The following is a 129,846-nucleotide window of genomic DNA, read 5'->3' as shown; positions in this document are numbered from 1 at the left end:
AATCCAAGCATATTCTGTAAACAACGCATGTAACTTAATTGGATTACAAAACTCTTAACTAATTGGGTGTGGAAACAATAATCCTTCTTACAATATAATCAAACAATTTTCCACAGACAAAAATTGTATCAAGTATATTACTCATAAAGTAGCAGTCACGGCTTCGTGTCTTCACTACGATTTAGGAAGGACTGTTGGTAATTGGATTAACAAGCCAATCAGTGTTGTTGACAGCACTTAAGCAATAATGAGGCACTAGTGCCACAAATTAGAATTTCCACGCCAACTCCTTAAGCAAATTCTGTAACGCACTGCACCTAAATTTTAAATGCACGCAGGCCAAAAGGAGTATGGTTATAGGTGGGGAAATGGGCACTTCATGGGCATTTCAAAATTTATGCACGTTGTTATAGAATATGGGCCCTCTGCCACCTAAATCTACCGCACCAGGATTTATGCAATGTTTTCACGGGTGGAAATGGAGGTATGTAGTTTTAGGCATTGCCAATACTAACTAAGCGTATTCTACATACCTTGCCTAAATCTAGGTTCTGCCTATAGAATATGCTTAGGCAGAAATGTTCTGTGCGTATTTTCTAGGCTCCATGTATAGAATCTGGTCCATTAGGGCTCGACGTCCTTTAGTAAAAATGCCCCACGTCTCATTGCATAAAATGAGATGCGTGCTAAAATAGTTCGGTAAAAATAACCTGTTTTAAATAGTAGCTCACATTGATAACTAGATCTTTAGGAGGAAAATGATCAAGGTGGGCTCCCATTAAGATGGGTCCCTCCTTAATTTCCATTCTGTGTTCATGAGATAAATCAGGCTGGTGTGACAAAAGGATAAAATCTGACCATTGCATCAAGGTAACCAATTAATTTAGCTTGTACAAAAAACTGCATTTATTCCAGTTTACTCTTATCCCAAGGAATGAAAATCTGTTAGGGAATGGATAAAGAGGGCATGAAACATGATTAAAAAAAATATTACCCACTGTACTGAAAATGTTTGTATCCTCTAGATAATCAGTGCTTTATATTTCATAAAACCATTACAAAAATGTATTCTATAAACCTTGGACTCCTACCTATTCAGAAAAAAAAACTCCAAACAAATGCATGAGAAATTTTAAATATACTAGTTCAACATTACTTTTAATATTGTCTTTCATGAGATATTTCCTTTTGTCAGTCTGATAACAGGTTCACTATATTACAGTACCAGATCTTTTATTTTATGTATCTGTGTGGATTTCCATAACTTTATATCCTACGCATGATCTCTAACTAAGGGCCTCTTTTATCAAGCCACGCTAGCAGCTCCCGGTGCGGTAATTCTAACAAAACCCATTCACTTTGAATGGGCTCCGTTGGCATTGCTGCATAGGAACCTCTAGCGCAGCTTAATAAAAGAGGCTCTAAGTTGCATCTGATACTACTCTTTCATAATACCATGTTGGTAAAGTTAAATGAGAACCCGAGCCTTTGTTGCTGCCTATGGCAAAAGGCGACAGACAGAATGGGTTTACAGTTAGGCAATAGCCTGGACTTTCACTAATTGAAACCGAATGCTAATATACTATGGAATTTCTCTATTTCTGTGTGTCCATGAAGACCAAAAACATCATATTACTGTTGCTCTAAAGATTACGGGTTTTCTGAGAGGATTAAAATCTAATTCATAGAAAGCTGCCAGTATTGTCAAATTGGTATTGAACAAGAAAAATATTTGATTGAAAACTTGCAGTTACAAAACAAATCTGTTATTGGGGAGGACAATTTTCAAACTGGTTTCTATGGGTAGAAAGTTTTACTTGGGGGAACTGCACCTCCCTGAAGGAAACTAAAAGCCCCATGCTTGTTCTACAATGTGCATAAGGAGCACTGAGCTGTGCATAGGGAGGAAAACAATGTGCATAATTTGAAGAGAAGACTACCTTGTCAGGTTTGCCTTCTGTTATATTTCTGTTTTTATGAGGTGCACTACTTTGGAAATGTTTAAAATCTTAATAGCATTTAATTTAAAATAACTTTTCCCTCACCATATCCTACAGAGGGATCTAGGCAGCAGTACAAAGCTACATTAAAAAAAAAAAAAGAACAACATATAAAATCCTTAATAAACTATCTCCCCAAAACAGGGCATTATAAATAAAGCTGGATTTCTATTTGGCTTTTACAAGCATCGTTTTCCTTGGAAAACGTACCTGCAGAAAGCACAGATACAAACATCTGTGGGTACTTTGTACCTGCAGTAAAGTTCAAGCTGAAAGTATGTTAGAAAGTACCACTGAACGCCTGCCCCAGTGCAGACTTTTTGAAAATTCATCTATAAAAGTTATGAATTTGGGGGTTGGTATTTTAAAGGGTTTAAACCAGCGATCAGCAAGCTGATCACTGATATTCAATGGCACTTAACTGGTTAATGCCATTGAAAATCACTACTATCCGGTTATCTCCTAACCACATAGGTTAGAGGCGGGCTGGGGCGGATTTAGGGCAGAGTGGTACCTACCAATTTTTAGTCTGTTGACCAGCTAAGTAACCATATAAAGGAAACTTTTTACTAAGCCGTGCTAAAAAGTGGCCGGTGCTGTTGTCAGAGCTTGGATTTCCTGCATGTTGTGACCACTTTTAGCATGTCGATAAATGGACGCATTTCCATATTTTTCTTTAATGGCCATGCTGATGGACACACAACCGCGAGATGCTTACCGTGGCTTAGCAAAAGGGCCCCAAAGTTAGAAAAGCAAAATAGCTGTCCTAACTTTGGGACTCTTTTACTAAACTGTGCTACTGATTCCCGTGCAAGTGCAACGCAGTCCACTGAAACTGAATGGGCTGCGGTGTATTTGCTGCACCGGGAATTACTAGCGTGATTTAATAAAAGAGGTCCTTTATGTGGTGTGTTAACCAGGCACCAGTCTGAATATTGACCGATGCTCAGTTAATTACTGGGTTGGTAGACCTACCTGGATTTTTCAATGCGAGGAACTGTGCATGCCCTGGATTGAATATCCGAGATTAGTTCAGCGCATGGCTTACCAGCTGATTACCCGCTGCAGGCTAAATATCAACCCCTTTGCTTTCTTGTTAATATTTCCCACAGTGAACATTTTACAAAATCTGCATGGGATTTTTGGAAGATATGTGAAAAATTTGTTGAGTTTAAAAAGTCACATGGCTTTTGAAAAGTCCTAATCACAATCATATTTGTAATGTATATTTGGTTATTTAAGCTGACCCAAATCAGTAAACACTGAATTGGACCATCCTATATCTGCATAAATAGTCAAGGTTTAGGTTTATACTGCTGAAATATAAGATCCCAACATGATTATTTTTTGGTTTTTCATAGGTTCTGAAATCTTTCCTTTTCAAAACCTTTTTGTCAATTGATCCTGGCAGCCTAATCTTCCCCTTATGCTTTATTATTGAATTTGTTTTGTTACATTTGTTCCCCATGCTTTCCCACTCATGGCAGGCTCAATGCAGCTTACACATTTTATACAGGTACTTATTTGTACCTGGGGCAATGGAGGTTTAAGTGATTTGCCCAGAGTCACAAGGAGCAGAAGTGGGAATCGAACTCAGTTCCCCAGGACCAGAGTCCACCACCCTAACCACTAGGCCACTCCTCCACTCCATATATTTTTATGATTCTTTACTTATTGACAAGTGTGGGTTTACATATTTTGTTTCATATTTTGTAATTTCTTTTTAGCTTGTTAGCCACACTGAACTCAAAATTGTACGGGAAAGGGTGGGGTATAAAAGTTATAAATAAATGTCATAAATAAATAGCAGTGTTCTTGGTGACCATTTAGAAGTAAATTGCTGAGCACAAAGGATAAATCCTATGCAAGGAAAGTCTTAATCCAGTAGCTTAATTTACTGACTCTGGACTGGAGTTGGACATGTTTAAAACCCTTTGCATGGCCCTAGGATTCTGCTTGGAAGTCCTAGAAATCTTCCCTAGAGACAGAGAATATGAATAAGGCTTTACTGAAAATAAAAACGTTTAAAATTGCATTGACCAGGAATGCCTTGTTTTCAATGGGGTCCTGTAACCTACTTGAGCTCACACAAAAGGTAATTATCAGTGGGGAAAGTGATGTAATGTCCCAGGAGTTCTGCTAAATCATAGCCAAACTAGACCATTATTCCGTTCCTAATGAAAATAAAACAGGTAGGAAGAAACTTTTTTTTACCAGCCACTATCCTTCAATACAGTTCCTCACATTTAGAAACTGTCATTCAGGTAAAGCAAACCTGTGACTCTGTACAGAACCCTGCTTACGACCTTTACATATATGGTTGGATTAGAACAGAGAAAACATTCTCAAAATTAGCAAACCCTATGCAAGCATTTCTTTGGGTATCTGAGCTGCAGCTGTACATTTGTAAGAAAGAAAAGTTCAAAATCATAAAAAGAGCACAAGCAAAATGCAGACCGCACAGAGAAAGAAATCTTTGGTATCTTTGGTATTATTAACACGATTAAAATTACAAATGGAAAAAGTCAGTGAGGTAGCCTCTTTGGTTCTCACTAGAAATAGAAAGTTTTTTTTTTGGTTTATTTTCTTTACACACAGAGTTCATTCTTGAAGCAGTGTAAGGGTTCTCTCTTTTTGGGTTTTGGCATTTTGTCTGTTTTTTGGGGGTTTGCCATTTTTATTTATTGTTGTCTCAGCTTACACAGTAGAAGCCACACAGTTCAGGCAAATCTTTGGTGAACAAATACAGCAGAGTCTTGCTGTGATTTCTGAATACACAGTTTCAGGGTGAAATGCCATTGCTTGTCCATAAAATAAGCTCTCTTAGTCTAAAAAGCAACAAATATGTAGTGCTTCCATTGTTTAAATAGAAAATCTAAACTATACAAGCGCACCTGGGGTAGATGCTGAATAAGGTTAAATAAATACGACATATTATGAAGGCAGCATGTGCCATAACAATTAGAAGGTATAGCCCACTTTTTGCAAAAAAAAAAAAAAAAAAGGTGAGGGAAGATAACTTAATAATTTAAAATTCCTGATTTTGAAAAAGATTGAAAAGACAACTATAAAGGTTTAGCGTAACCAGTATTTTCCCTGTGGTAACAGAATTTGGCTGGTTTGTAAAGCAAACTAACCGTATAGTGTAAGAATTAACAAAAATAATGCATCACAGATGCTCTAACATGCTATCGCTGATAAATAAGAATAAAACCTGCAAAACTTAAATAATTATAAAAGAACATAATATTGTGAAAACTGATTTAAAATAAATTAATCACATTATCAATAATTATAAAATTGGTTTCAAAGGAGACGATTAAAAAAATGCATGTCTTACACAATTTAAGTGATAAAAAAAATTGTCATCTTTAAATCCCATTAATAATATAGAGTAGGTAATGTAACCCATAAAGTTTTCCCATGTTCTTAAAAATACTTAGTTATTGTGACAAGCAAGAAAAATATTTTCCATAGCTAGCACAACTTTCCTAAAGCTATGTCCTTAAGTATATGCCTCCTTTTATAAAAGGAGGCTCCTCCTACTTTGAATAGGCTTGAGCTTTGCTGGTTTAGGTCCTTCTCAGGTCTTTGGATTTAGCTTTAGTTAAGAGAGATCCAGAATAAAGCTATTCAACCGAAGTAATCAAGCATATGTTTTTGTTCCTCCATGGCTGATTAAACAATATCCAAGGTTTCTTGAAAGTTGAATTCATCTTGGATGTGCCCATGATGTTAACTTCAAATATCCACAGTGAAGATGTTGGGATACTGTTTTCTGTAAGTTAAATTTCCATGCTATAAATTAGCATGAAATATTCCCAGGTTTTCTGGAAACCATATTGCTCTGAATAGTACTAACAAATGGAATCATATACCATGTCTTATTGTCATACAGTTCATTCTTGGAGACAGTTAATGTAGAGATTCTCTCAAATGTTTGGTGAAAAAAAATACATTGGTGTATCACTTTTACATAGTTTTGAAGTGCTAAGGAATTTTGGAAGTGAAAAAGAATATAAATTTAAGGTTAACAAAATCACAGTTAAAAATAATAATCACAGTAATAATACACATACTTTCTTATTTATCTATCTCTCTGTTATAAATATCAGACACATAAAATATATACACGCACTCATATATATTCTTTGTTTTATGGGTCTGTGTGTGTATAAAATTATAAAATAAATACAAACACATACATATATATTCACATATAACCCTGCAAAATCAATATAGTGCGACAAGAGTCGCGCATGCAAATCGGGTATATTCTGATTTGCGCAATCAACTCAATTGGTTAAAAGCCAATCAGCACCAATAATTGGATGCTAACAAGCAATTATTGGCACTAATTAGAATTTACATGTACTACTTGCGAAGCATATTCTATAAAGTAGTCTACGTAAATTCTACCGAGCGGATCTCAAAAGTGGCAGTGGGAGGAGCATGGGTGGGTCGTGGGCATTCCTACAATTTATGCGCAGTGTTACAGAATAACCAGGTCCATGCCTAAAGTTAGGTGTGGGCACTTACACCAGATTTTCAATGGTGTAAATGGCTGAGTCTAAATTTTAGTTACGTGGATGGCACTACGTCATTCTTGAAACCATGCCTAACTTTAGGCACAGTTTATAGAATATGTGTAGGCGTGTTTTCAAATATAGAATCAGGCCCAATACACACAGAAAGAAGTAAAGAAGGGAAGGCAATCATGCCTGCAGTCAATTGCCAGAATCTTTCGTTGGAATTCAACTACCTGTTTAATTCTCTAGGTCTAAGTTGGAAAAATAATTGTAATAGTGATAACCTGATTATGCTGGTAGTAGAAAGTGGAAATTTTGCACAAATAATTGTTGATTTTGGACTTAGGAAGTTATGTCTAATTTACTGAGAATCTCAAAGGAAGTCCAAATATGTTTGTGTGAAATGAAGTGCGTATATATGTTGGGTGGAATGGAGAGAATACAGAGAAGGGTAGTGTGAGCAAGAGATAGGAAGGGGTTTCTATGTTTGTACATGTAGATTTTTTCGCTCATATGCACAAGAGACATAATCCAGCTAGTATTTTCTTTGACAATGTTGGCCAATAGATCCACTGTGGAGATAAACTGATAGTATCCCAACATCTTGCACCATATTTGGAGTCAGTGGAATCCACTGGATGATTCCACATGGGAGCAGAAATTGTAGAAATGAAATGACCCTTTTCTTTCCTTGCTCATAGAAACTGGACTGATTACTCTTTACACAGATCAATGATGCTAAAAGCATTCTTAACCATGTGAGAAAAGCAAATGAATTGAAACAAAGATTGTGAGAAATCCTTATCTTTGGTATTGTAGCTGTTGAGGTTTAGGTTGCTCTGTTCCTGTTTTTGAACTGCATAGGCACAAATTAAAGACAATCTTCAACTTTAAGATAACTAAGTTGTCAAATGAAGCAGCAACCACATACTGTAGATTTTGTTTTTGATTTTTTTCAACCCTTTCTTTGAATCTGCTTCCTAAGATGTCCAAGATGTCTGTCCAAACACAGTGTGTTAGTGTTTCCTGACAGGCTTCCTTGTTTTTAGTCTTTGTTTTTTTTTTTTTTTTTACCCTATGAACAGTTTGTCGCAGAAAGTAGGTGCAGAAAAAGTTTCTTTGGTTTCAATTTAAGTAGTACATATAAAAAGTCTCAAGTGTCTTTAGAGAATCAAGACAGCCTTTGGCTTTGGTTTGGAACACAGAGCAATGTGTTCAGACAGGGGCCGTTCACTGGTAAGTGTGCTTACAAAAAAGCAGGAGAAGTATCTAAGCAATTTTTGCTTTCTAAAAGTGATGCTGTGTGGCACTATGACTAAGTATGGTTGTGTCAATCCATTCACAACTTTCTGGCTGCTTATGTATTCGCTTTCAATCCAGCAGCACAACCAAACCAGCCTGAAGTGCCTGTTTCTCTTGCATGGGCTACGAGGCTTTCTAAGTCCTAAAGTAATCACAATAGTAGTAGAATATAAAACCCCCCTGAAAAATATTGGTTCATCTGGTTAGCAGTACTCTTGCTTACTTGATGTGATGTGCTGTTCATGGCTGGTTAAAAAAAATGAAAGGACATCCAGTATGTGGAATATGATTATCAACTGGCTCCATGCCAGATCCAGATCTGGTTTTATTCCATTGCATCTACAGACTTTCCACTCTGATTTCTTTAAGAAGTCCATGAATCCCATGATGTAAAACCAGAATTGGATTAGCTTGTCTTGGAATTATGGCATCAGCTGATAATCCGAGTATAGAGAGTTAAACTGGAATGAATTATGAAGTATATATTTTATATACAAATACATCTAAAATAGTGAAGTTCTCAAATTAATTTTCTACCTGAAAATATCCCACAGGGGGATTTCCATAATGAAAAAGATAAGAATCCAGTCTTGAACTAAATAGAACTGTAATAGTAGCCAGAAATAAAAATGTAGGGCCCGATATTCAAATAAAAGCTAAGTGCCTACATATAGGCTCCTGTATTTTCAGTCAAGCATAGGAGCCTAATGTAAGACTTTAAAAGTTATGCTCCTAAACTGAGGTCTGCCTTTCATTTGCCTAGACCTAGGGGCCTAGTGCTGACCCTAAATCAGCCCCTACAGTATCCTTCTCACTAAATCCTCTCAAATTTAGGCATTTAGTCCAAGTACATATTCAGAGGTCAATTTAGAAGCCTAATTGTTAATGAGAGGAGCATAAACCCTTTGAATATCGGCCTTGTAGATTCTTAAAAACAAAAACAGCAACGGATTAATTGGCTAGGAAGACCCAAACCCTCGGATTCTATATATGGCGACTAAAGTCACGTGTGCAAATCAATGAGTCAATCAGCACTAATAATTGGCTGCTAACAACCAATTACTGGCGTTAATTGGCATTAATTGGGAGTTATGTGCACATTGTATCCATAAGAACATAAGATAGCAATACTGGGTTAGACCAATGGTCCTTCTAGCCCAGTATCCTGATTCCAACAGTGGCCAATTTAGGTCACTAGTACTTGGCAGAAACCCAATTAGTAGCAACATTCCATTTACCAATCCCGGAGCAAGCACTGGCTTCCCATGTCTAACTCAATAACAGACTGTGGACTTTTCCTCCAGGGACTTGTCCAAATGTTTTTTGAACCCAGATAGGCTAACCCTTGTTACCACATCCTCCAGCAACGAGTTCCAGAGCTTAACTATTCTTGGAGTGAAAAAATATTTCCTCCTATTTGTTTTAAAAGTATTTCCGTGTAATTTCATTGTGTCCCCCCCTGGTCTTTGCACTTTTTCAATGAGTGAAAAATGGATTCACATTTACCCATTCTACACCGCTCAGGATTTCACAGACCTCAATCATACCTTCCCCTCAGCTGTCTCCTTTCCAAGCTGAAGAGCCCTAACCTCTTCAGCCTTTCCTCATATGGGAGTTCCATCCCCTTTATCATTTTGGTCACTCTTACTTGAACCTCTTCTATAACGCTGTGTGCGGAACTCCTATAGTGTATAATTTCAAGGTGGTTTGGACAGGGGCTTTTTTTTTTTTGGGGGGGGGGGGTGTGCCAATGGCATTACCAGAAAGTTGCTACTAATTGGGTTTCTGCCAGGTACTTGTGATCTGGAGTGGCCACTGTTGGAAACAGGATACTGGGCTAGATGGACCACTGTTCTGACCCAGTATGGTTATTCCTTTGTTCTTATGTAACTTACACACATTGCTACAGAATAGACTTGAACATGCATAAAGTTAGGCATCGTTCATGTGCTCAGAACTATTCTATGAAGGACATGGATCTTTTGTAGAATAACTCTGTGTTTACATTTTTCAGTGACGATTTTTTGCCACCATTTATAGAATCTAGGCCTAAGTGTCTTGAAAGCTTGCATTTGCACCTGGAAGCAGTTAACTGGGCCTCCTGAGTATGTAGCTGCATTGCATACAAAGCGCTGAATTGGTGACAGTCTATAAAATGTGCTTGAATTTTGAGGTCATTTGCTTCCCACTAACAGCTTTCCAATTCCGCGAGTCTCTTGGAAATAGCCTTACGGCTAATTCATTACTTACATCTATCATATTTGTGCTTGATGCTTTGAGCTTAAGTATACTGAATCTGGCTGACTGTGAATTTTAAATCAATACATTAAAAAAATTATAAAAGGGATCACTGTAGCCTTTGTCAACTTTAGCAAAACGAAACCTAGCTTCTACAAACCAGGTTCTCGGGTCCCTAATTTGTATGATTGAGATTTGTGCTCAGTAGTTTGCATTTTCATGTTATGCACAGTGGTTTTTAGTTTGGGTTTCTTGTGCTATGAAAAGTCTTAAGTAATTCCAGAAGTAAGGTGTTAGGTTTAAAAAAAAACTCTCCTTTTTGTCCTTTTTGCATACCAACCACTTACTGGATCACATCGTTAGAATCTTTGGTTTGATGTATGGCCTGTCCTGGGTTGCATTGTGTAGGAAACAGCTAATTCTTAAATGTGTTATTAGAGGTTTCTAACGGTTTAAATAATTATAACAGCGTCTTACCTAGGAAACTAAGCTTTCAAATCACCAGTGAAGGGCCCCTGTGGAAAGTCCTTTTATGTTTTTTTTTTTTTGGTTATAGTTGAATTGTGCCCAATTCAGATTCTTCCTTCCATCATGCTTTGGTACAAGTGCTGGAGGTCGAGGAGCTTCCTCCTGAACTCAAATCGTCCTGCCATTTCTCTAGGCTGCGCCTCCTGGCGTTCATGAAGAAGTTACTGACAGTGGTGAGTTCCAGGCCTAGCTGCTGGAGATGGTGATCTGCATTTCTTTGGATGGACGTTTGTTCTCTTTAAAGATGGCAAAAAGTGTTCGACGTTGAAGATCGGTGAAAACCAGTCGGGATTTCTTTTGGGAATTGTTTCTTTTCTTTGTTCGGTTCTTGTTCTTTGCGTTTGCAAGCTTAGAAAATATAAAAAGAAAAGTAGATATAAGTGTCAATAACTTGAGTGGGTAAAAATATGCATAACCCCCTTCTTTCATCCCCTCCCTCCTCCAGAAGATGCTCAGTGGATGTAAGCTGTTAAACTTAGCAATATAACTATTTCAATCCTTATTTACTAATACTTCAGTTCAAATTTGTATGGAGTAGCTTGTCTGTGTGAATTTTATTTCTTGTGTTCCTCTGGCTTGAGTTTCTCTTTAGAATTTTCACTTAAAATGCTAGTAAATAAGGAACAGAATTGCTCAGTTCTAGCGCTTGGTAAATCAAACTATGTTTAGTGAAATAAAACAAACATTCAAAAGACTGGAGAAAAATCAGAGAAAGATTATGAGTTCTGCCTCTCCCCACACTACTGAATAATGCTGGTGTACAGTTATTACATATATGAGGCCAATTTTCAGAACTGGTTGTCACTGGCTGCAGTGCTGAATATACTTAGAAAATAGTAACTTCTAGTAGCCATGGTGGTCATTTTACAAGCATTATTTGCACGTTAAATATCTTAATCCTGTCATAAATGTATATGCTAGTATTTTACAAAAGGGCAGGCCAAAACTAAGTCACTAAAATGCAGAGGCGTGTCAGGGGTGGTACAAGGGGTCAAGGGCGGTGCTGTATCAATGATATGTATCCCTGATTCCAGATAGCACACAACGTACATCCAATGACAGATGAACGTTGGGACTGAGACCATGTTTAAATCACGAATAAGTGCCACTGCAGCCTGTCCTGTGACTGTTTGCATTGGTGCTGACTGTGAGAAGGTCTATGAGCCTGACTGCCATTTCTGCCCCACCCAGGTCTGTCATCTGAAATCCCTCAATCTTCACACCTGATACCTCCTCCCGCACCATCCAATGCCATGCAAATACTTCTTGCCCCTCATCTCTCTCCATCCCCTCCCCTCCTCCTCTAGGGTGCAGCAGGTCCCTTCCATAATCCTGTCTGGTTCTCAGCATGTTCATCATTCTGCCCCTTGACCCTGTCTGAGGTGAGGTTTCCCTTGCGGGATAAGAACTGTTGCTTTGGAGCCAGTACAAACTTTCCCATGCAGCCTCTGCCAGAGATTGTAAAATGGCAAACATGATGTTTACATATGCCTTAAAAAAAAGGTCTAGGTGGGAGGGCTATACATAAGTACGTAAGTATTGCCATACTGGGAAAGACCAAAGGTCCATCAAGCCCAGCATACTGTTTCCAACAGTGGCCAATCCAGGTCACAAATACCTGGCAAGATCCCAAAAAAGTACAAAACATTTTATACTGCTTATCCCAGAAATAGTGGGTTTTCCCCAAGTCCATTTAATAATGGTCTATGGACTTTTCTTTAGGAAGTTGTCCAAACCTTTTTTAAACTCCGCTAAGCTAACCGCCATTACCACATTCTCTGGCAATGAATTCCAGAGTTTAATTACACGTTGAGTGAAGAAACATTTTCTCCGATTCATTTAAATTTACTACATTGTAGATTCATCGCATGCCCCCTAGTCCAAGTATTTTTGGAAAGCGTAAACAGACACTTCACATCTACCCGTTCAACTCCACTCATTATTTATAGACCTCTATCATATCTCTCCTCAGCCACCTTTTCTCCAAGCTGAAGAGCCCTAGCTGCTTTAGCCTTTCCTCATAGGGAAGTCGTCCCATCCCCTTTATCATTTTCGTCACCCTTCTGTGCACCTTTTCTAATCCACTATATCTTTTTTGAGATGCGGGCGACCAGAATTGAACACAATATTCGAGGTGTGGTTGCATCATGGAGCAATACAAAGGCATTATAACATCCTCATTTTGTTTTCCATTCCTTTCCTAATAATACCTAACATTCTATTTGCTTTCTTAGCTGCAGCAGCACACTGAGCAGAAGGTTTCAACGTATCATCGACGACACCTAGATCCCTTTCTTGGTCTGTGACTCATAACGTGGAACCTTGCATGACATAGCTATAATTTGGGTTCCTCTTTCCCACATGCATCACTTTGCACTTGCTCACATTAAACATCATCTGCCATTTAGACGCCCAGTCTCCCAGACTTGTAAGGTCCTCTTGTAATTTTTCACAATCTTCCCGCCATTTAACAACTTTGAATAACTTTGTGTCATCAGCAAATTTAATTACCTCACTAGTTACTCCCATCTCTAGGTCATTTATAAATATGTTAAAAAGCAGCGGTCCCAGCACAGACCCCTGGGGAACCCCACTAACTACCCTTCTCCATTGAGAATACTGACCATTTAACCATACTCTCTGTTTTCTATCTTTTAAATGTTGCTATTTGGTACATCCAGGTTTTTGAAACTGCCAGCAAATGTTTAGGGCTGCAAAAAATCTATGCCTGAAAAACAAAAAATATATATGGGCACACACACCACCTCGATCAATATATATTACAGAAAAACAAAGTGATTACACAGAATAGCATAAGTACATAAGTATTGCCACATTGGGACAGACCAAAGGTCCATCAAGCCCAACATTCTGTTTCCAACAGTGGCCAATCCAGGTCACAAATATCTGGCAAGATCCCAAAAAGTTCAATACATTTTATGCTGTTAATTCCAGAAATAAAGCAGTGGATTTCCCCCAAGTTATTTTACTAATGGTCTATGGACTTTTCGTTTAGGAAGCTGTCCAAACCTTTTTTAAACCCCGCTAAGCCACATTCTCTGAGAACGAATTCCAGAGTTTAATTACACAGAGTAAAGAAAAAGTTTCTCCAATTTGTTTTAAATTTATTACTTTGTAGCTTCATCGCATGCCCCCTAGTCCTAGTATTTTTGGAAAGAGTAAAGAAATGATTCACGCCTATCCATTCTTATATACAAACAAGGCACAAAGTAGATACTGCATCAAAACGGGTATTTGTGGGACATAGGACCTCTTACAGTGCACAGCTACTTCAGGTCCGCACCTCACCACAGAGTATCTTATCATATGCAGAAACTCCTTGGTCCTGTACAAATTAAGGGCCCTGTTTACTAAGCAGCGTTACAGGCACATTAACATTGTTAACGCATGTTAACCACGTACGTGCCTACAATATCCCTATAGGAGCCTACATGGTTAGCGCACATGCTAAGTGTAAGTGCGCAAAAGACACTAACGCATCTTAGTAAACAGGGCCCTAAATGTCTATTTATAAATCTATATTTATTTCAACTCACATAATCTTCAAAAAAGAATAACAAACCCTCAATCACCACTTCATTGCTTTATTCAATCCTAGTGAAACAGCACAAGTAATTTATGCCATTTGGTGCTTTGGTTTATGTGGGTAAAACTTTGCGCCCGTTAATGACCAGGCTCATTAGATAGTTCTATCAGCATGAAGAGAATGCTCCCATGGAGGGGCATAATTGAAAGGGATGCCCAAGTTTTGCTGAGGACGTCTTCGCAAAACGTCCCGATGGAGGGGCAGGGAAACCCGTATTATTGAAACAAGATGGACATCCATCTTTTGTTTCGATAATACGGTCGGGGACGCCCTCCTTAGAGATGGTCGTCCCCAGGACTTGGTCGTTTCTGATTTTTGGCGATAATGGAAACCAAGGACGCCCATCTCAGAAACGACCAAATGCAAGCCCTTTGGTCATGGGAGGAGCCAGCATTCGTAGTGCACTGGTCCCCCTGACATGCCAGGACACCAACCGGGCACCCTAGGGGGCACTGCAGTGGACTTCATAAATTGCTCACAGGTTCATAGCTCCTTTACCTTGTGTGCTGAGCCCCCCAAATCCCCCCCAAAACCCACTACCCACAACTGTACACCACTACCACAGCCCTTACGGGTGAAGGGGGGGGCACCTAAATGTGGGTTTTGGAGGGATCACATTTACCACCTCAAGTGTAACAGGTGGGGGTGGGGGGTGGGGGCTCGGCCCGCCTGCCTGAAGTGCACTGCACCCACTAAAACTGCTCCAGGGACCTGCATACGGCTGTGATGGACCTGAGTATGACATTTGAGGCTGGCATAGAGGCTGGCACAAAATATTTTTAAAGGATTTTTTTGAGGGTGGGAGGGGGTTAGTGACCACTGGGGGAGTAAGGGGAGGTCATCCCTAATTCTCTCCGGTGGTCATCTGGTCAGTTCGGGTACCTTTTTGTGCCTTGGTCGTAAGAAAAACAGGACCAGGTAAAGTCGTCCAAGTGCTCGTCAGAGACGCCCATTTTTTTTTTCCATTATGGGTCGAGGACATCCATGTGTCAGGCACGCCCAAGTCCCGCCTTCGCTATGCCTCCGACACCCCCCCCCCCCCCGTGAACTTTGGTCGTCCCTGCAACGGAAAGCAGTTGGGGACGTCCAAAATTGGCTTTTGATTATACCGATTTGGACGACCCAGTGAGAAGGACACCCATCTTCCGATTTGTGTCGCAAGATGGGCGTCCTTCTCTTTCAAAAATGAGCCTGATGGTGTCCCAATGGTTTAAGTGCTTCATGTACCTTCAGTGATTTACATTTTGCTGTCCTTGAAAAGGTAGTGCCCTCTATTCATGGTGGAGATCCAGATCTTGTGCTTTTACAGAAACAGAGATGCTGGGTCTATTTTTTTTTATCTAGTGTGGAACCTCTAGGATTGAATAAAGCAACTGAGTGGTGATTGAGGTTTTGTGTTTATGCAGTGTGCTGCTTTTAAGATCTGCACACAAGTGTTCTACAGCGTTGTCACAGGTACAAAAACTTAGGGGTCCATTTTGGGTCTCAGACCTTACTGCCAGCCTAGCGGTAAAGAATTTGGGCGGTAAAGACCTACGCGCGTCAGGTGCCACTTGACGCATGTCCGCTACGCACGCCAGAAAATAAAAAATATTTTTCAGATGCACGTATCGGACATGCGCCAAAAATGAAATTACTTCAAGACGCACGTGGTAGTCAGGCGGTAAGTCCATTTTGGCGTGTGTTGGGCGCACGTACGCGCCTACGCGGCTTAGTAAAAGGGGCCCTTAGATTGCGAGCCCTCTAGGGATAGAAAAGTACCTGCATATAATGTGTACAGAGCTGCGTATATCTAGTAGTGCAATAGAAATGATTAGTAGTAGTAGTAGTAGTCACTTAGTTGTGGGTTTTCATGCAACTGTGGAACGGGATTTTAGGTTTCAGTTATGGGTAAACCTTTGTGTGTTCCTGATTCAGCGGCATCTCTTTAAAAAGAAGTTAGTGAGTTGTACGTGTAAATTCTAGTCAGTGTCAATTAGTGCTCATTATTGCTTGTTAAGTGCTGTTATCAGTGCTCATTAGCTTGTTAAGTTACATTGTTCTGTTGTTATAGAACCCACACTGATCTCTAGGCACACTATATAGAATCCGGGGGTTAATGCACAATCTATGGACCGTACTTTTTTCTGGAGGATGGACTCAAGGAAGCCAGCAGAGCTAGTTAAAAAGAAGGTTAGACACGTTTCTGAAGGAAAAGCCATAAAATTTCTTAGCCATATATAGTAGATGACGGCAGAAAAAGACCTGCACGGTCCATCCAGTCTGCCCAACAAGATAAACTCATATGTGCTACTTTTTGTGTATACCTTACCTTGATTTGTACCTGTCCTTTTCAGGGCACAGACCGTATAAGTCTGCCCAGCACTATCCTCGCCTCCCAACCACCAGCCCCGCCTCCCACCACCGGTTCTGGCACAGACCGTATAAGTCTGCCCAGCACTATCCCGCCTCCCAACCACCAGTCCCGCCTCCCACCACCGGCTCTGCCACCTAATCTCGGCTAAGCTCCTTAGGATCCATTCCTTCTGAACAGGATTCCTTTATATTTATCCCACGCATGTTTGAATTCCGTTACCGTTTTCATTTCCACCACCTCCCACGGGAGGGCATTCCAAGGCAGTTGCTGTTGAAGCTTGGAAGGGAGGAGGAAGTGTTGCCAGAGGCTCTGCAGGCTTCCAGGGGGAAGGGAGAGTGAGGCCTAGCCCCTTCCCCAGAAATGAGGAAGGTCCCTGGGGAGCGGTCCTCAGGCAAGGCCCAGGATATGGGGCCTCCTGGGGCCCAGGACCAGAAGGACTGGAAGAACGGTTCCCTCTCTGTTAAAGCCGCAGAGAGGAGGGAGAGGAGCCCGGTAGACCGGAGAGAACAGCAGCCCGAGGGCAGAAGCCAGTCCGGTACCCCCCTCACTGGCCTACAACATCCAGAAGGTGAGAGGGGGGGAGAGCTGGTGAAGGCCCAAGAAGGGAGTTTGCCGGGCAGAGAGAAGGTGGAGGAGATGGATACCTGTCAGGAGAGTCAGCCTAAATCTGAGGAGACAGGCAGTGAGGACAGCGTGTCCTCGGAAGAGGAAGATTTTTGGGAGAGAATCCAGGACCCAGAGGACCCGGCTAGTGGTTTGATTAAAGTGGTTAGGAGAATCAAGGCCGTGGAGAAAGAGGTGGTGGATCTGGGTAAACGTATCAAGATGGCTAAAACCATGATTAAAGTAGCTCCAGCAACACACAAGAACCTATATGAAAAGGAAGAAACACGTCTAAAAAAAATGCTTGGGAAGAAAGAACAGCTGCTTGGGGTTTTAAAAAAAGGCCCTGGGAACCCTTTGCGCGAGATTTATGTGAACAAGGAAAGAATGGCTTCTGGTTCTCTCGCTGGAGGCCAGGGAAGTAAACGATCAGACCCCACAGCAGAACGGAGAGGGAAGAAGACAGAGGGTTCAGTTCCTGGGTCCCTGCATTCTTCAGTGCCAGAACTGACCGGGAGCGGTACACAAGCCACATTAAAGTATATGCAGTACCTGGCAAGCCAGCCCGGTCCTCTTCCAGAGACAGCAGAGCTCAGGGACGTCAGGGCTGGTCTGGATCAGACTTCTCAGACACAGAGACCTGTGGAGGAAAATACAGAAGCGAGAGAGTTTCAGAGACAATCATTCCAGATACTAGACACAGGGTCAGGCGCTACAGGGGAGAGCCTGTTGTCTAATGCAGTTCTGGTTGAGCCGATGCAGAAGAAAGAGGGCGGTGTACCCGGAATGGAGCAGTGGGCTGCAAGCAAGGACAAGCGGTTGCAGCCACAGGTGGTTCTTTTTCCACTGGAGGCATCGGTTTCGGGAGGTCAGCAACCTACAAGCGCAGTGCCATTACTAGCGCAGCAGGTCCGCCCACGAGGATCGAAGGGGCAGGACGTCATACCTGATCGCGAGACGGCTGATTTGCAGTGTGCAGAGGGCAGTTCGCAGCTGCAAGGGACATCACAGACAGCCGGTGGAACATCGGAGGCGAGCCAGAAGGCTGTAGCGCTAAGGGGGACAGAGGCTAATTTTCAGCAAGGAGCGGAGAGACGATACGCGGAGCTTCCGGGTTCGAGGAAGCTCTGCCCACTCACAGCAGATGAGAGGGCAGGTTTGCCCAATCGGGGCGCAGGAGGAGGGAGTTTGCACGGGTTCGACAACGGGACCGGAGCAGAGCCATCAGAGAGAAAGGAGTCAAGGCACCCAGAAGGCTGTGAGAAAGAAGGGGCAGACAGGGAGATTCTTGCAGCGCCAGCCCCGCAGCAAGTAATGGCCGCAAGGACTGCCGGTAATGCGGGTACCAGACTTGGTTTCAGCCGGAGGGAGGGCAGGCTGAAGGGGGTTTGTTGCGGGATTCTGGGGCTGCTGAAGGTTTGCAGTGGGAAGGTTCTTTTGGTGTAGATTTGCCTGATGCAGGGGACTCAGGTGTCTGGGCAGCAGGGGATGGAGGTATGTCGGTGGGCCAGCATCAGGGAAGAGGGGGTATGGTTCCTGAGGGGCAGGGAGGCCCCAGAGTAAAAGGAAGGGGGGGAGGCAGGGGGGAGGGGCAGCGGGAGGGGGGAGATGACATCATTACGGGTACGGGGGGGCAGGAGGTGGGGGGGAGTAGGGAAGACAGTAAGGCTGAGGGGCAGCAAGGGAGGGGGGCGGAGTTGGAGGGTAGGGCTGGCACCAGCTCAGGGTGTAGGGGGGCGATGGGGGCAAGGGTCTGTGTCCTTTGCTGCAGTGGTCCAGGGAGGGGGGAGGAGGGAGGGGGGAGGACTTGCGGGGTATGAAGGGACAGGCAGGGGTTTTGGGGGAAATGGGGAAAGGGGGGTGGGCAGTTACCAAAAAGACGCAATGTGGTTCAGCTTAAATGGATAGGGGACGGAGCAATGCCGTCCCGGGAAAAGGTCTTGAAACAGGTGATGGGGATGGGGTTCATACCTGAGGACTTTTATGCTTGTATACACCCCGTCAACATCCCCGAATATGATGTAAGCTTTATGACCCAGAGGGGGATGGAAATTTTTTGGGAACGGTATGAGGGAGTAAGGGGGAAGGGGGAGTGGCGGGACTTCAGGGTGATTCCGATCAGCAAGCCGGACCTGGTGCAGGTTACCCTACTTGTGCGGAATGAGTCTATCTCAGGGGCAGATCTGGCTTATTGGCTCCAGCGGTATGCGGAGCTGAAGTCACCACTTACTAAGCTACCGGATCCGAGTAGGGTTTGGGCAGGAGGTTGGGGAGCCCAGGTAAAATTAAAACAGGACGGCTATGTCGTTCAGCACATCCCCTCGGCAGCTTTCATCGGCCGTGACAGGATACTGTGTTTTTACAAAGGACAGCCACGACAGTGCTTTAGGTGTGGTTCATTTCGACATTTTAGCATGTCCTGCCCTGTGGTAAAGTGTGGGAGATGTGGGGACACCCAGCACTCCACGGAGGATTGTACCTCGATTCGGTGCAATCTCTGTGGAGGGCTGGGGCATGCATTCCGGAATTGCCCTCGGGCGTCCCATAATGAGTGGGACATGTGGAGGAAGGGGTATGGCGGGGTGGTAGGGGAAGAGGAGGGGGCAGGGCACGGGGTGCTGGGCAGGGAGGAGCTGGTAGGAGAAGGGGAGGGGAGGCAGGAAGGAGCGTCAGGGGAGGAGCAGGAGGGGGATTGGGTGCGAGTTCCACAGAGGAGGAGGAAGTCTAGAAAGGGGGGGACACGGGCGGTAGGCGGGGAGGTGCCGCAGCAGGGGGCGAGGGGGGGGAATAGATATCAGGTGTTAGGAGAGGAGGATGGGGGGGGCTGAGGGTGAGGAGGGCGAACAGATGGAGGGGACGAGGGTGGAGTTGATGGAGGAGGGAGCAGAGGCAGGGGGGACAGCAGAAGGCAAAAGGAAATATGAAGAGGTTCAGGTGGGAAGTACAGGGAGTCGGAAGAAGGGGGGGGAGGTTCAGGGCAGTAGGGAAGAGGGAGGGGGGAGAGAGGAGGCAGGGGGAGGGGAGGGTGGAAGGGATGGGAGAGGGAAGGGGAGTAAGAGGAAGGCCGAGGGGGTTGTGCAGGGGGCGTCGGCCCAAGTGTATGAGTGGGGGGACAGAGTGGAATTGGAGGAGGTTTTGGAGGACAGGGAGAACCTAGAGGAGGAGTTAGGGGGTGAGGTTGGGGGAAGGGGGAAAGGGAGGGTGAGGGGTAATGAAGTGGGATTGGATAGCACAAAGAAGAAGAAAGGAAGGAAGAAAGGGGGAGGGGAGGTACAGGTGGGACTGGTGGGGGGGAAGGGGATCGGGTGGGGGAGGACGATGGCCGCACGGAAGAGGACCTGTCTCAGGGTGCGAAGGGGGAACATCAGGAGGTTCGGGTACAGAGTATAGGAGGTGTTGAGCAGCTCGGTTACTCTCCATGAGAATGGCGGGACTTGTATTAACATTTGCTACCCTTAATGTGGCCAGTATCTCCTCCCCAAAGGCGCAATGCTTGGCGTATGACAGGTTTGCGCGGGTCCGGGCGGATTGTTTCCTGATACAGGAAACCCGGCTGACGTCTCTAGAAAAGATCAGGCGGGCGAGACGGGCCTGGAGGTGGGGACCCTCGGTGTGGGGGTTGGCGGGGGACAGGTATGGGGGAGTGGGAATTTTATTTAAGACGCACCGGGTGAATATCCAGAGGGTGGTGGAGTTGGGGGTGGGGAGATGTCTAGTGGTAGATGTGATTTGGGAGGGAAGAGCGTTGAGGGTGGTCAACGTGTACGGGCCCCAGAGTAAGAGGGAAAGGGTACTCCTTTTTGGGAAAATTCGGCCCTACCTGTACACCTCACGCCAGGTAGTCTGGGGTGGGGATTTCAACACTATATTGAGGAAAATGGATAGTGGGGGACGGTTAATGCAGGTGAGCTATGATGGGGTGAGACTGGCGAGGATTATGCGGGAGGCGGGGTTGGTTGACGCACATGTGGAGTTTTGTGAGGGGCAGGAGGGGTTCACATTCTTTAGAGGACAGTGCAAGAGCAGAATAGATCGCTTCTTGGTGAGGAAAGGGGTTGGTCTGGGGGGCCCAAAGATTGTGGATGTGGACTTTTCGGACCACCATATGGTTCTCCTTCAGGTGGGGGGAGCGGGAGCACAGAGGCCAGGGAGAGGGTTGTGGAGGCTGAACTTAAAGTGGTTAGGTAACAGGCAGGTGCGGGAGGAATTTCTTGGGTTTTTGGACGACCAGGTTACAGTACAAGGAGCATTTTCATCGATTGGTGGGTGGTGGGACACGGTGAAAAGACGCACACGGGGTTTTTTTTTGAGGCAGGCGAGAAGGGAGGGTAGGGAAAGGACGAAGCTGGGTCTGGCAGTGAAACAGAAGAGGGATAGATTAATTTCTCAGGGGGGGAGTGAGGTGGAAATAAGGGAACTCCAAGAGCTCCTGGAAAAGGTGCAGTACAATCGTTACACCTCATTGGTGTATGAACGAGATTTCGGAAAGATGGTTAGCCCGGATCCCTTCGCCTGTTGTAGGGAGAGGAGGGACCATAGGGTGGTTGAGGGAGTGCGCGACACACGAGGGATCCTTCAGGATTCCAAGGAGGGGATTTTAGGTGTAGTAGGGGATTACTTTGAAGCATTCCTCTCGGCCCAGCAGATAGATAAAGAGCAGATGGAGAGCTATGTGGAAGGGACCCCAGGGATAGGGGATTGGGGACCCCAGCTCCAGGGACTTTTGCAACCATGGACTGTGCAGGAGGTGGAAGAAGCCATTGAGGCACTCCACAAGAAGACCTCGCCGGGGCCGGACGGGCTGCCGACCGAGTTTTATCAGGCCTTTAAGGCGCAACTGGGGCCGATCTTGTTGAAGGTATGGGAGGCAGCTCGTTCGGAGGGTTCCCTCCCCAGGTCCCTGACAGAAGCAGCTCTGATTTTGTTGAGCAAAGGGAAGGACTCATCGCTGCTGGCCAATTGGCGGCCGATAGCGCTGCTCAACACCGATCGGAAGATTTTCGCAAGAATGCTTTTTTCAAAGGATGAGGCAGGTGTCTGCGGGATTGTTAGCGGCCTCCCAAGCATGCGGGGTTAAGGGCAGAGGGGTCCTGGAAGCAGCAGCATGGGTACGAGAGGGAGTTGAACACAGTAGGGAAGGTGTGAATGGTCGGTTGGTGGTGACACTTGACCAGGATAAAGCATTTGACAGAGTGCAATGGGATGTCCTGTGGAGAATTCTAGAACACTATGGGTTCCCGAAGGGGTGGGTAGAGCAGCTGCAGCTGCTGTATAGGCAGGCTGGGTGTTTCCCCTTGGTAAATGGGTGGAGGGGGAAGGGGTTTACGGTGGGGGCAGGGGTGCGGCAGGGGTGTCCGCTGAGCCCGCTGTTGTATGCATATGCCATCGACCCTTTTATAAGACGGGTGGAGAAGGGAGGGGCGCAGGGACTGCAAGGTGTGGAGGTAGGGGAAGGTAGTCAGCTGAGGGTCGTGGCATATGCAGACGACGTCACAGTGTGGGTGGCGGACCAAAGGGAGGGAGGAAGACTGCAGGAGCTGATCCAGGATTACTCGCAGGTCACAGCATCGAGGGTCAATTTTCAAAAATCGAATAGCCTGTGGGTTGGGGAAGATCAAGGGCACCAATTTGAGTTGGGTGGTCAGTTTCCAGCGCCAGGGGAGCGGCTCAGGGTTCTGGGGATTTATTTTGACCAGGGGGATTATAGGTTATACAACTGGGATAAGTGTCTCCAAGAAGCCAGGGCACGGGTAGACAGATGGAAGGGGTGGAGAATGTCGATGAGGGAGCGGGTCCAGTTGATAAAGGCTCATCTAATTCCCTTGTTTTTATTTGTTAGCTACATCTGCTTGTTGCCGGAAAGCCGCTATACAGCCCTATATAGCGTGTTTTTCCAGTTGCTCTGGGGAAACAGGATGAACCCAGTGAAGCGTAATGTTACATATCTGCCCAGGAAGGAGGGGGGGGGGGGGGGGGGGTGGGAATGGTAAACCCGGTCCTGTTCTTCAGTGCGCTGTTCCTGCAGTTTAATTTGGGCAGGGCGGTTGGGCAGGAGCCCCCGGGGTGGGCACGGAGTGTTCTGCAATGGTGGAGCAGGTACTGGGACCTATGGCAGCAAGGGGGAAGGGTAGTAGCTCTGCGGAAGGGGGCCCCGGGGAGGGTAGGCTATTGCAAGACCCTGGTGAAGCTGGTGAGGGTGTGGGGGGTGTCAGTGGCAGAGGTGAAAGAAGGACAGCGGGGGGTTTGGATGGAGAGGGTTCGATCACAGATGTTTTCAGCGCCCCTAGCGCTGCGGGATGCGCCAGACCCAGTGTTAAAGCAGGGGTTGCGGTTGATTACATCTGACCGGATCCCTGTGAAATACACAGACATTGCGTGGCTGTCCTTTCACGGTAAACTGTATGTGAGAGCCAACTTGAAAGATCGGAAAGTGCAGGACAGGGGATGTCCAAGGGGGGAATGTGCTGGGGTCGAGGAAACAATGGAGCATTTCCTGCAGAAATGCCCATTTTCGGTCCATGTTTCTGACCGGGTTTCCTCTCTGTTGCAGATCCCCAGTTTCCGTCGGTACACCTATGCGGACTGGGTGTACGGTCCATCTGTAAAAGTAGGGCGCTTGGATCCGGAGACACGCTTTCTGATATCAGTGATACTCCGATACTGCCTCTGGATAGCGCGGTGTGGGGTCTCCCTGCACCAGGATGTCCGGTCGGCGGAAAACGTCAGCTGGGATGTGGTGAGGGCGGTGCAGGAAGCGGCAAAGTGGGAAAGGGTGGAGAAGGGGGTGGAGAAATCCGCAAGGTGGTGGAAGCATGTCAGGCTAAAACCACCATGAGGGGCTTTCAGTTGGCTGTTTGCAGGGGTTTTGGGGACTCTGGGGTATTTGGTAGATAAATTTAATGTATTATCATGTGGGGGGAGGGGGGTTTGTATATAGGTAGGTTGCTTGTGTATAGGTAGGATGTTGATGGGGGATGTGAGGGGAGGGTTGGTTGTTTTTTCATGTGTGTAATTTGTTTTTAGTTTTTTTCAATAAAAGAGTTCTCCAAGCATCCACTACTCTCTCTGTGAAAAAATACTTCCTGACATTTTTCTTGAGTCTGCCCCCCTTCAATCTCATTTCATGACCTCTCATTCTACTGCCTTCGCATCTCCAGAAAAGGTTCGTTTGCGGATTAATACCTTTCAAATATTTGAACATCTGTATCATATCACCCCTGTTTCTCCTTTCCTCCAGGGTATACATGTTCAGGTCCGCAAGTCTCTCCTCATACGTCTTGTAACGCAAATCCCATACCATCCTCGTAGCTTTTCTTTGCACCGCTTCAATTTTTTTTACATCCTTAGCAAGATACGGCCTCCAAAACTGAACACAATACTCCAGGTGGGGCCTCACCAACGACTTGTACAGGGGCATCAACACCTCTTTTCTTCTGCTGGTCACACCTCTCTCTATACAGCCTTGTCACACTGTTTCATCGCCTTCAGATCCTCAGATACTATCACCCCAAGATCCCTCTCCCCATCCGTACCTAGCAGACTCTCACCGCCTAACACATACGCCTCTCTTGGATTTCTACTCCCTAAGTGACTATCCAGTCTGCCCATCCATGTCATCTACTTATCCCTTCTAAGTCCGGTACTATCACTGAGTATTGCTGGTGCCCACATAAATTCTGGATTAGTTTGATTCCATCCAGGTTCTGCCTGAACACTGCAACGATGGTCAGGGGATATTCAGCAGCATTGTCTAAGTTCAGCATAACTTAACTGGGCAGTTAAATCCCTTTTGAATAGGAGGCCCTAAGTTTTCTTCCTCTTTCCTATTTTTAATGGAATTCCTTTTTGATTTTATTATGAATTATTGATTTTGTATTATAAACTGCTCTCATGGACCTCCCATAGGCAGTATATCAAGCCTGTAGATACATTTGGATAAACTAAACTTATGTAATGGAAGGTTAAATGACTTGCCCAAGATCACAAGGAGTGTGTGAACAAGGGGGCTTCCCTAGTTCATAATCCACTGCTCCAACCACTAGGCTACTCTGACCTTTCTGAAGTAGACACAATTGAAGACAGCACAGGCCACTTCTTAACACTTTGCTGAAAAAAGTATACAAATTTTCAACTGACTCATAAAAATGCTTCCATTCTGATCTGCCTTTCACGGAATAATTGAATGACATATTTCCAAAACCCGCTAAGTCCATATTAGTTGCACTGGACTTATAGGGTTTTGGAAGTATGCCCTTCAATTTTAGAGCTAAGGAGGCCTTTTAATAAGGTGCGCTAACGGATTTACTGTGTGCTAAATGCTGCATAGCCTATTGTATTTCTATGGACTGCATGGTTTTTAATGCACACTAATTCATTAATGTGCACTAAATCGACCCTAAGAGTCTTTTTACTAAGCAACAGTAAAAATTGGCCTGCAGTAGTGTAGGTGTGTGTTTTTGGCGCGTTCTGGGCCATTTTATACTGCAGCTGGGAAAAAGGACATTTTCCATGGGCTGGGAAATGGGTGCGCCTATTTATGGCCTAAGCCCTTACCACCAGCCATTGACCTGGCGGTAAAGGCTCACACGTTACTCATGCAGTCATCATGCAGCATGTGCCAATGTGGCTATGTCACTGAATACCACCGGGAATGCCCCTGCAGTAGAAAACAGAAAATTATTTTCTATCATGGGAACCAGCGTTTGCCAACTTCAGAATTACTGCGGGCGCACTCACTACCCCAGCGGTAGTGCCAGTTTGGCGCATGCTACCCTCGCATTAGTCCTACCACTGCTTTGTAAAAGGGGCCCCTAAGTTTGTTATATGAGCACACGGTACACATGCTTTTCATGTACTTCTTGCCTGCACTTCAGTGTGGCGGCCCCATCATACCCTTTCCCATGACTTTTCAGATTTAACCTTTCTTCTGTATACCTGTGATGATGGTCTTCTCAAATATACTTGCAGATTGATCTGAAATTTTCTTAAATCCTAGAATAGATTCATTGATTTTCACATCAATATTCACATTTCAAGCCTGGTTTAATTGATTTCTTTTGGAAATATCTTGAGAAATATCCATTAAGACAGCAATAGTTTAGTAACACTTGATATACCATATTTCACAATACATCAGAGCGGTTTACAATCTCAAATATTAAAAATGCAAGACAGGAACTACAAGTTATGAGAGAAAGAAACAGAGGAAGTAGAAAAAAAATTTCCTAGGAAGACGAAGTAGACTCTGGATCAGGACCCAAGTCACTGTGGGAGGCCACAAAAGAGAAAGTTACTTTAAACAAATAGACTCTCAGCAGGGACTTACATCAGGAAAAGGATTGTTCAGAACGTAGGGAGAGGGCAAAAGCATTCCAGAAAGAAGGGACCAGAGAGAAGACAGAATGCTGAATAGACATTAAATGGGAGAGGTGAACTGGAGCGGTGGAAAGAAAAGAAGCAGTGGAAGAACAGAGGGAATGAGGGGGGGGGGGGGGGGTTATAAGGAAAGATAAGGGCAGTGGGAAAGGAGGGGGTGCTAGAGTGAATGGCCTTGAAAGCCAGAGTAAGAAGTGTAATTTGGACATGTGAGAAAATAGGGAGACCTGCCAGAGTCACGTTGCAATGATCGAGATGAGATAAGTTCTTTCAACACTGGATCATAGTTTGCCAGCAAAGCAACTACAGAGAGAAAATGTCCACAATTAACTTGACTGAGGAACTCACACAGGAATACACAAAACATGTACAGTCACCTCTGGAAAGTGTCATACCAAACCACTCATCTGTGGCCACTTTTTATATTCTACCTAAGATTCACAAACCAGGAAACCTGGCAGACCAATCATGTTTGGTAGTGGTATACTCACAGAAAAAATATCTAGACTTATAGTTGGGATTCTTAAACACCTTCCCCTTGATATTCAAAACTATTTAACCGGTCAGGAATGGCTCCTGGAGGGTTAAATAGGGTTTAAGCACCTAACCACAGATACTCAGTGGGAGATAACCTGTTATCTCCTGCTGAATATCCTGGTTAGTGGCTAGCTGCTAACCAGCATGACATAGCCGGTTAGGCATGGATAGTCAGCGCCTAACTAGTTATATTGAGTGGTCAAAATAGGCCGCTTAAATAGCAGGCCTATCTTTGACCGCTAAAACGTTAACCAGCTAGTGCTGAATATTGGCATATCTGGTCAACTTTTTAACAACTCAAATAAACCCGGATACTCAATGCTGGTCGCTGGATATGACCGCCTTGAATATTCAGGTTTAATTTAATTTTATTTATGCATTCTTGCATCCCACTGTTATACAAAAACAAGTTTCAGTTCAAAGTGGCTTACAAATTACATTCTGGTTTACAGTTGCAGTATTGGTTTACATTTTACAGTTTGGTTGAGACTTATGGTGATGCTTACTGTTACAGTTTACCTTTTGGTCGGGGCTTATAAGGATAGTTTGTGATTAGTAATCGGAATGGACATCGATAGCTAGTTTATTTGTTGTAGAAATTTTTTAAAGAGGTGTGTTTTCAGTTCTTTTCTGAATAGAAGATAGTTTGTGATGCTTTTTGCGATCTTTGGTATTGATGGCGGTAGACAGCAAATGCACTACCCACTGGCGGCTGAATATCAGGCCCCTTGTATTTATTTATTTGCTGCATTTGTACCCCACATTTTCCCACCTATTTGCAGGCTCAATGTGGCTTACACTATGTTGCAAAAGGTATAATCATAAACAGAGTAAGAGGTATGGTCTAATTTAACATATTACTGTGTAAGAAATTAGGTAGATAGGTCAGTAGAATTATTTACATAACACAAAATAAAACAGGTAAGATATAATGACCAATAGTGATAATGTGATTAACATAATCAAATTAGAAGGGATCAGTATTAGTTGGTTTTGATATAGAATGGAATCAAGGAAGATTTTTATTGCAAGTCTCTTCGAACAGGTGCGTCTTCAATAACTTCCAGAAGGTTGTCAAGTCATTCGTTGTTTTTATAGCATTCGGTAGTTAATTCCATGATTTTGTGCAGAGGTATGGGAAGGTAGATGTGTGTAGTGATTTGTATTTGAGTCCTCTACAATTGGGGTAGTGGAGGTTTAAGAAGGTACGTGATGAACTTTTGATGTTTTGTGCAGGTACACAAGACAAACAGCTTCATACAAGACAACACAGACTTTCTGAACAAATTAAAAAATACCAAACCTCTACCACTTGACACTCTCCTGGCCTCAGTGGATACATGTGACAAATTTCTAAAGGCATCTACCCTAGACCACAAATACACAAACTATTACAAAATCAAGCAAATTCAATCTAATCCACATCTACCTCAGCTTCAATAATGACATCTATCTACAAGTCATGGACACTGTCATGGGCACTCAGATGGTACCACAATAAGCCAACCTTTTCATGGCAGAACTGAAAGAGATTTTTGAATACACATTAGACTTTTTTTTAAATATTATGACATTTTTATGATTTGGACTGAGGGAAAAGAGACTCTCAGACATTTTCACAAATTTTTAATACACCCTAGTCTTCAATTAAATTCAAGGTTGATTACTCCACAGAAAAGGTTGTGCTCTAGACACCATAATTTCTATCAGCAATGGTTATATAGAAACATCTCTATAGAGGAAATCAGTTGACAGATACAGCTGCTTCCACAATTTCAGCTTCCACCCTTCATATGCAAAACAGCCCTATATACAGAGCCAAGCCACACGATCCAATCATATATGCTTTGGACTCAAGATTCAAGGCTAAAACCTCTAAATCTTGATTGAATCCTTCAAATAAAAAGCCTACTATGTTACTACCCTAAATTCATATTCAAGAAGATTGCCTCTCACTTAAAAACACCCAGGGAAAACCTACTGCAACACAAAGAAAAGAAAACCTCAGAAAGGGTGCAGAGCTGGAAAAACTGAGAAAAGTCATAAAAGATTTACAGCCACTACTCCAGGATGAATTACTGAGGAGTCCTTTTACCAAGCTGTGGTAAAAAGGGCCCTGCAGTAGCAGCAGGGGCCATTTTTCCCCATTCACCAGGGCCATTTTTCCTGCAGCAGGTAAAAAGTCCTAAAAAATGGCCATGCGGTAAGATTACTGTTACTGTGTGGCCATGCGGCAGGGCACACTTACCGCCACCCACTGAGGTGGCAGTACGGGATCCTGTGGTAATCCAGCAGTAAAAATTACAAAATATTTTTCATTTCGTATTGGAAATGGCACATGCTTGAGGCAGAACTACTGCCAGAGGGCTGGCGGTAGTTCTGGGTTGCCGCACGGCAATGGGCAACCCTTTATTAAAGGGCCCCTGAAAGAGAGATTCCCAGCTCCACAATGCTGGCCTTCCAACAATCTCAAAATCTGAAGCAATAATTAGTAAAAAAACAAGCTCTGAACAGAAACTCAAAAAGAAGACAATGGTACAAGTCCCTACAATATAAAAAGCTGCAAATTTTGCCAGAACATATCACAGGAACTCGTAGCTACCCATGCTAGAAAAAACATTCATAATAAGGATTCATTATAAGGGGATCCTACTCATGCTCTTCTGATGTGGTATATATAATTCAGGGGCGTAGCCAGCCTTCCGTGGGGGAGGGGGCCAGAGCCCGGGGGGAGGGGGCACATTTTAGCCCTCCCCCCGGCGCCGCCCCCCCCACCGCCGACATTGCCGCCCCCCCCTCCCGCCGCGAACCCGCCGCCGCTGCAGCCTACCTTTACTTTTGCTGCCGGGGGATCCCACTCCCCGCCAGCCGACGTCTTCTTCTTAGTCGCTTCCTGCTCTTCAATTTGTTTGCTGACGAACTGTTCTCTGAGTCTGACATCCTGCACGTACAATTACGTGCAGGACGTCAGCAAACAAATTGAAGAGCAGGAAGGACTGAGAAGACGTCGGCTGGCGGGGAGTGGGATCCCCCGCCAGCAAAAGTAAAGGTAGGCGGCGGCGGGGGCGGGTTCGCCGGGAGGGGGGTCCTGGGGTGAATCTGCGGGGGCCCCGGCCCCCTCAGGCCCCACGTAGCTACGCCACTGATATAATTCAATGTAGAAAATGAGAAAAAGGATGCTATGTTGAACAGAAAAGCCAGATATTAAAGAAAACAATCAATTCACTTGGACATCGTATCAGATATCCCAAGGACACCTCTGAGGGGCAGCACTTTTCAAGACTAAAGCACTGCATCAATGACTTTATGGTCAGAATACTAAGAGGAAATTTTAAAACAATCCAGAAGAGTAAGATTTTTGAAGTCAAAATAATAAAATACTTTGAAATTAACAAGAAAGGACTTAACAAGGATATGGGTTTCCTGTCACACTACTGCTCTGTCACCTTCTGATCATCCATCCATTTCTCCCTCTGTTCCCACCACTTTTACCCCCTCCCCTTGAGATTATCACTGGAATGCTTTTATAGTAACATAGTATACAGTAACATAGTAAATGTCAGCAGAAAAAGACCTTTTTGATCCATCCACTTCGCCCTATAAGGTGGCCAGAGCTGTATCTGGCACTCTGCACATGTTAACTTTTTCATGGTTGAACACTGGCATCATAAACACGGCAGTAAGAAATGTGCCATTCTGCTAACCTCATATAGGCAGTTATGCAATGCTTTCTTGGAATATATCATAATACCATTGCTTTCAGCCCTAAGAATGTCTTCTCTTCCCCCATCACTAGCTAGCATCATTTATTCGCTAATATCAACTTTATGATTCTATGATACAATAGCCACATACTTAATCTCCATCTCTCCCTGCCAATTTTGGGGCACAGACTGTAGAAGTCTGCCCTGCACTGTTCCTCCTTCCCAATTACTGGATGTGCAGTCAAAGCCCACTCCAGCCTTGATCCTGATTTGTCTTTGCCAAACACGGGACACAGACCATAGAAGTCTATTCATTGTTGGTTTTACTTCCCCTCCCCTCTGCTGCTGCCACCGCTGCCATGCATCTGGGCCAACGGTAGCATTCAATGAAGCTCAAGCCGAAAGCACAAGGCAGCCTTCTAGCCCATCTACTGAGAAGGGTTCCACTGGGTCCACCCCCTCTGACCTGATCTTATGGGTCAGAGGGGTTGAGGTGAGCAGGACCACAGGAGCACATGAGGTGGCGGAAGCAGAAGGCTTGAGAGGAAATGCTGAAAGGGGCTGGATGGTTAGTGGCTGGGAAGGAGCTGGGGCTGCTAAGGAAATAAGTCAGACAAAAGTAGAAGATGGTTGGGAGGGGTGGGCAAAAAGGATGGAAGTCTAGGGAGTGAGTGAAAGGGGAGAATAAGAGGCTAAGAAAAGCAAGAGAGAAAGATGATAGAAAAGGGCTGGAGGGGATAAAGTAGGAGACTAAGGGCTGAAGGGTGAGAAACAGGGAGAATGAAAGATAAAATTTGTGAATGGTGAGGCAGAGAATAGAAAAAAAGATGAAAGGGAGGGTCAGCGTCAGCCAGATGTAGAAAAGAAAGGAAGAGAAGGCAGGAGCAGAGAGAAAAGATAGAAAGAAGACCCTGGAAATCAGCTTAGGAGATTGACCCAAGGAAAGTGGAAAAAAAAGAATAGGACATAAGTACATAAGTACATAAGTAGTGCCATACTGGGAAAGACCAAAGGTCCATCTAGCCCAGCATCCTGTCACCGACAGTGGCCAATCCAGGTCAAGGGCACCTGGCACGCTCCCCAAACGTAAAAACATTCCAGACAAGTTATACCTAAAAATGCGGAATTTTTCCAAGTCCATTTAATAGCGGTCTATGGACTTGTCCTTTAGGAATCTATCTAACCCCTTTTAAACTCCGTCAAGCTAACCGCCCGTACCACGTTCTCCGGCAACGAATTCCAGAGTCTAATTACACGTTGGGTGAAGAAAAATTTTCTCCGATTCGTTTTAAATTTACCACACTGTAGCTTCAACTCATGCCCTCTAGTCCTAGTATTTTTGGATAGCGTGAACAGTCGCTTCACATCCACCCGATCCATTCCACTCATTATTTTATACACTTCTATCATATCTCCCCTCAGCCGTCTCTTCTCCAAGCTGAAAAGCCCTAGCCTTCTCAGCCTCTCTTCATAGGAAAGTCGTCCCATCCCCACTATCATTTTCGTCGCCCTTCGCTGTACCTTTTCCAATTCTACTATATCTTTTTTGAGATACGGAGACCAGTACTGAACACAATACTCCAGGTGCGGTCGCACCATGGAGCGATACAACGGCATTATAACATCCGCACACCTGGACTCCATACCCTTCCTAATAACACCCAACATTCTATTCGCTTTCCTAGCCGCAGCAGCACACTGAGCAGAAGGTTTCAGCGTATCATCGACGACGACACCCAGATCCCTTTCTTGATCCGTAACTCCTAACGCGGAACCTTGCAAGACGTAGCTATAATTCGGGTTCCTCTTACCCACATGCATCACTTTGCACTTGTCAACATTGAACTTCATCTGCCACTTGCACGCCCATTCTCCCAGTCTCGCAAGGTCCTCCTGTAATCGTTCACATTCCTCCTGCGACTTGACGACCCTGAATAATTTTGTGTCATCGGCGAATTTAATTACCTCACTAGTTATTCCCATCTCTAGGTCATTTATAAATACATTAAAAAGCAACGGACCCAGCACAGACCCCTGCGGGACCCCACTAACTACCCTCCTCCACTGAGAATACTGGCCACGCAATCCTACTCTCTGCTTCCTATCTTTCAACCAGTTCTTAATCCATAATAATACCCTACCTCCGATTCCATGGCTCTGCAATTTCTTCAGGAGTCTTTCGTGCGGCACTTTGTCAAACGCCTTCTGAAAATCCAGATATACAATATCAACCGGCTCCCCATTGTCCACATGTTTGCTTACCCCCTCAAAAAAATGCATTAGATTGGTGAGGCAAGACTTCCCTTCACTAAATCCGTGCTGACTTTGTCTCATCAGTCCATGTTTTTGTATATGCTCTGCAATTTTATTCTTAATAATAGCCTCCACTATCTTGCCCGGCACCGACGTCAGACTCACCGGTCTATAATTTCCCGGATCTCCTCTGGAACCCTTCTTAAAAATCGGAGTAACATTGGCTACCCTCCAGTCTTCCGGTACTACACTCGATTTTAGGGACAGATTGCATATTTCTAACAGTAGCTCCGCAAGTTCATTTTTTAGTTCTATTAATACTCTGGGATGAATACCATCAGGTCCCGGTGATTTACTAGGACCAACCTGATTACAAAAATAAAATGCCAAGACAACAAAGGTGAAAAGAAAATATTTTAGTATTTAAGAATTTCTTTTGTTTTTGTATTTTACTATGGAGAAGTAGAAATGCATTTCCTTCTTTTTCCAGTATTGCAGCTTTTACTGAGGGAGGGGGTTCCATTTCAGTTTTTGTCTGCATGTTTATTTTTAATTTGTGGACCCTCATTTTACAGTAGCTGAGGGTCCTACCATGTTCTGCATGTGACCAATGTGGAGGATTGTGCTGGGATTCCTGCTTGTTCTAATTTTCCAGTAGTAGGCGTATTAGTGCTTTAAGGTCCAATGTTATATTTTCAGGGCTAAAGTAACAGGTAAAGTTATTGCAGTTTGAGTTGTGGGAGTTATGGCTTTTACTGTATGTTACATTTGCTATATAGGTTCTGAATGTCTTTTTTGCAGGAATTTATGTTATGTTTCAAAGTGTCTAGCAGTGACACCACAATTTGAACATTTTTTGAATGGTAAATAATAATGGAAAATATCCTAGTTCAGGAGATTCACTGGATAGATTTGCATGCACTGCCTCCACTGAATACACATTTTTCTCATGCATAATCACTGTAGATATCTTGAAAACATAACTGATTGGGGGAGTCCTCCAGGACATATTTGGGAATCTCCATTCTAGCTTCATTGTTTTATATTAACATTCAGTCCAATCTTGTACAGAATCAATACCTCTCGTTCCCTTTTCCTTACGTCCCTTCCCACTCCAGCATCTCCCCATTCTTTCCCTTTTCCTCAACTCATTATCCAGCAACTCATTTCTGTCTCTTTTTCCCCAGTCCCGTGTCCAGCATCTCTCCTTTATCTTCCCTCTACCCTATGGTCCAATGTTTCCCTGCTCTCTTCCTTCTTTCCTTTCCTTTCACATGGTCCATGGCCCCTCTCTGTGCCTCCTTATACTCAAGCATTCCCCCTCAAATTTCCCTCCTTCCTGCTGCAGCCCCTTTTGTTCAGTGAGCCCATGGCAGCAACAGCAATAAAACAAATGGAAGTGAGTGCTGTGAAGCCTTTGATCTTCTGTGCTCTCAAAGGCCCAGCCATGTCCCACATCCTTTGATGCATACTTTCTGTTGCTCTGGGGATGGGATACAGCAGGTCCTTTGAGAGCCAGGAGCAAAAAGGCTAATGGCAGGCTGCTGCAGCAACAAGAGAGGAGATTTAACTCTAGATGGGATAGCTAGGCCCATGTGGTTGGTTCACTCCTTTCCAATGCCCCTGGATCTTCGGTGCCCCCTCAGGTCCATGCTCAGGGGCCATGGCTCCCTGCGCTCCTCAGTACACTAATGTACAGAATTTCCCCTCTGTCACCCCATTCTCCATTCCACCATTTTTTCCTTCTCTTTCCTCTCCCTTGACTCATCCTCTTCCGTCCTCCTTTTTCTGGAGCCATATGGTAACCCTATCTAGCATCTCCCTACTCTCCCTATGTCCAACATCTCCCCTTTCTATTCCCTCCCGCTCTACACCTCCCTGTCTTTAGAATCTCCACATTCTCTTCCAGTTCCCTCTTAAGCCTTCTTTCTTGCCACAGTTCCTGCAGCTCTTTGGGCCTGTGGCAGCAACAAAAGGAAGAGCACCGTTGAGCATGTCAACCTTTCCTCTTACTCTACAATTCATCCACTCCTACTCACTGAAGTTGTGGGCCTCTTCTGCCTTGGATTCCAATTTGAGAGTGTGCCCATTATTCCCCTGATAGGCATTAAACTATCAGACTGAGGGAGTTTTCTTTTTACTAAGGTGTGCTAGCATTTTTAGCTCACATTAAATGCTGAGATGTCCATTATATTCCTATGGTTGTCTCAGCGATTAGCGTGAACTAAAAACGCTAGTGCACCTTTGTAAAAGACCCCCTTGGGGGGGCCTATTTACTACATAGTGTTAAACCCTAACATGCATTTAGCATGTGGAAAAAGGCTTACTGCAAAATACATTAAACTGTTTCGTGGTAATTTGCCATGTTGCACATGCTATTCATGCTTTATTTATTTTTTTGAAATATTTTTTTGGGAAGGGGGCATGTCATAGGCAGGGAATGGGCATTGAAGCATTATCTAGCTTGAGTGAGGGTGTGAAGGGTGACCAGCAAGGTGGAGGATCACAAATTTTCCCACAGAAAGCAAAGCAAGAAGTCCAAAAGGAGTGGGGAACAAAAGATGTCTCTTTACAAAAAGACCATAGAACCATAGATCTGTACAACACAGTCTTTATTGGTTGTTGCTGCACTGTGTTTCGGCATGAAAGCCTGCATCAGGAGTCTAAAATGATAGATGTATATAGAGGGGCATAATCGAACGAAAACGTCTATCTCCATGGGCGTTTATCTCCAAGAACATTTGGCAGTTAGTAGATTTCTGATATAAAATGGTTCTTTTGTGTCCCTAGTGTAGTTGCACAATAGTATAAAAAAAAAAGTGAACCGTCTAGACTGTTCTTGGCTGAGGTTCTTAGATTCCTGATGAAATTTTTCTAGGTCTTCATATGTCTTTTGGTCTAGATGGTGATAATATCATCATCAATATAGCTGAGGAAGGGCAGGCTCTTCTGTAGAAGTTGAGGAAACATTGTTTTAAGTCAGTTACGAAAATATTTACATATTGTGGAACAATGTAGGTATCCATGGCAGCGTCATTGACTTGCAAATAGGCATACTCTTGAAATCTGAAATAGTTGTGTGAGAGGTTAAAGTGGTAGAATTTGTTGAACGGGTTCGTGAAGGGGCGGAATGAACCGTATTTTCGAAAAAAATAGACGTCCATGTTTTATTCAACAATTTGTGAGCTGGGCGTTTTTGCTTTTCAGCGATAATTGAAAATGAAAGCGCCCAGCTCAAAAACAAATAAATCCAAGGCATTTGTTCGTGGGAGGGGCCAGGAGTCGTAAAGTGCACTGGTCCCCCTCACATGCCAGGACACCAACCGGGCACCCTAGGGTGCACTTTTACAAAAACAAAAAAAAAAGGTAAAAGAGCTCCCAGGTGCATAGCACCCTTCCCTTGTGTGTTGAGCCCCCCAAATCCCCCTCAAAACCCACTGCCCACAAATCTACACCATTACTATAGCCCTAAGGGGTGAAGGGGGGCACCTACATGTGGGTATAGTGGGTTTGGAGGGGGTTGGATGACTAAGCATTAAGCAGCACAATTGTAACAGGTAGGGGGGGATGGGCCTGGGTCCACCTGCCTGAAGTCCACTGCACCCCCTAACAACTGCTCCAGGGACCTGCATACTGCTGCCAGGGAGGTGGGTATGACATTTGAGGGTGAAAATAAAAAGTTGTGAAACATAATTTTTTGTGGTGGGAGGAGGTTAGTGACCACTGGGGGAGTCAGGGGAGGTCATCCCCGATTCCCTCTGGTGGTAATCTGGTCATTTAGGGCATTTTTTGGGGCCTTATTCGTGAAAAAACAGGGTCCAGGAAACGTGCCCTAAATTCTAGCTACAAACGCATACTTTTTTTTCCATTATTGGCGAAAGGCGCCCATCTCTGTTCGGGTGATAACCATGCCCCAGTCCCGCCTTCACCACGCCTCCGACACGCCCCCGTCAACTTTGTACGCTTCCGCGATGGAGTGCAGTTGAAAACGTCCAAGTTCGGCTTTCGATTATACCGTGTTATTCGTTTTTGTGAGATAAACGTCCATCTCCCGATTTAGGTCGGAACTTGGGCATTTTTCTCGTTCGATTATAAGCAGGATAGTGAGGCACAAAAGTAAAAAAATGAACATAATTAATAAAACAAATACATAATCATGCATAAGTTAAAATCTATAGAAAGGTCTGCAGAATATACGGTTGGCTCCGCCCCATTGCGGAGCCGGCCCCAAAGATGGCAGGCCAGCTATTTGGCCGGCACCGTTCGATTATGCCCCTCCACGTAAATTAAGGATGTTTAACATCTTGGTCTTTGAAACATCCTCATTTTCCAATTAAAAGGGAATGGCTTGAGCCATCTCTCTCAGAAAGCTTTGGGCTGGCCCTGTAGGATCTAGGAGGGTGGCAGCAGGTTCAGAAAGGGAATGGGAAGTGGAGAAAGTTTCTTACATGTGCCAGAGCTGTACTGCCACTCCTCCCCCTCTACTTCTGCTGCCCTAGGTGGGAACCTAGGGGCCCTTTTATTAAGAGATGTAAAGCACTTTACACACGCTTAACACATAGAAGCAGCTTACTGTGCAACTGCACTGAGTTTTGCAGCAGTTTGCTTGTTTTTATATGTTAAACTGTACGTTACTGAATTTTTCTGTTGGAGGGTGTGGCATGGGTGGACAGTGGACATAGAAATATTACTCAACTAGCGTGTTACACTTACTTTGTGATAATTGGCTAATGCAGAGTTAACACAGGACCACTTACCACCATGGAGTGGAGGAGCGGCCTAGTGGTTTGAACACAGGTCTTGCAATCCAGAGGTGGCTGGTTCAAATCCCACTGCTGATCTTGGGCAAGTCACTTAACCCTTCATTGCCTCAGGTACAAACTTAGATTGTGAGCCCTCCTGGGACAGAGAAATATCCAGTGTACCTGCATGTAACTCACCTTGAGCTACTACTGAAAAAGGTATGAACAAAATCTAAATAAATAAAATGCAAGTTAAGCCTATTAATCTGAATGTTAACACATGACCTGCAATAAATATAGCGGGAATGCCTCTTCTCATGCAGCCTTGGTTTATGTTTGCCTCATGTTAAATGTCAGTGTTATAGCACGCTAAGCCCAATCTTAATATACTTTACTAGTAGGGTCCACTAGTCTGCTTAGTGGCAAGGCTGACCCTGATCATACTACTAATTTACAGATACATATGGACCTCATGTACACCATCAGTCATTACCCATACAATAGCCACCCACTTGGAAACCTATTCATACATTCCCTGCTAATCTACTGTGACAGACTTTGCCATGGCAATTTCAAGCTAGTTCCCCACATGACATGTGAATGGAAACAAAAAAATGTAGGCAGATAAAGGCCATATGGTTACTTCTAAGTGTATCCTCTTTTACCTTCATCCTATGCCCCTCATTCCAAAGCTTCCTTTCAGTTGAAAGAGACTCACATCCTGTGCATTTATGCTGCATAGGTATTTAAATGTCTCTATCATATCTGACCTCTCCTGCATTTCTTCCAAAGTATACATATTGACAGTGCATTTTTTCTAGCGAAAAGGGTGCCGGTACTCAAATGCCAGGCCACCCTTCAGGAGTGGGGTGATCACTGAGGGACTCACCCCACAATAGCCAGGCCCCCTGCAACCAGTCACAGAATCTATGACAAGGTGGAATTGGTATGTAGGGCCTGAGCTCTTTCATTAAAGCTTGGGGACCCTGTGTTAATTTTAGCAGACAATGAAAAAGGTGTCAGTATTCAGTACCCCCTGAAAAAAAGCCCTGCATATTGAGATCTTTAAGTCTGTCCCCAAACGCTTTATGATGAAGACCACTGACCATTTTAATAGCCGCCCTCTGTACCAACTCCATCCTGATTTGCTTACTTTATTTATTTTTGTCTATTAGATTGTAAGCTCTTTGAGCAGGGACTGTCTTTATTCTATGTTTGTGCAGCGCTGCGTACGCCTTGTAGCGCTATAGAAATGCTAAATAGTAGTAGTAGTTATATCTTTTTGAAAGTACGGTCTCCAGAATTGTACACAATATTCTAAATGAGGTCTTACCAGAGTCTTATACAGGGGAATCACCACCTCTTTTTTCCTACTGCCCATTCCTCTTGCTATGCACCACAACATCCTGCTAGCTTTTGCCATTGCCTTTTCTACTTGTTTGGACAATCACACCCAAGCCCTGCTCCTCTTTCACGCAGAAAAGTTACTCACCCTCTAATCTGTACTATTCCAGCAGGTTTTTGCAGCATGACCCTGCATTTTCTTTTAGCGTTAAATCTAAACTGCCAAATTCCAAACCATTTCTCTAGCTTCACTAAGTCTTTCTTCATGTTATCCTCACCATCAGGAGTGTCTACACTATTGCAGATATTTTTTTAGAATCATCTGCAAAGAGGCAAACCTTACCAGACAGCCCTTCAGAAATATCGCTTACAAAAAGAACTGAACCTTGCTGCACACCACTGGTAAAATCCTTTTCCTCAGAATGAGCTCCATTCACCACTACTTTCTGTCACCTTCCACTCAACCAGTTCCTAACCCAGTCAGTCACTTTAGGGCCCATACTGAGGGCACTCAGTTTATTTGTTGTCTACGTGGAACTGTGTCAAAGGCTTTGCTAAAATCAAAATACACCATATCTCTCTGGTCACACTAACTCTGGTCTCTAACTCTGTGGTCACCCAGTCAACGAAATTAATCAGATTTGTCTGAACAGTGAGGCCATGTTGCCTCGGGTCCTGTAATACATTGGATTCCAAAAAATTTACTATTCTCTGTTTTAAAAGCATTTCCATGAATTTACTTACCACAGAAGTCAGACTTACCGGCCGATAGCACCCAACCTCTTCTTTACTTCCACTTTTGTGGAGAGGGACCACATCTGCTCTTCTCCAGTCCTCTGGGATCACTCCCGACTCTAGAGAAGCACTGAAAAGGTCAGCCAGCAGAGCTGCTGGAACTTCCCTATGCTCTTTCCGTACCCTCGGATGTATGCCATCCAGCTCCATTGCTTTGTCCACCTTTAGCTAGCTTCTCTCGAACACAGTCCTCTGAAAATCATTCAGGGACTACCTCCCCTCCATTCCTATTTGTGTTTGTTTTCTGCAGGCCTGCGCCCGGCCCTTCAGCTATGAGCATTGAACAGACATACTTGTTAAGAATTTCTGTCTTCTCTTCATCTGCTTCTACGTATCCCTCCCCTTCACCTTTGAGTCTCACAATGCCACTTTTGCACTTCCTCCTGTCACTAACATTTCTATAAAATGTCTTGTCCCCCATTTTACCATATTGGCTATTTTTTCTTCCATTTGCATCTTTGCTTTCCTGATTACTCTACCAGCTTCTCTTAGCTTTTCCAGATATTGTCACCTGTCTTCCTCTTTCTGCAATCTCTTGCAGTTTATAACGGCTAACCTCTTTTTCCTTACCTTTTCAGCTACTACTAAACGCCAAAGCGGACTCCTTTTCCTCATAGTAGCTCCTTTTAGTTTTACCCACTGCTTTCCAATCTCTTCCAGATGTTCCCATCCAGACAGCAATTCCTTGAGGTAATCCCCCATCTGGAATAAAGTTAGGTTTTTGAAGTCTAGAACCTTCACCTTTGAATTAACTTTCTCCACAGCTATTTTAATATTAAACCACAGCATCTGGTGATCACTGGATGCCAGATGATCACCTATTATAACATCAGAAACACTCTTCCCATTAGTAAGCATTAAGTCTAGTATGGCTCTGACCCATGTGGGTTGCATTACCAACTGCTGGAATAGTTCCCCCTGTAGAGAATCCAGGATCTCCTTGCTTCTAAAAGCCCCTGCAATAGGGATACCCCAATCAACATGTGGCATATTAAAATCACTTCCCCTTTCACAGCTATATTTTGAATATCTTCAATTAAATCTCTGTCCACTTCTTCTATTTGTGAAGGAGGCCTGTATATCACATTTATGTACATATATTTACCATTGTGTCACGTTGTAAGTGTTCACATGTCAACTTATGATTCTAAACTTATTTCAATATTGCTTGATACTGTATTTATTTTGTATAGGACGTTAGAGCAGGGGCTGAGAACCAGGGAAGCCTGAATGAAATACCACTAAACCTCCTTTGGACCTTGGGCAAGTCCCTTAATCCTCCATTGCCTCAGGTGCAAAGTTAGCGAGCCCGTTGTACAGTGAAATATCTACTGTACCTGAATATAACTTTCCTTGAGTTACAATTGAAAAAAAAAAGGCATAAGCCAAATGCAAAAAAATAGTCATATTAAGGAGCCTTTTTACTAAGCTGCGTTAAGCAGTTAACATGGGGTTTTTAGCCTGGTAAACAGTAGCATAGGCCTGTTCCACTGTTTCCTGTGCATCAAAGGGAGCGTTAAAAATCCTGCGTTAGATAATGCAGGAATGGGTGGGATCTGTGCATGACATGGGCAGGAGGAGGTGTGGCTGGCTATGACAGCTTGTGCATGGGTCAGTACCGCTCGCTAGCTGCAACGACCTCTGATAGTACAGTTGAACTTATCACCATCTTAAGAGGAGGTTTTAAGTGCAGCTGTGCTACTGGCAGTCTGGTAGCACAATCATGGTCCTACTGTGGTGCACCTCTACCCCTCTGATCCTGTCCTTCCATGCATGCCACCGATCTCCCCAGTCACATGCTTGACACCACCGATCATAGTCCAAAAGAGAGTCCTGAGTCTCTGACACATTCTGATGATATTCCTGAGTCCCTGGTCACAATTCCAGACAGCTCTAAGTTCCCAATAAATCCCTCCCTGGGATCTACCCTGCCCCCTGACAAATCCCTACTTCTCCAGATCTCTATTCTCCCTGGGACCTACCTACCTGGGCACTTCAGTGGTAGTTCAGGGTGTCCTCCTGCAGTGGCAGTCACCCTCTGTTGCTGCTCAGGTCAGCACCATCATCCAAAATGGTGCCTCTACCCCCTAGTGTTAGACTTGAGGTAATTTGGCATTAAAAGTGCAGTAAGTGCAAAAGCTACTGCACTTTTGTAAAAGGGTCCCTGTTTTTATTATGTGCTGAACTGAATATGTTACTGGTTGTTTTTGCCTGCTTAATGTTTAATTACCTGGTAGCAAATAATATAAATATAACCACACAAATAAAATGGAATGGAATGGAATCTGTTCTACCTAGAGAATGTATTGGATGCAGTCTTTCTTCTCTTTGAAACTCAGCATGTTTTTGGAAGCTCATTTGGTTGCTTTTGAAGCAGTAGAAGTTCTGATAGTGAACTTTTGCTGACACTTTTGGAGGTAAACAAATGAAAAAAAAATCTAGGCAAATAAAAAAAATCAATAAAGATATTCTGCCAGATATTCACAGCGATTTAACTATGCAAGAGGGGTTTTTACCTGGTTAAATCACTTCTGACTGCCTAAGCATTGATATTCACCAGCACTTAACTTGACAGTGCTGCAATATATCACCACAGACTGCCACTGCATGATCCAGTTAGAGGAGGTAAGCTCTGAGGGGTCTATAGAGGTGGCAGCTTGGAGTCAGAATTGTTTTTCTTGGGGAGTCACTGAAAGTGCTTATGTGGGTCCTGACCAATATCCAGCCGGGTTCCACAAAGGTGTCTTACGTAGATTTTGGCTGAATACTGGCCTATACCTGCTTAAGCTCCGACGGCCAGCTCGTTTTGAATTAGCCCCAATATCCGGGGCTAATTCTGCCCACAGTGGTCAGTGTTTTAAAAAAAAAAAAAACCCCCGCTGATTGGCACGGGCTGAATGTCGACTAGATTGAAACTAGAAAAAAAAAGAAAAAGAAAAATCTAGGCAGACATACCCCTTAAGCGATGAAGACTAATTCATGGGATATTTTGCTCAGGCCGTTAGATTTATTTTTCTGTATAATTTTTTTCAAGAGCCCTGAATTTTCTAGAACAGTGGCTAACATTTTAATATCGTTATAGAACCCTTTTACTTTGTGCATATTACATATTTTCAGCAAGCTGCTGCTTTAACTGGAGCAGAATGTATCATAAAAATACAATTCTTTAACATATATATTTACATAGTGTTTGTCATGTTTCCTATGCAGATTGATTTACTCGGGCATTGTTTTATACCTATACTGCATAAATCGTGGCTAGAGAAAGCTGTCGGCCTGATGGAATGCAAAAATGATGTCTCCATTTCATTTCAAACAGACCTCAATGTGAAGGAAATTTAATTATGCTGGCAAGAATAAATACAATGAAATGATTGTCAGAAGTACTCCAAGAGGTTTAAAATGTTTTTTTTCCTATTTACATAATTTAGTTAAAGCAACCTCGTGTATGTCTACAGTAGTACAATCTCTTAAAAAGCGGGTCTTAGAAATCAATTTGATTACCTCTCTGAATTAAGTATGCACAACTGAGAGCAATTGAGATCAATATAAATCAGGTTAAGTACTCCACTGTGTACAAAACCATTATGTAACAAGAAACTATTTGAATGAAGATGCAAATAAACACATTGTCAGGGTTTGCTAAAACGCAAGAATTTATGGAGGGCATTTTGCTTATTTCTCTCTGTTGCTACCCATAAAACCTGCCATATTTTTTAAACCATTATCACCCCGTAATTTATAGCACATTCACACTAATCAAACTTTTGTCAATTTTCCCAGGGTAAAATAAATAAAAAGAAAATGTTTTGTAGACAGCATTAAGTATATAAATGATTGTGTTACAGTTTTGTTGGTTTAAATATTGATGCACTATTAATAGTAAGACATGACCTCAAATTTGGGAGGCACAGCAGACACCTTTGGCTCTAACATGCCATTGTTCATCTTCAATAGGATTTTACAATTTCTTTGTCTGCTCTAGTCTATGGGCCCTGCTTACTAAGCTGCGTTATAGGCATGTTAACATTTTAAACCCGCGTTAACCATGTATGTGCGTTAACTGTGTACGTGCCTACAATATCGCTATAGGCGCCTACACAGTTAGCGCACGTGCTAATTGTAGGCGCGTTAAAAATGATAATGCGTCTTAGTCTGTTAAGATACATTTTGAGCGCAATTCATCCATTTTAGTGTTAGGAAAAGGCCATGATGAAATGCACAGATCTTAACCTCCTTTTTCAAACATATAAAGTTGTGCTCGTGACATTGGTTATCTATAAAAAAAAAAAGACAAAGGAAGCACATGGAAAATGCTAGACAAATGATTCCATTAGGAAGTAAGGGCAAGGAGCCAAAAATGCTTGCTTAGAAATCAGCTTCAAGCCTGCCTCAGTTGCATAAATTCTTCAGCCCCCGTTTCATAGGATATAATGAGGGGAAAACTGGCAATCATACACATTAACAAAAAGCATTTTAACAATGGTGAAATAAATCAGAAATGGCTTATCAAACTACAATGCATTAGCAAGTGTTGGCATGACAGGTCCACATTTGTCAAAATGTACTCAAACCTATTTCCCCATCCAGTTGATACTGTTCTGATAGCTGTCTTACAAAGCTGACTTTTCCCATTCTGACAACAATCAGTGATAAACCTCCTGCGGTGCTTGAACAGCCTTACGCCTCATGAGGATAATTTTATAACAGGCTGCCTAGGTTAATTGGGCAGGAAGGTGCCTATTTTGGCCCAATTTTATGAAGTCATATAGAGCGGCATAATCGAACGGCGCCAGCCATCTATATGGCCGGCCAGGCTCCGCAAAGGGGCAGTGCCAACCGTATTGTCGAAAAAGATGGCCGGCCATCTTTTCTTTCGATAATATGGTTGGTGTCGGCTAAATTTCAGCATTTAGGTCAAATGTTGAGATCGCCTGGTTTACAGATGGCCGGCTTCAAAAAAGTGGAAAAAAAGTCCAAGGACTTTTTGCTCAGCTTTTTCAGTAGTTCCAGCAGGATTTGAAACAGCTACCTCTGGTTTACAAGACCGGTATTCTAACCACTCGGCCACAGCTCCACTTACTTGGATGCCCCTCTCTTTTGATTATGCCCCTTCAGGTCTCTCTCAGCCAATCACAGACAGCTAAATGCGCTGTGATTGGCTGAGAGAGACCCATCTGTGATTGGCTGAGAGAGACCTGAAGGGGCATAATCAAAAGCAAGGGACCTCCAAGTAAGTGGAGCTGTGGCCAAGTGGTTAGAATACTGGTCTTGTAAACCAGAGGTGGGTTCAAATCCTACGAGTACTACTGAAAAAGCCGAGCAAAAATAGTTTTGATTTAGGACGAGCACTTGGATTTTTTTTTTTGGGTGGGAGGGGATTGGTGACCACTGGGGGAGTAAGGGGAGGTCATCCCTGATTTTCTTGGATGGTCATTTGGTCAGTTGGGGCTCCTTTTTGAAGTTTGGTCGTGAAAAAAAGGGACCAGGTAAAGCCGGCGAAATGCTAGTCAAGCCTGGCTTTTTTTTTCCATTATCGGGCGAAGCCGGCCATCTCGTGAGCACGCCCCCGTCCGGCCTTCACTACCCTACTGACACGCCCCCTTGAAACTTCGCTGGCTCCGCGACGGAAAGCAGTTGAAGCCGGCTAAAATCGGCTTTCGATTATACCGATTTGGCCGGTTTCAGGAGATCGCCAGCCATCTTTCGATTTGTGTCGGAAAATGGCCGGCGATTACTTTAGAAAATGAGCTGGATAGGCACCTATATTATGTTATCAGGGATTTATCTCCTGCCAACTCTCCAAATATAGATTCAAGGTGAGTTACAATCAAATTGCAGTGAAAAGAGAACCAATGACAGAGTATCAGGAAAAAAGGTAATTTGGCTGTCAGCATGGACTACTTATTTGTTAAAATATTTTTTGGGCGGAGACATGTCATGAGCAGGGAATGCGCATGGATGCGTTATCCAGCTAGCACATTTGCATTACTGCGCACTTAACTGGATAAAGCTGACATGAAAGGGAAACACTTAGTACCTCCTAAAAGGAGGTGATAAGTGCTCCCTCATTAACCTCCCTGTTTACTAAGCTGCGCTAGTGAAAGGGCTGTGTTGGCAATAGCACACATCTTAGTAAACAGAGGGAAAATAGTTTTTCAGGTCTCACACACTAATGGAAAAATCATCATGGAGTATTCAAAAATAAAAAGAGCCCTATTTTAGGGATGCACTAGAAATGGGCCTAATGTATGGTAAAGTTCCGCATTAAAATGCAGTAGCTGATTTCTTAGCACATTTAATTTAATACAAAGACTTATAGCCCACTACCTTTGGCCTTAAGACCGTACAGAATGGATTACAACAGAGATTAAAACAATAGAATTCATCAAGCAGCTACTGTCTCCCTCCCTCTCCCCTACCTCTCAAACCTGCATCCCCAGAAAAAGAGGAAAAGCAGTGAGTAAACAACTAAGTTTTCAAATGTTTGTGAAATACTGTGTAGTCACAAAGCACTTTAAGATCCTCAGTGAGCTTATTCCAAAGCCCTGGCACAGCTCCCCCAAAAGCAGAAATTCATTGCCAGTAGGCAATGTCAAATTACGAGAAGCAGAAGACCACAACATGGTTAGTAAGGCGATATAAGGAAATACTATACTACATATAGGCTTATATTCCACTTATTTCAAACACAATTCTACGCGGATTACAATAATTACCTCTACCCATTCAAAGGGGTAATAATAACTTTTCCCTCTATCACTTACATATTTGAGTGGGGCCAAATGGTCCATTACTTGAGATAGATTAGAATTCCAGTCATCAATCATAGCTTCTGCATCATTTCTCACTGACTTTTTAAAAATCAATTCAGTAACATGAAATAAAGAGAAGTTTCCTCATTTACACTGGCATGGCATTCAGCAAATACCTGCTTAACTTGCATAGTGTATATTTGCAATGGTATATACACAGGGGTGGAGCATAGGTGGGGCACAGGCGATCTCCCACTTACCTACATAATTTACAGAATACTAGAACATAAGAGTAGCCATACTGGGTCAGACCAGTGGCCCATCTAGCCCAGTATCCTGTTTTCCAAACAGTGGCCAAGCCAGGTCACAAGTACCTGGCAGAAATCCAAATTGTGGCAACACTCCATACTACAAATCCCAGGGAAGTAGTTGTTTCTCATGTCTGTCTCAATAGTAGACTATGGACTTTTCCTCCAGGAATTTGTCCAAACCTGTTTTAAACCCAGATACGCTAACCATTGTTACCACATCCTCTGGCAAAGAGTTCCAGAGCTTAACTATTCGTTAAGTGAAAAAATATTTCCTTCTAATTGTTTTAAAAGTATTTCCATGTAATTTCCTCGAGTGTCCCCTAGTCTTTGTACTTTTGGAATGAGTAAAAAATTGATTTACTTCTACTGGCTCACTTACACCAGCTTTTTGGCTGGCATAAATTTTGACTGCCGAAAGGTTAAGCACATTAACACTGTTATGCTAGTATGCTATAAAGGACAGCAAGTGCCTACTTTCCTTTATAGAATAGACTTCTATCGGCCTTATTTTCGAAAGTGATGGGCACCCATATTTCAACCCAAATCGGGAGATGGGCGCCCATCTTGCAAAGGCGCCCAAATCGGTATAATCGAAAGCCGATTTTAGGCGCCTGCAACTGCACTCCGTCGCGGGAATGAACAAAGTTGACGGGGGGGGGGGGGGGGGTCGGAGGCGTGGTGAAGGCGGGACTGGGGCGTGTTTATCGGCTGAGCAGAGATGGGCGCCTTCGGCCGATAATCGAAAAAAATGGCTGTTTTTAGCGAGAATTTGGGTCACTTTTTTTGGACCCTTTTTTTTCACGAACAAGTCCCAAAAAAGTGCCCTAAATGACCAGATGACCACCAGAGGGAATCGAGGATGACCACCCCTGACTCCCCCGGTGGTCACTAACCCCCTCCCACCAAAAAAAAAACAACTTTAACAACTTTTTTTTCCAGCCTGTATGCCAGCCTCAAATGCCATACTCAGCTCCATCACAGCAGTGTGCAGGTCCCTGGAGCAGTTGTTAGTGGGTGCAGTGGACTTCACCCAGGTGGACCCAGGCCCATCCCCCCTACCTGTTACACTTGTGGTGGTTAATGTTGAGTGCTCCAAAACCCCCCAAACCCACTGTACCCACATGTATGTGCCCCCTTCACCCCTTAGGGCTATGGTAATGGTGTAGACGTGTGGGCAGTGGGTTTTGGGGGTATTTGGGGGGCTCAGCACACAAGGGAAGGGTGCTATGCACCTGGGAGCTATTTTAAATGTTTTTTTTTAATTTGTAAAAGTGTCCCCTAGGGTGCCCAGTTGGTGTCCTGGCATGTGAGAGGGACCAGTACACTACGAATCCTGGCCCCTCCCATGACCCAATGCCTTGGATTTGTTCGTTTTTGAGCTGGGTGCCTTCGGTTTCCATTATCACTGAAAACTGATAGCGCCCAGCTCAAAAACGCCCAAATCCTAGGCATTTGCCCCACACAACACGTATTAACGAAAAAAAGATGGGCGCCCATCTTTTTTTGAAAATACGGTTTGTCCCGCCCCTTGCATGGCTGCCATGGAGATGGGCACCCACTTTCGATTATGCATGCTCTCTGGGCACCTAATTGGAAGTGCCCAGTTATAGACTTTTCTTCATAAATAGTAATTGTTTAAAGAATGTGCCAATATTTTTGTGCCAAATATATGCATAAATTGTTAGATTACTGGTGTATACAAATGTATGTGTGCACACAGGTGATATACAGTGTGATCTTTCTATTTGTGCATTCAAGATTTGCATTTTTGCACATTCGCTGACATGTATATGCAACCAACAAATCGCCTTTTGTGCTATGTTCCCAGCTACTCGTGGACACGCACATTTCAAAAACAAGTTCTTTCTTTCGTTTTCACTTTGCTGGCGTTTATATTAGAACTGAAAGGAGTGGAGTCACTGGTGGCACTAGTTTGCAGGGGAAGTGGTCATCCTCGCTTCTGGTGTATATTTCAAAACTGAAAATGGCACCTAAGTGTTCTGCAAGTGAATCTCAAGCTAGCATTCGCAAGTGCAAGAAACTAGTGATGTCCCTTAGTGACAACAATGGATTTTAGGTAAGCTTAATTCTGGCATGTCTGTTACTGCTGTTGGCTGTGAGTTCAATGTTAACGAATCAACAATCCAATACATCCGGCTAAAGGAAGAAGATAGTCGCCAGTCTGTTAACGAGGCTGCACCAGAAAGTGCTAAAAACATCTGTGGTTTGTGATCAGTCAGTCAATTTGTGGATTATGCAAATGGTGGATGATAAAAAAAAACACAGTGGATAACATTGTTGTGAGGATGAAAGCCAAATAAATTTATAAACCCTTTTCTGCTAGTTCTGGCTGGCTTGCGCATTTTAAAAGGCGATATGCGCTTAAAAATGTAAAGCTTCCCGGCAAGAGTAGAGGATACCACAAAACACAACCAGCCAGCTGGATGAAGTCAAAGAGTCCTTTATCCAAAGCACCAGGAACTGGACCCGACACAGTTTGTGTTTCAGCGGTAAAACCACCTGCTTCAGGGGCCACAATACAATTTGCCAAGCACAGGTAAGAAACAGGGAAACCTGGCGCAAAAAACTAGCACAGCCAAGTAAAATGTCTGTAGTGTCGGACGGATGCAGAAGTGCCCGACAAACAGTAATCCAATATGCTTGTTTGCCAGGCACTTCAGCAACCATCCCACACTACAGACGGATTTACTTGGCTGTGCTAGTGGAGGAGTAGCCTAATGGTTAGTGCAGTGGACTTTGATCTTGGGGAACTGAGCTCAGTTCCCACTGCAGCTCCTTGTGACTCTGGGCAGGTCACTTAACCCTCCATTGCCCCTGGTACAAAATAAGTACCTGAATATATGTAAACTGCTTTGAATGTAGTTGCAAAAACCTCAGAAAGGCAGTATATCGTCCCATTTCCCTTTCCCCCTTCGATTGTATGCCAAGGGCAATTTCAAATGCAAGCCTCTCATGGTTTATAGAGCACAAAATCCTTGTGCACTTAAAGGAAAGAACCTGACCTGCATGCCAGGCCACTGCAGATGGAACTGCAAAGCTTGAATGATGTCCAAAATATTCTGAGATTGGTTCAACAACTGTTTCATCCCAGAACAGTAGCTCCATTGCAAAAACCTTGCCTTCAAGGTTTTGCTGATTTTGGATAAATGGAAAGGGAATGGGACTTGATATACTACCGTCCTGTGTTTCTTGCAACTACATTCAAAGCAGTTTACATAGAGGGGCATTTTCGAAAGGAACGTCCAAGTTCCGATTTGGACGTCCTTGCAAAATGGTGAAATCCAGGGGCGTGGAAACCCGTATTTTTGAAACAAGATGGACATCCATCTTTCATTTTGAAAATACAGTCAGGGATGTCCAAATCCTTAAATTTGGACGTCTCTAGACATGGACGTTTCTGACTTTCGGCGATTTTCAAAACCAAAGACGTCCATGTAAAAAATGTCCTAATGCAAGTCATTTGGGCATGGGAGGAGCCAGCATTTGTAGTGCCCTGGTCCCCCTGACATGCCAGGACACCAACTGGGCACCCTAGGGGGCACTGCAGTGGACTTCATAAAATACTCCCAGGAACATAGCTCCCTTACCTTGTATGCTGAGCCCCCCAACCCCTCCCCCAAACCCACTACCCACAACTGTACACCACTATCATACTCCTTACGGGTGAAGGGGTGCACCTATATATGGGTACAGTGGGTTTGTGGTGGGTTTTGCAGAGCTCGGTGTTTCCTCCATAAATGTAACAGGTAGGGGGGGGTATGGGCCTGGGTCCGCCTGTCTGAAGTGCACTGCAATACCCACTAAAACTGTTCCAGGGACCTGCATACTGCCGTCATAGACTTGAGTATGACACCTGAGGCTGGCACAACATATTTTTAAAGATGTTTTTTGAGGGTGGGAGGGGGTTAGTGACCACTGGGGGAGTAATGGGAGGTCATCCCCAATTCTCTCCGGTGGTCATCTGGTCATTTCGGGTACCTTTTTGTGCCTTATTCGTAAGAAAAACAGGTCCGGGTGATTCGTAAGAAAAACAGGTCCGGGTGAAAACGTCAAAGTGTTCATCAGGGACGTCCTTGGTTTTTTTCGATTATGGGTCAAAGACATCCAAGTGTTAGGCTCGCCCAAGTCCTGCCTTCGCTATGCTTCCGGCACGCCCCCTTGAACTTTGGATGTCCTTGTGACGGACTTCCGCTAGAGACGTCCAAAATCAGGTTTCGATTATACCGATTTGGATGTCCATCTTCCGTTTTATGTTGAAAGATGGACGTCCTTCTCTTTCGAAAATGAGCCCAATAGTATATACAGGTACTTATTTGTACCTGGGGTAATGGAGGGTTAAGTGACTTGCCCAGAGTCACAAGGAGCTGTAGTGGGAATCAAGCCCAGTTCCTCAGGATCACAGTCTGCTGCGCTAACCACTAGGCTAATCTTCCACTCTCCAGTACACTGTCACGAAGTCCTTGAAAATGTAGAAGTCCTTTTTATGTCCCCTGAATGCTGGTTCTGTCATCCACTCAAGAAAAAGGCATCAGAGGCAGCAATGATGATGATGAAGAGGAAGATCAGCCTAAGCCCCAAATATTGTGCCTCTCACAACAGCAAAAATTGTGGAGTGGGCATCAATGTTGGTTACAATGTTCAGTGAAATGGAGAAATGTGATTCCATGCTAGAGCACAGTCTAAAATTTAAGCATCTTGCAAACTGCAATTGTCCCTTACACTGAGATGCTTAAGGACTTGAGGAGGAAAGCCAAGCAGACAAGGCTGAAACACTTCTTCCAGTTAGCGAGTCATGAGAGCCAGCCTCCAGAGGTTGATCTGCCAATCTCACCGTCTTCATCCTCTCCTACTTTGTAGGAGGCGCATGAGGTCAATCTGCCAGTATCAACATCTTCATTATCTCCTACTGTGCAGGAGGCAGTGGTGTAGCCAGACCTGACATTTCTTTTTTTTTTTGGGGGGGGGGGGGGGCCCAGAGTTAACAAGGGGGGGGGGGGAGAACTAGGCATATAGATCTGAGTAATTCTTGATATACTAAATAATACCATAGAGTACACTTGATAATGGATTTCTACGTAAACAATCTGTCCTGCATGAACAATATCCCCATACAAACTTATGGAATCTTTGAAAACACTAACTTTTTAAAATATAGTAGCATTATTCCATAACTTAAACTTTGCCATTACAATAGACTTGAGTCTGATCAACATCTCAATATACATCGCAATATCTAGCAAAATAATTACAATATCCTTAAACTTTGCTTCATAACAAAAATAAATTTCTTATAAAGCTGTTTTAATAAAACAGGTAAAATACCTTTGAAATAGCTGGTTGAAGTATGTAGCCTGAAAATCTAATATACAAAAAATATCAACCCCTGACACTGCATACTGGACCATCATGCAGTTAATTTAAACATATATTTTGCATCCACTTAAAGCCACGTGATAGTCCTTCCTCTAAGAATGATATAAAAAAATTAAAAAAGATACAGCAGAGTTAGAAAAGGTTTAAAGAAGGGCAACCAAAATGATTAAGAGGAGTGAACTCCTCTCATATGAGGAAAAGGCTGAAGAGGTTAGGACTCTTCAGCTTAGAGAAGAGACAGCTTAGGGGGAATATGATAGAGTTCTACGAAATCCTGAACAAGTAAATGTGAATTGATTGTTTATTCTTTCAAAAAGTACATAGACTAAGGGACACTCAATGAAGTTAAATGGTAATACTTTAAAAATGAATAGAAGGAAATATTTTTTCACTCAACGAATAGTTAAGCTCTGGAACTCGCTGCCGGAGAATATTTATTAACTTTTAAAGTGGACTAACACAGCTACTACATTCTTCATCCTAAATTAAAAATAAAATTATTTTTTCTACCTTTGCTGTCTGGCCATTTAATTTTTCTAATTGTGTTGGCCCCAGTTATTGCTTTCCTGTCTTCTTTTAACTCTTTTTTTCCAAAGGTCTCCTGTCCATTTGTCATTTTTTCCGCTCTCTCTCTCTCTGTCTTGTTCACCTACTCCACTACATCCAACTCCGAATCTGTTCCTTTTAGATTTCTTCCATTTTTATTTATTTTTTTGCATATCAATTCAGATTTCAATCTCCCTCTTTTTACTGCGTCTACCTACAGTTTTCCATTTCTTTCCCTCACTCTGGCCCTCCCATTCTTCTTCCTTTTCTTCCCCAGTCTTTCAATAATTCTTCCCTGTCATCCAGAATCTTCTCTTTCTACCTCTGCCATTAAGTATCTCTACCCTCTATGTCTCTGTCTACCATCTGCCACCTAGCATCTTCTCCCTCTCTGTCTCTCTCTCTCCTTCCTGCCATTCAACATCCCCTCTCTTCTCTCTTTCTCTTTCCCCACTCCGCCATCCAGTACCTCTTCTCTCTCCCCTGCCCCACCATCCATCATTACCTCTGTATGTCTGCACCTATTGCCCCATCTCTGTTCCCTCCCACCTCCCGCTGCACCATTCAGCATTGTTCTTATCTATTTCTTTCACTCCTCACATCCAGCATTGCTCCATCTCCATCTCTCTCTCTGTCCCCCTCAATAGAGTATTGCTGAATGGCAAGGCGAGAGAAAGAGAGAGTCATCTCCTCTGTCTCTCCTATCCCCCTCCCATCCAGCATTGCCTGTCTTTCTCTCTCCCCCTAGCATGCAGCAGTGCCCTTGCCTCTCTATCCTGCCCACCATACAGCATTGCCCTGCCTATTTCTCTTCCCCCATCCAGCCCTGCCCTTGTTTCTCTCTCCCCCTAGCATGCAGCAGGACCCTTGCCTCTCTACCCCCGCCCACCATTCAGCATTGCCCCGCCTATTTCTCTTCCCCCATGCAGCCCTGCCCTTCTTTCTCTCTCTCTCTCCCTCCCTCCACCCACCCACCATGCAGTAGTCTTGCCAGCCCATCCAATACTGTCTCTCTCTCCTCCTATCCAGTATTGCCCCATCTTTCTCTCCCCCCATCTAGTATTGCGTCTGTGTTCCCTCTCTCTCTCTTTCTCTCTCTTTCCCCTTTTCCCCCCTCCCATCCAGTCTTACCTCATTTCTCTCTCCCTCCTTACCCATTCCATATTACCCAATTTCTTTCTCTCTCCCCTTCCATGTACTGATGTCAAACGGCACAATTTTCCTCCCTCCCTCCTCTTATAGCTCTGCCGGCTGGTGCTAATAAATAACCCCCAAAATTTGCAGGACCGTGGCTCTCTGCCTGCCTACTACTGTTTCCTGTGCTGGTCCCGCCTCCTCTCATGTAAACTTCAGAGGCGGGCAAAGAATGGCTGGGTCTTCAAAATTTAAGTGCTCTGTTTATGTCAAGTAAGTGAAAAAGATAAGAAAATTTATGCTATGTTCAAACCTTTCAGCACTTCGAATTTGAAGAAACACATCCAGGTTAGCACCATCAATTTTTCTGGCCTCCTATTTCTAAATCAATTTTTCTGTCCTATTTCCAAATCAAAGTAAGCGGTTATCCTAATTCCCCATTTTGGATTTTCTATATTACGTGTGATGTTTTGGTCTATGTGTATGTGTTAGTACAGTGTAAGTTAGAGTCATATTTTGGTTGAAGAATATAGACTTTAAATGCAGGGCCATGCATTTGAGCTGTAAAAATCCAAGGGAGTAATATATTATAGGGGGTGAAGTACTTCTGTATACAAAAGAAGAGCAGGACTTGAGGTAATCATATGTCACAATCTTAAGTTGGCCAAATAGGTAGAAAAGGTGATGGTCAAAGCCAGAAGGATGCTCGGGTATATAGGGAGAGGAATGGCTAGCAGGAATAAAGAAGTGATAGTGCCCTTGTATAAGTCTCTGGTGAGGTCCCATTAAGAACACTGTGTGTAATTCTGAAGACACACCTTCAAAACGATATAAACAGAATGGAGTCAGTCCAGAGGGTGGCTACAAAACCGGTCAGAGGTTTCTATCATAAAGCATATAGGGATAGACTTAGAGACCTCAATATGTATACTCCGAAACAGTGGCGTTCCTAGGGGGGCGGACACCCGGGGCGGCGCCCCACCCCCCGGGTGCAGCACCCCCCCATGATGCAGCGTGGACCCCCCCCGGATGCACGCTGCTGGGGGGGTGCCGCAGCGCACACCTGCTCAGAGTTCCCTGACTTCGCGCGTTCGCTGCAGCTCCCTCTGACCCGGAACAGGAAGTAACCTGTTCCAGGGCAGAGCAGAGGGAGCTGCAGCGAACGTGCGAAGTCAATGAATTCAGTGAACTCAGAGCAGGCGCGCACCACAGCACCCCCCAGCGGCGTGCACCCGGGGCGGACCGCCCCCACCGCCCCCCCTTGGTACGCCACTGCTCCGGAAGAAAAGTGGAAGAAGGAGGATATGATAGAGACATCTAAACATGTCCATGGAATTAATGTTCAGGAGGCAAATCTATTTCAGCTGAAAGAAACCTCCAGAATGAGAGGGCATAGGATGACGTTAAAAGGGAGTAATTTAAGGAAATACTAATGTGGAACCTAGTATCAAGTAGCTATGATTAGGATTATTCTTCCCAATGTGCATTGCTTTGCTTTTGTCCACATTACATTTCATCTGCCAGTCTTCCAATTTCCTAAGGCCCTTCTTAAATTTCTCACAGTCTGTATGTGATTTAATTATCTCACTAAGGGGCCCTTTTACTAAAGGGCTGCCGTGCGGCAACAGGCTTGCTGAAGAGCAACCCGGAACTACCGCTGGCCCAAAGCGGTCACTGACGGTAGTTCTGCCTCTAGTGCGCGACATTTCCGGCGCTGCTGGATTTTTAAAAAATATATACCACAGGGTGTTACCCGGAAGTAACTGGTGCTGCCCGGTTATTGCCGGGGTAGTGTGGAAGCCCTTACCGCCACCTCAATGGATGCTCCCCCCTCATGGCCATGCGGTAAGTGCAAGCTTACCGCGTGGCCATGTGTTTTTTGGGCTTTTTACCTGCTGCGGTAAAAAGGGCCCTGGCGCGCGGCAAAAACAGCTGCCACAGCTACCACAGAGCCCTTTTTACCACAGCTTGGTAAAATGACCCCTGATTGCTCCCATTTCCAGATCATTTATAAATATGCTAAAAAGGCTCTCTTACAGCCTCAATGCCAGTATACTAATCCTTATCGCTACTTTCATGAGAAGCAAACCTAAAAGAAAAAAAAGGCCAAATGGTCCTACTAGTAAGAAAGAATCAAAATATAACTTTCTGCATACTTTGCCTCTCCCTGCCTCATCCCTTATACCTGCACTTACATATACAATTGGCATGAAACTTGAGTACATACTATTAGTCACAAAATGGAGGGCAGTTTTCAGCCTGGAGAATTTACCAAGTAACTGTTTAGTTACCTGGGCAAATTCCTTTGAAAATGGTCTCGTTGCCTCCACCCTGTCTATATCTATTCAGAGGCACCAAAGAAAATCAAATATTTAATGCTGTTTTTTTCTTTTCATTTGCTAAATAATATTGACACTTAATTTTTTCCAGATTTATACTCTAGGCACATCATCTGAAAATTCTCACTTGGTCTTCAATCACACTCTTTGGGGCAGTAAATATCACTCTTTGGAACAGGTCATCCTTGGAATCTCTGGATCCCAGCTACGGTGACCTATATGAAATCAGATACTGGCTTAAGATCAGTTCAAGAGGCAACAGCAGAAGAATTAACATCATGGCTCCTGTCAGATTGCTATGAATCTGTGCATTGTGCCATCCACCTTCTCATTGATTTGTGAGAAGGATATGATGAGACAGAGGGTTTCTTCTCAAATTAAAAACGGCAATAGGATAATAGCATTTGGAGGAAACTAGTGAGATCTTAAAGCCTCCTATGAAAACTGATCAATTTATAACAAAATCTTCCCATCTAATACTCTTACAAAACTAAATTATATGTTTCCAATATTAATTCTAAGAACATAAATTGAAAAGAAAAGTTTTTAGTACATTTAGAATAGACGCACAATGCCGAGGCATAAAGGTAGTGAAGTAATAAAGATGTCTGTAAATGAATTATGTGTAACAGAGAGAGGGAGCAAAGCACAGCAAAAGCCAACAGACACAACAAAAAGCACCAAGGGCCTCCAAAGAAAAAGGATCAAGTCTTTAATGGTATACGTTGATGAAACAATACTTAAATGGACCCGACACGGTCCGTGTTTCAGCGCCCAGCGCCTGCGTCAGGGGTCTATATTAAACATAAAAACAAAAACTTTTTGAAACATAATATATACATACATATACATACATATATAATAGGAACCATAATCATTAAAATACGTATATATAGCAAATCAAACACATTGTCATATATAAAGAGCCATAACAATGAGTACATATACAGAACATGTACACCTAATAATATCTTTGGAGGCCCTTGGTGCTTTTTGTTGTGTCTGTAAATGAATTATGCACATATCATCAAACCAAGCTCATTTTATTACATTATTTCATACTGTTCTAAACATAGTAACATAGTAACATAGTAGATGACGGCAGAAAAAGACCTGCATGGTCCATCTAGTCTGCCCAAGATAAACTCATATCTTGAATTTGTACCTGTCTTTTCAGGGCACAGACCGTATAAGTCTGCCCAGCAGTATTTCCCGCCTCCCAACCACCAGTCCCGTCTCCCATCACCGGCTCTGGTACAGACCATATAAGTCTGCCCTCCCCTATCCTAGCCTCCCAACCACCAACCCCTCTTCCCCCCACCTGCTCCGCCACCCAATTTCAGCTAAGCTTCTGAGGATCCATTCCTGCTGCACAGGATTCCTTTATGCACATCCCACGCATGTTTGAATTCCGTTACCGTTTTCATCTCCACCACCACCACCTCCCGCGGGAGGGCATTCCAAGCATCCACCACCCTCTCCGTGAAAAAATACTTCCTGACATCTTTTTTGAGTCTGCCCCCCTTCAATCTCATTTCATGTCCTCTCGTTCTACCGCCTTCCCATCTCCGGAAAAGATTTTTTTGCGGATTAATACCTTTCAAGTATTTGAACATTTTATAAGGCTACATAATTAAAAAGAAATTAGCAATTCATATTAGTTTGGTAGAAATACAGGGGCTCTTTTACTAAGCCGTGGTAGTGTGGACATGTGTGGACATGTAGTGTGGACATGTATTTTTTTTACCTTGTCTAGGAAAAAGAGCCTTTCTTAAAGGGGCTGGAAAATGGACATGCGACCAGTGCACGTCCATTTTTGGCCTGAGACCTTACTGCCACCCAGTGATCTAATGGTAAGGTCTCATGTGTTACCCGGGTGGTAAGCATGCAGCGTGCTCCAACTGCTGTTTTCTGCCAGGTAGGCACCCCATTGTAGGAAAAACTGAGGTGGCGGTGGCGGTAAGGGCTCCCATGTTAACCCAGCGGTAACCAGGCAGTGATTATCGCTGGGTATATTTCAGCACTACAAAAATGACTGCATGCTAGGGTTGGGAAGTATCGCTGGGCTGCTGCAGTAGCCTGGTGGTACTTTCTGTAAAGCAAGCGGTAAGCCCGCATTGGGCTTACTGCTGCTTAGTAAAAGGAGCCCTCAGAGCCTCTAGAGCCTTAGCCATTAACAAAGTTATTTCCTCCTTGGGGGGAAAAATGTTAACAGCTGTAGGAATATCCTCCTCAAAAGCCAGAATCTCTTCCTCAGAAAAATAGAAGAAAGGGAAGCTGCTGCCAAGCCTGATTCAGACTGAAGGAAAAGATGGAGGAGCCAAAGAATCTGCCACAGAGATAGGTTCCAAACATTTCCCTTCACTCAGAATCCAATTGCAGAGGCTAATAAGCTTGCAAGGACCCAGAAACCTTCAACTTCCGCTGAAAGAGACAGGCAGAAGACTGTGTATGTTGAGGAGACCTTTGCAAAATATAAGCTTGATTTTTTTTTCTCACTGAAAGAACAAACACTGGGAAAAAAAACACCAGAGGCCCAAGAGTTACAATACAGTCGGAAACCTCACCAGCACATGTATAAGGTCCAGAAATATGCCCAGCTTGAAGAGGCAGCATGGATCCTGTAGCTGCGGCAGCCAAATCATGCCGATTTAAAATGGCTCTGGGAGCTTGAAAAACAGCATCGAAGAATATCAGCTGAGGAGAAAGAGGCCACGATTGCACAGCATGGGAAGACAATGGTTCATTTGCCAAAAAGGCTGCTCCACTGAAATGCAACATCCAAGCAGCCACATAAGCAGGCAAAGCTGCTGTAATCCTTTATATACTTTTTTTAAAAGACTGTGAGGAAGGAGGAAGGAGAAAGTGGCTGGATAGGGATGGGAGGGAGGGACCTGGCACCGCTTAGCCTAAGTACCCCCAGGCTCAACTGAATCGGGAAACCCAGAACAGGAACCACAATACAGATGAAACCAGAGCTTCTGACAGACTGTCCACCGCCTGCTGGAGATAGAGACAGATTGACTAACCAAGGAGCATACCATGCTATAAGACAGAGTTCAGAGATCAGTGCTCTCTGTTTTCATCTGCTGGTAGATGGTCACAACCCACAAGTCTCTGGATTCATCTGCTGCAGGTGAGAAGAATACAAATTTTGAACACATAGAGGGGCATTTTCGACCGGAGACGCCCATCTCTAATGGCGCCCATCTCCGAGGACGGCGCCGCAAAGGGGCAGGGCCGACCGTATTATCGAACAAGATGGGTATCCATCTTTCGTTTCGATAATACGGTTGGGGGCGCCCAAATCTCAACATTTAGGTCAACATTAAAGATGGTCGACCTAAATGCTGAGATCGCCGGATTTAGAGATGGGCGCCTCGGTTTTCGCTGATAATGGAAACAGATGGTGCCCATCTCAAAAACGAACAAATCCAAGGCATTTGGTCGTGGGAGGGGCCAGGATTCATAGTGCACTGGTCCCCCTCACATGCCAGGGCACCAACCGGGCACCCTAGGGGGCACTACAGTGGACTTCACAAATTGGTCCCAGGTGCATAGCTCCCTTACCTTGGGTGCTGAGCCCCCCAAAACCCACTCCCCACAACTATACACCACTACCATAGCCCTAAGGGGTGAAGGGGGCACCTACATGTGGGTACAGTGGGTTTTGGGGGGGGATTTGGAGGGCTCCAATTTACCACCACAAGTGTAACAGGTAGAGGGGGGGATGGACCTGGCTATGCCTGCCTGAAGTCCACTGCACCCACTAAAACTGCTCCAGGGACCTGTATACTCCTGCGATGGACCTGAGTATGACATTTGAGGCTGGCAAAAAATTTTTTAAAGTTCTTTTTTTGAGGGTGGGAGAGGGTTAGTGACCACTGGAGGAGTCAGGGGAGGTGATCCCCGATTCCCTCCGGTGGTCATTTGGTCAGTTTGGGCACTCTTTTGGGACTTGGACCTGAAAAAAAGGGACCAAATAAAGTGGACCAAATTCTCGCCAGGGACGCCCTTCTTTTTTCCATTATCGGCCGAGGGCGCCCATCTCTTAACCCTAGAACGCATATTGGGGGCCTTTTAGGCCCCCATGCTTACATTTTTGCTATTATCTGCAAAATTACTTTAGTTAGAATTTTGAAACTCAAGGTATTACTCAAGTATGTCATTGTTGATAATATCCAGTTGTTCATATAATTTTTTTTCATAGGCATTATGGTGTAACAATGCTTGTTTGGTGAAAACTACATCTGTACGAATTGGGGGCCTTTTAGGCCCCCGCTGTTTTTATCATGTTCTCAGAAGTGTTTGTGTCTCAAGTTACTTTATTTGTACTCAGTAATGCTGGTGGAGGGGCCAGGGTGTGGATAATAACATGTGAGCATGTCATGTGATTTTTGGAGGGAGTGATAAGGCCATGACATCACCTCAGGTCCTCTGAACACTGAGGACAGTATACACTGTGAGCTAATTGCTGAAGGACCTGTGATAAGATAAGCTGTTGAGAGGAAATCTGTTTCATTTTCTAACATCTAGTCAGCAATGGCACAGTCTTCCTCCAAGTGTCTGACTGACCAAGAGATTGAAGCGATTATGTTTCAAAGCGATGATGAAAGTGAACTATCTTTGTCTGATGAAGAATATCTGCCACCAGCTAATCAAACATCCTCATCCAGTGATTCTTCTGATGATGAAGAAGTGAATCTAGTGGATCCTCAAGAAGTGATAAGTAGAACATCCAAAACGAATGTTTTTTGGGACAGTAATCCTACATTAGTCGGACGTACTCCAATACACAATATTGTGAGACAGGCTCAAGGAGCTGTGGGAAGTCCCAGTTACTTTACCCCTAAAGATGTATTCTGTACTTATTTTTCTGACAATATTGCAGAAGAGGTCCCATTATGTTCAAACCTAGAAGGAAGACGTATCGCTTCAGCAAAAAATAAGTCCTGGAAAAATATCTCAAAAGAGGAACTTTATGCATATATTGGACTTTTCCTGCTGGCAGGGAGTCAAAAATCGTATGATGTCCCAATACGAGAATTATTTCTGGACCCACTTTCTGATCCACACTATAAGGCGACAATGTCAGTGGGCAGATATGAGGAAATTAGAAGGATCATTTGCTTTGATGATAAGCGAACTCGTGCAGCGAGGTTTGAAACAGACAAATTAGCCCCTATCAGTTATATCTGGAACATATTTATCAAAAATTGCACAAAACTTTACAATCCTAGTACTAATGTTACTGTAGATGAGCAACTTGTACCGTTCAGAGGACGCTGCAAATTCATACAATACATGCCCAGCAAGCCAGCCAAGTACGGTATAAAAATCTTCTGGATGTGTGATTCTGCAAATTATTATGGCATAAATGGCGTAATCTACTGTGGCAAAGAGGTTGGTGCACCAGTACAGAAGGATCTGGGGTCTGAAATAGTCAAAACTCTTGCTGTTCCAATATTCAATTCAGGTAGAAACATCACCATGGACAATTATTTCACCAATGTTGAACTAGGCAATTTTCTGCTTGCAAAAGCTATTACACTTGTTGGTACTATAAAGCAAAACAGACGAGAAATTCCAGCAGCACTCAAACACAATCGTCAGCGAGCACTTTATGAGAGTGTCTTTGGATTCAATAACAAAGCGACTTTGGTATCTTACAAGGCAAAGAAGGAGAAATCTGTAATTTTACTCAGTACCATGCATCACGATTGCAGTGTTGACAGCAATAACCAAAAATTGAAACCAGAAATCATCCTGCATTACAATGCAACAAAAGGAGGTGTAGATAAAATGGATGAGATGGTGGGAGAATATTCGTGTAAGAGGCAAACAAAACGATGGCCTGTAGTACTATTTTCAAATATGCTTGATGTAGCAGCCCTAAATTCATTCATTATTTATACAGAAACTCATCCTGAATTTCATGCACAGAGGAAGGACAGGAGACGCTTATTCTTGAAGGACCTTTGTCATGAACTTGTAATACCTCACATGATAGAGCGAAGCGACTTGAAATGCTTGCCAAAGAAAACTAAAGAAGCAATGAAACGGTGTGGCGTACAGTTTCAGATTACTCCAGAGCCAGGAGAAAGAAAACGAAAGCGTTGTTTCATGTGTCCAAGAAACATAGAGAGGAAAACTGAGCGATATTGTTCCACTTGTAAGGAAACTGTTTGCAAAGAACACTCTTCTGAAAAAATAACATGTCAGAATTGTTTGGAAGACTAATATAATAGAAAAGAAAGTTAGAATAAAAATGTAGCTGCAGCTAGTTTGCTATAGATTTCTATGCATTTTTGTGTGTTTTCATGTCTTTGCGTGAAATTTGGGAAAAAAAAGATTTTTTGGTGTTTTCTGTGAAAAATTATAATTAAAATGTTGTCCACTATTCATATTTTATTGAGCAATTTTGAAATAAACTTGTGAAAGTTATTTAAGTGTGTTTTTCTACATTATGTGCATGGGGGCCTAAAAGGCCCCCATGACGTTAATATGTATATTTTTAACGTCATGCGTTCTAGGGTTAAGCACGCCCCGGCACAACCCTGTCCCGCCTTCGCTACCCTTCTGACATGTCCCGGCAATGGAAAACAGTTGGGGACGCCCATTCAAGAGGAGGAGCAGCCTAATGGTTAATTCACTGGTCTGAGAACCTGGACAACTAGGTTCAATTCCCACTGCAGCTCCTTGTGACCATGGGCAAGTCACTGAATCCTCCATTACACCAGGTACAAAAACTAAGGGACCTGCTTACAAAGGTGCTTTAGAATTTTAATGCATGCACAAGATTAGCATGCGCTGTGTAGGTGCCCATAGGAATATTGTGGGCGCCTACATAGTTAGTGCATGCTAATGGTTAGCACGCGCTAAAAGCACTAATGCGCTTCTAGCGCGGCTTAGTAAATGGGGCCCTACGGTTGTGAGCTCAATAGGGAAAGAGAAAGTACCTGCATATAATAAATGTAAACCACTTTGGTTGTAGCTCAGAAAGACAGTATATCAAATCCATGAACCTTCATCATTTTAATTTCGCCAACAATTTTATTATAAACTAAGAAAAGATAAACAGAGCAAAAGGGTGAAAATCCAACGTCCAAATCAGAAAAAGTGGATGTACAAGCTCAGTTACAAAGAAGTAGTCATGTGGCCTTTGTAAAGATTCAGAGCAAGTATGGGTGAATACCATCACTAAGGCTACACATACTGTATGTGAGGCTGGCAGGCTTTTACCTAGGAATCAAGTAGCCAATGTCTAGACTTCCTCCTAAAACAGTTTCTTCTCCAGTAATATACTTAGGGCCCTGTTTACTAAGGCGCATTAGCATTTTTAACGTGTCTACAACTAGCATGCGCACTAACTATGTAGGCGCCTATAGGGATATTGTAGGAGCGTACACAGTTAAAGCACATACAGGGTTAATGTGCTAATGCGCCTATAATGCGGCCTAGTAAGCAGGGCCCTTAAGGCATTATTTTAGAACAAGGGTGTCCAACCTTGGCCCTCACCAGGTCAGGTTTTGAGGATTTCCCTAATGAATATCCATGAGATCTATTTGCATACAATGGAGGCAGTGCATGCAAATAGATCCTGAAAACCTGACTGGATTGTGGCCCTTGAGGACTGAGGTTGGACACTACTGCTACTTACCATTTCTATAGCACTACACTTGAACATGACACCCCTAGTTTGGAAACATACTCACATGTAAATAGAGGGATTACATACATGTGCACTGATTTCAGAAAGCCATTATTAACATGTGGATATCCACACCATGCAGAGATTCTAGTGGGTGTGACTTAGGTGGAGCTACAATCTACATGTGTATTACTCATTTTACAAAGGGCATGCATATGTATGGGAAGAAATTTCCACACTGGGATTTATACCTGTTCAAAGACATATATAGGTCTAAAAAAAGAAAGTGCTTGTTTCAGATAGGGATTAAGGGAGTCATTCTCCTTAATCTCACATAGTTTACGTCCTCCTGCAAAAATGAAACCAACTTAAAATTGAAGGACCTGACACAGCTGCATTCTGGCTTCTGCCTACATCAGGGGTGTCGCAAGATGTCTGTACATTTTACAAGAACGGTACAGCTCTATGGTTCTAAAGTTTTGATTATAGCTCCTTTATGATCTGTGATTTGTAAAAAGATGTATGTTGCTGTCACGGCAACTAAAAATCCAGTGGTTTTGCAGTGCTTGAGTACTGCTGGGATTTTAGTTGCTTTCTTGACAGCAAAGCCAAGTCCTCTTCCGAAACAGGACGTTTGAATGGGGTAGATCCTGGCAGGCCTTGAACATGTCCAGTCATTGACTGCTGCCCCCCAAATCGTACCATCCTAGGAGGATGCCTGGTTCACCTAATGGTCGAGCCAGCCCTGCATGTAATGCAGGAAAGTAAACTATATCCAATTGCATTGGTTCCTACCCACCTAGCACCACTGGAACAGTTGTGACTCCCACACCTACCCAAATTAGAAAATTCCATAGCACTCTTTGGTGTCCCCAGATCATTTGCCCCTCCTCATAGCCCCAAAGATGATTGGACCTCAAAGTGTATGGCCTCTCCTAATAGAATCCTCTTAATAACAATGAGCCGCATTACCATTCTTCAGGTCTCCTCTGAAAAGATAGACAGATCACCATGTTCTATCCCAGAAATATTGTTGACTCCCAGCTACCCCTTTCTCCCCCCCAAATAAATGGGGAACTTTGTGGCTCCCAATACCCCACTGATTCCCCGTACATCTACTTACAATGCTGTGTGGATTTCCAGGATTTTGTTAGCAGGAGAGATCTGATTTCTCTCCAGTGGTGCCATGGACATTCTGACTCAAACACCACTGCATGTGCTTTGACATGGTACCATCTTCAATTAAGTGCCAAGGATGGCAGAATTAAAACTCCCTTCTACCGAGAAAGTATTCTAGAGGTCCATCTGGTATTTCAAGTTGGGGTCAGAAGTGTTGATGGGGGGGGGGGGAGGGGAGTGATCATGGAACCTAGAGGCTCTTGCAACTTACATAACATAGAAGGTAACATGATGAGAAAGACCAATGGCCCATTGAACCTAACATCCTGTCTCTAAAAATGGTGGCATGGTTCACATTTAGGCATGTTTCTGGAAAACAGTTCCAATTATTAACCAAATAGACAGCTATCTCCACTTTGTGCTTCTGGAATGAACAGTAGAGAACAAAGTTTTCTACTAGGATCTTCTGGCTTCTTGAAAATCCTAGTAGAAAAGTCCATTCGCAGAAGCAAAAAGTGGAGATAGATGTCTATTTGGATAATAATTGGAGCTGTTTTCCAGAAACATGCCCAAACGTTTTAAAACTCAGCTATACTACTAGCCTTGACTATATTATCTAGCAACAAATGTTGGGGGCCTTTTAATTCACAAAATGGCCTTAGCACACCCTTGCATTTGTTTTTCCTGTGTGCAGTCATTTTTGTTGCAGCAGTAAAATAGCCGTGCGCTAATACTGCCATTAGCGTGTGGCCATTACATTTTTTTTAATATATAAAGAACTAATTATATTTGTCTCTAAGTATCTATATGACAAAAATAGGAAAAATATTTTGAAAAAACTGTTTTGTAAACACTGGAGAATAAGATTAGATTTATAACAAAGCATTGTTCTTATAAACACTGAATGAGTATGCAAATGAGTCTCTATAGTGAGTTTTGGCATTAAAAAAAATTACCACATGAGCACTTACTGACTTTGGGGTCCTTTTACGAAGCTGTGGCAAAAAGGGGCCTGCAATGGTGTCGGCACGTATTTTTGATGCATGCCAAGGCCCCCTTTTACTGCAGCAGGTAAAAGGCAGGTTTCTTTTAAGAAAAGAAATGGATGTGTGGCAAGTGAAGAACATGCCACATGCCCATTTCAGGTGGGAGCACTTACCGCCACCCACTCTATCCTCTTATCACAGGGGTCCAGGAAGGAGTAGAAGTTGAAACAAATGACAATCAACGGGGAAATAAGGTCTTCAAATCTTTTATTAAAAGCACCAGTGGCACTTAAACTTAAATTCAATTAAACTTCACCTGTTAGATAGATGCCCAGACTCACAATTTGCACAATTTGATCTCCTCACTTGTAGCTCCATTTTACAGATATAATACTATGGCTTTTCTATTCTTATGTGCTTTTAAATTTCCAGTTATTTAGGGATCCTTTGAGGGTACAAAATAAATGCTAGTGTTTATGGGTGTTTTTGTGCCACAGGCACCTTTTCCAGTGGAACAAATATGTACTGTTGTTTGGATCATTTAGGAGTTGTCAGTGCAGACAAATTTCAAAAACAGAGCTGAACATACTAAACAAGCCTGGGGAGGGAGGAGACAATACTAGGGGAAGAGGTGGGGGGGGGGGGGTTGGTTTGTTTTTATCTAATAAACACCAATTGTGTTTTAATTGGATTGGATTTATTATTTATAACCTGCCCTTTGGATTGTGGTGTTTCATTGGTACTTATCTGTTAAGGTTTAAAATCACAAGCTCTCTATAAAATGAATATGTTAACCAGTATTGATCTCAGTACAGATCCCTGGGGCACTCCAGTATTCACTTTTCTCCATTAGGAAAATTGACCAATCAGTCCCATTGTTTACTATCATTTAATCAGTTCCTAGTTCATATTAGGACATTACCTCCTATCCTATGACTTAATTTCCTGAGGAGGATCTCATGAGGGACTTTGTCAAATGCTTTCTCAAAGTCTTTTAATTTTTAACAGATACAAATTTAGGAGCCTGTGCATTAAAGAACACTGGTGTTAACACCCACATTTAACATGTGTTAGTGGCTGTAAATGTGGGCATTAACTACTGCTCACATTACATGTGCATGTGATGATATTTAATATTATTCATGGTTCAGCTCTTGCTCCTTTTATTCTTCTTTTATTATATCCCTCTTTAAGGAAGAGTCAGCTTATGTTTAATTTTCCATCAGTATCACAGGTGAAATATAAGTGGGCACATAATTTATTATTATCTTACCAGTCAGCTAGGATATGGAATTCCTTGACAAATGGGGCGAGATTAGAAATGAACTATTTGAGATTCAGGAAGAAGTTGAAAGCAGTCCTATTTGCCCAATATCTTGAACACTTTTAAATTGTAAGTTAAATCTTTCTCTGTAATTTCCCAGCTTAAATCAACTGGTTGGTTTTGTTGTTGTCCGCAGTGAACCTGATAGGAACCTGCGGAATATAAGTGTAATGTAATGAAATGTAATGGGCATGTACATTAGTATTATAATGCAATAATATAACACAGATGCAGATGCTTGGTATTGACTGGCTCACAAATATCAATAGGTTTATTTACATCTGTTTCGCATCTTTAAAATATTTCAATAAACTTATAAGACATAAGAACATAAGCATTGCCATACTGGGACAGACCAAAAGTCCATCAAACCCAGCATCCTGTTTCAAACAGTGGCCAATCCAGGTTACAAGTACCTGGCAAGATCCTAAAACAGTACATTTTATGTTGCTTATCCCAGAAATAAGAAGTGGATTTTCACCAAGTCCATCTTAATAATGGCTTATGGACTTTTCTTTTAGGAAGCTATCCAAACCTATTTAAAACCCCACTAAGCTAACTGCTTTTACCAAATTCTCTAGCAACGAATTCCAGAATTTAATTACACGATGAGTTTAGAAATATTTTCTCTGATTTGTTTTAAATTTACTACTTAGTAGCTTAATTGCGTGCCCCCTAGTCCTAGTCTTTTTTAGAAAGAGTAAACAAGTGATTCACATGTACTTGTTCCACTCCACTCATTTTATAGACCTCTATCATATCTCCCCTCAGCTGTCCTTTCTCCAAGCTGAAGAGCCCTAGCTGCTTTAGCCTTTGCTCATAGGGAAGTCATCCCATCCCCTTTATCATTTTCATTGCCCTTCTCTGAACCTTTTCTAATTCCACTATATCTTTTTTGAGAAGCAGTGACCAGAATTTCAAACAGTATACAAGGTGCGGTCGCACCATGGAGCGATATAAAGACATTATAACATCCTCATTTTTGTTTTCCATTCCTTTCCTAATAATACCTAACATTCTATTTGCTTTCTTAGCTGCCACCACACACTGAGCAGAAGGTTTCAACGTTTCATCAACGATAACACCTAGATACCTCTCCTGGTTGGTGACTCCTAATGTGGAACCTTGCATCATGTAATTATAGTTCGGGTTCCTCTTTCCCACGTGCATCACTTTGCACTTGCTCACATTAAACGTCATCTGCCATTTGCATACCCAGTCTCCCAGTCTGATAATGTCCTCTTGCAATTTTTCACAATCCTCTTGCAATTTAACAACTTTGAAAAACTTTGTGTCATCAGCAAATTTAATTACCTCACTAGTTATTCCCATTTCTAGATCATTTATAAATATACTGAAAAGCAGCAATCCCAGCACAGACCCCTGAAGAACCCCACTATCTACCCTTCTCCATTGAGAATACTGACCATTTAACCCTACTCTCTGTTTTCTATCTTTTAATCAGTTTTTAATCCACAATAGGACACTACCTCCTATCCCATGACTCTCCAATTTCCTCTGGAGTCTTTCATGAGATACTTTGTCAAATGCCTTTTGAACATCCAGACACCCAATATCAACCGGCTCATCTTTATCCACATGATTGTTCACCGATTCAAAGAAATGTAGTAGATTGGTGAGACAAGATTTCCCTTCACTAAATCCATGTTGACTTTGTCTCAATAATCAATGCTTTTGAATATGCTCTGTAATTTTGTTCTTTATAATTGTCTCTACCATTTTGCCCAGCACTGATGTCAGGCTTACCAGTCTATAATTTCTTGGATCACTTCTGGAACCTTTTTTAAAAATCAATATCATATTGGCCACCCTCCAGTCTTCTGGTACCATGCTTGATTTTAAAGATAAATTACATATTACTTACAATAGTTCTGCAAGTTCATTTTTCAATTCTATCATTACTCTGGGATGAATACCATCTGGTCAAGGCAATTTTCTACTCAATTTGTCAATTGCACCATTACATCTTCCAGGTTTACAGAGATTTCATTCAGTTTCTCTGACACGTCTGCTTTGAATACCATTTCTGGCACCGGTATCTCTCCCAAATCTTCCTCGGTGAAGACTGAAGCAAAGAATTCATTTAATCTCTTCGTTATGGCCTTGTCTTCCCTGAGTGCCCCTTTTACCCCTTGATCATCTAGCGTTCCAACTGATTCTTTTGCCAGTTTCTTGCTTTTAATATACCTAAAAATGTTTTTACTACATGTTTTTGCCTCCAACGCAATCTTTTTTTTCAAAGTCCTTCTTTGCCTTTCTTGTCAGCGCTTTGCATTTGACTTGTCATTCCTTATGCTGTTTCTTATTATTTTCAGTAAGATCCTTCTTCCATTTTCTGAAGGATTTTTTGGGGCTGTAATAAGGCTTCCAGGATTGTATCTTTGAACAGCATCCACACCTGATGTAAATTTTTAACCTTCTCAGCTGCTCCTCTAAGTTTTTTTTTTTCATCATTCTTCTCATTTTACCATAGTCTCCTTTTTGAAAGTTAAATGCCAACATATTGGATTTCCTGTGTGTACTTACTCTAGAGCCGATATCAGATATGATCATATTAAGATCACTGTTATCAAGCGGCTCCAGCACCAATACCTCCCGCACCAGATCATTGCTCCACTAAGGACTTGGTCTAAATTTATCCTCCTCTTGCTGGCTCCTGCACCAGCTGCTCCATAAAGCAGTCCTTGATTTTAATAAAGAAATTTTACCTCCCTAGCATGCCCTGATGTTACATTTACCCAGTCAATATTGGGGTAATTGAAATCATCCATTATTATTGTGTTCCCCAATTTGTTAGCCTCCCTAATTTCTGATAACATTTCTACATCTGTCTGTTCATCCTGGCCAGGTGGATGGTAGTACACTCCTATCACTATGCTTTTCCCCTTTACACATGGAATTTCAATCCACAGGGATTCCAAGATGTGTTTTGTGCCCTGCAGAATTTTCAATCTATTTGATTCAAGGCCCTCCTTAACATACAATGCTACCCCTCTACCAATTTGACCCACCCTATCACTATGATATAATTTGTACCCTGGTAGGACAGTGGTTCTCCTCCTGCCACCAGGTCTCAGAGATGCCTATTATATCGAATTTTTTCATTTAGTGCAATATATTCTAACTCTCCTATCTTATTTCTTTGGCTTTTGGCATTCACATATAGACATTTCAAACTATGTTTGCTGTTCCTATTACATCTTGCTCAGCAGCTGACAGTGATAATTTGCAATCTTTTGTCTTCTTTTTCTTTAAAGGCATCTGGTCTACCAGGGTGTCTATTGCAACCTCGCTATCAGGATACCCTATCTTCCCTGTAGTGAAAGATACCTTGTTCCAAGCCATGTGCTTTTGAACAACTGTCTGCCTTCCTCTTTGACAAATCCATGTGGATCTTCCCAATTAAGGGCTAGATTCAGTAAGTGACGCCCAAAGTTAGGTGCAGGGATGATCTGCACTAAGCTAGTATCATGGTATTGGTGCTCTGTGTGGAGCATCCTTTATAGAATACTAGCCTAGCACAAATTTTGGGCTAGATTCTATGTATGGAAAAAAAATACGCCTAGGTGTATTCTGTAAATTACGCCTAAATTTTATAGAATAGGCTTAAATTTCTGTGCGGTGTATAGAATTACGCTTAGCACCTCTCCACATGACCAAATCTAGTCGTTGCCATTTATGCCATGTTTTACTTGGCGTAAACCCGATGCCTAATGTAGGCACAGAGCAGGTATATTCTAGAACAATGCACATAGATTTTAGAAATGCCCATGCCCCACCCCTGGCTACACCCCCTTTTCAACTATACAACTTATAATTTACATGCACCACGTTACAGAATTCGCTTAGCGAGTTGTGCGCGTAAATCTTAATGCCTATTAGTACTAATAATTGCCTGTTTACATCCAATTAACAGCACTGATTAGCCAGTTAAACAATTAAATTACGCACACTGTTATAGAATATGCTTTGAGTTCCACGTGGAAATTAAGGCGCGATGTATAGAATCCTGGGGTTCATGCCTAACTTTGGGCACAAGCACTTAACATCTGCCAAAAGCTGGTTTAAATGCTGGTGCCAACAGATGGCAGTTCGGTGCACTAATGCAGGTATTCTATAACAATGCGCCTAATTTCTGGGAACACTCCTGACCCACCCATGCACCTCCTATGCCCTCCGTTTGGAGATAAGGCATACAGCAGATCCGTGAATAATGCCTAATTACTTCCAGTTAATCACTTGTTAACTCCAATAATTGATTGTTAACACCTAATTGACTAATTAGTTTATGTGCAGATCTGCGACAAGATTTAGGCAACCTACACAGTATCTGGGGTTAAGAGGGTAATTCTATAACAGAGCACCTATATTTAGCAGGGGTTGGTTCTCAAACCAGTCCTTGGTACACATCATGCCAATCTAGTTTTCAAGATATCCACAATGAATATGCACTGCCTCCACTGTATGAAAATCTATCTCATGCATTATCATTGTGGGCATTCTGAAAGCCTGACTGGCTGGGTGTGTCTCAAGCAGTGGGTGGAAAACTCTTCCTTTATAGATTAGCATAACTGGTTCTGTATATATGTAGACAGCATAAGCACATGCTATGTAAGATATGTGCATACTTACTGAATAGCACTTATGCAGAATTTTGGCATTTATATGTACGAGTGCACATAAGCATGAGGACGAGGAGTGGCTTAACGGTTAGTCAGCAGGCTTTGATCCTGGCAACCTGGGTTTAGCTCCTTGTGGCCTTGGGAAGTCACCTAACCCTCCACTGCCCCAGGTACCCCCCCCCCCCCCCACACACACACAGATTGTAGGCCCTCGAGGTTCTGAGAAAGTAACTTCATATAATGTGTACAGCACTGAATACACCTAGTAGCACTACAAAAATTAGTAGTATAGCCCATCAATTATGTGCATACATGTTAGTGCCTGTTTTATAGAATTACCTCCTAAAAGCCATGTCTTTCCATATGTCCAGTAATTCTATTTTTAAGAATATCCTCTACCATGCTTCCCAGCACTGACATTATACCTACTGGCCTATAGTTTTGGGGTCAAACCAAGAGCTTTTTAAAGATTGAGTTACATGGCGACCCTCCAGTCTTCAATTACAGTGACTGATTGAAACAATAGGTTATGGATTACTAGTAACAGGCAGGGCCTGCTTAAACATTGGACCAGGTGAGGCACTGGCTCAGGGTACCAGGTGATAAAGGACACCAAAATCCCCAGCCTCTGACATCACCACCAGTGCCTCACCTGGTGTAAAAATTAAGCCTTCTCTTCCCACCAACCTATGAATCCAGCATCTCTCTTGCCCTCTTCCACCACAGTCCTCTATACTTTACCTTGGTTGCTAGCAGAAGTATGAATGACTAGCGGCTTTTTGGCCTACTCCTGCATCTTCCCTCTGCTGCATCCTGCCCACAGGAAGTTGCATCAGAAGAGGCAGGACACAAGGGTGGGCCAAAAGCCACCTGTTGTTCATGTTACTGTTGTTGGCAACCGAGGTAAAGTGTACAGGACCATGGTGGAAGAGGACGGGAGAGAGAAACTGGACCAGGGAAGTGGGAGACAAGGGAAGAGATGCTGGACTGAGTAAGCGAGGGAGAGATTCTGGACCCAAGGGGGGGGGGGGGGCACCAAAGCAAGTTGGTTTAGGGAGCCATTATTCCTTGAGTTGGTCCTGGTAACAGGTTTTCAATTTCATTTCTTATTTTTTTCCAGAACTGTGAGGTAAATACTATTGGGTCCTTTCAGTTCTTTCATTTTAGTGGTATTTATAAATTTATATTTTTATATATGATTTGTATACATTTTTTTACCTATCATTTGATGGATTATCTTTTTATTGTTATGATGCTATGTTGCTTGTTCTAATGCCATTTGTCTATTTTACCATCCTCTGTTTTTATTATGTTGAATTTTGAATGCAGGAATTGCTTGTTTTATCTATTTAAATTGTTATTTGTATTAACATTAATGTAATGTCTTTTTATCTTGTATGTTGTAGAAGTGATTTGACCCCGAGGCAGTCCTTTGAGCCGAAACATGGTCCGTGTTGGGTCCTTTTTATTGTAAATAAAAGACCTTCTGCCATCCATCATTCGCTTCACTGTTTTTTGCTTGACCATTTATAACTGGGCCATATAAGACTGCTTATCCCTCTCATCATTCAAAAGCAAAAGTCCCTGCCCTTAGGGTCGGCTTCACTTCCCTTGTTCCCTTCTGCTATCAGGGTTGCTGTGGTAACATTACTTCATACATCAGGCTGCTTGTTTTCCTTCTTTCAGCACAATATCTATCAGGTTTCAATTTTCTGGCCTTTCTAATGGATGCCATTCCTTAGTTCTCCTTTGGGGCATGTAGAGAAGCAAAAAGGAAGGCTCCACCCATCCTTTTACTTCAAGGAACCCCCCCTACCTCTTCTTTGGGCAGGTAGCATCAAACAAAAACTATCCCAATGTTTTCCTTTCACTTAAAAAAAAAAACGCACACAGCATCCAAATTAAACTCCAGACTGGGCTAACTCAGGTCCACTTTCTCAATAATTAATGTCCAAATTATCTAGGAAATACCTTGAGAAGTGCTTCTCGGTTCCAGCTCAGCGTTTGTGCTCTGCTCCCAATGGTTGGGCTGTGCTCCCTGTGTCTCTCTCAAGGGATCATTTTTAAATCTGCAGGCTGACTCCTGTATGCTCTAAGCTTCTCCAGAACTACCTCAGAGGGCTTCTTATTCCTAACTGGTGCCTGGTGTTTGAACTACAGCTCCCAGCAAACTTAGCAGATCCTCCCTGGACTCTAGCATGTTCTCCCCTCTCCCATGTAGTCTCAGGAACACAGCTCTCGCTTTCTCCCTGGAGCATTCCATTTGCTGCTGTTTCAGGTAGGGATCCTTATACCTTAACTAAAGGATTTCTCTCTCTGGTGAGGGTAGACATTTCCCTTAGGAGGTTTCTTACAAATCCTTCTTTCTAACCCTTCATTTTAGGACATTTCCCCAAGCAATTATTTTTGATAAAGACTTTTTATTTTCATTCCCAGATTAAGGTTTACTTCCTTTGGACTGCTTTACCCATAATCTGTTACAGAGGCACCTTCCCCCTTTAAACCTACTCTGAGATATCCCTGTACAGAAATTACCAGAGTTGCTTCTGTAATTCCTGGGGATAGGCTTACCCCACTCTCCCCTGGGGTGCCCTAATAATCCCTGGGGCTTGACTAATTGCTTGACTATGCCTGCGCTCTCACTGCTCTCCCATGGGTTGCTGTAATAATCTCAGCAGTTTGGCTGCTTGCTGGACCACAATTGGGCTTGCACCACTCTCCCCTGGGTTGCTCTAATAATCCCTGGGGCTTGGCTGCTTGCCACCTCCATCTACATCTTTCCCCCAGTTTCTGAATCTGGACACTTGAAGTTCCTAACTTCCGCCTTAATCCCTGGGAATACAAGTGATTCTGGTGCTTCTAGGGTCATCACATTCCTTCCCCCCCCCCCCCCCCCATGGTTACTCCTGAGACACCCATAGAGTGTCACAGCATTAATAGTGTCAGCATACACTAACAGAGTAGAACACCTTAGTAAATCTAGAAATTGTGCTTTAGGCTGGTCAACACTAGTGTAGGGCTTCCCCGAACTGTGGGTTGCAACCTGAAATGAGGTTGTAAAACTTGTATTTGGGATTGTGACCTGGGTGAACCCTCCATAGAGATGTTGTAAGCCTGCACCTCACTGGTGGTGTGTGTGTGTGTGCGTGTGTGTGTGTGTGTGTGTGGGGGGGGGGTGATGTTGCATACTTTCTGTGGCTGCACGGATGGGGTTGCTGCCATAGAACGTTTGATAACCGCTGCTCTGGTGCAAACAAGGCTGGTGCAAGTGGATTAGGTGCCCTAGGTGAACTCTAAGTCTTGCACCTCTTTAATTAATTCCAGGCTCCTAGGCCCCCTCTCCATACTTTGGCAATTACACTTAATAATCATGATCAACCTTATACCAACCCTCCCAGAACAATCCTGCAAAGATGTGTAAACAGACATCATATATTTCATATAATTTTGTTATTTTGGAAGCAGGGGAGGATTGCTGCTGCCTGGGACCAATAAGCACCACTGATAGGGAGGGGACTGGGAGGTGGGGGTGGGGAATAATGGCAGAGGGTGTGTTTATCCTGCTGGAGACCTCGATTGTTGTGGTGAGGTTCTACTGATGGGTGTTGAGGGGTGCAAGAGTGCTTCTGATGGGTGTCAGGGAGTGCCAGAGTACTTATAATGGGTGTCAGGGGGTGCTGGAGTGCTTGAAATGGGTACCGGGGGGGTGAAGGATATGGATTGGCTGCTAAAGGGGGAGGGGTGGTTGTGAGCACTGCCAAGCCACACCTTTTTATTTATTTGTGGAATGGCCCGGCACTGCATTACCTTGTAGTAGCATTTAATGTGGCTGCTCCTATACTATCTGCAACTATGGAAGCAACCTGCCCTATGTGGTGGTGTACCAGAAGATTCGCTGCTCCTGTAATGTGACTGGTGAACAAATTAAATACATGTTAATTATTATTTAAATAAGAGGGATATGGAACTAAGGTCACATCCCCCTACACATTAAAATGCCCTTACCTCAGAGGCTTTTAAGTTACCGCACATTCATTTTTGTGTTAACTATGCGGTAACTGCGAAACAAACTGCACTTTAGTAAAAGACCCCCTTATCTATTAAATGTTTTAAATGTTTTACTGTAATAATGAGGTCTTTCCTGTGTTCTTCAAATATATTGTAAGCTCCAAAGGTAAACACAAACACTTCTGAAAATAATGGGTATGTTTACTAAGGCGCGTTAGTGTTTTTAACATGCCTTTAAAGTTGAGGTGCATTAAACGCTAATGTGCCAATACATTCCTATAGGCGTATTAGCGTTTGACGTACATTAGCATTTAACATACGTTAAAAATGCTTACGTGCCTGTAGCGTATCTTTGTAAACACATAGGAATCAATAGGAAAAAAAAATCAATATATTTATATTTCTGAATCACCCCAATCCACCACACTGAAGCAACATCATATATACACACTTCGAAACACACAGCACAACAGTAAAACAACCTAAATTATGCTAACTAAAATGTCTCTTACCACCATAGAGGGGACGTGGAGGAGTAGCCTAATGGTTACTGCAGCGGACTTTGATCCTGGTGTCCTGGGTTCAATTCCCACTGCAGCGCCTTGTGGCCTTGCGCAAGTTACTTAACCCTCTGTTGCCCCAGGTACAAAAACTTAGATTGTGAGCCCTCTAGGGACAGAGAAAGTACCTGCATATAATGTGTACAGTACACTGTAGAAATGATTACTAAGTGGTGTTTATCTGTTAAAACTATTTAGAAGACTTAGATACAGAGCCATAGCGAGGGGAGCTGACACCCGGGGCGGGTCGCCGCTGCGCACCCCCCACCCCTCGGGTGCAGCATGGCGCACCCTCCTCCCGCTGGAGCGCACCCCCCCCCCCGGAGCACATACCTGCGGCGAGGGACGGGCGGGAGGGCCGATCCGCCCCGACTACTGTATGTTGCTGGGGTGTGTCGGCTCTGCGCTGGTTCACTGCTCTCTTTGTCCTGGAACAGGAAGTAACCTGTTCCGGGGCAGAAAGGGCAGTGCACCAGCACGGAGCCGACACCCCCCAGCGGCGTGCACCCTGGGCGGACCGCCCCCCCATTCCTAAGCCACTGCTTAGATATACTGGAATGTACTGTCTCTCATAATCACTGTGGATATCCTGAAACCTAGACAGGTTAGCAGAAGGACCAGAGCTTCCAGCTACAGACTTAGGGTGTACACTTTGCATTTGCAAGATCACTCCCTGGAGGAATCAGAGGAACCAACTAAATCCCCTGTTTACAAAGCCGCGTGGCAATGCCAACACGGCCCATTCAAAGTGAATGGGTTGTGTCAGCATTTCCGCACTGGCAGTCGCTAGCATGGCTTTGTATACAGGGGGGTAATTCTCTTAACAAAGATAGATACCAGGTAAATGATAGTTTCAATGAGGAAGTGATAACATGGAATATGATGCCATATATGAACAAGGTTAAGTCTAAAGAACAACTTGTCTTGTAGATCACACTAATGTCAAAATACCTGAGCAGGATACTGCAATTCTTAAGGTAGGTGTTATTGCAGAAGAGAGCAGTGGTATTGATGAAAGGATTCCTTATTTTCCTATTACTTTCATCACTCTCTAGTTCAGAGGTGGGCAAAGGTTTAGGACCAAGGGCACATTAATGCTTCTGCCTAAATGGTGGTCCATTCTTTCAAGAGAGCCTCCTCAGAGGAGTGAAAGAAGACTTAGGCCCTGATATTCAGACTGTGGGAGATAGCCGGGCTGCCTCCTACAGTCCTCACTGAACCCGAATATTCAATGCTGGGCCATTTCCGGTGACCAGCATTGAATATCCGGGGTTTTTCAGCCGGTTTGAAGACAACCAGCTATGTTGATAGCCAGTTATCTTTAAACCAGACAAAGATATACTAGGGTTTGACGTGGCCAGATATGACTGCCAAATCCGGTTTAAAAATCGGCAGATAGCTGGTTATATCGCGTTATAACCAGTTATCTGCCAGCCACTAACTGCAGATATTCAGCAGAAAATAGCTGGCTATTCCCAGCTGAATATCGTCAAATAGCCGCTTTAGTGCTATTTAACCAGTCAGCATCCATTCTGACCACTTAAATAGTGCTAAATAGCAGTTAATCACTACAGTGACATCACTTTCTTTGAAATGTGGTTGTCACTCTCTCGCTTGACTGCTATAGGCCAGAAGAAGAATATCTGTGAATTGAATATGGCCCAAAGGCCACAGTTTGCCCACACCTACCTCCATCATTCCCTAGCTCTGTCTCCTGGACAGTCCTTAGTTCCCCTTAAACCTCAAGTAACCAATGAGGGCATTAAAAATATTGTTCTAAGGGGGGAGGGTATATCCCCCAACAAAGCCACTGAAAGCACATAAGGATTTAGGCTCTTATCCCTCCCCCATGTCTCCTTATTTGTCCAGATATGTTTATGTTTTTGTGTATTTAGGTACCTGGTATACCGCATTTCACAACAAATCAAAGTGATGTACAACACTAAATAGAAATTGTAAAGGAACTCCAATAATCCAATAGGAAAGAAGAAATAACATGAAAGAAATGAAAACAGAAATACATCAAGAGGCGGCAGGGGCAGAGGGACAGTCAAGAAGGGGAAGGGACAGAGAGAAACAACCATCCATCTGCAGAAACTTGCAATAGGGGACCCACTCAATGGGCACAAAATTAAGGATAGGCCAAAGAAAATAAGTGGACTTTAAGGAGACAGCGGAAATGAGGGAACAAGAGTTCAGATCTTAGAGCAGAGGGTAAGGAATTCCAGAGGTATGGGGCCAGATAAAAGAAAGCAGAATGGCGAGTGGAGTTGAGGTGGGGAGCAATGAAGGGGTGGCACAGAAAGACAGGAGTCAAATGCTGAATGGAGAGTATGTGAGGGAAGATCCACCAAAAGGTGGAAAACTCAAGCACCCCACGGTAAAAACAACAATGTTATTTTAATATAGCACATATAAACACACATATAGACATAAATTAATATAATTATTTATCTGTAATTTATATGGTTATCTGGTTTTCATTCACCTTTTTATCTTTACATGTATGTGCATTTTTTTATTATTTCACGTTCATTGTTTAAATTTATGCGTACATGTACATCTTGGATTATTTAATGACTTTTATTTATATATGACATCTTTTGTATTGCATTATTATTTTGTCAATTCATATACAGTATTCTTATAATCAGTCTTATTATATATCTCATCTTCATTATTATCATTTTTAAATAACATTAATTGTTTTTATTTCATGTATTATCAATATATTTTATATTTTTTGTTGTTCTTTTATCACACATAACATATATAAATGTACTTTTTATAGACTCCTGATGCAGGCCTGACGGCCGAAACACGACGTGTCGAGTCTTCAAATCTTTAATAAATTTTTATTTAAGTACGTCTTCCAGTGTCTGGTCTCCTTGGTCGTACTCCCACTTTTTGTACATTATTACAGAATGGAGAGTATGCACAGGACAGTAAGGGGAGATTAGGTTGGCCAGATAAGTGGGAGAGCTTAGATGCAAGGCTGCTCCTCCTGCATATCCTGAGCCAGTCTAAATGGGAAGACTTTGACTCAGAGAAGTTTTTGTAAAGACATCAAAGTTTGAGCATAATCTGGTGCAGATGAGACATGATAAATATCTGCAAGCCTATCAGGAACAACAAACTGAATGCACTTTAGAGACTACTCTTGTATTAGCAGCGTCAACATGTAGCTGGTTTGTGTGTCATATATGAGTTACAAACAGGGGCGGCTCAAGGCAATCTGCTGCCTGAGGTGAAAGATGGCACCCCTCCTCCCAGATACCAAGAACGGAGGGGGGGGGGTAGGGTTCCTCCTCAGAAGTACAATCAAAGAGTAAGGGGGTTGGGAGTCATAATAAATAGAAAACTGAAGGAAACAAACAACTAAATCATGAAATTAGAAACAGAGAGAGAAAACAATGGCAGACAAGGACCACATGGCCCATCTAGTCTGCCCATCTATACCATTTACTATCCCTTCCTCTACCTCAGACATCCAACATGCTTGCTCTATGCCCCCTTGAATTCAAATACAAGCTTTATCTTCACCACAGTGTCTGCAGCAGCCAAAAGTGAAGTTGCAGTCCAGTGGCAGAAAAACTATATCTGATACGTGCAGAGGCCTTAAAAGCAAGCCCCGGGGGGGGGGGGGGGGGGGGAGCACTCGAACAGGCCAGCTCTAACCCCAGCTCCCAACCAGATTTACACTTACACAATTTTATGTAAGTTATACATCCTATATAATAATTCTCACCTCCAACGTTCCATGCTTGGGACCGTGGGTCCCTGGCTGCAAGTGGTCTGCGAGGCAGACACGCAGGACGTCACTGACGTCAACACAGCTGATTGCAAGGCAAGGGGAGGAGTAGGGAAACACACGCAGCGTGTTTCCCTACTCCTCCTACTGCTTCGGAATCAGCTGTCACCCCCCCCTCGCGCTATGGCCTCCTCGAAACCCATCCCCTCCCGCGAACCTGTCGATCCCCCCCCCCCGCCTGAACGCTGAAAACTGCCGCCGCCGTTGTTGTGCTACCTTCCCTTCCCGTAGGTTGTTCAATCATCTTCTTAGAAAGTTTAACTCCGTGCGTCAGACGCACGGAGTTAAACTTTCTAAGAAGATGATTGAACAACCTACGGGAAGGGAAGGGAAGGTAGCACAACAACGGCAGCGGCAGTTTTCGGCGTTCCGGGGTGGGGGGGGATCGACAGGTTCACGGGAGGGGGTGGGTTCGAGGGGGCCGTAGCACGGGGAGGGGGGATTGCCTGCCTAAGGCCCGTTTCCTTGCCTACAGAAACGGGCCTTTTTTACTAGTTTGCAATAAAACCCTACGAACAAGGGATACTTCACTTACAGCTCATCATAGAACAAACGCTGATGTGAAATCAGTGATAGCAACAAACTTCCTCTACTACCAGACACTAACAAAACCTTGCAGACAGTCACAAGCCTACCATACTATACCAGCACTAACAAGTTAAGAACTCAAACTGAACCAACCCTATCTATGAAAATTAACAGAACAATGTGGCTTAAATTTGAAAATCCAGTGAGACAGAATAAATAGAATTCAGTAACTTCATGGGAGCAAGTCAATAGATATATCTGAAACATTTAACAAAGATGAGATTACCATATATACGCATCTGAACATTTAAAAGTCTGTTCTTTAATGATGCCACATGTTCAGAAATCATAGTCATAATAATAAGTATATAAAAAACAAAAAAAGCAGTGGAATCAAATGCATTTATTGGAACAATACCCGACGTGGCCACGTTTCGCCCTCAGGCTGCGTCAGGGGTAAAAACTATCAAAAGTGTATATAAATATATCATATACACTAATAGTGGGATGAGAACCGTTATTCCAAAAATCTAGTTCCACTTAACTGCTTCCAACTGAACGTTAATGCATATCATTCAGTTGGAAGTAGCAGATAAGTGGAACTAGATTTTTGGAATAACGGTTCTCATCCCACTATTAGTGTATATGATATATTTATATACACTTTTGATAGTTTTTACCCCTGACGCAGCCTGAGGGCGAAACGTGGCCACGTCGGGTATTGTTCCAATAAATACATTTGATTCCACTGCTTTGTTGTTTTTTATCTACTGTTTTGTAAGCAGTTGTGTGCCTTTTTTTTTTAATAATAATAAGTATAGACAGTTATTCAAACATTATTATATGCACACACTAGAACAGGCATCCATACACACACTGTAAAAGTAAACAAACAACGACAACAACTTCTACAGCACAGCACAGTTTATTCCAAATTGTTTAAATCACCCTTAGGTTTTACCTTTGGATTTAACAAGCAATATCATGTGCATGTAAGGTCTGGATAAACAAATTAAAACAATCAAAGTTTAAAGCAAATGCCCATAATATGTAAGACTTCATAGCAATAATGAAATACTGATAGAATATTCACATAGCAGGCAGCCAACAGATTTAATTTTCCACTGAATATAATTAACTTTGTATGAACTTGACAGCTAATAGTGTGCTGTAGCTACTGTATTTTGGTGCTGTATTGTTTGCCTTCATAATAAAATCACACTCATCTATATACAAACACACAGATTTTAAAACCACACAGACTTGAAGAAGAAATAAATATATACAAATGAATTGGACAATGTTGGTACATTTAGACTGACTGTACAGAACTTCTGCATGAAGGAAGCTCTTCCTTCATTATTCAATATCTGACTTTAAAATAGTAGTAATAAAAAAATTAAGTGTATTTTTATAATATACCACTGTATTCCACAAAACAAAAGGAGCACGTTCCCACATACCATCTTTTTCTTTTTATGTACACACAGGAAAAAAAAAAGATGTTAAATGCTCCCAGGCTTCAACCTAATTAAGGTTTAAAAAAAACCTTTGCATTTATAAATAGAAACTCTGAATGTTGAGCACCTGATTCTCATAACATGATGTCTGTTTTGGTGGCCCTTTATTAGGTGAAAACATCTATTCATGAATGCAACACCTGCTAGGGAATCCATATAACCAGCCCCTCCAAATGACACACCGATTATGATTTAGAACAAATTAGTACTCTAACTGATGAAACCGATACTTCCTCTGTGCACATCCATATGCTGCACAAGCCAGCATGCTTGAAAATATAAGTGAGATCAAATAAAAATGCTACCAACAATAAAAAAAATGACAACATGGATGCAGCAGCTGGTAGGTTTGTTTGCTTTGTTTTGGGTGTATGGGGATGATGGCTGTGTGGGAGAGGCAGGGCTGAGCCGGCTTCAACATTTTGATGTCATGCCATTTCCTGTTCTCAATCTAATCTCCATGTGATGCCTGGCTGCAGGCCCTGGGTCAGTCTTCTCTGTACAGCATGCCGCTGTGATATTCTGCTACAATTTGCTAAATGGCAGTGAAATATTATTTATATAGCTTACATATGAATGCGGAATTAATATTTTGAAACCACGGACAGCCCTATAATGAAGCCAAGTGAGGCCATGGCCTCAGGTGGCAGGTTTTAAAAGCGGCATCACAGGCAGTCAGCCAATTAAAATGAGAGGGAAATTCCCATGCAAAGAGCCCTATAAATGAGTGCAACACATGCTATTTATACATGCAGGTGTTGCTCACTGTTCCACCGCTGACTGACTGCTTGTGCTGCTGCTGCTCCTGTCCTCCATGCAGTTTGACTGCCTGCAGCTGCCACCTGCTCTGGGCCCTGGCCTGTTCATTGTCTTGTGCTGCCGCTACCTCCTGCCAACCTCAACAGTCCACCTGTTCCCCTTCTTCTGCCAACCGCCCAATTCCCCTGTTGCCTGTAAGCTGTAAGTATGTGGCCCCACAGCCCACCCACATATCTTCTCCCCCACCCTCCACGAACCATGACATAATTGCTTCCAATTCCAATAGCAGTGAGCTAGCATTCCTCCTACAGTCCCACTTCTTCTCCCTCTCATGAAAGCTCTTATGATTTGCTCCCTGTGGTGCAACAATTCTTTCTACCCTTTAACTCCCCTTCTCCATGGTGCAACAGGTCTTTCCTCACTCCAACCCATGGCACAGGTCTCCCTCTCTTATCCCTCCCCCTCTGGTCCGGTAGGTCTCCTTCCTTGTCATCCTCCTCCAGGCTCTAGAGGTCACTGGCAGCAGATTCCATAGGCTGCTGCTGAGTGCTGAAAAAAAATGAGCGCTGAATGTTATTTTATAAAAAGCATTCAGAGTTGGATGCCATTTATAGAATAGTGCTGGGATCTGCACCCACAGTTTGGCACAAGAATTTATACCAACTTGTAAATCCTCACATGTAAATTGGGCACAGATCCCTTGAATTCTGTAATAGTGTACACATCTTTAGTGAATGTCCCTGTTCTGCCCATGCTCCTCCCATAACCACACCTCCTTTTCAGTTGCATGCTAAAAGATTTACATGCACATCTTATAAAATAGTACCTAGCAAGATGCGCACATAAATCCAAATTGTTGCCAATTAGCACCAATAATTGTTAGCACTCAATTATTGGTGACACTTGGTTTGTTACTCAGTTAAATTGTGTATGAAAATTGGGCGCATGCCCAAATTTGCACATGCAGCTTTGAGCGCCATACAGAGAATCTAGGCAAAGTGGATAACCGCCCCCCCAAAACATATATTTTAATATATAAGCTATCCTTAAATCAGTGATGGCTCTGTTACTTGTCAGCATTGAAATGGTTCCTGAATTATTTCAACAAGGTTATTCTCTCTCATTGTCCATGGAGCTTTCACTTTCTTTATTATTCTAACATGTTAAAACCTGTGTTACTTTAAAAAGAGGCATATTTTCAAAGCACTTTGGGAGGCTAAGTTCCATAGGTTTCTATGGAACTTTGGGAGGCTAAGTGCTTTGAAAATAAGCCTCTTTGCGATTCTCTTCTTGACTTTGTAATGCCATTTTAGTCTATCTGAATGCCCAAGTCCTTTTCCTGACCCAGATGTCCCAAAATATTTTCCTCCCAATTTACAAATGGCTGGTTTATTTCTGTTCCCTAAAGACATGACCTTACACTTGTCTATACTAAATCACATTTGCCATTTCACAGCCCATTCCTTTAACATTCAATTCCCCTTGCAGATTTTCTTTATCTGCTGGATTATTTACCACCCTACTAATTTTAGTGTCAAGATGGTGAATCAGTCCAGATCCCTGTGGAACTAACTTTTCATCTTGCACCACTCAGAACTTGCACCCTCTAATCCCTACTTATCAAGTTTTTGTCCTACTGCCATAGTGCTTCAGTTGCATTATAGCTCCTGTATATTCCATATCTGAAGCGAAATTGTATATTTGTAACCACTCATTTAATTGTAATTCCTTCTTACTTACCTTGTATGTCAAACGATGCAATAATAAGACCGCATATTTTAGGATGATATTGTCCTGAACATCGCTACAGCTCAAATATTTATAACTAATCGAGTTTCTCAATTTCGACAGTCTATTTTAATTAAAAAGTCAGTTGAAATGGAGGTTGTCAGAATATGAAAAATACTTGGAAGTTTCACAAAAACTCCGATTACCTAAACTCTATTTATGTTTGCATTGAATAGGCATCTTCTTGCACGTGTTGGTAGATATTCAGTTCCTATACATTCTTAAAATCCCATCAATTGGAGTATGAAACCTTAGAAGTGAAAGCCTTCATATAAGGGAAGCGAGCAGGCGATATTTACCTGCAGCAGCTTGCCATTCAAACAGCAACCCTGCTCTATTTACATACACAGACAGCTCCGCTCCATTATAGGCTGCAAATCGAGAACTGTCCACGGTGCTTAAATATTGTGACGGCAAAATTTAAAAGGCAGGCGAAACATCTAGTGAAAACGGCATGCATTTGCAAATGTTACTACTGTTTAATACATACTTAGAATAAACTGAATTTATAAAATTCAGTCATCTGTCTTTATTAGAACTGCAGATTTCAAAAGGTGCAGTTTTAATTTTTAAGTATCCAACAAAATTGGTGGTTTCCATTTCAAAATAACTTATGAAATATCGAAGTCCAGCAGGTGGCGCTCCGATATAGCAACACAAGGAACAGCAGACGGCAGATCAGGCCCCATTACAAAAAAAAAAAAAAAAAAAAAAAGCACTTGAAGCCTCCTGCAATCACTTATTAGAGGTTAAAAAAAAACACATTTCTTTCATCCTTTTTATGAATGAATTAAATGTGTTCCCTATTAAAACATGGCTTTGCACCGTGCACCCATATATACATGATTCCAAATCCACGTATTCTGTGCCATATGGTTATTATGCATTACGTATTATTCCGTAAAAATCGTTGAACATTACTCTGCAGTGGAGAAACGTCTGAGCGTGATGCAACCGTTCTGACAGAGCTTAAAAATAATAATAATAAAAAAGCTCTTTGCAGCATGTCGCGATTGCTTTTACTGTCATCTGCCCTTGCTGTGAACTATTATTATTTGCATAGTACAGTTAGTTGTGACCTATGACTTTTCAAGCCAGTAAACAGTATTGATGGGTTAATAGTACTTGCTGGAAGCCAAGATAGACAAATGCTTTGCTGCATTCTAACAGGAGCACATTACCCTAAGAGCTGATTCTCGGTATAAGCTGCAGCTGCTGCTGTACACCTCACCAGCACCAATAAAGCAATTATCGAATGAGAAAACATTTCTCACCCACAGGGACTCCAAGGTTTTACACGAGCCATGTCAGTACCCAGTTTAACTAAGCAATTTACATCTGCGATAACGAGTGCATTTTACTTTGTGCTTTGACTCTGCACTTTGCATAGGATATGCTACTGAACACACCTTCAGCCTAACAAAAGGCTCAGTTCAGGGTTTGTTACCTAAGAGGTATCGCAGCCATTAGATCTTTGCTTCGTGTTCAATTAACCTGAACCATAGTTGAACTCTGCCCTTTGAACTCACAAAACAGATAAACACATTATCTCACCTAAGGGTCATTAATATTTTTTTTCCCCTTCTAACACAAATCTGCAACTGGCAGGCCTCCTCACAGATCAAATAACAAATCAATAATGCAGAGCTATAGAGGCTTATTTCTCCCAAAGATGCACAAGGAGGAAAGAGAATTACTTCAGAAAATGGCTCTGTAAGCAAAAGGGGAGCAATACGAAAGTCAGATTCCAAACGAGAAGAACAAGAGAGAAAAAAAAAGATCAAGTTATTCATATGCAAGAATAACTGGGATGTTGTGAAGACATTTCTAAAGCGCTACTAGGGTTACGCAGCGCTGTACAATTTAACATAGAAGGACAGTCCCTGCTCAAAGGAGCTTACAATCTAAAGGACAAATGCCTATATTCTAGTGGATTATTAGATTAAACTTCTTGGTCTATTCAAGTGGGCAACATGTTACTTTTCTACGTGTCAAAACTAAACCTATGTCACATTCTATAGGCATAGCTTACAGCAGGCTCTTAATTAATCATACATTGAATTGATAATTTTTCCAAGGTTCTGGACCTGCTCACAATACTTATTCACACATATTTTCCTGTTTGTTTTTCTTAGGATTTCAAGTGTTAAGCACTGCCATCCTAGATGACAACAATTAAATCCGGCCAGCAGGAAGGGAAAATCCATTGAGCAAGGGTCTTTAACTGTGTGGTTTTCTTAAAGGGAAAGGTTGGATCAATCGGATCGATATGAAAGGTTTCCCTGGCCTTGCATAAAGCGGTAACTGCTTTTCTTTTCACTGGTTTAACTTTCCTCTTTGACGAATGCAAATCAATGAATGTATGTTTACAACAGATTTTCTAACAGCGCCAAAAATGTCCTCTAAAATTTACATGGTACCCGGGCTGCTGCTTCTGCTACAGCTACTACTACAATGATGCACGAGTACAAGTTTATGCAAAAATACCCAGTCCCTTCACTTTCTGCCCATACTATCTAATAACATCATCATCGGACCCTAGTTAATAGCATTAAAATCAGTCAACACTGGCTCTGATTTATCACACATGACGATATATTACTACTACTAATAATAATCATAGCCCAAGATACACTCAAACTTCAGTATAAATTGTCATATTTCTAATGTATCTTAACTGTGAAGATCTACCTATTAAGATAACAAGGAGAGCCTGAGAGACTGAAAGCTGAGATTATACCTTAGAATTACATTCGTAAAACAGACGGTGAAGAGAGCATTGAAACAGACAGAAATTTCCAATGAGTTTGAAATATTGTTAAAATTGCATCCTTAATGTTAAAAAGCAAAGCAGAGCCTCCTGCACATCAGGATTGATCTGATTCCTTTTAGGATGATTACTCTTACAAGAAAAGGCAGATTTGTTTTCGATATAAACATTCCTTTCACATAATTGAATCATGTTTGTACTTGGTCCTGTGTAATCAAATATGGATGTTTTCTTCATGAAACAAAAAAATAATTTTAAATGCAGTTTGTTTTATTATAACTCTATAAGATCTAGGAAAATAGCAGTATCGTTCTAAAAAGGAAGTGCAAGCAACATAATTTATAGAAATATTTCCTTAAGAAAATAATTACTAGAGTTCAGATAATAGAGAGTGATTGAAACAGAACTAGTTTTGTACAGCATTCCAATAACACCAAAACCGAAAATTCTGTAAATATGAATTTCCTTTCCCTAAAAGCCGTGAAATTTTCTACCGCTGTGTGAAACAAAGGCATTGCCATTTCATTCCTCCATAAATTAATATGAGCTCCACACCCTCTCTATTAACAAGACAGAACACACAGAAAACAGCTGAGAGCAGGGCTTAATTTGTAGACAAAAAGGAAGCGGAACTGGGGGAGGGGTCAAAGCCGGAAGTGAACTTACTCCTATACACATAATACTCTATTTATGGATAAAAATGAAGCTAGTAATGTAGATATACTTGGAAAATTCATATATTTAATAAAACTATTTTAAAGCAAATAGTAATACAAATTTGCAACATTATAAACAAAATCTACCACTAAGTTTTTCTCAACATTTACACATTTGATAAAAGTGTACTTCCCAGATATTTTTGGCAGCCTGATGCCATGAAGCAGTAACTGGGTGGGAATAAAGGAATACTATACAATATTATCCAAGTTTATATTAATAATAAATGTAACTGCTCTATCTTTGCAAACATGTATTTCAAATAAATGCATAATACAGGGCACAAATTAATTGCGTAATTTAATATTAATTGATTAAGGGGGCAGTTATCAATGTGGGCTCCACATGTCATGCAATTTAAGCATAGGGTCTCATTGCATAAAATGGGACCTGTGCTAAAATAGCATAACTTGTAGTAAAATAACCCATTTTTACTGTAGCCCACTTGTGATAACTTTCCCCCTTAATTATAATTTTTGTTTTACAAATAATATTGAAAACAAAAATGAATAGCCAGCATTACAGGTATTGCACTGTGCCCTAAAAGACCAATACACTTACTAGTGGTCAAACAGAACAAGTGGGACTACTACAGATCTCTACAGTAGAGAATGACATGGGGACCCGCATTAACCATGGGGATAGGGACAAGGACAGAGCCTGTGGAGATGGAGTCAGATCCCATGAGGATGGGGCTTGGATGGGGTCAGAGCCCTTGAGGATGGGGACAAACTTTGTCCCCATGTTACTTTCTGCTTTGAAGCCTGTTAATGAACGGGACTGTTATTTATGTTTGATTGATGCAGATGACAATATTTTTATTTTTTGGAAAAACAAGCAAAAATGCTGGCCACAGCTAGCAAAATTTGCATGGGGGATCCTGTATATCCTGCTACCAGCACATCTTCTAAGAAGATATCTTCTATTGCAGGAAGGACTGTGGAAGACAGGAGAATTAGACTGAATCCTGAGGTTGTTGATTACTTATTCATCTACAGATTTAAAAAATCATAATAGTGCTTCATAGGGCATACAGAACGGGTTGCATTTTGTACCCCTGGACATTTTAACAGGGTGGATTAGGTTTCCTTGGGCTAGTTGAAGTCAGCTATTTTGGGGGTTGGAAGGGTAGAGGGCAGCAGTGGTGGTGGGAGAGTTATTATAGCTGCTAGCTGCTGTTATTGTTTTCTATTTGTAATTTATACACAATTGCACACCATATTCTTCCTTTTTATACTTTAATAAAAAGATTTAAATATAAAATCATTCGTGTTCGAGGCTTCTGCAGATGAGAATAGAGCCCATAGGGATGGGGCGGGGATGGGGACAGAACCTGCGGGGACGGGGTGGGGACGGAGATGGGGTTTGCGGGGATGGGACGGGGACAGAGACAGAACACACAGAGATGGGGTGGGGACAGGGACACATTTTGTCCCAGTGTCATTCTCTACTCTAAACAAACTACGCAAATAGAATACTGCACCTTGGTCACAACCAAAGAATAGGTACTCAGCACCCCCAATATTGAGGAAGCTCCTTCACTGTATCCAGGGAGGAGCTATTTGTATTATGTCTGGCACCCTCAATCGTTTTGAAATGCTGGCACTTCTAAACCCTCACCAAATACAGAATACAAAGCAAAAATAGAAATATGAAAACAAGAATTGAACTAGTAACCCCAAGAAGTCAAACTCGGCATATACCATGACACTTGAGCAAGAAAAACAAATTCTTTTGCTCTTACTTTTAAAACAATACAAAGACATCTACAATGCACATCTCCCCAAAACTAACATATTCCAGTTTCTAAATTCAGAATAAAAACAGTTTTTTCTACCTTTGTTGTCTGGGCATTTTATTTTTCTAAATAATGTTGGTCCCAGTGAGTTTCTCTCTTCCACTTTCCTGTCTGCTTTTATTCCCTCACATCCGACTCTAATATTGATCTTTCCCTGTTACTTCTTTCTTCCCTTTCTTTTCTGATTTTGTCCACTCAAATTTTACCCTCTTTCTCACCCTCCAGTTCTCCACCTCCCTCGTTTTATTTTTCACCTGCTTATCAACTTTCCATCTCCATTTCTCAGTCCCTAGCTCTCCCATCTTAATCTCCTTGGTAACCCCCTATGGCTTCTCTCACATAGTTCCATCATGGTCCGCATTTCCCCTTCCTCCACTTTTGTATCTCAGCATTTCTTCTCTCCACTGTCCAGCATCTCATCTCCCTCTCTCCACCCCCTACCCTTTATAGTCTAACATCTTCCCTCTTTCTCCACTCCCCACTCTTGTGACATACCTTCCCTCTCTGCCCCCACATTTGTAGCCTAGCATTTCCCTTTCTTTCCCTTCCCAATAGTGCAGCTTCTCTCCTTTCACCCCCACAATCAGCTTCCTCCTATCTATCCCTTTCTTATCCTCCCCAAGTCAGAATCTCCCCCTCTCATTCTTCTCTTTACCATATTCAGCAACTCCTCACTCTTGGAGAGGAGGAGTAGCCTAGTGGTTAGTGCAGCAGACTTTGTTCCTGGGGAACTGGGTTCAATCCCACTTCCCTGTGCAGCTCCCTGTGAGTCTGGGCAAGTCACCTAACCCTCCATTGCCCCAGGTACAAATACGTATCTGTATATAACATGTAAACTGCTTTGAATGTAGTTGTAAAAACCACAGAAAGGCAGTATATCAAGTCCCATTCCCTCATATCTAGAATCTCACTGTCTCTTTCCTTCCCTTGTTTCCATATTCTCCTCAACTCCTTCTCCTCACCCCTACTGGTCCAGCATTTCTTCTTCTCCATTCTCTTTCTCCTTTACCCCCCCCCCCCCCCGCCTATGCACTAGTATTTCATTTTCTCCCCCCCCCCCCCCCATGGACCAGCATTTTTCTTCCCTCCCTCCTCATGGACCAGCACTTTTCTCCCTCACCATGGACCAACATTTTTTTCTCCCCCCTGCATGGACCTCTTCCTTCTCCTCCTCTTCCTCCGTGGACCAGCATTTTTCTCTCACCCCTGTGATCTAGCATTTTTTTCTCCTCCCCTCTTCTCCATGGACCAGCATTTTTTCTTCCCCCTTCCCAGCCAGCAATCCGGCATCTCCTCTTGCCTCTCTGCCCTCCCCTGTGTACCTTTAAAAAGTGGCCTTCACTGCTGGGGGCTGCTGGTAGTGAACAGCCAGTCAGAAGCACTGTTCACGCCCACCACAGAGCCTTCACTGATACTTCCTGCCTCTGTGGAAACAGGAAGAAGTGCGTCAGAGAGAAGGCTCTGAACAGTGCGTCTGAATCGCTGTTCATTGCCGGCTGCCTCCAGCAATGAAAATCACATTTTAAAAGGGAAAGGGGAAATGGGACTTGATATACCGCCTTTCTGAGGTTTTTGCAACTACATTCAAAGCGGTTTACATATATTCAGGCACTTATTTTGTATAAAAGGTATACCTGGGGTGTTAAGAGGCAAGGAAAGATGCTAAGCTGCTGGCTGGGGAGGGGACAGGAGGAAGAAAAGTAGGCCTGTGGGGTGGGCAGGGAGAATGGGGTGGTGACATCATTTCCACCTACAAAAAAAAAGTGATGGAACGCTGTTCCACCCCATTCTAGCACAAATTAAGCCCTGGTTGAGAGAGAAAACAAGATAAATTACTACTAAAACCTTGAATATAAGCTTATTTTTAAGACGATAACATAACTTGCAAATTCAGATAAGAACAAGTATAATCTCCTAAAGCCTGCTAAAGATTATACCAGCTAATCAGTCATTAAGTACACCAGGCTGTACGGACATACATTAAATATCTCATTGAAGAATTTGATTTTTTTGCACTTCAGGACGATGGTAATTTTTTTTCTTTTAATGTTCTGTACTTAAAGAATGTTTGAAATCTACAAGTATTTAGAATTATTGAGGGAGACCGTAAATCAATCATGCAATCAATTAAACAAGAACCTAAAACAGGTTACTCAATACAGATTCCCATCATAAATGAATCTTGGGTTTCTGTTAACGTTTTACAGTACACTTTAACCAGACTGATAAGGTTGGTAAACTGCCTTACCTGACCTGTTTCCCCACAGTCTGTAAATCCTGCCTCTGATTACAAAAAAAAGTCACTGTTACACAACACACTGTGTACAGTATCTCTGATAACTTTGCCATTTAATCTACTTTTTAAATGTGACCAGCTTTAAAATAATAGACACACAAATCATCCATTTTCCAATAAGAGGGTTGCCAAAGTGCAAATTTATTCACCTGAAAATTGTTAGACCTCAGCCTTCCTAACATTGTTTTTTTTTGACACAGAAGAAGTTATAAGGTTTAAAATGGCAGTGGGGCATTAAGAATTGTGATTTGTCCTGAAGCACAGTCACTACATACCTTAGTGTTCTTCTATATATCTATGTACAGCACTATGTACATCTGGGTATGCTATGCAAATGCTTAATAATAACAATGCATGGACAAGGGTTGGTAGATATTCATGACTGCTCCATGGCTTCACAGTGCCCTCTGACTGCAGTCAGGTTTTAACTAGGATAGTTCAAAGGAAGCTCAAAAATCAAAGCAGCTCCTTTGCTCTCTTGAAAGCAAAGTCTTAAGATTTTTTAGTTGTACAAGATGCTCTGTGTGCAATAACACACCCCAAAGGAATATATTACAAAGAAATAATTCAGCGAAACAACATATCCTTCCCCCCCTACCCAAAAGGTGTTTAAATGTCTTCCCTCAAACCTTGTAGGAGGTCTATATTTTCCTCTGGTTTCACTTTTTAAACATTTTTCTAATCCAGTTGTGTCCAGTCTCTAAAGTCTTCTAGTACATCCTAGATGTACATCACTCACCTCATGAATTTAGATAACAGGTACTCATATTCCATCAGAAAAGAGAGTGGCTCCAGATTTTTGACTGCAAATTGGAGAAATCTGAGAGCTACCCTGATAGCATTATTTAAATTCAATCCCCAAACAATATATTGCCATGAAGCTTGAAAATGGAAGAACTGGCATTATATTACCTAACAGAGAAAACATTCATTCAAGTTTGGCCAAAAGGTGGCACTGTTGCTTTAAATTATCCCAGGTACTAAAGGTGCTATGCTCTTTTAACTGGTGCCTCAATACTCATCTAGAGCATGCTGCACATTGTTAATTGCCCAGTGTCATGTGTTGCTGCTCATGTGGAAAATTAGAGCTTTATGATGGGGAAAGACAATTTTCAAGCCATTTCTGCAGTTAAAATAGAGCTTACCCAGGAAAATGGACTTTGGTGAAACTGCCTGCCCTATATGCATGGGAAAGAAAATGGGTGGTGCCATTTCATATCCAGTTTACTACCTGTAGGAAGAAGCATATCTGGAGGCAGGGTTGGCTGGTATTTGAAACTAAGCGTATACTTTTAAATTTTCATAAGTATGAGTATGTTTTTTTTTTCTCAGAAAAAGTATCCGCACAAATTACCAGTACGAGTGTGCAGGTATTTTTCTTTGGATAATTTTCAAAGTATGCACTTTGAAAATCCATCAAGGCCTCCAGTGTGAAAAACTAGGGGGTTCTTTTAATCAAAGCAGCAAGTTATAAGATAAGCTCCCCCCCCCCCAATGTTAGTTTTCTCCCATTTGGGGAGCAAACGAAACACGATCTTCGTAATATTTTAACAGCTCAGTTTCCCAAAAGCTTCCTATGATTGATAGGTTAAGGGAAGTTTGCCTCAACCTTGCTCCGTTGCAAAAACTGCACCAATTTTAGCTCGTGCTTTCCCCATTGAAAAGTGAAAGGGAAATGGGACTTTCTGAGGTTTTTGCAACTATATTCAAAGCGGTTTACATATATTCAGGTACTTATTTTGTACCAGGGGCAATGGAGGTTTAAGTGACTTGCCCGGAGTCACAAGGAGCTGCAGTGGGACTCGAACTGAGAAAAGCCACCAAGCTTTCCTAAACCTGACTGTAAGCAGAAACCTTCGATAAATCAGGCCTTTCTTTCCCTTTGCCCCGCTCCCCCACTAAGCTATGGTGAATGTTCACCGGCAGCTATAAAATGAAAATAAAATAATAATAATAATAATAATAAAAACAACCATAAATAATCAAATATATTAGACATCAAAACAAGTAGCCTGGAGTTTACTTGAGCCCAGGCTCAATAGAACTGGCCAATGAAAGGGGCCTGAAATTTACTGGCGGTTAGGGCTTTTCAAATACTATAATTGGAGGTTTGCTCTATAAAAGACTATGCCCCATTTGCTCTACTTTTCCCAATTTCCATTCCCATTTCTGGATTGTTGCATTTTCACCTTCACTAAGCGAAATAACAGGCATTCCCGGGCGCTAGATGAGAGAGGGCCTCGTATTACTCCGAAAGCAGAGGAAAAAGCTATTCAGTCCCACACTAAAGTCAGTGCTCAAACAGATCTGAAAGACGTGCCATGATGTCAAAAGGGACAAAGCTTTTGCTTAGCAGATAAAATCAATATTAAAAAAAAAAAGCAAATTAGGAAGAAAAAGAAAGTACACAACGTAGATATTCTTCAGCTAAAATAGCAGATTACTGTTAAAAATGTGCATTGTTCCAGACGCCTCTTCTCCAGGCTACTTATCTTACTATAACAAAAAAAAATAAGTCTCACGTTTGAAATAAAAAACTTCCTGCTTATAGCAAATCTTGCTAATTCATCTTACTGACCGTTTCAAATTATGTTAGACAAAAAAAAACCCAGAACGCAACTAAGAAGAAACACGTAAGCGTTTGCGGTTGCATTTCCACTATTTCTCAGAACCTCTTGCGGTACTTCTGTGTTGTCATTCATTCGGCGGGGTTAATTGTTCATATTGCTAAAACGGAATCATTAAAAGGCACACAATCACATAATTATATATTTCAAATATTCCCACTTAATGGAAGAAAGCATCACATCTATTTATCTATAAATTACCAGGTTTGCAACTTATAACTCCTTATCTTAGAAAGTTCCTGTATATATAATAAGTAAACCGCTTTGGTTGTACCACAAAATGGCGGTATATAAAATGCACAGCCCAAACCCGTCTTAATTATAGGTAAATAAATGAAGAATTAATTGTCCATCCTAACACGTTCTGGAGCCTGTCGTGTCAAATGTAATTCATAGGTTTGTTGTGGCCTGCCCCTTACTTTAGCTGGCAAATTTAACTTAACAAGTTTAATGACACATCCTACTACCTATAGACAAGGAAACGATCAGTAAACTACAATATTTGCTTTACAAATTAACAGCTAATTTACTGCTCAATGGGTTGAGGATTCCCCCCCCCCCTTGTTTTTCCTTATCTGAGCTTTCAAGGGAAAAGAAAAAAAAATCAAAACCAACCAAAATAAACAAATAAATAAATAAATAAAAACAGTGAAGCGCCATGCAGTCATTATCTTCACCATCTGCTTAGTCAACGTGGTTCGGATAATTTAAGACACCTCGGGACACCAAAAGGGAAAAAGATTCTAAGAAAGTCGGAGACAGGTGAGGCGATGGGGAGCACAGTGCTGGGAAAAGAGGGCCATCAGCTTTACTGGAAGCAGTTCGGATCAGGTTCCAGATCGATGAAATCTGGGTCCACACGTTTATGTTATGGTTGCCAGCATTAATGCTCTTTTAATCTTCTAAACATTATCAGCATCGATCCGCCTTCATATACACATTTGTTTCAGAAAGTGACACAACCCACACCATGCAAAGTCTGGAAGAAAGATGAAATGTGGATGGCTTCTGGCTTGGGATCTTGTTCCCCTGGTTATTTTCAGGAGTGCTAAGTCTTTTTATATTCGCCAATTCTGGAGGATCCATCACCAGTGCATAGTAAGTAGAAAGGTGTTATTGATTCACAAGGGATTTTAAAAGGCTAGGCCAGTACTGAGCTATTCAAACATCAATCTAATCAGGTCATCAAGGAGGAATTTTTTTCGTATGTAACGAGTTTCTCTTTGTCTGCTATTTTGCTCACCTATGAGGCAAAGAATTAAACTATGTCAAGCTGGGGATAGTTCTATATTGGGGACAAGGCAGATAGCGACAAACGTTATATAATACTACAAGAATCAGAGATAATATACAAATATGGCCTATAACAACAACAAAAAAGAGTTTTCATGAAAGAGACCAATATCACTACATACAACCTTAACTTCACAGGGCTCGCATTGATATAATACTGTAGCTAAAAGAATTCAAAATTTGTTAAATAAAACCGAAAACTATCAGCGCAAGCCAGAGACATTATTTATTGCTTATTTTGGGGTAGAAGAATGCGCTCGTAAAGTGTAGGTTACAAGCGGAAGGATAAAAATGTGATTTCATAAACCTACATTGCAACCGAGGCCGCCGGATGTAAAGCGCAAATACATTCATATCTGCACCGGGCTCTTCATTATTCAGCACAGGCAGCTGCTACCAGAAAAGTTACACAGCGCAATTAACCACTTTAACAACACAATTAAATTATACTACATCAAAATGCATTGAACAGTTGGGTATTGGAATCTCAAACCTTATTCCTACTTTACTGTTAGAGTTTTGTAATTAAAACCACACAAAATATATTTTGTTCAAATATGTACTATTAGGATATTATCCGTATTCTTAGGGTGATTATTAATGTAACAAAATAGTAGCAATGGTAATTAATAAAAATTTACTAATATCATGAATAATTATTGGTCCCATTAGAAAGCGAAAAAGGAAGAGTGTTAGATTATTGAAAAGTGGTATTTTCCACTGTTCAAAAACCAGTAACTGTGTTCTAGAATTCGACTCGGTATCATTTCACTAAGTAATTAAGGGCATATTCAACACATGGAAATGTAACCACACATTAAGCTGTTAAAACAGGATAAAATGCAGCCAAATCAAGAACACTATTGTATTTGGCTAGGTGATGAATAATGTCATTTGTACTTCCGAATTTCAAAAACAACGCTAAGCATTTTCTAGCAGAATATTCAAGTGCGATAAATACAACCCTGTGTCATCCTGTGCAAGAAGAAACTATGAATTTTTTATGGTCTTGAAGCACAGAACAAAATCAGCTTCCAGCCCTCTGCTAGTAACTGAAGCCCCAAACCAGGCCAACCGCCCCAACCAAAACACAAAAACTGCAGTTAAAAAAAAAAAACCCACGAAGGTGGTTGTGGGCGCCTTCTTTCACCTTGAAAGAGACAGCAGAAGTGATTTACAGTGAAGGATTTAGAACAATAGATCCCAGCTTCAAATCTGTGCCTGGTTAACCCCAAGGAAAGTGACGCTGCCGTCCTAGCTCTGGGCCCTGCAGAGATTTCTATCAATAATTCATGGAGAGAGAGAGAGAGAGAGAGAGAGAGAGAGAGAGAGAGCTTCAGCTCTTCTCTCCTTCTATCCGTGTAGCTTCAATCTACACATAATACCCACTCACCCAAATCCCAGACTGTGCATATTTTACCAAAGGAGACTGACACTGACAAACAAACCCTTGCAATGATATGCAATGCAATCACCCCCTTAACACCGCACCACTTAATACCTGCAACAAGGTTCAGATGAAAGAGCTTTTGCCTTACCTTTTAGGACACCAGCTATCTAAATGGGAACACAACAGTACTGTCTCTCTCCACGCCGCCACAGAACCCAAGACTACCTCTAGCCTTTGATGTAAATATGTTTTCCAATCGTCTAATGTATATTAATTAGGCACAGCGTCATCTCTCCTGGAATACCGTTATAGAAAATCAGAACAGAGAAACAAACAAACAAAAAATCTCGAGTCACGGTAACAACACGACTTTCTATCAAAGAAATACTAATCATTTCTCCTAGACACGGTTGGAATGCCGTTTGATACTTTTTTTTAATATCTAATTGATAGGCCTAATAATAATCGCTCCAGTTGAAATGAGGAGGGGGCAGCGTGTTCCCAGTACTGTATTACCATACTGCAAACAATAATAAGACCACAATGTGTCAAGTGCACATCTGCATCGGCGACCAGATGCAAAACATCTAAAATATTATTGAACATAAACAATGCATTTTACAAATTCTGAGAGCTGTTCTTTCAAATACCTCCCCCCACCTTCCACCCACACACTCACACACACACACACACACACACACACACACACGCTCTTCCTTACCCACAAAAATTCCAGTAAAATCTCTTACTGCAGACTTACCCCACCAGATTTCCCCCTAACATGAGACAACAGCAGCGGCAAAAATAAATTCCAACAAATGGAGGCAGGGTTTTAAAGATTTTTTTTTTTTTTTTTTTAGAAAAGCTCTCCAAAGAAAGGGTTTATTTACCTTCCACTAATCAATACTATCAAAGGAGTAATTGCTTCAGATTTAAATTAATCAGAGTGCAGGGGAATGTGACGGATGTAGAAGAACGTGTGCTATATGTATCTGTTAAACGTGACTAGGTACCACATACAGTTACTTGAAACATTTTTTTTCCAGAAGAATTTATTGCATTACTAATCTGTTTTTCATCATGTTAAAATGCGAGCCTAAAGTGAAGGAAAACTAGGCGACATGTTTATACGTCGCATTAGTCGAGTATTCTTCAAACATATAAGAAAAGACAGAAGAACCAGGTTTTTTCTGATTTTTACTTGTAAATATTTTTCAGAACAAAGATTTTCCTGACAAAAGACAGATCTACTGCACAACATTGCTGTCTACCGTTTTTAAAAAGATTCCTTTATTCAAGTGTAAGTGCAGCCTTATTAACCACGCATTTCCTTATGTTCACTTAAACTAGATTTCTTTTTCTTAATGCTCTCCCTTCCGATTTCCTACATAGCAATCTTTAATCGACTTATTCCTGTAATCTTAGAACAATAGAGCCTTGTACTTCACTTTTCCTTCCACTAGAGGAGGCACAGAGAATTCATCCGGCACTGGAACAATAATTATACCCAGAGCAATTGTCCTTTCGCTTGTCTTCTCTGAGACTAACAAAAAAAAAAAAACCAACGCTATCTGCTCTCCACCAAGACAAAAAAAATCTGTGCTTATGAGCAAAGGACATAGCAAAATGAGTTTTTAAAATTCTTAAAGCCAGTAATTCAGTTGCAGAGTACTTGAGCGTTCATACACTACACTTCCTATCATTAATCAAAATTGTTTTCAATGTGTCAACACACTATTGAAAAAAAAACCTAACATATCCATCATAATACATCATGTACTCACCGGGGCAATGATTATTTAATGCGTCCACAGGTTATTAGGAAACGCAGAAAAAGTTTTAGTCCTGGCGAGTCTAAACCCTGCCTAAAAAATTCCCACGAGTTTGTACACAATGAGGATTTTCTTTCGAGAAACCTATGATCAAGACTAATAAAACATGATCAGGCATTATTCCAGACCTTCTTGCCGTGAAAAAAAAATTAACCTTTCTGTAAATAACATTAACAAATAGTAAAATAACAAGTCTCTATTTTAGGACTCGGTATTTCTGTGGCGAATGCTTTGCTCATTGTTTTTTGTTTGTAGATTCCTGGCCGGTGAAATAGATAGTCTGAATTCTGCCCAAGATCCTGTGCAAAATCTGCAGAGTGCGACACCATTGCCCTTTCAACAGAGCTATAAAACAAGAAATCCCAGTAGCATCCAATAGTTGAAATGCCAAGCTACGCTAAAATCACTCAATGGGGAAGAAGGCAACAGGAAAGTCAAGGCCAGCACATAGACCTGAAGATGATTTCGCAGGGAGCTACATAAAAGTACTATGGCAATGACCATGCACAACAAACATTACTTTCTTTTGACTATTATGTTTACATGTTCTCATGAACTGTGATACCCTTTTGGTCCCTGACCTTACCTGCAAGCCTTAAAGCTGACATTCGCTGGAACTCAGGCTCCTGCAACCATTTCCACATTCTCCTGAAGGTCTCCCTTCCAGATTTCAATTTACTCCAAGGTTTGGGATTTCTTAGAAGGTCTGAAAGAGTACCCTGTGAACGACACAGCACCCTCTGAGCAAAGATAGCCTGAGGAATGCTATAACGCTTGAGCTCTGCAGTGATCCTTTGTGCCACTTCTTTGGTGTTGATTTCCTCTAACTGCCCAGAGTTGTTAATTTGAGATCCCGAGGAGGAAGGAGGCCTTTCCCGGCTGGAAGCCAGCATGGGCCCGTGAGACTGAGTGTGGCCAGGGGGAGAAGGATGGTGTATACCATTTAAGTGCGACATCATAGCCGCAGGAGGGGTGGCAAGACCCCTGGAGAGGTGCTGATCCCCCCTGGCCAGCATGGCAGTGTGGGCATCAAAGTTTGGGCTAAGCATTTTGTCATGACCAGGAGGTCCGTAATTATGGAGGCTCTGTTGGGTATTGTGGATGGATCCTAAACCATTCCCGAGTGGAGTGCCAGCTAAAGGGGACAAACTTTGCCCCATGCAAGTCATTTCCTTGTAGGGGCTGTAAAGGTTATTCATAGCTGGTAAACCTCTGTCATCCCGCATGAGGGTGAAACTCCCACTGACATTGCCAGAAAGACGCTGGTGGTGATGGTGGTGGTGGTGGTGATGGTGAGGATGATGGTGGTGGAATTTGTCGGAAACAGTAGAAATAGGTGGCAGGGGCTGGAGTGGCGTTAAAGTGGTGTAGGTGCCGCTCATGCCCATCCCAGGAGGTGAACTGTCACAGGGCATGCTCATGGCATGATGAAGAGGAATGGACAGCTCCGGACGGTAATCTCCGGCCCCGTCGAGGATGGAAGCCATGCTGGACACCATGGCAGAGCGAGAAGAAGCGGAAGCCAGGTCCTGGTGAAGCCTGAGGTTCGCAGCGCTCCGGTTGAGATGCGGGCTGTGGCTGCTCAGCAGATCCTGCTCATGGCTGGCCCCGCCATGCAAACTGCCAATAGTGTCCATTGTCATCTCCGGGTTCATGGCGCAGGCATCCAGATCTTTGGTTAGGCATCTATAGGCGTTGTAGGCAGTCTTCATTCAGTCCATCGATTTCCTGGGTTCTAGTGAAAAATGGATGGGGGTGGGGGGGGGGCGTAATTTTTAAGGCCTCTCAGTTTCTGGTTCTGTGCGTGGTGAGTGCGTGTATGGGGGAGGGAGGGGTGTGTGTGTGGAAATCACCGATCTCCGGCAGCAGACGAGCCAGCAGCGCTCCTCCTCGCCATGTCCGAGCCCTTTCCTCCTCTTACGTCTTTCTGTTGGGGCAGCCGGAGCTGTCCAGAACGAGCTCTGCTGTCTCTCCAGCAGCCTACCCAGGCCTCCGAGAGGCGGGACTCCGTGGAAGCGACGGCCACCCTGGCCAACCGCTCCCGCTGCCGTAGTTCGAATTATTTCGGCGTCGGAACGGTTCAGCCAATGAAGAGGGCAAGGGGCGGGGCCTGAGACTTTTCAGGGTTGGCTGAGATTTCAGTGGTTTGCTGTTGAAATCGCTAGACGTCAATGTGTGTGTGTGTGTGTGTGTGTGTGTGTGTGGGGGGGGGGGGGGGGGGGGGGGAGGGGGAGGGTTCCCCCTTTCCTCCCCCTTTCCTCCCCCCTACCACCAAAAACAATTAGCGACCGGAAACTTTCACTTCAACCCCGTAACATAAACGATGCAGCACGCTTTTATCTATTGAAAGCTGATTCTTGAAACGATGCTATAATACACGTAATGTGAAAGACATATTGCTATTTAGGACATCAAAGACACAATGCCAGTCAGACAGGGAAACAAGGGAAACAATTATTTTCCATTTCTTCAATCAACCTCTCTCTGTAGGCACCTTCCTCCCAAATGACAGACGGATTTAAAAAACAAACGAGACCTGCAAATCAACAGATTTTTTTTTTAATTTGGTGTTCAGAATATCAATAATGCAAAATTATGATTTTTGTTTATTATATATTCATAACTGGTACATTTTGTATACAAAATTATGTCCAAAATTCAAACTGGGCTTGGGAAGGGCTTATGCAATTATCTGCAGGTGACGCTGGAAATTTGCATTAAAACTGAATACAGTAAAGGAACACAAAGTAACATCGGCTGTTCATTGAGCTGTATGGTATGATTTTATGTATATTTTTATAAGACCATGATACTCCTTTAATCTTATTTTATACAGCCATTCAAATCTGTATCTATTTTTAACAGTCAATTACCTATATTTATTTTATAAATCCAGTATTTTAGTAAATAATTCAAACAAACTTATTGCAGCAAGTAATTAGTTAAGTTCTTAATTACGTCACTTATTCCACTAATAAGGGATTGGGAGATCCCATATGAACATTTTAGCTTTACATGCTTTAAACTTCATGTGACTGAATTAACTGCAAAGGCAGACAGATAATCGATAGGAATGAAAAAAAGGGACAATGGAAAATATTCCATATCTAAAACCCTGAACGTAACAGATTCTTCAGGAGCAGGTTGTTCTCTTTCGTACTCTGAAGATTTAAGCTGGCTGAGGTTGCGCAGATGTTGCCTTTGTTTAAAGGAACAGTAATTAAGGACAGGGTGGACATAAGTTTGAAAAGCGTGACCTATTTTCTTTTGATCAGCTGTCAAAAGAAGAGCAGGGGGTCTTCTTAAGACAGCCCCCTGCAACCACTTCCAGCTGTTAGAGATAACTTGATAAAAAAAAAAAAAACCCTACACGAAATATTCCTTGTTTGGCTATGAGGTTTTAATGTATTGTGAAACCAGTACACTCTTTTGACCTTGCCTTTTCCTTTCTTTTCAAAAATAGCGATCTCTCCCCACACATTAAACAAACAGGTCAACATTACACAAGTTTGGATGAACACAATGATGAACTGCTATATGGCTAAATAATGTCCGTTCAAATATCTTTACAAAATTACAAAATTTTTAAATGTCAACGTGGGCTTTCTCGCTGCTTCATACCATTAATAAACCCGCAACGGAGAAGGTCTATAAAGCAGATGACCAAACGCATTGTTTATAGTATAATTGTAATTAATTACAAAAAGTTTATTTCATTTAACTTTGCAAAGGCTACTTAAAGGGCTCCAGCACCGTTCTAATTGTAAAAGGCGCTTTTAAGACGCTTGTATCCTTCAATTAATCGATGAAGTCCTTTGAAATTATCCTTAAGTAGATCGCTAACTCATAAAGAAAAAATACCAAGACTATTCTTTGGGTTCAAGGTTTTATCCTTAGAGGTCGATAATGAATGACAAGTTGCTTTTCAGCAACGCCAACTAGACAAGCGAAGCCCGTGTATTTTCCATGATAACTTAGCACAGTAACAGTTTTATCAGTTTCCCCATTCTAATCGAAGTGAAGTCGCCAGAGTAAGCTCCAATTACGTGCCTGTGGATGGTCACGTGCTTCAGAGTTTAAAGGTGAAATGTACACAGTACCACTTTTTCCTGGTCAAAATTAATTCTTTAACGTGGATCTGCACTTAGTGCCCCTAACGTCAAGACAATCTTCCAGCTTGTCCTGTAATGCCATTTCATTTAGAATATTCGCACACCTTCCTCTTTGTTTATATTTGCATATTATCTAAATATGGAAAAGCATGAGTAATGTTTGAACTGCAAACAAATGCTAAAGTTTTTGACATAGAGAAGGCAGATAAACAACCTTGTGCTTCTCTTGCTGTTTGTTGTTTTGATCTTTTGAACAATCTTTACAATTTTTTTTGAAGAGGATGACAGTGATTCATATTAATATTCAGATCTAATTAAGAAGGAAAAAAATACAGCATCTTCTGAACTTCCAGATCCTCCATTCTCACACAGGAGTTTGGATAGATTCCATATTAAAAGTATAATTTAATTTAAAAATTTGTTTTCTATCAGTTTTCTAGCAATAGCCATTACAGTGCACAAGACTTTAATTCTGCTTGATGTACATCTGGAGTTTCAATAATAAAATTATTTTAAAGTGCAAATATCATTTCATGATAGAAGGGAGAACTAACGTGAAAGTCGACGCTCATATGAATATTAATACAGACATAATTTTTCTGTTTCACAGGCTAGTTGTACAGGTTGGAAGGTACAAAGTCACAATATGTGGATATAAAAAGCTTTGAGTTATTATGTATTATTTAGAATACCATAGGTGGAAGTAATAGCTGGACTTATGCAAATTAAAGAGAGCAGAAAAAAAATCTTCATAAATGAACTATTTGCTTTGCTTTAAATCCATATTACATAAGGGCAGCAGAGCAGTGAAGTGCTGTAATTCTTTATAAGAGAAAAAGGTCGTCATCAGGTCATGTTTATTATCCAAATAGGTTTATCCATGAAGTAAAAAAGGAGATAATAGTGGAGGGTTGATTTGGACTATTTTATTTTGTGCTTTCCAAAACCATCTGGCATGTGAGTGCAGGAGTATTGATCAGAATCTGCGTGCTGCAGACCCCATGCTAATCTATAGCTTTACTGGCAATCAGCTTCGCCCATGGATTGCATCTGTCTGTACTGCTACCAAACCAGAGATCTTCAGGGGGAAAAAAATAGTCCTCCCTTTCAAACATATCATCCAGCCTGTGGTAAGTTAATATCATCTTTTCTAATTCTGAGAATAAGGACAATGTAATAAAAGTTTTTGTTCATGTGGAGATGAGGTTTTTCTTTCTTCAAGGACTGAGAGCAATTTTCTAGGCATCGACTAGTAATGGGTTTACAGAAAGGCCTCAAGCGTTTGTATTAATCTGACAACCAATGCAGTTTCAATATTCCAGGGAAATTTCTAGGAGAGGCAGAATCATTGTGCTACCGTACATAAATTAGACTTTTGTGATCAAGAAATTGTGACTATAGTTATCTACCTGTGTCCAAACATGCATGCACACAAATACATGCTAGATCATGTTAGTATGAATTCATCCTTTTTTTATTTTATTTCTTTTACCTGGGCATTATTCAGCATGAACAAATTTTTGACGAGGTGTCCTCAATTCAGAAATGGATAGAGGGGCTTGATATCTAGTAAGATAAATAGCTGAAATATTTACAGGGTGTAAAGGAAAGTGATGATCCCAAGCCTTATCTCTACGGGAAAAATGACAATTGTCTTTACTGAAATCTAATTTTTGATTTTTTTTAAATAAACATAGTGCCTGTAACTTTACTTCCAATCTGATCTAGCTGTACACAATACCATAGCCTTGATTTTTCCAAAGCAGATATGAGCAGTGTTAAACTGGAAAGTAACACTACCAATACTATGAACAGTAAATGTAAGTCTAAAACTTTCCCAGCAAATTGGTAATAAAGCAAAATAATGCAAACACTATTTTTAGATGTGAGACCCAGGACTATGGGAAACCTGCTTTTTGCAACGTAGGTCAGAGTGTTTAGAAACTGCTGTCTTTTGTATTTAACTGGCATCTGGCGCTTCGGAAGGGTTTTTGGTCGGGTCCCAGTTTTGACGTCTTCTGAACAACAGAGTTAAGAAACATTGGTAGAGTATTAGTCTCCTCAAAATGTCAGTTTGGTTTTGTACTTCTGACCTAAAACCATAGTAGTTGTTTAATTTTAATCAGTAACATATAGAAAAGATAACTTTGAGAAAAAAAAATCGGCCTTCTGTTCCATGATAATCTTATCTAAGGAAACGACAAGGATGGTTACCAATCATTTCCAGATACTTAACTTTGCATATGCAGCTTCACCCCCACTTCTGCCAAGTTCTTAGTTTTCGATGCTTTTTTTACAAGATATTATGTTGAGAATATGGACGACTGATTTTGCCCTGCAAGGACACACATAATGCAAAAATAAATATGCAAACAGCTCGTTACATTTTTTTTTAATTAAAATATAATTTTCCCTGAACGCATTGAAATGGGGGGGGGGGGGGGGGAGGTGGTGAGGCAGGATTATTTACTTGAAAGCATGGAAAAGCACAGCCACCCAAACTTGTTCTAAAAAGTGAAGTTTTCCTTTCCCTCAATTCATATGGGTTTCCAGTGAAGTCCTCGCCCTCCCCCCTCCTCATCCCTACTTTTGTCATTGCACAAAAGAAGAACTGGCGTGAGGTCGCTTTGTTCAAATCAAGTTATGCGTGAAATCTTTTTTGTTACTGTTTCTAAAGAAAGGCAAAAGTTGCAGTTGATCGTAAAAGGGGCAATTTTAGCCCCCTTTAATGTGGAGATGTTTTAAAGCTGACCTTGGACACTAACCTCTGACGTCGCTTTTAATGTATTACTTCTTTAAATGTATCCTTTACTGGGGGGTGGGGGTGGGGGTGGGGGAGGAGTTGATTAGAAAAACTCAGCCAACTTGTAAAACCTTTTCTATCCGGTATGACTGAAAATCTGTCTAGAACGATTCTTATTTGTATTCGGTGAAAATACATATGTATTTTAGAACAGAGAAAAAGTTATTTTTTTAATGGGCCGAATATATAGTGACCTTTAGACTAATTAATGTTAACTGTGCAAACTTTTTTTTTAAGTTAACTGTTCCTTTTTAAGTGTACAAAAAGGGAATAGAGGGAAGTAATTGCAAAATCCGATGAACATTTGTAAAATGTATTAACTATTTAAATACCAGACGATTACTTAGAAAAATGTACATATCCATACTTTTATCATGACTATTCCTTAGAACATAGGGCCATTGTAAATTAAGATCTTTAGTTACCCAAGTTTTTCACTATTGTATGTGTGTGGGAGCAAACTTTTAAATATATATCTGAGAGATTTTCAATTTAATGCTTTAATATTTGAAAATATCTTTCATACCATTTTAAAACATACGTTTCCCTATGGTTTCATAAGAAAATATGTGAAACAAGTGGTTTTAAAACTGCAAGATTTTGTTCACGTGTAAAAGACTGTTGAAATGATACTTGGAAACTGATGATTAAATCTGCATCATTATGATGTGATTCTGATATACAAATGGAACGGGAAGTAGTTTCATCATTTAGTATAATGGTATCAAAATACTGTAATTAAAACGTAGAACCTGTTGATATGAGATGAATTTAAATAAATCTTTCTCTACACTTTATTCAAATTTGCAGATAATGCTTGGACGAATCAAAAAATAATGGGAAATATAACAGATTTGTAGAAAAGTAGTGAAAGCTGGATTGGTCATACTGGGAGAGTTTAAGGTTTATTATTACAAAGAGGAAAGAGAAAATTAGAAAATGAATTTCAGTACATGTCTGAATAAAAAGTTTAATACAAAGTTTTACTAAAAGCTTAAAATAAAAAAGGGAACAAAATCTAGCGATCTGCTCTTTGAGCAGGGACTGTCTTTCTTCTATGTTTGTGCAGCGCTGCGTACGCCTTGTAGCGCTATAGAAATGCTAAATAGTAGTAGTAGTAGTAGTAGTAGTAGTAGTAGAAGTCACTTCAGGTTGTGGAGGCTTCAAACAGTTTCACACCGATTCTGACGACGCCTGCCAAACTCAAAAGAAAGTCTCTCGAAAACGGTTCTTTTCCAGCTGTTTACCAAAGACAGAATTTTCTGGAGCTGCCTAATCTCATCAGATTCCTTTAATAATTTTAAGAAAAACACGTAAAATACTTAATAATAATAATAGCCGTCTATACTTGGGTTTTTTTTGTTCTATTGTCCGTTTCTTTGTTTTAGAATGCAAATATGTAGAATTGACTTTCTTAAACTTAATCCACGGTTAACTTTTTTAACTAGAAATGAAACGCCGCTTAGGATAAACAGAATCTGGAAGCATAAGTCAGGAAGGAGAGTGACAAAACAAACGGAATTCTGATGATTTCTCTCATTAAGCCAGGAGGTAAATCAGCCGTTTTCCTTTTTGTTGAATAGTGGTCCCGTTTTAATACATTTAAATATATTCAATGTGAACTAATTTTTTTTTTTTTAGGAAAAGGGGCCTGAGATCTTTTGATTTAATTAGTCACTGATGAATTAGGCAGCTGCTATTGTTGGGGAAATCAGCATTTCTAATCGATTTTTGGTTTACGAACTGAAACCTCATATCATCAAGGGCCTTGGGATTTCCTAGTTTTATGTAACATAGAAATGTTCTGGAACTGGGCGAGTTCTGCTCATATGTTCCGCAAAGCTGATATTTCATTACCGTATGACACATTTTAATAGCTTCTCCTTCTTTCCTAAGAGGGCATTTCGCATACAGTTTCATATTTAGTTTTCAGTAAGAAATTGTTTTGGAAACATTGCATTATTTGTGGTGAGTAATCAGGGGTCCCTTATTGAAAATTTTCGTTCTATTTTATGCAAAAAGTAAACAAACGTAGAATTAGTACAATGATTCCTTCAAGTAAACATTTTTACTTCCAGCATGTACCTTACTTTTTTGTACGGATTTTTTTTTTTTTACTGTCGACTTTCTAGGAAAGTACTGGGACATGCAGAAGTTAGGGGAAAATGTATCCTTGTTCCTGAGATAATGGAAAGCATGAGCTCCCCTTCTTCTTTTTATACGGGTTTCTTTCCCTGCTGTCTCTTTCTCATTGTTTCTGTATTCATTCCTCTCTTTTTTTTTCACTCTCTCATTCTGTCTTGTCTTTTCGCATCCTTTCTCTCTCTTTTTTTTTTAAACATCCATTGCTTTCCCTTTCTCTTTTCTATCCTTTCTCCCTCCCCAGGTTACCCTGCAGCATCCTGGAGGTGATAGAGTCTAATGAGGTCACTTGATACATGGACTGCCAACTTCACCCTCCTAGGTCAAAGGGAAGCTAAAGGTCAGCACCTCTAGGCTCAGGCTAAAGGAGCCAGTAGGTGGACAGAGGAGATTCAGCTTTTCCAGAAAAAGGAGAACGTATTAGTAATTATAGTTCAGATTTAAGAACGGAAGCGCTAGTAAACTTACTATAATCCATCTTTTACAGAATCAACAGGTATTTCAGTTTGGATTGAAGTCATTTAAGTGTTGTTCGTTAATCAGTTACATCACATTTCATAGGGACATAAACTGAAATATGTAAATGAAAAAAATCGGGAGCATACAACGAAGTACATGGTGGTGTAGAAACGTTTCTGGGCATGAGTATTGCACATGATTGTATACACATCTTATTATGGAAATTTGATTATTTATCATTAAAACGCTGTTTTCCTCTTATCATAACGTGACAACAGGGGGTCACAACTTTACCATATAAGTATTTGTATAATTCAAAACGTGAAGATATAGTTTAAGAATGTGTTCAAATGACTAAAGTCTCCATGAACGATAACTTATTGCACTGATATAGACTATGGATCTGTTACCATGAAAGAATAGTTTATTAAATAGGTTTATTCTTACATTTACAATTGACTATAGTGTATGTGTGTATACATACCTCACTCAAAGGTCCTTTTATTCTGACTCTGATAGTATTATGAAATCAACAAAACAGATGGCAAGAGCAAGTAACTTCTGCAAATCTCTGTAAACCTGTCTCTTTAACAAGACCTACCATGAAAACCCATAACTAACTAAACCACAACATCTATCCACTTTTATCAGTTTATATCTTTCTATAATTGCCTGACCAATCCCTCTTGTTCTCCTTGATTTCTTTGTAACACCAATTGTATTCTTTACCGTGGTATGGTGACCCCATATCAGTTCTTTGTAAGCCACATTGAGCCTGCAAATAGGTGGGAAAATGTGGGATACAAGTGCAATAAATAAAATAATAATAAGAGTGAAAAAAATGAGTCACTAGAATTGTCAGATTCAAATGCCCATTCAAAACAGTAATAGTAAAATCAATTTGAGTTATATTTTAAAATGTGCATTCCAGTATTTGTAATTTGATTACATTAAGTGTTTTTTTTTTAAATATATTAAAGTTGTGCTGAGAAATGCTCTTGTGTTGTTTTGTTTATTGAAATATGGTATAGGTCAACTTTTTTTTTTTTACCCCACACTTTCCCACTCATGGCAGGTTCAATGTGGCTTACAAGTACTTATTTGTACCTGGGGCAATGGAGGATTAAGTGATTTCCCCAGAGTCACAAGGAGCTGCCTGTGCCTGAAGTGGGAATTGAACTCAGTTCCCCAGGACCAAAGTCCACCACCCTGACCACTAGGCCACTCTACTCCACTGCCTATCACCCAGGCCAGAAGTTTTTGATAGTGGCTTTATTTGGACACAATTCACCTCCAGCTGCCTGCATATCTTGCACATCATGCTTGTTGCCACCCAGAATTTCTAAACAAATGCTGCAATATAGGGGCTGATTCACACTATTCAAAAAGGTGGTAAATAAATCCTAATAAATAAATAATAAATAAATAAATAAATATTCATGCTAGCTGTGGGGTTAAATTGCCCTTGTTCTGCTGGAGTACAAACTGTGGGGCAATGATTAAGTATTCACATTTCCACTGTGGGGCAATGATTAAAAAACTGCAGCTTTCCAGTTAACACACAATAGGCATGTTTCATAATCTTCTTGTATGTCATTATTTTTACTGCTTTTTCAGCAAGTTCAAGCAGGTTAGTCTGGGTAGGGTCCCCCCTAGAGTGGAAAGGGTTAGCTCTGTAACATCAGCAAGAGATACTGCAGCAGAGGGCATGGTTGGCGTCCCAGGATGTGTAGGACAGGTTAACTTCGTGACAGCAGAGTGATTGCGACAGACCAAGATACGCATTAGTCTCTAGGACCACAACATAAACAGGTATTGTAGATACATTTTCAGAACATGAATGGTCTCATTTTGGTTTCTTATTTGATTATCAGATTATTTTACCAACCATGGTGCAAATCATTTTGTAGCTCAGCAGCTTACAGAAGTGCTGGGGTGGACTTTACAGGATTCTTTCCAACAGGGGACCTGGATGCTTAACATCCTGCTAGGGATGGGCTGTTATTTGCAACGACGTGGTAAAATGTCAGCAACATACCCCATGCCATTGCATGTTGTTAACAAATGAAAATGAGCAGAATAAAACACACCATGTTTTTTTTTCATTTGCTGATACTAGTGCACACTGTTCCTGATAATGCACCCATACAAACCATTGTGCATGCACAATCCACTGCTCATGTATAAATACTGCATGCAGACTTGCACTATTGGGAAAAAATGTGCACCCTCTTTGTAAATAGTGTACACTCTTTCAAAGAGCACACACTCAATGACTTTGCTTCCATGACAACAAAATGACCAAATGAAAATTAATAAAATGAACATTCCCTGACACAACATGGGAAAATTCACAAAATGAAACATTTCTGGCTGCCCATCCCTAAATCCTACCCTTCCCATTCCGATCTTCCAAACCTGCTCCCTCTAGGTTTGCTTTCCATTGTAGTAATATACCCACTGTCCCATAGTTTTGAGGTGTCAGTGCCGAATCAGACACGTGATCTGACTCCAAATGGCCGAGCTACAAGTGGACGCAACGAACACCCAGAATGGTGCCCATTAAGAGTTGATGGCTGTTTCAGAATACAAGACCTGCACACATTTTTCTGATTCCTCCTCACCTTTAATGGGCCACAGTTTGATTCAGGGAAGGCTCCATAGTGCTTCATTCTCTTTCCTAATCCCTGTCCCAGACTGAAATAAAAACTCAAAAGGCTCTCAGTGCATAGTGCAGCAGTGATGAAACCCATACAGCCTCACAACAGCAATTCTTCCTTCAAAGCTGTCAGCCAGGCATCACACTTGAGAACCATTTTTATCCATCCCAATAGCTCCAGTGGTCCTGAGACAGCCCTTATTAGAGTGCATGTATTAAAGAGGATCCAGAGCTCCAGGAACTTACTTATTGCAGTTTATGCTTTGCATGTAGATCAAGGCAAAATATTTTTGATGGAGCCGTTGGTGAGAGTGTGGAGTCTCCTTCTGTTTCTTGTCCTGCTCTGGAGGATTCTTCTCAGTGTGGAGCTTGGGGAAAGTGGAAGAAGAAGGGTAAAAGAAGGAAGCTTAAGGGGTCTTCTTCCTCTTCTGTTTCCTCTGATTCTTCCTCTTCCTGAAACTTTATCTATGGGAGTGGAAAAGGGGAGGAGCATGCTTGCACTGGTGGCTCTCAAGGAATTGTGGGAGAAAGTGCCTAGGATATATAAAAAAAATTCAAGAAGAGGACATGTATAGATATTTTCCAGTTGATGGAGGGCAGGATTAAGAGGGGGGAAAAGAAGGCTAAGTGAAGGCAATCAAGCTCATCTTAAGAAAAAGTTTTGCAATGCCATCAATTTGGATCAGTCCTTTTTTCAATTAGCTAGTGTTTGGGGTCACAATGATCCCAGTCAGTATGGTTTACTTTTAGATTATGTGGACTTGGTCTTGGATACCTACCAGCACTTTGGCAGCTGGAATAGGATTAATTATGATGATTGTTTTAGGGACAAAATGGAGGAAAAGCTCCACATGTCCTGGCTTAGACATTAATCTCTGGTTGACCCACATGTGCCTCAATCAGGGTTGAGTGCTGGCTCCTCCGCTACAAAAGGTTCTGCTGTGAATTCCACTGGTTAGTGGCCCTTTTGGGGAGCTGCAGGTGGTTCTGCCTTCACCATCTCCCTCAACCTGTGCTGGAACATAAGAGCATAAGAACATAAGTGTTGCCATACTGCAACAGACTGAAAGTCCATCAAGCCCAGTATCCTGTTTTCAACAGTGGCCAATCCAGGTCACAAGTTCCTGGTAAGAACCCAGAAGAGTAAAACAGATTTTATGCTGCTTATCCTAGGAATGAGCAGTGGATTTTCCCAAGTCCATCTTAGTAATGGCTAATGGATTTTTCTTCTAGGAAATTATCCAAACCATTTATAAATCCTGCTAAGCTAACTGCTTTTACCACATTCTCTGGCAACAAATTCCAGAGTTTAATTACATGTTGAATAATTACATGCCACCCTTCGTAAGAACATAAAAACATGCCATACTGGGTCAGAACAATGATCCATCTAGCCCAGTATCCTGTTTTCCAACAGTGGCCAAGCCAGGTCACAAGTACCTGGCAGAAACCCAAACAGTAGCAACATTCCATGCTATCAATCCCAGGGCAAGCAGGGGCTTCCTCATGTCAGTCTCAATATCAGACTATGAACTTTTCCTCCAGGAACTTGTCCAAATCTTTTTTAAACCCAGATATGCTAACCGCTGTTACTACATCCTCTGGCAATGAGTTCCAGAGCTTAACTATTCATTGAGTGGAAAAACATTTCCTCCTATTTATTTAAAAAATATTTCCATGTAGCTTCTTTGAGTGTTCCCTACTCTTTGTACTTTTGGAATGAGTAAAAAATCATTTCACTTCTACTCGTTCTACACTACTTGGGTGTTTGTAGACCTGAATCATATTTCCCCTCATCCGTCTCTTTTCCAAGCTGAAAAGCCCTTGTCAGCCTTTCCTCATATGAGAGGAGTTCCATCACCTTTATCATTTTGGTCGCTCATCTTTTAACCTTTTCTAATTCCGCTATATCTTTTTTGAGATACTGCGACCAGAACTGAACACAATACTTAAGATGAGGTCATACCACGGAGCAATACAGATGCATTATAATCTACTATAATAAAACTCACCCTCAACGTTCTGAAGACAACATTCTGAAGTCACTCAGTCACTCACTGAAGGGTTCATGGATTCATGGTGGTGAAGCCACAACACTGACCATGTCTCTCTGCCCCGCCCTCGCATGACGGACCAATCAGAAAAAACACCCTCAACATTCTGAAACACAAAGGACCATCACAACACCGTTCCCAGGCAACACTAGGCAACGTAAGATGGACCAATTAGAGGAAACAATGTGACAATAAGGGAGGAGCATTCCCCAGCAGAATGGCTCATTATCTGTGCAGCACGGAAAGCACAGAACCACTGCTGGAACGAGAGAAGAATATTCCTGCTGTGGGTATGTGCAAAAATAGCCCTGGGGGGGGGGGGGGGGGAGAAATTTTTAAATGCCTAATGCCAGTACTGAAGAGTGCCAGAGGGACTATAGTACAGACTATATTTGGGATCGCTTGACATGGAGTCAGAGGAGCCAGAAAACAACGTGCCCGTCACCATCTGGGACTTGGGCGAACAGGACAAGCTGCGGCCCAGCTGGAAGGATTACCTGCGACCCAGCCAGCAGCAAACAGCGACCAAGGACAGCACAGCACATCCCCCAACCCCCAAGCAAAAAACAAAACAAAAAAAGACACACATCAACAACCTGCACACACACTGCACCCACACACACTCACACACACACACACACACACACACACACACACACACACACACACACACACACACACACACACACAAAATAACTCTGTGACACATACACACACACACAAAAAAAGCCACATGCTAGCGCCCGTTCCTAGCATCCTGTTTGTTTTTTTGGCTGCTGCCGCACACTGAGCAGAAGATTTCAGTGTATTATCTACAATGACACCTAGATCTTTTTCTTGGGTGCTGACTGCCAAGGTGGACAGTAACATCAGGTAACTATGATTCAGATTATTCTTCCCAATGTGCATCACTTTGCATTTGTCCACATTAAATTTCATCTGCCATTTTGATGCCCAATCTTCCAATTTCCTAAGGTCATCCTGCAATTTTTCACTGTCCACCCTTTCACTGCAAAATAATTTGTGCCCTGATATGACAGTGTCCCGTTGGTTATCTTCCTCCCACCAGTTCTTATCTTTTCATTTAGTGCAACATATTCTTCGTTTGTTCATATAATTTTTATTGAAAAAGTTTTAAATTACAAGCACTAAGATCACATAAACAGTAACTAACAAACCAGTAGTCCTCACATCACATATATTATTAGTAGGATAACAAAATGTCACTTAAGTAATATTTTGTTATAAGATGGCTGACTCCTATAATGGTTATAATTAAGTCAACTAGAACAAAATCTGGTAATGGGATCCCATAATTTTCTGTGAATGTGTTGAATTTTGGAACGTTCAGCCATTATCAATTCGCATTTATATATTAGGCATACATTATTCCACCAAAAATTAACATTTACCTTATTATTATTTTTCCATTCTCCTAGTACTATCTTTATAGCAATAACTAGTAATATATTAAGTAATTTAGCCGGGACAATGGAGAGGGTATGGCTAAAACCCAATGATTGAAATATGATCATATTATAGGAAATACGAGTTTTTCTTGAATGGTCCAAAATCTCCTTTATATGGTCCTATGCTGCCTCCCAAAAAGGTTTGCGTTGAGGACAGGTAAAAATTGTTCTAAAATCCCCTTCACAAGACCAGCATTTATTAGATGATTTAGCATCAACCCTATGCTGTCGTACTGGAGTCCACAACGCTTTATGCATGAGGAAAAACAAAGACTGAAAAATGGCTGCAGAAGCAAGATGTCAATTCACATTCATCCAGAAAATTGTCCATTGTTTTTCAGATAAAGTTATATTAGTATCGATATTCCATAAAGATTGTAATGCTGTTAAAGACATACACTGAGAAAGAATAAGCTCTTTATAAAACTTGGATGCACTTGTATCCACTCGCCTCCACCTACCCTCCTCTCCTCTTTCCTCTACACATTAATTGATTTGTTTGCTTTATTTTTTGTCTACTAGATTGTAAGCTCTTTGAGCAGGGACTGTCTTTCTTCTATGTTTGTGCAGCGCTGCGTACGCTTTGTAGCACTATAGAAATGCTAAATAGTAGTAGTAGTAGTTTTACCCAATATTAACTTTTCCAGTAAACTCTGAAAAATACTAGGAGTACTGTGTGAAGAGGAAATAGAAATTTTTGCTGATATAAGACAAGATTTCAATTGGAGATATTGAAAGAATTGCGAAGGAGGAAGTATTGGAAAGAAACTACTTGATTGTCATTAAGTAAATCTTGCAAAACATACATGCCTGTTTTTACCCAAACTGACCAAAACATGGGTTGGTTGTCAATACATATAAAAGGGTTATTCCATAAAGGAAGAGTAAGAAAATTTTGAATTGAAACTTTCATGATAGCATCTAATTTTCGGAATTGCAAGTTGAGTACTATGATAAATATCATGGCCAAGTGGTGGCGGGGGTCTAGATAGAGAACCAAATCTCTTTTGCAACGGAATAGGGTTGGACAAAGCAACTTCTGTTGGTAACCAGGTAGGGTAAGAATTATGTGAAAACCCTGCTGCCCACGTTGCAGCATGTGCTAAAATGGCATAATTATAGAGTTCACAATTGGGAAAATTTACTCCACCAAATTGTTTAGGTAGTTTCAATTTGGATAACACTACTCTTGGTGTTTTACGCCATATAAATGCAGATAGGATTTTATCAACTTTTTAAAAAATGTTTTTTTGAGAATACATATGGAAGCATAGAAATAATGAATAATACTTGAGGGGCTAATACCATTTTAATACTTTCTAATTGCCCCAGAGGTGGAGAGAAACCCAGTAACTTTTTAATATTATTAGAAATATTAACATCTATAGGGCCCCGTTTACTAAGCTGTAGGTGTGCAAATGTTATAGCATGCACTAAAAATTAGTACACATTAATGCTAGAGACACCCATAGGAATATAATGGGTGTCTCTATTGCTAGCGTGTGCTAATGTTTAGCGCGCACTAAAACGTTAGTGCGCCTACAGTGTGGCTTAGTAAACATGGCCCATAGTGTCTGAAATGGATGCAGTACAAGTTGAACCTAGATATTTAAGACCTGATCGGCACCAGCATGAAGGCAGTGATGAAAAAGCTGCTTGAACACAGAAAACATTGAATGGTAAGACCTCAGTTTTTGACCAGTTAATAGTATATCCTGATAGTGTCAAATTTTTCTATTAACTGAAATAGCTAAGGAACAGAGGATTCAGGTGATGAACTATATAGTAAAACATAATCCGCATAAGTTGACAATTTGTTGTTTATATTTGCTATCTCAATACCTTCAATATCATGAGATTGTCTGATGATTATTATTATTATTATTAGCATTTGTATAGCGCTACCAGATGCATGCAGCGCTGAACACCTGATACAAAGAGACAGTCCCTGCTCAAAAGAGCTTACAATCTAAATAATACAGACAGACAAGACAGTTACGGGTGAGGGAAGTAATGGGTGAGAAGGAAGGAAGGGACAAGGGGAGGGCAATTGAGTAGTGGCTAGGAGATAAAAAGCAGTAGTGAAAAGGTGGGGTTTCAGCATAGATTTGAAAACAGGTAGAGATGGAGCTAGATATATAGGTCCAGGAAGTCTATTCCAGGCATAAGGTGCCGCGAGAGAAAAGGAGCGAAGCCTGGAGTTAGCAGTGGAGGAGAAGGGGGACGACAAGAGAGATTGATATCAGTAACGGTTCTAAACCAAGGATAAATAATAGCGGGGATAATGGACATCCTTGTTGAGTTCCTCTAGTAAGGGAGAAAGAAGATAACATAGAATTTACAAATATTCTTGCAAGAAGATTTTATAATGTATACATGAGACCATGAAAATGAATGCATGTTCCTCAAACAAAAATCTCCACTCAATATGGTCAAACACTTATTTCAGCATCAAGTGAAATTGCACATGCAGGCTTTTCAAGAAGGTGTGCTGCTTGAATAACATGACAAAAAGTATGAGTATTATCTGCAGATAATCTTCCCTTGATAAAACTGGATTGGGATGGGTGAATTAAATCAGGAATCACCTTTGTCAGTCTATCTGCCAGTATTTTTGCATATATTTTGCAGTCATAGTTCAGGAGAGAAATAGGTCCATAATTTTCATTTGCATTGGATCACGTTCAGGTTTTACTAGAACTATAATAGTGGTCTCTGTGAAAGACCCCTTGCTGCTTTTATAAGCAATAAAGCTGAAGAAGAGTTTTGAAAGCTTAGATGATACAAAAGGGAGCTGTAAAATTATGAAAGTCTATGGTAAGCTCATCGTTACCAGGTGCTTTATTGCATTGCAAGGATTTAATAGCAAGATGAATATCTTGAACTGTAATTAGGGAATAGATTCAACTGCTTTAGGAGACAGAGAAGGTTTATTCAGTGATTGTAGAAATTCTTGAACTTGTTGGTCAGTTGGAGATTTCTGTGAAGTGTATATTTTGGAGTAGACGTTCAAGAATAAATCAGCTGTCTTGGCTGGATTGGTTTGTGTAGACTTCCCATCATCAATTGCAGATATAAAAAATGATTTTCGTTTGGCTCATAGAAAGTTAGCAAGTACTTTGCCAGCTCTGTTCATTCTGGAATAGTAAGAAGATTCTAAGTCTTAGAGCTGATTCTGAATATTGTTCAGAAGCAATGATAGCACTAGCTTTAAGACTTAGAATGTGGTCATATTGAAATTTCAATTTTTGTAATTCCAGAAGAGTATCAGAGGATTTATTGTGACAGTATTGAAGTTCTAATTGATTATCCAAAATAAGAAGTTCTGCTTTATGCTTTTTGTGTCAATGAAAAGAAAATGCAATGATTTCCTCTCTTATATATGCTTTATAGGCATCCCAGATCACATGATATTCCAAATTCTTTGTTTCATTTAATGAGAAATATTCCTGTGACCATTGTAAGTGTATCACAGAAGTCATTATCATGCAATAATCCGGAATTGAATCTCCAAGATGAGAAAGAGTGTTCAGGTTGACAAATATGCATGCGAAGAAGTGTAATGCAAGCATGGTTTGATATCGTTATTGGTTCAATCATAGATTTGACCATGTATGGAATCGTTGGTTGAGATATGAAGATATAGTCCAGGTGGGAGTTAGAATCATGGGGTGATGAGTAGAAAGTGAAATCTATATCAGAGGGGTACATTAACCACCATGAGTCCACTAAGTACCAAGAATGCATTAGATGTTGTAGAGCAGAGGTTGATTTTAAAATCCTGGGCTTGCTAGAAGATCTTTTGGCAAGAGTCATATCCAAAGGAAGATTCATAACTTCAGCCTTGATAAAATAAAATCAGAGCCTGTTGGAGCTAATTGTGTATTTAAATTGTGGAAAAAGATGGATTATCACATCAGGTGCATACATATTTAGGAGAGAGAAGATGGCCTTCATACTTAATTTTCACTAATACCATCTCCCTTCTGTATCATGTGTATGAGATACAATAGAATACTTTAAGCTTTTAGCAAGTAGAATGATCACACTGTTTTTTTTTTTTGCCAACTGCCGGTGAAAAAAACAGTCTTGTACCCATTTTTATTTTAGTTTGACAGCGTCCTGAGCTGAAAGATGAGACTCCTGAAGAAATATTATAGAAGGAGAAAGATGTTTAAAATAGAGCAAAAGTTTCTTCCTCTTGATGGGGTTCTGTACACCTTCTTCATTAAGACAGAGGACATTCAAAGCCATGAGAAATTGAGACATATAGATTCAAGGCCATCTATAGTGAATATGCAATATCTAGGTGACTTGCGGGCTCATTTTCGAAAGAGAAGGATGCCCATCTTTCGACACAAATCGGAAGATGGACGTCCTTCTCACAGGGTCGTCCAAATCGGTATAATCGAAAGCTGATTTTGGACGTCCCCAACTGCTTTCCGTTGCAGGGATGGCCAAAGTTCAAGGGGGCCTATTGGAGGCATAGTGAAGGTGGGACTTGGGCGTGCCTAACACTAGGACGTCCTCGACCCATAATGGAAAAAAAAGGATGTCCCTGACGAGCACTTGGACGACTTTACCTGGTCATGTTTTTCTTACACCAAGGCACAAAAAGGTGCCTGAAATGACCAGATGACCACTGGAGGGAATCGGGGATGACCTCCCGTTACTCCCCCAGTGGTCACTAACCCCCTCCCACCTTTAAAAAATATCTTTCAAAATATTTTTTGCCAGCTTCAGATGTCATACTCAGATCCATGACAGCAGTATGCAGGTCCCTGGAGCAGTTTTAGTGGGTGCAGTGCACTTCAGGCAGGCGGACCCAGGCCCATCCCCCCTACCTGTTACACTTGTGGTGGTAAATGTGAGCCCTCCAAAACCCACCAGAAACCCACTGTACCCACATCTAGGTGCCCCCCTTCATCCCTAAGGGCTATGGTAGTGGTGTACAGTTGTGGGTAGTGGGTTATAGGGGGGCTTGGGGGGCTCAGCACACAAGGTAAGAGAGCTATGTACCTGGGAGCAATTTATGAAGTCCACTTCAGTGCTTCCTAGGGTGCCCGGTTGGTGTCCTGGCATGTCAGGGGGACCAGTGCACTACAAATGCTGGCTCCTCCCACGACCAAAGGGCTTGCATTTGGTCGTTTCTGAGATGGACGCCCTTGGTTTCCATTATCGCTGAAAATCAGAAACGACCAAGTCTATGGACGACCATCTCTAAGGATGACCAAAATTTCAAGATTTGGACGTCCCTGACCATATTATTGAAACGAAAGATGGATGCCCATCTTGTTTCGATAATACAGGTTTCCCCGCCCCTGCATTGGGACGTTTTGCGAGGACGTCCTCATCAAAACTTGGACATCCCTTTCGATTATGCCCCTCCACGTAGCATATGTGAGGAGAGATTATAAAGAAAAATGTTAAAAGGAAAACAGCAACACAACAGCATATACACACTCCCGTACCAGGGGCGTAGCCACAGGTGGGCCTGGACGGGCCCAGGCCCACCCATTTTCCCTCCAGGCCCGCCCATCCTTCGTACGCTGTCGCTGCCCTTTTGTCTGGCAGAGGCAGCGTTCAGCGTTTACTTCCTGTACTGTGTTCTCCCCAGGCTCCGCTGCATCGTCCCAGTGGAATCCTTTTCGGCCGTCGCGCTGCGCTGCCATACACACAGGCAGCTTCGCTCCTCCCCCACCGCGATCATCCGGCCCTAACAGGAAGTGCATCAGAGAGGGCCAGAATGGATGAGGCGGGGGAGGAGCGAAGCTGCCTATGTGTATGGCAGCGCAGCACGACGGCCGAAAAGGAAAAGGATTCCACTTGCAGGGACGATGCAGCGGAGCCTGGGGAGAAGACAGGGCAGGAAGGAAACGCTGAACGCTGCCTCCGCGGGACAAAAGGGCAGCGACAGCGCGGGAAGGATGTGGATTCGCTGGCCTGGGGGGGAAGTGGCTGAGCTGCTGGGACATAGGAGGGAGAGGAGGAACGGACTTAAGGGAAGGAAGAGAGAGCTGCTGGGACATGGGAGGGAGAGGAAGAAGGGACTGGAGGGAAGGGAGAAGCTGCTGGGACATGGGAGGGGGAGGGAGAGGAAGAAGGGACTGGAGGGAAGGGAGAAGCTGCTGGGACATGGGAGGGAGAGGAAGAAGGGACTGGAAGGAAGGGAGAAGCTGCTGGGACATGGGCGGGAGAGGAAGAATGGGCTGGAGGGAAGGGAGAGAGCGTCTGGGACATGGGAGGAAGAGGAAGAAGGGACTGACGGGAAGGGAGAGCTGCTGGGACATGGGAGGGACTGGCGGGAAGGGAGAGAACTACTGGACATGGAGGGAGAGGAGGAAGGGACTGGAGAGCTGCTGGACAAGGGAGGAAGAAGGGACTAGAGGGAAGGGAGAGAGCTGCTGGACATGGGATGGAGAGGAGGAGGGGATTGGATGGAAGGGAGAGGGCTGCTGGACATGGGAGGGAGAGGAGGAAGGGGCTGGAGAGCTGCTGGACAAGGAAGGAAGAGGAAGAGGGACTAGAGGGAAGAGAGCTGCTGGACATGGGAGGATAGGGAGAGAAAGAGGGGAGATGGATGAAAGGATGCAGAGAGAAAGGGGAGAAACTAGAAGGATGTGGAGAGAGGGAGGAGACTGAACAGAAAAGGGTAGAGAGATAGGCACTGGATAGAAGGAGAGGGGAGATAGAGACACTAGATGGAAGGATCAGGAGAGAGGGTAGATGAGTGGAGGATAAGGAGAGAAAGAGGGAAGACACTGGATGGAAGGGTAGGGAGAAAAAGGAGACGCTGGATGCAAAAGAAAGAGGGGAGAGAAAGAGGGGAGCTGCTGGATGGAAAGAGGGAGAGGACAGAGTAGGGAAAGACTGGAGAATAAGAGGAAGGGGCATGTGGCGAACAAGGGTGAGGAAAAGATGAAAAGCCATAGGTGATGAATGGACAGGAAACCCTGGCAAGAGAAAGACGAAGGAAAGCGGAATCTAGAGACTGGGAGCAACACAATGAGAAAAAGTAAATGGCCATACAACAAAGGTAAAGAAAATAATTTTATTTTTAATTTAGGATAAAGTAATATGGTACCTGTGTTAATAAAGTTTCAGAGACCAATACTTCCTTCCTAGGTCAGGAGAGGATACGTAACAGCATTATACTGACCTGAGGCAGGAGGTTTTGGCCTCTGAAAGCTCACTGAAAAGTGTGACTAAATTTTGCTGGGGGAGGGGGGTAGAGAGAAAATTTTGTGCCCACCCACTTTGGGTTCAGGCCCACCCAAAATTGGCAGTCTGGCTACGCCACTGTCCCGTACCCTCACTAATGAGGAACAAATGGGGTCAAGTGTGAAGTGGTACTTAGGAGGAGCTAAAGGAGAGCACATATTACCATAGTATGCGGATCAGATGCAAATATGTAAGTAATGCAAAAGATTCATCTTGATATGGATTCTTGTTCTGAAATATATTTTTCCAACTCAGCTGGGCTAGTGTAAGATTTAGTTTTGTTCTTTTGCATTACTTTCATGACAGCAAGGGCAAAAAGCCCAAATCTGGCGACCAAAGCCTTTAGCTTGGGATGTAAGTTGCAGAATTGTGGAGGAGTGGCCTAATGGTTACAGTGGTGAACTTTGGTCCTAAGGAACTGAGTTTGACTCCCACTTCAGGCACAGGCAGCTCCTTGTGACTCTGGGCAAGTCACTTAACCCTCCATTGCCCCAGGTACAAATAAGTACCTATATATAATATGTAAGCCACATTGAGCCTGCCATGATTGTTAAAGTGCAGGGTACAAATGTAACAAAGAACACTTTCCTTAATTTAGCAGTATCTTTGGTAACATCAGCACTTACCGCAATATGGTTTTCTTGCCACTTAAAAGGGTGAATAGTTTTCATGGCTTGTAAGATCATCTATGCTTGTGCAAATTTGAGGATCTTAACAATAATGGGTCTTGGACCAGTCATTTTCTGAGGCCTGTGCAACATATTCTAACTCTCCCATCTTATTTCTTAGGCTTCTGCCATTTGCATATAGACATTTCAAACAATGTTTGTTGTTACTATTTACAACTTGCTCAGCAGTTGATAGTGATAATTTGCAAGCTTGAAAATCTTTCTGCTCTTTATTTAAAGACTAGTAAAAAAGGCCCGTTTCTGACACAAATGAAACGGGCGCTAGCAAGGTTTTCCTCGGAGTGTGTGTGTTTGGGAGAGTGTATGTGAGAGTGAGTGTTTGAGAGTCAGAGTGAAAGTGTGAGTCCAATCCATGCTCCTCTGTCACCCTGGCCCCTCCATTCATCCCTATCCAGCAATTCCGCTGTCTCCCTGAGGCCTGCCCTGCATCCATATGCATCCATGGCCATCTGTCCCCTCCATTCATCCCTATCCAGCAATTCCCCTCTCCCTGAGTCCTGCCCTTCCAATCCATGCCCATCCATGCTCCTTTGTCACCTGGCCCCTCATTTTTCCCTATCCAGCATTTCCCTCTCTGCCTGAGGCCTGGCCTGCAATCCATATCCATCCATGGCCATCTTCCCCTCCATTCATCCTATCCAGCAATTCCCCTCTCCCTGAGTCCTGCCCTTCCAATCCATGCTCCTTTGTCACCTGGCTCCTCCATTCATCCCTATCCACAATTCCCCTGTCTGCCTGAGGCCTGCCCTGCAATCCATATGCATCCATGCCCATCTGTGCCCTCCATTCATCCCTATCCAGCAATTCCCCTCTCCCTGAGTCCTGCCCTTCCAATCCATGCTCATCTGTCACCTGGCCCCTCCATTCATCCCTATCCAGCAATTCCGCTGTCTCCCTGAGGCCTGCCCTGCAATCCATATGCATCCATGCCCATCTGTGCCCTCCATTCATCCCTATCCAGCAATTCCCCTCTCCCTGAGTCCTGCCCTTCCAATCCATGCCCATCCATGCTCATCTGTCACCTGGCCCCTCCATTTTTCCCTATCCAGCATTTCCCCTCTCTGCCTGAGGCCTGCCCTGCAATCCATATCCATCCATGGCCATCTGTCCCCTCCATTCATCCCTATTCAGCAATTCCCGTCTCCCTGAGTCCTGCCCTTCCAATCCATGCCCATCCATGCTCATCTGTCACCTGCCCCCTCCATTTTCCCTATCCAGCAATTGCCCTGTCTCCCTGAGGCCTGCCCTGCAATCCATATCCATCCATGCCCATCTGTCCCCTCTATTCATCCCTATCCAGGAATTTCCCTCTCTCCCTGAGTCCTGCCCTCCCAATCCATGCCCATCCATGCTCCTCTGTCCCCTGCCCCCTCCATTCATCCCTTTCCAGCAATTGCCCTCTCTCCCTGAGCCCTGCCCTCCCAATCCATGCCCATCCATGCTCCTCTGTCCCCTGCCGCCTCCATTCATCCTTTTCCAGCAAGTCCCCTGTCTCCCTTCCATGACCCCCCCTTGCATCCATGCTCCTCTCTCTCCCATGTCCCAGCCTGGGCCGCCCTCTTCTTCCCCCCCCCCCCCTTCGCATCCATGGTGTCGTTTCTCCCCTGCCCTCCCGCTCCCATTGTTTTTTCTTTTGTGACCACCCTCTTCGCTCCCCCCAACATGGTTTTTATTTTTTTTCTTGTTTTTAAATGTACCTCCGTGGTTCCGGCAGCGAAGCGTCAGGGAAGGAGGCGGTGCTTCCCGACGTCTAGGTTTCCCTTCGCTGTGTTCCGCCTTCTTTTGACGTCATCCTTGACGTCAGAAGAAGGCGGAACACAGCGAAGGGAAGGCTAGACGTTGAGAGCGCCGCCTCCTTCCCTGACGCTTCGCTGCCGAGCGTTGCGATTGGATGAGTGTCATTGCTCCGCCCTCGACGTCATCATGTTTGACGCGTGGGCGGGGCAGACACAATGCGATCTCACCCCCTTCACTTTGGCTAACAGAGGCTTCATTCGAACGTTGGAGGTGCGTGTTATATAGAGAGATACTTAGGTCTACTATGGTCTCTTTTGCAGATGCTCTACCTTCCCTGTTTTGGTGATATCTTTTAAAGAAACGTTGTTCTGAACCATGCGCTTTTGAGCGACTGCCTGCCTTCCTCCAGTTTCTAGTTTAAAAGCTACTCTAGCTCCTTTTTAAATGTTGACGCTAGCAGCCTGGTTCCACTCTGGTTAAGGTGGAACCCATCTTTCTGGAACAGGTTCCCCCTTTCCCAGAATGTTGGCCAGTTCATAGCAAATCTAAAACCCTCCTCCCTGCATCGTCACCTCATCCATGCATTGAGAATCTGAAGCCCTGCCTCTCACTTCTGAAAATGCTACCCTGGAGGTTCTGGATTTCAGCTTTGTAACTAAGAGCCTACATTAGGCTTCCAGAAACTCCTTCCCAAATTTTCCTATGCCATTGGTCCCAACATGTACCAACACAGCAGGCTCCTCCACAACACTGTCTAAAATCTCATCTAGATGACGCTTGAGGTCACCAACTTTGCACCAGGCAGGCAAGTGATTAAGCAATCCTCATGTCCACCAGCCACCCAGCTATCTACATGCCTAAATCTCCAACTATGAAAGGCCATCCTAACCCTTCCCTCCTGGGCAGAAGACTCTGGAGACACATCCTTGTGTGAGAAGATATTACATCTCCTGAAGGGCAGGTCCTGGCTATAGGATCATTTCTTGCCTCTTCACAATGATGCTTCCTTTCAGGAGAACAATCTCCTCCATGGCAACATAGAGGTTGCAGACTGGAGGTGGGACTTCTCTACTATGTCCCCGTAGGCCTCCTCTATAAATCTATCTGTCTGCCTCAGCTTCTCCAAGTATGCTATTCTAGCCTCCAGAGATTGGATCTGTTTCCTGAGTGCTAAGAACTGTTTTGCACCGGGTACACACATATGACCTCTCACCAACTGGGAGATAATCAAACATGTGACACTCAGTGCAAAGTACTAGATAGCCCCCATCTCGCTGTTGAACTGCTGCCTGCATCTTATTATTGGTGATATCTTAATTAAGTTGATAATGGAGTGGGAATATGTAAACTAAAGCCCCCTTAGATTGCTAGTTATATGCTAGGCTAGGCTAATATTTAGCTTTTATTATTATTCTTATTATTTTAATGTTATTAGTAGGTTCCCCTCTATGGATCTAAGTAGACTGTATTTCTAAGAGCTAATTACTGGCTGATAGAGATGCACTAATTAAATTTGTAGCCTCCTAATTGGTTCAAGGGCCTATAAATCAGAGATCAGGCCAGGAGTGTTAAGGAATTAAAGTCTAAACTGAAGCTTCTTGTGCCTATTAGCTGTGCTTTATACTGATACTATAGTAACTGTAAAATAAAACCCTTAAATGCTAGCCTCTGAAACTGTAACAGAGACTTTATATGCTAAGAAAAACCCCTTTACTAAGTAAGCAGAGTAGCTAAAAATAAAGTCCCTGAGTTTGCCTATTTAATTCTAAATCTACCTTTGTCCAAGTTTAAAAACAATTTCCCAGCAAATTCTTACCAAAGAAGATCTATCCCTCTCCATAAGTCTTCTTACAGCACCTCTTCTGGACTGAGAGGAACTCAGCCCTGCCCTACTTATGTGTTTGTGCTTCTTTGATGATTCACACTGCAATCAGTATGCCAAAAGGGCCTTTTGAACTTTTTTTTATTTAACCAGTCACTGTGGTTTGATTGACAGGTAACTGAATATAGAGTTTATCTTGCTGCCTAAAAGGAAAACTCTTGCAGAAGGTTCTCTGTAAAGGGTTCTTTCTCTAGCAAATGATTTTAACTAGATATTCACAAGTATGAGCCTACCTTTTTCTGTTTATATTGATAGAGATTTCTTTAAATTTATGTCTAAACTGAAGTTTTCTGGGCCTATTAGCTGTGCTTTATACTGATGTTATAGTAATTGTAAAATAGCCCCCTTAAATGCTAGCCAATGGAACTATAACAGAGACTTGATATGCTAAGAAAAGCTATTCCTTAAACTCCTTTGCTAAGTAAGCAGAGTAATTTAAAATAAAGTTCCTGAGGTTACCTATTGAATTCTAAGTCTTTCTCCAAGTTTAAAAACAATTTCCCAGCAAATTCGTACCAATGAAGATCTCTCCCTCTCTGGAAGTCTTTTTTTTTTTGGGGGGGGGGGGGGGTACCATCCCGTCTACTCCACACTATCCTCACCCACACCCACACCTTGCCCCCCTACAACTAACCCCCAAATACCCTATCCACTGCAACTACTCCTGACAACTTCTGTACTACCTACGTACCCCTCCCACAAATATAGTGTACTCCACTTAAGTGCATGTTGGATAAGCGCACATTCTGCTTATCTGCAACTGAAACTTACAGTTCCAAATGTTTCCCTTTCATTCTCATGTAAACTTATTCTGGTTTAGCACACCGGCCATACGTGCATACTCCGGTTAAGTCTAATGCTTCGATCAGCTCTATTTACAACATCATTCCTTTTAATTAAAATTTCCTTCATTCACTCCCAGCCCTGATATAAAGAGAACACCACTCTCCACTCCTGGGCCTACCTTATAGCCTTGGTGTATGTAATGCCTTCTGGCTCCCACCCCAAATGGAACCTCCCACAAAGAGAACATTCCCCTGGACCCACCACAGGCTCCCTTCCTGAGCCTACCTTAGAGCTCTGGTGGTCCAGTGGTCAGCTGGGGCAGGAGTGATCCTCCTATGCTCCTGCCTGTGCAGTCTCCTTAGTGAAAATGGCTGCCGCGAGTTCCCGTGGCAATCTCACGAGACTGCCATGAGATTGCGGTAATCTCATGAGACTGCCATGAGTTTGCAGTAATCTCATGAGTCTGTCTTTGAAATTTGTGGCAGCCATTTTCACTAAGGAGACTGCATGGGTGGGAGTGTAGGAGAATCAATCCTTCCACAGCTGACTACTGGATCACTAGGGCTGCAAGGTGGGCTTAGGGAGGGGGACTATGGTGGGTTTGGGAGGTTTTTCTCTTTGTGGGAATTTCTGTTTGGGGTTGGAGCCAGCAGGCCTTGCACACGCATGAAAATGATAACTGGTTTTGTGCATGCTCTGGGTAAGTGCAAGTGAAATTTCAGTCTGGAGCCCTTGTACTTAACCAGAGTGTACTGTACTTCCAACCTACACCCACCTCTCTCAGTTATCCCCATAACTTTTTCCTACTTATCTTACACAACTAACTCCTCTAGCTATCCCACTTCACAAGTCTATGTTTACCTCTCTCCCCCATAACTCTCTTGAACCACTCAAGTAGCCCATCCACTACACAATTCCCTTCTCTACCCCACCCTCACCTAACTCCTACACCTCACACATCTACCCTCTGTCAGGAGTCCTTAGCCAGTGTGCAGGTAGCTTATTAAAGAGGGTTATCAAACATTCTGTGGCTTCAATCCCATTATCACAGCCACTGAAAGTGCTATGACCTCTAGAGGTGTGGGCTGACGATGCCATGGAGGGCCTGTCTATCTCATGCATATTCATTGAGAAAATCTTGAAAATTCAACTGGGTTGTGGTCCTCGAGGACCATGGTTGCCCACCTCCCCTTCTGGATTAACCAACGGTGCTTTCTCACCACATAAACCATACAATTCTGTTGCTTTAATATTATATTACTTTTTGCATATAGCATTACTCTTTCCTTTCTTCGTACCCTGTTATTCCTGCATAAATTATAGCATGGTATAATTATATCCCAGTCATGGTGTGCTGTAAATAATGTCACTGTGATCACTACTAAAGCCAAGCCAGTGCAGACTATTGATCCAGAACCTTATTTGGATTTTCAATACTATAGGCATTAATAAATACACTTATCCAGATGTTGCCTTTCCCTCCCCTATTTTTATACGTGTTTAATGTTTTACTTACCTGGGACTTTGTTCACCCATCTCCAATGATCCTAGGATACAGCCCTCTTTAGTAGGTGAGCTGCAGAAGGCACTTTACCCCTTCTTTGATTGATGAATGACATCTCTGCTCAGCAGCCCTTAGAAAATCATTCCATGGGTCAGGAAGCTGAAATACTCTTGATAATATGTGGAGTGCTGCAGGGATTTGTACTGGGAGTGGTACTATTTAACATATTTATAAATGATATGGAAATCGGAACGATGAGTGAGGTGATAAAATCTGCAGATGATACAAAACTATTCAAGGTTGTTAAAACACTTGCGGATTGTGAAATATTGCAGGAAGACCTTAGGAAATTGGAAGACTGGGCATCCAAATGGCAGATGAAATTTAATGTGGACAAATGCAAGGTGATGCACATAGGAATGAATAATCTGAATCACAGTTACCTGATGCTAGGGTCCACCTTGGGGTCAGTGCTCAAGAAAAGGATCTCAGTGTCATTGTAGATAATACGCTGAAA

The 129,846-nt window shown here is 42.3% G+C and overlaps 1 protein-coding gene across 1 annotated transcript; it reads right to left on the bottom strand.

The window, feature by feature from the left end:
- Positions 1-10,658: 10,658 nt before the first annotated feature.
- ONECUT2 (one cut homeobox 2) lies at positions 10,659-101,524 on the bottom strand. The gene is given in 4 exon segments (XM_030192080.1): positions 10,659-10,795; positions 10,798-10,909; positions 10,911-10,945; positions 100,399-101,524. Coding segments are annotated over 4 exon segments (1,410 nt in total).
- Positions 101,525-129,846: the final 28,322 nt, after the last annotated feature.

This window comes from Microcaecilia unicolor, chromosome 2 (assembly GCF_901765095.1).
Source record: "Microcaecilia unicolor chromosome 2, aMicUni1.1, whole genome shotgun sequence".
NCBI classification, from domain to species: domain Eukaryota; kingdom Metazoa; phylum Chordata; class Amphibia; order Gymnophiona; family Siphonopidae; genus Microcaecilia; species Microcaecilia unicolor.
Note: the sequence above shows the minus strand (reverse complement) of the source record. Positions and strands in the feature narration are given on the sequence as shown.